Genomic DNA, 144,179 nt, shown 5'->3' with positions numbered 1-144,179 from the left:
GAGTCACTTTGGGTTGACTAAAATAACTAAATGATATGTCAAAGTCTAATACCATGTTTTTAACCTAAAGTTACTCAGACACTGAACTAGTTATGTGTTCTATTTCCTTTTTATTTTAGCAGATTCTTTATTAACAAATACTTTATTAGAACTTTAAAAGTTTGTATAATTTATGCAAGTAAAATATTTAAAGTGTACTTGACTATATTTACTTTTATCAATAGTAAACTTTGATTAATTATGAATTTGACTTAATATATAATAATATATTTGACTAAATATAATAATATTTTTTCAAATATTTCCAAATAATATTTTAGTTTTTAAATGTATTTAGTCTGTCTTTTGAAATCATAATTTCTTTTTTTAGCCAGTTTTCTTTAAGCAAAAATGTATAATTTTCTACATTTTCAACTTTTTCACGTTTTCTTTTACATCCAATCGTATAATTTAGTTTATATCTTTTTTTAATATCGCAACTGGTTTGGGCAGTAAAGTTGGTTATAACTGCCTTTTTTTCCGCCTGTTAAGTAGGCTTAAAAAAACCGATGAGAAGTGGTAGGAACAAAGATTTTCCACGTGATTAAAATTTTTCTTGAAAATGCTTTAGTTTGGGAGAAGATAAAAATGATGAATTTTTTTTTTGATTGAATTATCGTAGCATAATGGAGCAAAACAAGATCATACTTTTTTGATATTGTTGGCTCTAAGTTATATTTTCTTGAACAAGCCCGTAGAAACCGGGGAGGGGAAGGGGCAGCAGGGACATTTGCCCTTCCCCCTCCCCCCAATAATTTTTCAAATAAATAATTTTGAAGAACTCGACTTAAAAAATTACTAAAAAAAATAAAAAGGGTCCTTAACTCTATTTTGGGGTAGTACTGCCCCCCCATTCTTCCTAAGACTCCTCACCCCCGCCTCTCTCCCCCCCCCCGCCCCTAATATAGTTTTTGTTCCTACGAGCCTGTTGAATAGAATGAGTCATCACAAGGTTTTTATATAAAAATACATAGATCTTAAAAAGTTATTTTATTATTTTTGTCAAAGTGAATACGGAAGTAAGTAAATAAAGTTTTCTTGTTCTTTTCTTTAGAGGAAATGGTCTATTAAAAATGAATTGAACTTAAAGTATAGTAATTGATGCTTGTTTTCTCAATATGTAAATGAAGCATCAATTTCAGAACAATTTTAAGTTGAAATATTTTAAATATCAAATTTTATTAACAGATTTCAAACTTTGCCAAAAAATCGTTTTCAATTTTTATTGCCTTCCAATTTTGTGTTTGCAAAAGTTGAGTCATTTGATTTTGCACCGACAAAATACTAAAAACTATTTTATATTTAATGCATATTAAATAAATTATACATAAAAATACAACGAATTTCATTCAATAGATTCTAGCTAAACATTTAAAAAACAAACTATAATACTATTTAGTTACTAATAGTTTCGGATAGTTCTGACAAAATTTAAACAAAGCAATATGCTTATTTGCTGGAGATTTCAGTGAACTTTTAAAGTGAACGTTTTATAATGATATTCGAAAAAATTGAAATTTTTTCATTCTTTATTGTGAAATTTACCGCTGATAATAATCAGAGATATCATCAATGTAGGAGAACTTTAAAAAAATGTTGAAAATCAAAATAAATTCAACAACAAACATTTCAATAATTTTAAAACTCAAATAAAAAGCATCAAGAACATACTTATCTTGTGGTTGTTTGGCTAAACAAAAAAAATGGAATGTAGAAAAATTCTTATTGCGATTGATGGGAGCTCGTACGCAGAAAAAGCCTTTGAATGTAAGTTGTTAACTGTTTTAATTACTTTAATAAAGTAATTATAATTACCACAATGTCTTTACTGTAATTGTGAGAATAAAATAAGACAAAATAGAAATTTCCACAGTGCCTTTATATCATTGGAATGACCTTGAAAACAACATTTTCAAGATGAAAAAATTATTAAAATCGAACAATTCTACAAAAAGTTATAGCGTTTTAAGTACCAAGTTTTTCTTAACTCAAAATATCATAACTTTGTCAATTCTCATCAAAATTCATACAACTTGGTATCAAAAGAAAGGTCTAAGTATGTATAAAAGGGTAAAAAAATAAGTGTATTTTAAAGCGCATTAAGCATTAGAGGGGCCTCTAAAGTAACATCTAATATGTTCAAAATCTAGATTTAAAAAATAAGTTTAATTTTTATTGAAACTTTGAACTTTTTCTTCGAATTTATAAAAAATAAATTCTACCAGATCATCATTAAATATGATAGAGATACGTTGGGTTAGGTGGACAGAAGTTTATTTGGCATCAGGTGGCAATAGTTGCTCCCTTCCACTCAGTATCATTGTCAAATCAATGTATTTTTATATCTAAATGTATACCATTTAGCATCAAAAAAAAGAAATTTTTAGGGATAACAAATGCTGTTTGAAAGCATGAAAAGGGCACAAGAGGAAAAACTCTCAAACCCACCTCACCTTGGATAGACAGGGGAGGGAGTGGTTCTAAAAACTCAAATACAACCTTACCATTAAAAAACAATATTTTTAATAAAACACAAACTTTATAAACAAAAAACAAACTATAAATATATAAAAAATCAATACACAAAAGCACTATATACAAATATAAACTTATAAAAAACACTATACATACATCTACCAATAGTTAGTAAGTGACTGGGGTCACAGTCCCTGCCCTGTCTTTGGCTAAATGAGACTTTAGGCAAATCTAGCCATTGGCCCTGTTTTTTTGATGTGCAAGGGAAAAAAACTGGATTAATAAAAGTTTTTACAGCATGAAAGGACAGATACTGTAAAAGGATGCAACTTGTTGAATAAGAAGCCAATCAAGAATGAGTTTTGGTTTATCGTAATACATATGATAGCTTGTTTGAGCATTAACCATGGTAGCATTTGTAGAAAAAATAAAGAAATGCAACCTCACAACAATGAGTGGCTCAAGCTTGGCAGATAAAGCAGGTCTATTTACATGTACAATGTGCTTTTAGACTTTGTCTGAGAGTAAAAGGGTTGTTATTCATCAATATAGGAGTGCCAATATTATTGCAATTTTTTTTAGTAAATAAATGAGTTTTGCTGTCTAACAAAAATTGTAGATTTTAAATCCATAAGCCTTTGCAAGCCTTAGGCTGTTACTGAAGAGAGATCAGGTTAAAAATTAGCTGCTTGTTCTAAGCAATCAAAAAGTAAAAAATTTTTCAAGATCTTGTCAAAACAAGAGTGTTAAGTTAAGTTGTCTGCAAATAGAGTTACTTTAGGTGTAAAATTTTCATGAAGATCAATATTGTAGGAAAGAAACAATACAGGAGCAAAGATAGAACCTTGTGGTACCTTTAAAGTTACTTGAAATAAAGAAGAATGTAGGCCTTCAAGAATAACTTTTATACTGCAGTTAGAAAGAAATAATTTAATAATCTCAAAATCTTTATATAAACAAAATAATAACAGAGTGAAGACTAATCATAGTATAGTTAGAGAGTTCAAAGTTTTTTCTAGAGTTTTGAAAAATTGAAACCACTTATTTAGCACTTTTTAATAGCTTAGCAAAAATTAAAGAGAACTGGAGAACACTTTGTTAAAACTATAATGGAAATCTTTTGTGAAGCACAAACTGTAGAAGTGTTTAATTGAGAATTAACTTTAGCATTGGAAGCCAGAGTGATTTGGATGTTAAAAATGCAGGGGCTATTCTATAAAAATAATTTGGGCAGCAGTACTAACCCCCACCCCCTCATCTCAGAAGTTTAGGAAATTTTGCCAAAATTCGACGTTTTTTGTGAAAATAACAATATATGCCATAAAAAACATATAAAGAACATTAAAAAAAAAAAAAGTCCTCAATTTTTAATTTTTAAATTTTATTTTTCATATTAATTAATAAGGTCTTGTCATTAATTGCATTCAACAATTTCTGCAGAGAGAACCAAGATGGAGCTATAAGTACTATGTCATCAGCATTTGCAAGAATGTTTAGAAAAATCCCTCTTATATTGCACCCAATACACATATTTTCAATTTTAAATATTAAATTACTTATGTAAAACCTAAATAGTAATGGTGATAAAATACCACTTTTTGGTACACTATTTCCTATATTAAAAGCAAGAGATTTAGCTTTCTGCTAACTAATACACATTTCCTGGTTACTGTACATAATGTAAGCAGACTCTCAATATTTTTTGATAATCCTTGATCTAATAGGTTACAGAACTGATACAAAATAAATTGTCTGATATATTTATTTTTGTAATGTATTATTTTCAAATATTTTTGATATAGCTGGGGGTAGTGCAACCGCCCTGTAATTATTCACATCAGTTAGGATGGCCACTTTGCACTTCACAAAAGAAATAATTGAGGATTCACAAAACTTAGATGGTAAATACCCACACCTTAAACAGAGGTTGAAAACATACTAATTAGAAGATGTAACCTTTTTCCATCATATATCAAAGCTTCCATACATAAACCATCAAAACCAGCTGATTTTCCTAATTTTTTATTGCTGCATAAACCTCATTGACACTTAGAGCCCTCAACGGGAAGCGAGAGCTTTAAATGATTTGCTAAAATGATTTGCTGGAGCAATTTTTGGCTCTTGTATATTTTTTTCACAAAAGTATAATTATGATTGTAACTAAAATAAAAAACACGTCATCTAAAAGAAAAACAATTGTTTGCATAATAAACTGCAATGCTTAAATTATATTGATAAAATATAAACATTTTTTTATAAGCATTAAAAACTTTTACAGCTCTTTGTTAAAATTTTTTATCCAATAATTTTGTTTATAAATAAATGGATAGCTAGTGTGAAAACAAAAAGATAATGCTTGTTTAAAGAATTTTTTCAAGGCACAATAAATGGCGTTTGTTATGTTTATATTCATGTAACATTACAAACATATGCTTGTAACAAGTATAAAGCCAAATTTTGTATTTAGTAAGCAATTTTTTTAATGAATAAACAGATAGCTCATGCAAAAACAAAATGCTCTCATTTTGAGGAGCAGCTTGCGTGTTTTGCCATGTTTGATTTAGGAGAGCTTTTCTCTGCTCTCGCCCTCATTTACTCCTGCCGAGGCCTGCTTAATTGGTAGCATTTGATGATAAAAATAAAATTTCATCAGTAAAATTTTAATTTGTATCTATCCAACAGTGAAAGAACTAAAATTATTACAGCTGCAGCTAAAGCAATTGTTCACAATTCAGGTAAAATATCTTAAATAGCACAGCAAGCATAATAAAATTTGACATGTTGTAAATAACGTTAGTAAAGTTTATCAACATATACTAATATTTAAAACACGTATTTAAGTATTGTGGGAAAATAGAATGCTGGGCTATTTTATTAACAGAAATTCAAGTGCATCTTAAAAAAAATTCTTTCCTCAAAAACATTACCCATGTTTGTTATTAGCAAATCTAAAACCCTACAATTTTTTAAGTATATGAAACAATTCCTTTGCATATATTGGAATCAGCTAAAACGTTGACCAGAGACATATTTTTGGAATGGGTAAAGAAGTTTGACTCTTCTTTTTGTGCATAGGACAGGAATGTAGCTCTTCTGGTGGATAATTTCCTTCCTATCCACACATTGAAGAACTAAGCAGCGTGATATTCTTCCTATGAACACCACACCTGTCCTTTAGCCCAAGGATCATAGCGTTGATAAGCTTTAAAAAAGATTATTGTGCAAAAATGTGAGTGTGTCAAAGCTGTCATTAAAATGAACACCTGCCAATAACTAATGATGGTCCGAGGATGACGAAAAGTTGAAGACAGTGTTGACAAAGATATAGAGGTTAAAGCTATTTTACACCGATTTGATGTTTAATTAAATAATGCTTTTGAAATGCATTAAAATCTTTTGCTATACAGCCCAAAATATGAAAATGAAGTATGATTCTTTGCATTGAAACTTGAGGATCTAATGAAGATAGAAGAGATAGATAGAATTTTTAATGCAAGGTTATAGATTTTTTCCAAAAATTATGGCTTTTGTTATTAGTAATTTTTGTAAGATAGAAAATAAAGTGTTTAGTTAAAGTTGGGCAATTTTATATATCAAGAATAATTAAGAAGGGTTTGAAATTTTGCTACAACATAAGAATGCAGTGGAAAGCGTGTTTTATGCATCATATGGACCCATTTGTTATAATTATATTTTGATAATATTTAAACAGTATCTACTTAACACCAAAGAAACATGTTTGCTACTGGGCTAATACAAATTTAAAGTGTAAGGTAGTTTGATGCCTATGGTAGATGGATGAGTACAACTTGGCACATATAAAAATTATTTGGTATTTTATGTAAGATTTTGGCTTAGATATCCAAACACAATTGATGCACAATTTAACCGCTTCAATTATAAAAAATTGTTTGTAAAAAAAAATGATGTTGCTCTTATTGCATTTAAAACATTTAATAGGTGTCCTTTGTATTTAACAGAAGAAAAGTCATTCCAACTCTCACCATTTTTGATAGATTATCAGATTGTGATAAAGCAAAATTTGATAAAATAGTGCATAAAAATATGGAACACAATATTTGCTTGTCAAATTTTTTTGTATAATTTATTTAGACCAAAAGCAACATTTTATATTTCTTTAGATATTTAAGCAAAGTTGCTGGCTGCTTGGCAAAACTTTTAAAGTTTTATCAAGCATATTTTTGTCAATATTCAGGTCACTAAACGAAATTGAAAAAAAAAATTTGTATTAAATTTTAAAGTATATTTGTTAGGTGTTTAAAACATTCCACATTTTTGGTTCTAAATAGGGCTAGTAGGAACATTCAAAATTATTAAAAAGAAATATTTTTAGGCTCAAAATTAATTTTACACAATTTGTTAATATTTTAATGAAATTAGTTTACATAGATTAGGTGTGTGTGTAAATATGTTAATATGTTCATGTCTATTTATGTGTGTATTTATAAAAAGATTTAGGAAAAGTTTTAAAAATAGTAAAACTATAAAAAAAGTTTTAAAGGGAGAAAAGTTTCTAACTTTTTTATTTTTAATTATTTCTTTGTTATAATACCAAGACATATAAAATATTTATATATATATAAAATAATTTGCATTAAGTTTACATTGAGAACATACACAAAAAAGGAGATTTTCTTCTTTTGGTTCACTGTGCTACACCACCAAAGCTTCCACTCTTCAGTTTTTCAGGTATGTTTGACGTTTCTATATTAATTTGTAATATCGAGTTTGGGGTCTTCCAAACAGTACTTATGCAGATATGGGGAAGGGGGTAACCTATTAACGCATGAATACGTACAAAACCCCTTTCTTGAAAAGACAGCAACTATGTACACATTTTAATTTTTTCTTGTTTTTTATCTCTTCTAACTTGTTTTTTTTTTTTAAAAAAAAAAAGCATTGAATTTTATGAGTTTAATAAATCAATATAATGTAATGTAACATAGATATGTAATATAGACATCTATGTAACAGATATGTTGATTTAAAAAAAAAAGAATTTCTTCAGAGGGGGAAGGTTGATTTTTTGATAAATAATGTGTACGTACGTAGAGGAGGAGAGAGGTTGTTGAAAGCATACTGTTGTGTACACGAGGGAGAGTCACAAGTCAGTTTAACTGCGTACGTACTTTATGGGCATGTCCACTTTTAAGTTTTAGTTTCTGTAGCACTAAAGCCTAGTATGTTTTTAATACAATTTGTATTCAATTTTTTGATATCTGGTATGTTTTTCAATCTTGAATGTTTTAAGTACGTTTTATGTACATTTTGTCAATAGAGCCCTGTGTGTTGCCATCAGACGAATGGTTAAATTCGATTGTTAATGAAAACAAAAAAAGTTCACAAATTATGGAAAAGTTTGAAGTATTATGTGAATCTGCAAAAGTATTTTAAAATTTTTATTTAAATAAACGATCGTTTAGTCTATTAGACTTATAGAAAGTATTTATGTTGGTTTTTTTTGTTGTTGTTGCTTTTGTTTTTTTTGTTTTTTTTATGTGTAGATTCCAAAAAAAACTGTTGTCGCAACCGGTAAACCTGGTGAAGCTATCATAGAAGCTGCAAATTTAGAAGGAATAAACCTCATAGTTATGGGGGCGCGAGGTTTAAACGCTTTAAGACGTACGTTTATTGGTAGTGTAAGTGATTATGTTCTCCATCATTCTAATGTTCCTGTTACAATAGTTCCTCCAATGGTCTGAAACATACGTTATTCAATTTTTCTTTTAATTCTTATATAATTTATTTCTTTGTAATTATTATATAGTCTATACTGTATATATTACAGGTCTATATTTTTTAATATCACTTATAATATTTAAAATAAGTTTTTCTACATTTTTTTCTGGAATTCATTGGAATTTCTTTATCTTAACATTTATTATTATATCAAATATTTATCTTTCTTTTTTGTTTTTTTTTTCTTTTTTTCTTTTTTGCATTTTATTGATTTTAGCAAATTTTTATTTGTAGTTTATTTGTACAAAGAACTTAGCAAAATTTCTTAATAAATAGCAGATTCTAATAATTTTATAGTTTAAAGAAATAATCAGTGTAGATTAATAAGTATTTCTTGCATAAAATTGCGCTTTGGAGTTAACGACATATATAGAGATTTTTGATAGTTTTTCTAATTTTCAAAATTTTTGAACGTAAGAATTTACTTAGGAACTTCTTTCTCCCAGAAATTTATTTTTTACATTTTTAATGAAAGGGATATGTTCTACAATATAAATAAAAAGTTCAATTACAAGACATAAAATTTTCTTTAACATTTTGTGGAATATATATTATGAAATCAGGGTTGAGGAAAGTTGGACAATTTTCATGGGGCGCATTTGGGGCTGTTAAAATAATACATGACAGTCTTAGGGGAGGGAGAGGATATTGGAAAGTGTCACCAAATATTACATGGGGAAGGGGATTGGTTTGCTACAGTGTAATGTAACAAAAACATATCAAAATAAATTTGTTACCGCTGCGTAATTGGTTTAAATTGCTAACTCGGAGGTATTTATATATAATACTGAAAAATTTAAAAGTATGATATGCAACGACTTCACAACTAGCGAGCGTTTTTTATTAAACTGTCATTTAAAAAAAAACATGTTAAATGATTGGAAGAGATTTATCTAAATTCACCATAAGAATTAATTTCTTTAATTACAACAAAAAAAACTATTCATTGTGCCAAGACTTATATTAAAGAGCATGACCTTGATGGCATGTTTGTGGCCAATGATGCTCCTTGCAGAAATGCATTTTGTAGGGTAGAGAGAATAGCTTCGTTTAGCCATGATCTCGCAGGAAGTGTACTTCTGCTTGGTCATGTATATTTAATCATTCTAGAAGCCATTTTAATTCAAAAGGAAGAAACAAGCGACAAAGTTATTGAGTAAGCAAATTTTGTCCCGTAAAGTTATTGATGGATTTGAAATTAGTACAAGGTAACGAATACATAGAACCAAACTGTGAAAAATATATACAGTTAAAACAGTTTAGAGCAGAGTGTTGTGTAAGTAAAAGAGAAAGTCAAAACTGACTTTCTCTGACAAATTGTAAAATGTAGCGATCAAAACTGCTGTGGTCGTCGTCGCAACCCACTGTTTCATCTTATTCCAACTGATTTTTTTCCTCCATCAATTTCTTTGTTCCAAGGAGAAAAAGGTTTGAGTGTAATAACACAAAGAATAACTTTGCAAGACTCTTTTTAAACTTGTCTTTTAGCAAAACAATTTTTCCCAAGATAGTACGAAAAAGTTTCCCAAAGGATTGTCGTACGAACACTCATGGCAAAGCATTCAAAGTTCTTCATTTTTTACCTATCAAATCAATGCAAAAATATAAAACAGTTAGCTCAAATATTGGATTATCGAGTGATATTCAAAAGTTTAAACCTCACCGTTTAGTTGTTCAATATTTATATGAACTCATGAGTATCTTTTTAAATTCAGACAAAAAAAACTTGATTATTATTGTGTAGTATTATCGGGACAATGTTGATAACTCTGACATCAACTGGCCTTTAATATTAATTGAAGAACATTAAACCCCAATACTTGTTGGTCAAAGTCCGATTTGGGAACAAATTTAGGTTTAAGCAGAAATTTATCACTTTTTTAAACTTTTTTGTTGTATTATTTTTTTAAATGAATTGTAACAATGAAGATACACACTTATGAAAGTTCTGAGTTTTAGTCTTTGTCACGTCACAAAGGGGTTGGGGGTGTTCTTAAGATGTCACATACGGGAGGGGGTCTCTAAAAATGCCAAATAAAGTGTCACGTATTGTTTTAACAGCCCTCTTGGACGTACTACGTGTCTTTTGAAAATCTAATCGGCAAAATAAATTAATGAAAATCATAAATTAAGCAAAGTTTAAAAATGATGCGTAACTATAAAAAGAAATATGAAAGATAATAAAGAAAAATTAAAAATTGTGGTAATTAATGTTTTTAGTAAAACAATGACACAATGAAAAGCTGCAGGTGTATTTGGGTTCTCTAAAAGTACATTGTCTTACAAAATAAAAATACTAAAATGAATTAAAATTAAAAAGTGATAGCTTTTCCACCAAAATTTTAAGTATTTATCATTATTATTATTATTATTATTGTATGTATGTATTATGATGTGATATTTTTTCTAATCTTTAATCATAAATTATAATTTCATCTTTTAGATAATTTTCTGATTGTTTTTAAAATTGCTCAAGGATGATGCATGTACAACGTCATCTGGAAGGGAGCTCAATTTGTTGACTACCCGTAAGGTGTAAAAGTTTTGACGAGAAGCCAAACTACAATAAGGTTTTTTTAGTTTAAATGAATGTCCTCTTGTAATAGAACTTATAACTGTTTTTTAGAAAAATCTTTTGACAATTATAGCAGTTGTTTGGCCATTTATAGTCGTTTATTAAATCTCCATGGATTAGAGTGTATCTTATGGTTGTCATATTAATTTTTAATAGTTTTTGGTAATATGCATAACTTTGTAATCCATGAACTAATTTAGATGCTCTTTAAAGTACATTTTCAACTTGTCGTTTGTCTTTAAGTAGAGGAGGTTAATATACAAATCCACAATATTCAATATGGTCAAACTAATGATGGAAATAGTCTTTTAAAACAAAATAAATTTAGTCCATAATAATTTATATAATATAATAATAATTATATATATATATATATATATATATATATATATATATATATATATATATATATATATATATATATATATATATATATATATATATATATATATATATATATATATATATATGTATGTATATATGTAGTGAAAACTAAATAATTGTTAAGATATATTTCAATTACATAACTAGAAGTTTCACGAGATAGCGATCATAAGATGTAACATCTAGGTTACATCTGATGAATTTGATAGCCTTGCCCCCTTTAAATGCCTTTTCTAAAAATATGCCACCCACAGGATTTTAATTTTTACAGCTTTGTGTAACCTAAAGGTTTCTTAAATAGAATCTATAAAAATTGTATTTGGGGTTTTCCAAAATCAAACCTAAAAGGTCAATATCTGACCTGTGCATATCCAAGCAAATTTGAAGGGTTTCTTTTTAAGAGTGTTTGCGGCAAAAATTTAAATAAAATTAGAATTCACCACGTAAACTTTCGAAGCCTTAAGAATAATTTTGAAAAACTTTTCAATTTGTTAGAAAAAAACAAAAAATTGTTCTAATATATTTTGTATGACTAAAACGTCGATTTTGAATAATTTAAATAATTCAAACTTCAAACTTTTATACTCCTCATTTTAAATTAATTTCTCTCTAAAGACAAGTAAATAAACGCGGCAAAGGAGTTCTTATATATCTGAATGAAAACATTGTATATTATGTTAGGAATGATTTAAGTGTATCTAATGGCGATTAAGAATTTTAACTTTTGTAATTATAAACAATGATTCAAAAGACATATTATTAAGCTGCCGTTTTCGACCGCTTGACGGCGTGAGAGAGAGCTTGAGCATTTTTTTTAGCAAAGTATTTTTAAAAAAAGTATTAAAGAAAAAAAAGAGAATTCCTGGGGACCTAAATATGAATTGTTTTCTATACAATGAAGATTAATAAATTCAAAAATTTTACGATTCTTTTCTCGAAACTAGAGAAATTCCGTCCAACCAGAGTAACGAAAAATTCAGTGTGAACCAATTATCACTTCTACACTGTACTGTAAACATATTAACTTTTATGAAAATGCAGACAAAGTTTACGATAACTTTTTAGAAACATTTTAATCCGTGCATGACGCTAACTTTCCTATCATTGTTAAAACAATAAATTCAAAAAATATAAACCACCCTTGGGTGACCAGGCAATTTAAAAAATCATCAAAGATAAACCAGAGCTTCTATACGCCAAGGAGTGTTTCCTGAACAACTAAAAATTGCTAAAGTTACCCCAATTTTAAAAGAAGGTACCAAACAAATGTTAGCAATTATCGCCCTATCTCCGTCCACTCCTCATTTTCAAAAATGCAATACGTATTATGTACAATAGATTATACAAGTATCTTCATTCTAATAGTTTTTAATACAACTTTTTATTCGGCTTTAAAAGAGATACTTCAACAGAACATGCAGTTATACAATTTGTACGTGAAACCTCTAATTCTTTTGAAAAGTCTAAATATACATTAGGTGTTTTTATCAACCTTTCAAAAGCATTCGATACTGTCGATCATGAAATTTTACCATAATATATTTATAATAAATTGCAAAGTTATCAAATGGCTCAAAAGTTATCTATGCAACCGTGAACAATTTGTTTTCAGCAATAATGATTATCCAAATAAGTTTCTAAGTATTTCATGTGACGTTCCACAAGGTTTCATTTTGGGATCACTATTGATTTATATAAACGACTTAAATAAAGCTTCGAATTTGATGAGTATCTTGTTCGCTGATGACCCTAACTTATTCTTTTCCAATAATGACATTTACAAACTCTTCTACACTATGAATGATGAACTAAAAGTATATCCAAATGGTTTAAATGCAACAACAAAAAACATTAACATTAAAAGAAGAAATTGGTTTTTTTTCCACCCAGTCTCAAAAAAAGCTTGTTTACCCCAAAGTTTGCATAAAATTTTTATTGATGATGTTGAAATAAAAAGACATAATGTAACAAAGTCTTGAGGTGTTTTTCTTGATGAAAACATTACATGTAAAACGCATATCGACTATATTGATACAAAATTTTCTAAAAATATTGGAATTTTATATAAAACTTTTATATTATCTCCGTCAGAAACATGCAATCCGTTTAATAAATTTTGCGGATCTAAACATTTATTCCAAACTATTTTTTATTGAAATGAAAGTTCTCAATTCTAATGAGCTTAATGTTTTTAATGTTTTATGCTTCATGAATATGCGGAAAAATAACTTATCTTTATTAAGGTTGCCAGATATTCTATTTGTCAGCCGGGACATTATAACGGAGGACGAAAACCCGAAAAATTTTTTGTCTATGAGGCTATGAATATATTTAATATACTATTACTTTTTCTTCTTCATTACGTAACCGTATTTTTGGCTACTTGCAGCCGCATCAAGTGCTTTCTGATCTTTGAGAACAAAGTCATAGAACTGAGTTCACGATTTAGAAAAATTCACTGAAACTTGGAGCTCTGCGCTCACAAGTTCAACAGTCACTCTATTTCTTTACAACCTCCACTTGGTATTCATGAGTGAGAAAATTCTTTCAAAAAATGCATTACTTGCCGGGATAGGCTAATCATAGAAAACAATTTTTAGTAAGTTTACTAGAACATGTTTTTCACCACAACTAATAAAAAATGTTTGCCATTTTACAACAGCACTGTCACTTTTATCATCCGCAATAACATTTTCTTATCCTGACTTTGCTGATGAAAATTGATCGTACATGATGTTCACGTCTATACTTGAAGTTAGATCAAGGACACCATAGGCAGTAATGACAAAATATGAAATAATGGCCGGCCGTGACCGCAACAAGCGTTCGATAGCAGGACCCAAAGAGAATCAACGGGTGCTCTCATAGACAAGCAATAAATCGTAAATTAAGAAAACATAAATTAGAAAACCAAATAGCTTACGACAAATATTAATTAACGAAACTGTACAAACAGAAAACAATAAATGTTAATTACAACAACAACAACAACAACAACAACAACAACAACAACAACAACAACAACAACAACAAATAGTTGACAAAAATCGTACAAAAAAGTTTTAATTCGTATAAATATCTTTTAATTCTCCTCTCCGACTTTTTTTTTTTTTTCGCTTAACATCTATTTTTCTTAAATATTTTTTTTTCATAATACCTTCCGTTTTTCTTTTATTTTTTAACTTTTTCCCTATTAGTTTTCTTTTAATTATTTTCTTTCCATTTTTTTCTTTTTCTTTTTTCTTTTCTTTACTATTTAATTATTTTTTTATCTTTTTCCGTCGAAAAATAGGCGTTCGCCATTTAGCTAAGCCGTTGCTAAGCTCTAAATTACTGATTTCGATTTTTTGTCTGCATTTATGCGCATGTCACAACAAATTAATAACTTACGGCGTGCAACAGTAAATAAGTAAAGTTGTAGTTATTAATAAAGTATTCAAGAAATTATTTATATTTAATTATCACAAGTTTGTTGTGGCTTGAAGATTAAGAACAATTGATGACGTTTGAATGACTTTAAAAACCATTTTTCATCAATTTTCGGATTTGATACGTTTGACGTCTCGGGCAGGATTGATGTAGGCAGGCTTTTTTAATTGTAATTTTATATTTTCTTTAGAACTATTATAGTTAATTATGTTTTATTTTGTTGATTATGTTTGATTCTGATGATAAGATCTTTTTTCAGAAACTTTGCTTGTGTTTGTAAATGTAATTTATTTACTATGACAACAAATGTAAACTAAAAATCAACAAATGTAAAAGTTGAGTTTTTTCAACATTCGAATTTTTAATTGTAAAGAGACAATACCCTTTTTCAAAATGTTAAGATGAATGAAAAAAAATTCTCTTATTTATGCTTTCAAAGTTATTGATATTCAAAACATACTTTGCTGGACAGTTAGTTTTTTTATTTTTCTCATAACAAATGAAAATGTGACTTAGCTTCTTTTAGAAAAACGCTCTTATTTGTAAACTGTGATATATTTAAATATATATTTAAAACAATAGTTTAAAAAGATACTAAAATTTAATTATATATCAATAACCTTTTTTTAGTATAATTAATTAAAAAAAATAGCTTTGTATAATTTGTGGTTGTAAAAGTAACAGCAGTTGCTTAATAAAGAAGGGAGGTAATTTTAATAAAACTTACCTTTTTCCAGGGCAGGTTTAACCACTAGGCGGTCACTGAGGGCGGCAGTAAAAGTTTCATAAAAATTACATAAAAAATAAATATATTAAAAACTTCGCCTAAATCTTTTACAATTCTCTTTTGAATTATATTTTAAAAATTTAAAAAAGTTTTGAAATCGCGTCAAATAAAACAAAACTCGAATACTTTTTTTTCTTTTAATACTTTTAAAGCAGAATGTGGTAATTCATACAATGCAAGGTTTATGTAACTCTTTTATACCAAATTTTTATACGTTTAACATACTTTATGGTGAAAATTATTTTTACTGCTCAGTTAATACGGATAACGCCAGCCCAGCTGACCCAAGAATGATATATTGAGTGATAGCGTACACATCAAGGTACTCTGTGATGCAAAACTTGAAACCTTTTAATTGAAATTTTCAAATTAATTGAAATTTTGACGATAGTGCGACAATAAAAATACCTTTATTATGAGAATCACTAAATATAATATGATAAAAAATGGTGCAAATGTAGCATATGGCCACACCATTATTTTCAAAATAAAGGTTACATGAAGAAAGTACTGTAAAGTTATTTGCTACAATTGTTGCAACGCACTCTACAGTACTTCCTTCATGCGACCAAGACAAATATTTAGATATGAAATATAATCAACGGAGTTTATCGGGACTAAAGTTTACGCGCAGAGAAAATTATAATTGCCAGTATTTACTGTATATGAAACAAAGTTATTATTCCAGATAATAACAATTATTATAGTGCTAATTTGCTCCTTATTTAAATATCACACCAAAAAATTTGCCTTAGTGAAGTATAAAAAAAAAATGTTTTATTTTCATGTCCTTGTTCTTTTAGAGTTTGCATTGTTTAAAGGTCGCTCTTTCATTTTAACTAGTTATATAAGAGTGAGCCTTTTGATTAATATTTTATTAGCTAAGAACCAATTTATGATATTAACTCATTAATATCCGTTCGTACTTGTTAATAACTTGTTAATATTTGTTTTTCCATAGCTACTTAAATAATGAAAATATTGCATGAGAAAGTACTAAAAAAAAAAAATTAAAACGTCTTTGTAACCGTCAGAAGCAAGCTTCTCGTATTATTAATTTTGCCGATCGTCTTACTCATTTGAAGCCTCTATTCAACGAAATGAGGTTACTTAATATATATGAATTAAATGTATTCAATATCTTATGCTTTGTATATATGTGGAAAAATAATTTAGCTCCCAACGTTTTTAAAAATATCTATACTTTAAAACCTGTCAATAAATATATCCTAAGAAGTAATGATTTGCTAAACCAAATTTTTTTTCGAACCAAGAATTATCAGTTTTGTATTGATTATTGTGCACCACGTTTTTAAAATTAGGTTATTTTGCAAAATTTTGATTTGCCTTCTTCTTACCCTGTTTTTAAAGCTAAACATAAAAGTTTTATTCTTTCCATAGACAACGTACTTATGTACTTATGTACTATATACTTATATACTGATAGTAACATTTTGAAATTGTTTACTTTCTTTTATTACGAAACAATTTATACTAATTTTACTGTTTATATTACGTCATTTTACTTTGTTTATGTTTTTTTTGTAAAAGTCTATATACTTTATAAAGTTTATTTCCTTTCATCGTTGTAAGAAGATTATTAGTTTATTTTATCTCAATATTGTAATAAGTTTATTGGTGCATTAAAAAAAAAAGGTTTAAATTTAAGGGTCTGATGACAAGATCTTCGTAATCTTCTTTCAGTTACCATGTTTTTATAGTTTATCATTGTAAATATTTTGTTTTTGTAGTATAATATAAACAAAACAAATACAATAAGTTAGAGCTAAATATTAACGTTTAATAAAAAATAAAAAACTTATGTTATATTATTATTAGTTGAAAACTTATGCAACTTAAGGTTTATCTTCGTGTGGCCACTTGATGATAAACCTTCTTATGAAGTGTAACTTCATAAAAAGGTTTATCATCAAGTAAAAAGATAAAAATTAAGAAGAAACTTCAAGAAGGTTCTCGATTTAAGTCTGGCTCCTTATTTGATGAATATTCTAATGTTTGCCTAAGTTCAGAGTGAGTTCATAAAAAATCAATAAGAACGCCAGGTTAAAATTTTGTTTCTTTCCCACTTTAAAAATATCGTGCTTTCGCTTTTTTTACTGCTGACATCACGGGATATATTCAAAATTTGATTGGTTTTCTCCTTTGGCGATTCGCAAAAAGTCCAAATGATCCGATTCTGAATCCTAATCTGGCTATTATTACCCTCTCCAAAAAACGTTCTCTACCCCCAAATCTACAAAAAATTTTTACTGACCATATTGAAATAAAGAGAGATTCTGTAACTAAATACCTGGGGGTTTTCATTGACGAAAACATCACATGGAAACATCATATTAACTATGTCTGCTCAAAAGTTTCAAAAAGCATCACCATTCTATATAAGGCGCGTACTCATTTAGATGAAAATAATTTAACTAAACTTTATTACTCTTTTATTCATAGTTATATAAGTTATGGAGTCATTGCCTGGGGTAGCAGTTTGCCGTCAGAAACATAAATCCGTTTAATTAATTCTGGGGATCGGTTCGCACATGCCTCAATATTTTTTAATCAAATGAAAATCCTCAATATATATAAACTAAATGTATATAAAAATTTATCTTTGTTTTTTGTGGAAGTATGATTTATCTCCTTTAATTTTTAAAGATCTCTTTATTTTGAAACCATCAAGCAAGTTTAACATGAGGAATAATTATTACTTAAATGAACCACTCTGTCGAACAAAGTTCAATCACATCTGTATCACTTATCATGCAGCTCATCTCTGGAACTCTTATGGCGTTTTTATAATATTTTACGTACTCTCTTACGTTATTTCTCTAAGATCATTGTGATCTTCTTTTAGAAGCCTTGTTTGTATTTGAAAAATATGTAATTTATATATATTACGTCAAATGCAAACAAAACATTAAAAATATATATATATTAAAATACTCAGATGTTGAAATGCCTAAATTAGGTCTTAATATCTGACTAAAGAAATCAAATTTGAGCAGTATCATAGGTTCAATTATATGTAGTTTTGTTAATTTTAAGTTGTTTTTCAACTTTTTAGATAAAACGTACATTTTAATAGTATTATTAATATATAATTTAGTAGTATTTAGTTGCTTAATATGTATTTAAATTATATACGTATCAAATACGTATAATTTATATACATATTAAACTTAATTTATATACGTATTATATTATAAACATGACTATTATTTGTACTTGATAACTTGTCGGCTCTGATAATTACGAATAATTTATTAGTTGTAACTGTCAGTGGACGGCTGCTAAGTGACATATTTAGCAACAAAACAACAATCAAAGCAACAGCGAAAGTGAAAGAAATTTGTTTTGAAAAATCAACTTTATGTTGTTCAAATAAGGTGTAGATGTTAGTGGTATGCGGTAGTGGTGTAGTGGTAAAGCGCTCGCTTCATAAGCGAGAGGTTCCGAGTTCGATCCCCACCTCGTCCCTGGTAGTACCGCGCTCAACTTGTTTCTCCGCGCAGCGGCCTTGTTCGTCGAGGTTCGTGTTTCAGAGTTATAGAGTTGAGAGAGGGTTATAACCACTATTAAGTAGCCTCCTCATCTGTAGTGGCCTTTTTGGCCTTGGGGAGGTGAATAACAAAAAAAAAAAAAAAAGATGTTGAGCAGCAGTTATTTTCAAGTTAGTGCAACTCAGAAGAGAGTTTTCTGTTCAATCTGATTCAGATGATTCTGATGCTTCTGATGAAAACAGTTTTTCTATCAGAGATTGGTTACAAATCTGGCATGCAATATGTCTATCTGAAATAAGTAAAAATCTGTTACAAATGCTAGTTTGTCTTGAAGAGGAAAAATTAGATAGTTTATTTAACTAAATTGCTATGAATACAGAAAGATATGACAATCTATTTGACTTGAAAATTGCTCTGAATATAGTTGGACTATTTATTTAGTCGAAAAAGTTTCCTGTTTCAACTATGTACTGTAATGCGTTTTATGAATCATACCAGAGTATTAATCATTAATATGTTCATTTATTGTAGTTTTTGTAGTGTCTATTTTAGTGGCTCGTGTATAAAATTATTTTTATTTTAAATTGACAGTTTATAACAGTTTAAGTTTTTTAAAAATGGTACATTTAGGTCATTCATAAACAAAACTAGTTTATTTATCAAAACTACAAAGAGCTTTTGTTTTTTTAATAAAAAAAATTTTTATAAAAAAATAAGAACTTTTATTTTTGATGAAGTATTGTAAATATTGCTATTTTAAAAATGAAATGTATATAATTGCGTTTTATGAATCATACCAGAGTATTAATCATTAATATGTTCATTTATTGTAGTTTTTGTAGTGTCTATTTTAGTGGCTCGTGTATAAAATTATTTTTATTTTAAATTGACAGTTTATAACAGTTTAAGTTTTTTAAAAATGGTACATTTAGGTCATTCATAAACAAAACTAGTTTATTTATCAAAACTACAAAGAGCTTTTGTTTTTTTAATAAAAAAAATTTTTATAAAAAAATAAGAACTTTTATTTTTGATGAAGTATTGTAAATATTGCTATTTTAAAAATGAAATGTATATAATTTTAATGTTTTTAGTGGTAAAGGCTGTACTTTTTCATTGAAACAATACGTGTTTCCTTTTTATGTTGTTAATGTTGTTTTGTAAAAAGACTTAACTTAAATTGATGTAAATTGTTGTTAGTGGCCTTTAAAGCACTAATTACTAATAATGAATAAACTTTTTCATTGCAAGAAGTATTGTTTTTTAGTATGAATTTATGTAATTAATTATGCAAATGTAGTTAGCCCAGCCAACTGAGTAATAATTATATTGTGGGCTTTCAAATAACCATTATACTACTGTGATCAAAAAGTAAGGTGAATGTTTTTATAAAATGAAAAATCTTTATTTATTCTTCTAAATCTGTATCGTCCCCCTCAAAATAATCCCCCCCGGCCCCAATGCACTTTTGCCAACGTTTTTTCCAGTCTTTGAAGCATGCCGAAAAGTCCTCGGTAGGGGTAGCCTTCAATGTGCGTGCCGATTCACGTTGGATCTCTTCAATGGACTCAAAACGATTTCCTCGGAGTGGTCTCTTGAGCTTTGGGAACAGCCAGAAGTCACACGGTGCTAAGTCGGGCGAATACGGTGGTTGTGGACCAACATGGGTAGAGTTTTTGGCGAAAAACTCACGAAGAACCAGTGCTGTGTGCGAAGGCGCATTATCGTGGTGCAAAATCCAAGAGTTATTGGCCCATAATTCCGGTCTCTTTTTGCGAATAGCTTCACGCAAACGTCTCTTCACGCATAACGCTTAAATAATATTCCTTGTTGACAGTTTGGCCAGTTGAAAGGAATTCGAAGTGCACGACACCACAATAATCAAAGAAAACAGTCAACATGACCTTGATTTTTGAGCGACTTTGACGTGGTTGCTTCGGTCTCGGCTCGCCTTTTTCACGGTATTCACTCGATTGGTTGGTTGTTTCAGGGTCGTATGCGTAGACCCAAGTCTCATCGCCAGTAATAATTTGTTTGTAGACGTCTTGATAGTCAGAAAGCATTGCTTCACACGTTTTAACGCGACGCTCTTTTTCAAAGAAATTGAGAAAGTTCGGCACCAAACGTGATTTGAGTCTTCTGAGGCCCAAATGATCCTTCAAAATCGCTTGCACCGACCCAAATGATATTCCAACCATGTCAACAAGGTCTCGAATGGTTAACCGACGATTTGCAAGCACTAATTCTTTGATTTTGTTGATGTGGCGATCATCAATCGAAGTCGATGATCGTCCGGAGCGTTCCAAGTCATCAACACGTTCTCGGCTTTCTTTGAAGTCTTTGTACCACTTGTAAACATTTTTTTGAGACATAGTCTCTTCACCGAAGGCCTTTTGCAACATTCAATACGTTTCAGCAGCAGAAATATCATTACGCAAACAAAATTTAATAGCACTTCTTTGCTCAACAAAAATAGACATCGTGAAAATCGCCGAATGCACTTTTGGTACTTCAGAAACAAGCGTAAACAAAAAAAAATAATTATGAGTTTGACATGTAATTTGGCGCAAATGTTAATGACATTCCTACCAACTTAAAAATAAAAAAGATTGAACGATTCGAATAAGGCCGGAAGTTTAAATTAAAAATTCACCTTACTTTTTGATCACAGTAGTATGGTGTAATTTAGTTGTAAAACATGGTGAATTTGTACATAGGTGCAAATAAATTTTAAGTACTTATTTAACAATTGCTAAATAAATAAGGGTTATGTAAGTTCAAAAAGCATTACTTTACACAAAAACTAGCAAATGTATGTTTAAACAGAAAGTCCGCCTAAACTATACATTTATACGTTTAGCTAAAAAATTTAAAAAATAAGATAAACATTTGGTAAACTTTTGTGAAACAAAAGGTGAACCTTGAAGAGCTAATAAAAGAACGTTTGTAGTGAGCGTTAAGTAAACGTTCGCTGTTTATTATTTGAACGTTCGTATTGAACGTTCAAGAACTGTAAATTGGAGTCCATAAAAGTTGGTTTACGTAACATTTGCAGCAAAAGTTACGCAAACCTGAAAGAACGTTGTTGCAACGTTTCTTGAACTTTAATTGTTAACTGGGTAGGGCCCCAAAGGGGACCCAAACAAGAACCGAGTTTGTATCTGCAAGTTGCTGAAGCATATCTACATTTTTAAGAGGCTTCCTGCATTCATTTTTCTCGAACTGGTCCCATTATACGGGCTCAGTTAAATGTGTAGGGTAGCTGGTCACTTAACAGCTCTATCTAAGCAGTTTAAAGTATCTTTAAAAAATGATTGACAACTCCTATACGGAGATGCAATTCCATCGGTGAGATTATTTCCCAAATCAGAACACTATCAGACCCACTTATGATTGACTTTCAAATGACATTACCGAACAACTTTGCACGAACAACAACCCCGCTAGATTGCTAAAAAAACTCAAGAGTCTTTTTAGCAATTTGATTTGATTAAGTTAAGATTTGATTGAACTCAATGTTTGCAAGATTCCAGATTTGGCAAGCCACTTGGATATGACGTCACACCATCTGCAAGGGTGCATACTTGAATGGGTTTTAAGACCACAAATTATATTTGCAACTTTCAAATCCAAGTCAAAATCCAAGTCAAAATTAGTTAAATTCCATATGTATTCAGTGACCAGGATTGTTAAATATTGGAGTGAGTTTCTGACAAACCTTCTGATACCGCAACAAGAACTTGCCTCTTACCTTTACTTTCATTGCCAGTCCTTTGAGTGAGAGGTTGTTTGTAAGACGGTGCTCTGGTATCAACTCTTAACGCAGTATCAACAATGCTGAAAAAAACTTGAGAAAACATTTTTTTGAGAAAACCGTCATCAATTCTGAGATTAATAAAATATCCATATGAAATTTTGCGAGATTGAATAACATGATTCAAAATACTTGATAAATCATTGCAGTGAGCAACGACCCGAACTGTACCAGAATCTCCTTTTCCATCGGTTATTTATAAGTCACTGCAGATCAAAAAATCACTTAAGTGTTGACCTGCTTATAATAACTTTGTACAAAAGTTTCCCTTTACCATCTTGCTGCTTGATGTTTGATATACAGTTCTGACCTATTCCCTTAGTCCGTTATTTGATAGTCCTGTATTTAATTGTACATTTACAAGAGCTAGAGAGGTCAATTTTAGAATGCCTGGTTGTGGCTGGGCACTACTTTGACCTGAAACCAAAAAATACATGTTTTATCTTTATTATCAGAAATTTTGTTTAAAACTTTCAATTTATTTGTTTTTAAAGTGATAAGAAACTTGTTAAAAATATACTTCCCGAAATCTATCTGTAGTTTCTTTTTGAAAAGATTTTCTTTGAACATATATGTAGAACATATTTAAGTATAAATGTTTACCTGGGAAAAGTGTAAGTGGAGACCCTTACACTTTTCCCAGGTAAAAAAAAGAAAAGATTTTTACTGCTTTAAAGGACTATTTGTTCTTTCATAAGATTTACCCCTGAATGACCCTCCAAACTATTTATTTGTCAAATATTTAGGTTATCTTATTTAAATTTTTATGTTTTTTATGGAGGTATCTTTATAAAAGCTTTTCAACCATTTTTTAACATTTTCATGCATTTTAACAGTAGTTTTTACCTTAGAAAATGCTGATATTTTCACGCAACGCATAAACCAAGTCAAAACACGCTTCAAATAGAAAATAAATACTTTGATCTATAAAATGAAAATGGTAGTTGTACCAATAAAACAATTATAACAAAACTTGTTGGTATTACATAGTAGAACACTCATGTAATCTTTATTTTGAAAATAGTTGGCAAATATCACAGTTATCGGTAACATTTTGAGGTATTAGTAGCAAATAACTAACAAAATAGAAATTAAAACTGCCATAAATCATTAACCAGTTAACCAATCCGGCTGAGATTTCATCCAGAGTTTAGTACGGTCATTTGCTACATTTGCACTAATTTATATTAAATTGTTTTAATTAATTCTCTCTTTACAGGTGTTTTTATTGTCGCACCATAAAGTCAAAGTTTCACTTAGTTTTAACATTTAAATTAAATTATTTTCCGCGGACAAACTCAAAAGATTTCAAAATTTGCATCACAGGGTACCCTGATGTGTACGCTATCACCCCATATAAGTGGCGTTGAGTTAGTTAGGTTGGCATAATCAGTATCCGTGCTAACCGTGAGATGGTTTTTTTGTTTATTTATTTTGTTTACTTTTGGCATGGTTTATGCTTAAAGAGAACCTGACGCAGATAGAAGACATTATCTTAAGCAACGAGCTAGGCAGTTGTCTCAGTCCTACTAATTAAACAACATTCGTAACTTAAAGCTTTTTATGTGACCTCGACAATGCACACCAAAAGCATAAACAAGGACAGTATCTATGCGCTTTTAATTCTCTAATATTTACAGCTATTGATTGAATCAGCCTCTCTGAGAGCTACGACAGAGTTCAGAAAACCTTACTATCAGCTTCTTAGAACCATTAAACTTAGTTTCAGAGCTGTACCTTTGTTAGAAGGTGATAAAAGAGTTTCACAACCACTATCAAGGAGGTACAAAAATAATTTATGAGCACAATCAAGAATCACTTAACACCCCCGGCAGGAATAATGCATTACAAGTTTACATCTACGCCAGCCTAATAGGTGAAGAAAAGATTTGAGGCTGGTCAACAGAATTATTTTGCTTACTTCTAAAGTTTTTGAGGCTTTCTATAAGATAATAATACTCATCTTAGGGAGATTTAAACTGCCGAATGCAGTTTAAATCTCCCTAAGATGAGTATTATTATCGCGACATCATCTCTATCCTTTTCTCAACATGGAGCCCCAATGCAGGGTAATTTTAGGTCAGAGTTTGTTTCTCTTAACCTTTATCTGAAAACAGCAAGCTCTACTAGGCAGCAGGGCATGGGACAGGTAGTGCTGAGTTATATAATGCCAGTAGCAGGGTAATGGTGATGATCCTAAACTTTGGCGAATACTATTCTTTTTATGAAAAGCGTTTGCCATAAATTTTGAATCATCAATAGCTATATGCAGTTTTACAATGTTCTATTGTATAAAAAATAGTTTTACTTCTATTATTTTGATTTCAAGGCTATCTTAAAAATATGGCTGGCAAGTTCTTATTTGAAAGCGTGTTGCGATACTCAACTAGCGACAACCCAGTTGAAAACTTTTAATTCAATAATTTTTATATTGTCTTTTTGTTTATAAATTTTTAACTCGAAGAAATTATAGTAAATCTAAGAGACATGTATACTTTTGATGCAGTAAAAAACGCTATGAAAAACGTCAACTATAAAGCTTTTTATTAACCACTCCGTAAAACTGGGCTGTGTTCGTTAAAAATATAAACAAACTCGTGTTTCTTAATAATGGCGGTAATTAAATCAAAATTAAGTAAGAACTGCAAAAAAACTATATTTTTCTGAAGCAAATTTTTAAATCCTTTAACTTTGTTCGCGGAAAATAACAATTATAAGTGCAACAACAATATTAACATTAATACTATATATATTTATATATAATATATATTTATAATAATAATATATATATATATGAAAAGAACACAAATAAAAATGAATCATTATAAAGATTATAATAGTAACGTTAACATAAGATATTTAAACTAATATTATAAAACAACCAAAAAAGGAACAGTATCAGATAATGATATCAGCTAGAAACGAATATTAAGGAATGATGTCACTTAAACAGAAGTTAGATCTTTGATCAATATGAATGACGTTAAGCTAATGATAATGATAACAGTAGTTACAATATTGTAAAAGGAAAGAGGCAGATGGAGATGAGGCTATAAAACAACTGTAAAATAATCTGTTATCTAGTATTATTATATAGTATTATAATAAATAATTAATATTAAAATAAATAGTCAACATTAAAATGAATAACATTTTTTAAATCACACCACATCACGCTTTAAAAATATTTTTTTATTTTTTTATTTTAGTAGCATATATTTTGCTGTTAAATAAAATAAAATAGATAAGAGTTTCACGCCAAAAAAATAAGACAATTTAAAAAACAGACCGGAACTAATAGAAATATGGGTGATGCAATACTACCTCAATCTTTTCATAAAGCCCCTTAAAAATAAATATCGTCAAAACTTTCTAATAAACTGCAGGTAATAGTAAGATGTAAAATTTCCAAATTAAATGCTCAAAGATTTAAAATGTATAAAATATATAAACCAATACATAAATAACTAAAGGAATAAGTGTACAATTTCTTCCTTAAAAGAATAAAAAGTAAAACTATTTAGAAAAAACTCATTGGAGTTATTATTATTCCTCAGAATTAAAAATGTATTTTTTTTATTGAAACTTAAATGAGTTTAATGATTTTATCATATCTTTTTTGGCTTATTTTTTTCGAAAATAATTCTACATTTTCTGTCCTCGAAATGCTATATGTATAAAAATAACTAACAAAAAAATTATATAACATATGTATAAAAAAAATTAAGAAGACATGAGAATCTTTTTAAAAAGTGCATCAATAAAAAAAACAAAAATAAACAACGGACTTTAATCACAAGTTATAAATAACAAAACATAAACAGAAAAGCCTGTGAGTGAGCGTGGGGGTGTGATCATCCCCCCCCCCCCCATCCTCCTCTCTAACAACTTTTAGCTATTTTAAAACTTAATTACTCTAAGAAAAAAGATCTTCAAATATAAATATACATGTTTCAATATATATAAAATACATACCTCAATATATATATATAAAAATATCTTAAATATATACATACACATATATCAAATACATATCTCCGACTCAGAGATATGTATGAAAAGGTCTATCAAACACCTGATTTCATCAGATTCGGTACAAATTTCTTTCAACATTAATCTATCGAGCAAGATGTATCTACTAGTGTTTTAAGATTTACGAAATGCTGTTACTATTTTTTTCACTATAAAATAAAAAAATTTAATTAAATTCTTAAGTTTATTATATATTTTTAATAAATTGTAACAGCAACAGTATGTAACATTACGTAACATTACGTAACATCACGTAACAGTATTTTGAATCAAATCTATTTTAAAAAAAAATTATTCGATGTAGTAAATTAAATTATCGCTATAAAGTGTTTATTGCATTAAAGAGGAACGTCTAAATTTTTATGCAAAAAATTGATTAATTAGTAGGATAATTTCTTTTCAATCAATATTTTCGTCGAACAAGGCCGACAACACAGGGGTAGCTAGGGGGCATTCCCCCTCCTCCCTCCTTCCTCCTTTAGCAGTCCATGCTGTATTATTACGCAAACTTAAAGTGGTTTCCAAATGTCCATGTCGTAAAATTACGCAAATTAAAAGTGGTTTCTAAACGTCCATCCCGTAATATTACGGTTTTAAGCATTTCCTCTTATTTCCTTCTTGCTCATCAGTAATTATACGTCTAATTGTCACAAAATTTATTACTACATAATAATTACAGAGCTTTTGTTTCAATAATTCACTTTTATTCGTGTTCACTTTAATTTTAAATATGGTAGATAAGGAAGTTCTTTTAGTGCAAAAATCATTATCTAAAATAGCTAATATTTACTCACAAAGAAATCGAAAATTATGTATCTAATGAATGATTAATGAAAAGATATATTTAATGAATGATTAATGAAACTGATAATGAAAAACTAATGCTCAGAGAAGGTGTGTGGTATGTTACAAACACAAAGTTCTAAAAGATTCAATATGAATGATTATGAAAGATTCAATATGAAAGATTCAATATGAATGTGTAGAATGTGATGTAGGATTTTGTGCAGCTCCATGCTTTGCCAAAAACCAAACAAAAGTGAATATATTTTTTAAATTTTGTGTCAAGATAGTATGATTAAGTATTCTTAAACTTGAATAATAACATTTTGTAGTGTTTAATAGTGCTGAAAATAGTAAAAAACTTTTTTTAATTTATTAGTAAAAAAACACGATGTTTTTCAAAAACACAGGAAATTTAGAGACCACTTCAAAAAAAAAAAAGCTGGTCTAATAGCGACAGTAATTTAAAAAAGCACTGTTAAGGGGTTAAAAAGTGACAATAAAAGATTTTTTTTTTCTGGTTTTGTAAATCTATTTGCAAAAATATTTGCCTGTTTGTTTATTTTATAACGATTGTAAATCTTTAAAGCATTGCAATCTATAAAAATCGTCCAAATTCGGACGGCTTTTATTTTTTTCGCTTAAAAAATTATAGATAAGTACACGTTTATTTTTTAAAGTAAAAAAACCTAGTTCTAAAAGTTTCTTAAGAGCTTTTTAAGTTTGTTAATATGATATAAGTATTCCATTCAATCCAATGTAATTCCATCTGATTTGAACGAAATACGTATATATCATATTATAAATAGTGTATATATATATATATGTATATATATATATATATATATATATATATATATATATATATATATATATATATATATATATATATATATATATATATCACATTAATAATTACGAACGTATATAAAATAAAAATGATTATAAACGCATTTTTTCCTTTCTATTTTAAAGGCACTTTCTTATTTTATTAAAACAAAATAGCCGGTATTTTAATTTTTGACTACTCTTTGGTTTAATTCTATTTATCTTTAGCAATATTATCAATAACTTTAATAACTTTTTTAAATATAAGTTAAATAACTTAAATACTTTGAAAACTTAAGTTATTTTGTTTTATTATACGTTTAAGGAAAATTTCATAAAAGATTTCAAATTGAAATTTAACTTGATTGCAATAATATACTATAACTTTTTAAAATAGTTTTATTTAGTTTGTGTTCATTTGTATTCAAAAAAGAGTAATAATAATAATTCCAAATAATTTGAGTTGAAAATTAATTTAAAACTTAATGTTAAAACATAATTAAATAAATGTTTAAACATTATTAATAAACTTAATTAATGCTAAAATTAATTTAAACTTTAATTAATGTTAAAACGTTTTATTAAAATTTCCGTAATGAGGATTTATCTGTATTTAACCATTTCTAAGGTTTTATAAATTTGTAGCAAACTACTTATAAAATTTTATTTTATTTTACGCAGTGCTTTTCTGAAGAGTCTCAATTGATAAAACACTATGTAGAATAAATAAATTAAAGAAAAAATAAAGTGATTTTCTACTAATTTATTATTTTCAATGTATTCCACAAAATAGTGTGATCGATGTTCTTAAAGAACTTTGATCACCCAAAAATTATATGTCTGCCGAAAACTAAAACTGTTTAAAATGTTAGAAAAATAACAACAACAACATAAAAAAAAAAATAAAGAAAAAATTACAACCTTTAATGTTAAACTTTCATTGTAACTTTTCCAAACGTTTGGTTGACCCCCTTCAGCTTCTAAGGTCGTATCAAACAGTTTCTAAGAAAAATCGTTGGATTTTTGCTTTATAAAGTTTTTTTCTTAAATGCACCAAAATTATAAATTTTTACTCAAAATAATCTGCGGGAAGCTATTGTGCGATTTTTTTTAGTTTTAGAATAGGGCAAAATTTTAAAAGTGTATTTTGAAATTACAACCAATGATAAACATGCTAGAAATCATAGGTGTAGGAGAACTTCAAACTAAAGCCAACCTTCTTAATTTGCAAACATTTTTGAATATTTATAATTTAAAAGCGTTTGTGGGATAAAGTTAAACCTTTGTCACAAACGCTAGGTCTTTAAAAAAAGAAAATGGAATGCCGAAGAGTTCTTATAGCGGTTGATGGTAGCGATTATGCAGAAAAGGCATTCGAGTGTAAGTAATTTTATGTTAGTTGTTTGTAATAAGGTAGCATTCAGTAGTTTTTTAACATCCCAATTCTCCCTCAGAAGCATTTTCTTTAAAATAATGTTATAAAAAGCCAATTAGAATAAAATATAGCAAAATGGGTATGTATATATACCTGTAAATGCTATTGTTATTGTTATAACAATTATTATTATTATTTTTATAATATTGTTGGATTCAACAAGTATTACATTATTCAAAAAAAAAAAGTTTTTGTATTTAAATTCACATTTGACTTTTGAGACTTAAGATATACCAACAGACAACCTGTTAAAATATCATTTAGAATTCTTTAATAACATCAACCATTATTATTATAATATATATATTATTATGATATATATATTATTATGATATATATATTATTATAATAAATATATATATATTATATATATATATATATATTATTATTATTATATATATACATATATATATATATATATATATATATATATATATATATATATATATATATATATTATTATACCTATATATATACATATATATATATATATATATATATATATATATGTATATATTATTATTATATATATACATATATATATATATATATATACACATATATACATATATATATATATATATATGTATATATATACATATATACATATATATATATATATATATATGTATATATATAATAATAATATATATATATATATTATTATTATATATATACATATATATATATATATATATATATATAATATATATATATATATATATATATATATATATATATATATATATATATATATATTAATGCTAAAATAAAAATGTTACAATGTAAATCATAAAAAAATGCTATTAAAAAAGCAGCTATTTTATTGTTTTAATAAATTTTTAAATAAAATTCGCTAGCTTTTATATGCAATTTCAAATAATAAGTCATTGTGTTGTTAAACTTTTTTCAGTGTTATCTATTCATGGTATACTCTCTTTGCACCGCAAATACAATATGTAACTTTATTTGCTGAAACATTTTTCAAACATTTATTAGTATAATGGTATATATTTAATATTTGTACTTTTTACATTGTATGTTGTAGCATTGGATAAAAAATTGCCATAGCTCAAACTAATAACTTATATCAGCCAAAGTTTGACTTAAATTCTCTTTAGACAAACATTTGTTTATCCAAACCATTCTCCTTGGTTTCTTAGAGTTTCAAGTTATCAGGAATTAACACAAACAAAGTGCTCAATGTTCTAAAAGAGCAGAGTAATAATAAATTAGTAAAAATTTTTACCTAATTTTTGATTACTTCAACACTGTGTTTCACCATCAGTAGGTTCATCAGGAAGAATCAGGAAGAATTCTTCCTGATGAACCTACTGATGGTGAAACACAGTATTGAAGTAATCAAAAATTAGATAAGTGTTTTTACTAATTTATATATGTATATATATATATATATATATATATATATATATATATATATATATATATATATATATATATATTTATTTGTTTATTTATTTATTTATTTATATATATATATATATATATATATATATATATATATATATATATATATATATATATATCAACCCTCGGAATTAGGGTCGGCATTCGGCAATGTCGACCTAACTGCCGACCTGAAAGTATTTGAGATCGGCAAAAAATTGCTGACCTCGTTTCTATGTTTTATGGTCAGACCTTTGTATCAAATAATATTTGCCGATCTGATACCGGCCTTAAAAAGATTGAGGTCGGCAAATTATTGCCGACCTCGTTTTTCCTAATTCTGAGGGTTGATATATATATATGTGTATATATATATATATATATATATATATATATATATATATATATATATATATATATATATATATATATATATATATATATATATATATATATTAGCCCCCACCATTTCTGCAAAAATTTTGATTTGCGAAGGTCCTCATTTGATTTCTGGTACATTTTGATGAGTACATAGAGAAAGTTATAAATATTTTTTTTAAAGTTGAATTTACTGAATTTATATCTTCGAACCTCCTTGTTTTAGCGAAAAGTATTGTTTACGCTATTATTTTTACGTAACTTGTTCAAGATGACTTAATAAAGTAAACTTAAAATGTAACATAAAATACTCACTTAGGAATCTTAAATGTTAAAAATCTTACAAAAAAAAACTTTTATTACTAGTTTTACCATTTGTATAATTCAAGGTTTTGTTCACGCACAATTTTAATTTATATCTCTAGGGACATTGTAAACATATATAAGAAATTTTTTATTAAGCATTGCACTTACTATTGTCTGGAATTTGGAAAAATATATGCGATGTCTCAAACAAGATCAAAAAAGGTTTTTTGCTAGAAAAAACCATCGAAAAGCTACCTGATAATATGTTGCCAACAAAAGGAGAAGTGCTTGGATATCTTCGTTATAGAAAATACTTTATGACAATAATTTCTAAATCTACTAGACTTCAGGATGTTGTTGACTGCCCCCTTTCTAAATTTTTTTTTATGCCTAAATGTAACCAATCTGGTGGTTGTCAGATGAAAGAGAACAGCTTGATGTGTGTCACTAAAGCCTTAGTTAATATATGAAACAAGGCTTTATTTCCAATATTGTGTCATTAACAAATAAGGTATAAATAATACTTTTAATTTCTAATTTTGACAGAAATTATATTGGTATAAATATGATAAAATGCTAGTAATTAACTTTACTTTTTAACTTATACGTATATCTTATAGGAATAACATTATGGAATTGGAAAATCGCAGAAGTAGATTACAACCAAACAGAAATAAAGTCTGGGTATATAAAAAATTGTGCATAGAATATCGGGAATAAATGCTTAATCTTTTTGACATTTCTCCTTCAGATGTCAATGACATAATAATGAAAGATAAAACTAAATCACTTCTAACCAGAAAAGAAGATTGTATTTTTTTAAACAACCAAAAAAGCCTGCGAAAGTGGTCAATGGATCATAAGGACAAAAAATTAGGAAAAGTTTATAAAAAGAAAGATTGCAAAAACAAATAAATTTCAAGCGAAAATGATAGGTCAACAATCGTCTGACAACATTTTTTATCAAGTCTTCAAAAACATTCTGATACTGAATTTGTAGACTCTGATGAGTTAGATATAGACCTTAAAAAATACAATTCAAAAAGGAAAAAAAAATGATGATTTTGTAACTGTTTCTTTGCCTAAAGATAGTGTTGCAAGAAATAAAATCAATTGTTGCAAAAAAATAAAATATTTCTTCAACAGGTCAGGTGGCTATAATTGCAAGTATCATAAATGCAGGCAATGGAGATTTGAATAAGCTTTCATATCAGAAACAACTTCAAGAAGACATAACAAAATGGTCTTAACAAATGAAGGAATTAGAATAAAAGCTTAACACTTATCTCTGACTCTTTACTTGGACACAAAAAAAACTACAGATGTTCTTAGTCATGACAAAAATGTGGAAAGGTTGGCAGTAATTGTAAGCTCACCAGATCTCAATGAGCCCCAGCTGATTGGAGTAATTGGAATTTCTGATCGGTGTGGAATAACCCCGGCTACTGCAATAAGAATGGTTTTAAATGAATGGAATTTTTTCAAAGCAGTTGGTAGTGTATCCTTTGATACAACTGCAAGTAATACTGGATAAATTAATGCTGCAGTGTCAATTATTGAGAGATAGAGAGACAAACTAATAATTTGGTTAGCATGTAGACACCATTTTGTAGAACTCCGAGCTAAAGAAATAGAAAAAGCAACAGGCAAAGTTACAATTGGACCTACAGACAATACATTTAAAACGTTACACAATAACTGGGATAAAATGTTTGCTAAAGGAATAAATTATGAGAATATGAAACAGTTTGACTAGAAAAGTAACCGCGGAGTGTTTATTGAAAATAAGGTGAAATAAAAATATTTTAGATTTTAAACTGTTAAGACTTATTATGAGAAAGAAAGTATATAACAATAATAAAGCATATTTTTTATCAACAAACAAATAATTTCTCATAATTGAATAAATATTTTATCTAGGCTGATAAAGTCTTACAGTTTTGCAGTGAAGCATTAAAAGAAAATACATTTTCCAGAGGTGACTATAATTACCTTTGCCAGTTAACAGTTGTATACTTAGGCAGATTTGTCATGGGATTTCATTTTAAAAGACCTAGTGCCTTCCATCATACAAGATATCTTGCTAAATCAATCTATAATCTTGTACTTTGCCTTCTTAGTCCATAGCTTGATTCAAATCTTTTTTCTGCCATGTCATATTTTATAGTTTTTGCTGAGTTTGTTGGTGTTTTTTATACTTTTTGGTTTTTTAAAAACTCCTTTTGCATGTGCGACTCCAGATATGGAATTACAAGCAATCGGAGATGGAAAATTATAAAATTACAAGTCCTGATATTGCCCATGCATGTATTAACATGATGAAATGACATCATTGGTAACACGACCAGTGAACAGTTATTTTCTCATAGCTGACGAGGAACTAATACCTGAAGTTAGAGAAAGTGTTGCTAAAAAGCTGTTTAACTCTGACTCTAAATAGGATGTTGGCAAGCCAAATTTTCAAGAGCAATACAAAAATCCAAATACTTCTAATCTCTCATCATTTGTAGGAGGCATGAGTTGGTTGGTTTTTGAGAACCTTGGATTTACAAGAACGATCTTGAATGGTGTCAGGTTAGTTGTAAGGAATGGGGGAAAAACAGCACTTACAGAAGATTTAAAGACTTGATTTATAAATTACATGTAGTAAATGTTCCTGCCGAAAGAGCGCTTAAACTTGTTCAAGACTACTCGAAATTGTGCGTAAATGAAGCGTTGAAGCAAGATATTCTTCTGTCATTAGCAGAGCATAGAGTAAAACATTCAGTAAGTACCAAAAAAATTGATTAACTTTTGAAACAACATTTTAACTAACAATATTGTATAATATTTAAGTGATTGATTATGTTTTTAAGTCTAGATTTGTGATTCAATGTTTTTAATAAAAAAAAGCATTAATTGAAAGAAAATAAATTGTTAGATTATTTATTTATTTTTGTTAATTCACCTCCTTAAGGCTGAGAAGGCCACTACAGACAAGGAGGCTACCTAATTGTGGTTATAACCCTCTCTCAACTCTTTAACTCCGAAACACAAACCTCGACGATTAAGGCCACTGTTGGGAGAAATATGTTAAGCGCAGTACTACCAGGGATGTGGTGCGGATCGAACTCGGAACCTCTCGCTTATGAAGTGAGCACTCTACCAATACACCACTACCGTATTTTCAAACAATCTATAAATAAAATTACTATAATATATTGAATGAACAATAAAATGTGGTTGGTTCCTGAAAGTTTTGCTTCATTGCAAAAATTGACTATATAAATGCGCAAACAGTAGTAGCGTAAAATAAGGAGATATCAAGAAAAGTCTAAAAACTTCTATATACTCATCAAAATGCACCAGAAATCAAATGATGACCTTCAATAATCAAAAATTTTGCAGAAATGGCAGGGGGGGGGGCTAATACATATATATATATATATATATATATATATATATATATATATATATATATATATATATATATATATAAATATATGTATATGTATATATATATATATATATATATATATGTATTAAAATTTTATAGTTTACGTTGAAAACATTCGCAAAGAGAAAGATTTTCTTATTTTGGTTCATTGTGCTACTCCGCCAAAGCTTCCACTGCTAAGTTTTTCAGGTAAGCTGATATAGTGGACAACTCCCCTCCCCCTGCCCATCCTTCTCCTCCTTTAAAATCCATGCTTTATATTACAAAATAATTGGGCACAAATTTAACAAAAATACTGATCTTTACAAGTGTAATATAAGCACTGAAATTTCAATTACTTTTTTATTATATATAAATTTCAGTTGCTGTAGGTTAAATTATAATTGATTTATAGTCATTTATAATTTTCAATTAATTTTTATTTATTTGTTGAATCTTTGATGCTATTAATTTTGAATACTTAACTAATTGTAATAACTAATAATTAAACAATTCCTTTGCAATGACATTAGAAATGGCGGGAGCTTTTTTTCAACGTTTCAAAAAAAGTTTTCAAATAGAGAATAATAATACGATAATTGAAAAGAAATTGAATAATTAAATCAAGTAAAAATAAAAACAAGAAAAAGAGAGGTAAAGTAAAACAAGGAAACAAAAAAAGCTTGAAAGTAAAAAAAAAAACCGTATGAGAAAAAAAAACTTAAAACCAAATAAAAAAGAAAAAGAGTAATAGTATATTAATAAAAGAAGACGAAGAAAGAAAAAAAAACTAATATATTATATAAAAATAATGAAACCATATTTTTAAAATAAGGATGATTCTTTATTGTATTCTGTTATTATTTCTTTCTTGTTTCTTTGTTCTTTTTTTTTTGTGTGTGTGTTCTGTGATGTCGTAATGTTGTAATTTTTTTTTTTTAAGTTAGTGTATATATATATCGTATATATTATATGAAATGATACTTTTTATAATACTGTTTTATCATGTGATATGTTTTAAATTTTCTTTTTTTCTCTCTTTCTCACACTTTCTTTCATTTTAAAATTGTTCATTCATTATAAACACTTTATGCTTTTTGTTGATTTTTTTGTGTTGTGTTTTTGTTTGTTATGTGCTTTTTTGTATTTAATGTTGAGGCTTTATAACGGTCATAATATAATTGCTTGATTTAAATTTTTATTATTATAATTGTTTTTGTTATTTTTATTATTATTATTATTGTTTTCTATTATATTACTGTTATTGTTATGTAAACTATGATTGTTATTATATATTATGTTATTACATATTATTTTCACATATTATTTCAACTGTATTATTAAGATTATTAGGTGTATTTTATATTTTCATCTTTTTTTTTTTTCAGTGTTTTTTAATATTTAATAATTTTGTTGTTGATTTTATTTAGATGTCACTCCTTAGACTAGTTTTTAACTATATGAGTGTCACCTAACTTGATTTGTAAAATTATAATTAAATTTGTAATTTTTAAAATTAGTTTAAATAAATGAATGATTAGTACTATAAAAAATATTAATGAATTCGATGGCCATATAATACTAAAATAATCTTATAATTTTAAAAGTCCTATGATAACATTTTTTTTTTATTTATGCAATTTTCATGCGATTTTACACACTTAACTTGACATTTAGTTATGTTGCTGTGTTAATTGAAACATAAAGATTTACATACATAGAATAAGACTTTCTCAAATATTGGTTACAACATGTTTACGATTGTTCCTCAAATAACTGGCATCTTAACCGAGGTTTATGCTATAATTGGTTAAATGAGTTTTATATATAATATATATACATTACCAGTGGCGAACCCAGAGTTTATTTAGGGAAACCTTATATTATATAATATTCTCGAGGTTCCCCCAGTCCCCCTCCTTGCCAGTTAAAACCGGTGCTGTGACAATTTTAAAATATCACTTGTATGTGTATTTGTTTAGTTTTATCCGAAGATAAGGAAGTTGATTTAAAATAGAGTCTCGTTGTAAAAGACATTTCTTTGAATACATAAATTTAGCGATGAACATAAGCGTATGCTACTTAAGATGAGTTAAGAAAAACTATTTTATTTAAGATTTTAATAAAAGTTCAATTTGCAAATTCTGTTCTAATGCTCATTATTCATTGAAAATAGTCTAAAGTATTTTAAATATTTAGTAACTATATTTTAGTAATTTAAATTTTAGTAGTTTTATATCTTTAAACTTTTTTTACTCAGTATTTACAAATAGCTTATTATTTGCAAAATTAAAATAATAGTAATCAGGGCTCAAATTAAGTGCTTATCTGGAAATGGTTCTGGTCTTTAAATTTTTAGCTTTTTAAAAACCATAAACTCTGTTTTGATCACTAAACTTAATAGCTGTTATTCAATAAAAAATATTTATATTGATCTTGAATAATGGTATGAAATCTTATTGTAAAACCATATTATTACTATTATTTTTATTATTATTAAATGTTATGATTTAAACTTTATTATTTTAATTCACTTTATAAATCATCAGATAAAACTAGAAAAATAAAGCACAATAAAGTACAATATAATTCTAAAGGAATTTAGCGGTGTATATTAGTCTAAAGCAATTAAGTGGTGATCAAATATTTTAAATATAAGAAATTGTGAAATAATATACAAAATACTTTTATATCTAAATTAAATCCTATTCTATATTCTTTTATAAAATAAATGATTGTAACATTTTCGCATATATGTATACAAAATTAAAGACAGAGGAGTTTTAAAATATATAAAAACTAATTTAAACTTTTTATTGTTATTTTTAAAACTAAACAAAAAAACTCTAATGACTGATTATAATAAGATTTATTTAAACTATATATTTTTTGTTATTATTTTTATTTTCAATTAATTTCTAATTTAAAACATTTAGATTTTTAAATAGATAATTATTTAAATTTTCCCCCTAAACAAAAATCAATAAAAATGTTTTGTGCAATGCGCAAATAGCTTTAGCATAATTTTTTATTGGTTGATTTTTAAATTGCAGCGCAAATTTTTTTTGGATCTTTAGTGATAATTATTTTTTTCTTACAACTTTTTTTTATATTTATAATCCTTAAATTACCTACATTTAAAAAATCAAAATAAAAATATATATGTTTTGACTGTTATTATTTTTGCAGTAGTAAATTTATTGCTTTGTTTTTTTCATTAATTTTTGCAATATAATAAATTGATCCTTTCATTAAAACAATGTTCACAGTTTTTAATAAACTGAGAATTTAATGACCAGAAATATTTCCCGATATTGCAATTTGTGATCACTTAGTTCGAGCCTTGGTTATTATGTTTAAAACTCTTACATCTTGTATTCGAATCATTTGTAAAATATTTCAAAATTAAAATAAGAGTAGTTAAGCTTATATGCTAACATCTTATTATATTTTAATAATATTAAAAAAATATGTATTAGCATAGAAAACATAAAGATTTAATAAATATAATATTTTTTGTCAACAAATCCACGGTAACCTCTAAAAATATATATAATTAAATTTAACAATTGTTCAAAGCCATATATGCCCATAGTTTTAATAACAGTTTTCCAAAAGTTGTTACTATTTCAATCAATGTAACTCTGATACTAGAACTAAACTTTCTGTATCTATAAAAAATTTAGTTCCAGTATCTGAGTTGCTTTCATTAATTAGATGAGTAACAACTTTTGGAAAACTGTTATAAAAAACTGTTTGGATCCTCTTCAAGATATATTACTCTTGGATTAATTACATTTTTATAATCAACCATCTTTGATTTTATTTTTTTAGCTTCTGGGCATTTACTGTGATTATAATCAAGGGAACTAAGAGTTTGTTTTTCTCAACTATCCAAAAGGTTCTCCTTTCACTACAAGCAGCTATTTTCCAGCATGACTTGTTATACCAAAAACATTAAGTTAATTCAAATGTAACAAAATACTTAGATATAAATAAAAAACAAATGTAAATAAATATTTGCATTTATTTTTTATCTCCTAAAATGTTAAATGCTTACTTTATAATCGTCTATATAATTTATTTTTGAAGAAAAAAACTACTTTGTTTCTGTTACAGTTTCAAAGTCTACGCAGCTTATACATTTACTCTTCTTTATAAATAATGCACTTCATTTGTTGAAACATATTTTCAGTAATGCCTTTGTCAAAGATTCCTTTGCTCCTTGATAATTTCATTAAAATCTGTCCAATTGTAAAATCTGTTTATTTTTCCAGACCAACCATTTAATTACCTCTGGGTAAGTATATGCTTTTTTATTAGCCAACTTTAAATACAGATAAAATAATTTTATATAACTATTTCTCCCAATAAGAGCAAATAGGTTTATAAGTTTTGTTGTAACAAAATGTAGTTTTCAGTTTATGGTTTTTATAACTTAAAAGTATTCTTGTACAATGAAAATGTACTGGAAATAGTTTAGCCATAATTTTACAGTTTTTGCTTTTGTCATATATTCTTGTTGCATTCCTTGAAATAACAGTTATTTACTTTTCTTAGTCAAAAAAGTTAATAACTATAAAGTAAAACTTTTCCTGTTGCCCCAAACATACAGCTACAAAGACATGCTATTTTCTTTCCAAAAACTTGGTTAGACAAAGAGCATACATCATTTACCATACAAGAGCATAGACCATTTCAAGAGCAACTTCTAATCCACTTCCTTCTGTTAATCAGTCACAGCACCAAAAAACTGCATCAGTTGGTGCAATCCGCAAGTTCTTATAAAAATATTGAATTTATTTGATGGTGTTATTTTGTATTACTGTTTATTATGTCCCACATGGCGTTCCTGTATCTTATCATCTTTTGTTATTCTATTAGCATAATATTTAATACTCTAGTCTTGAATAAAAGTCATTCTTTGGTAGCTTAGAACAAGCAGTTGATCTTTAATCTAATCTCTCTTTTGTGACATCTTGGGGCTTGCAGTGGTTTGTGAGTTTGAACACAAAAGAAACTAATTTATTCACTGCTAACAAATATTGTTGATATTCCTATATTGATGAATGGCAACACCTTTACTGAGTCTTCTTTTTTATATCTGACCTCTCATGGAAACCATAATTACAAGCCATTACATTTCCTTACTCCTCATTTCTTCCTCTACTTCCAAAAACTCTTATTTCTCCCTGTATATAATATTTTTGTTATATTTGAGTTGTTTCTTCTAATGATGCTATTTCACTTCTAGACTAGGTCAAAAGAGCATAATTTAAATGTTCAAACTTGAGTATCTGTCATAAGGTTGCATTTCTTTCTCTTCTCATCTCAACTACTATCATGTTCACAGCTCAAATAAGCTATCATCTCTTGATCTATCAACATAAATCTCTCATGACTTGTTCTTCAGCCATGTCATATTGTTTAACAGTATCTATCTTTTACAGTATCTTTCATGCTCTAAAAAATTTTATTCATCAAGTTTTTTTATTCACACATCTATGCCTTGTAATTTTTTTCCATCTTTATTTTAACATGACTCATACAATTTTCAGTCTTCTGTCGTTTTCCTGCTTTTTTACAAATTTTTTGTTTTTCTGGTAACTCGCAACTTAAATAGAGGTTGTCGAGTAGTTGATAAGTAAATTAGTTTAATTAGTTAAAACAAACAAAAGAAACATGCATAAAACTTATATATCACTTAAATAAAAGTATTACAGTAGCATTCCACTTTATTATATAGTTTTATTATATATATATATATATATATATATATATATATATATATATATATATATATATATATATATATATATATATATATATATATATATACACACACATACATATATATATATATATATATATATACACACACACACACATACATATATATATATATATATATATATATATATATATATATATATATATATATATATATATATATATATATATATATATATATATATATTGTGTATAGTTTTGTTTAAAATTTAACAATTTTTTTCATAGAACCGTTAGCGTTACCAGCAGATGAATGGCTAAATTCTATTGTAACCGAAAATAAAAAAAGTCAAACTGTCATGGAAAAGTTTGAATTATTATGTGAATCTATCAAGGTATTAAAACTAATTTTGTTATTCAGGGGTGGTGGGAATCTTGTTTCGTAACATTTAAAGAAAGTTTTTTTTATCGACGTTATTTAATTAACACTGACATTAAACGATTTGTGTTTTTTACTGTGTCTAGGGGTGGTGAATAAAAAATGCAATTATTTTTCTCAGCGTTGTTGGAGTAATTGCTCGACTTGTAAAGCTGAGCAATTACTCTTAAAACGCTGAGTCAAAGCAATTGTTTTTTTTTATTCACCCAGCCTTTTGTGTTGCAGTACGTTCACATTAATTAGACAAATAAAAATCAGAAATTTTTATAAAAAGTTTATAGAAAGTTTTATAAAAAAGATTAAAAGGTTGTAAACATTTTTGAAATTTCATTTAGGGGTCGTCCATAAAGTACGTACGCCAAAAATTTTGAAATTTGACCCCCCCCCTCCCCCCTGTTGCCATGCGTACTTTTATGTCCCCACCCACCCCTTAAAAGTACGTACGTTTCTCAAATACCCCCCCCCCCTAAAATATCCCCCCCCCCCCCATCCCTCCTTTTTTTTTTTTTCTTAATTAAAAAGTTTAATTAAAAAAAAAAAAGACGGAGGCTACCTTAGATACTTTATACTACCCCAAAGTTCTTTGCTTACGCATTTTAAAAATGTCTTCAAGTTTAAATGCAAATAATAATTTAAATAAATTTAAAATTTACTAATGTAAGTGTGTGTTTGGGCGAAAGGTTTGTGCGGCGGCAATAGTCGACGGAGATCCAGGTTCGATTCTCGGTGAAATCTAGGAAAACTTCTTTTATTTTTTTAACGAATCAAATGTAAATAAACTATACTTAAGGTGGACGTTTTTTTCAGGCACCCCTCTTTAGTAAGTAAAAAACGAGTCTAAGGTGAGATCAGTAATATTGAAAACAAAGGGTAAAACCCAGTGGGAGGGAGCAACAGCAAATTTTGTGCCCTTTTGCTATTTTAAGAAGCTTTTTATTTTAGCAAAACCTAGCGGTCTTTGAGACGCCATTGACACGTTTTTTTTGGGGTGACTCCGCCCCATCAACCACGGCCCTCAGGTCTTACTCAGGGCCAGTATATAAGGGCGGGCATGTGTGCATGGGCCCCCTCAGGATTTTTTGATGTTTTGATTTTTGATGATAGAACACTTTCACACAACGTGCAAACTTAAGTTTGTTAATATGCCAAATGAGGTGGCCTTGCAAAAAATTTGGATGGCGGAGGCCATCCAAATTTTTTTCCAAATCCAAAAGTTATAGCCATGCAAAATTTACACCCCTCTCATTTTGGGGGTCGGGAGGGTAAGCGTTTTAAGGCTTTTTGTTCACAGGCCTCCGCCATCCCGATATTTTGCAAGGCCTCCTCATTTGGCATAGGTATAAACAAACTTAAGTTATGAGTTTGCACGATGTGTGAAAGTGTCCTATCTGGAACATCAAAAAGTTCTGAGGGCGCCCATACATGTGTGTGCATAGAGGAAAACTAGACCCTCTACTTCATAAACCATACATCTTTTTATGTTGGCAAACTAGAATCTTTAGTCAGAATGTAACTTTTCTATTGATTAGCTGGTTAATTGTGATAAATTAGAAAATCGAAGTACGTACTTTTAAATTGAACCCTCCCCCCCCCCCCTCCCATACGCTTTCGTACGCTTTTTGAAGACCCCTCCCCCTCCCCCCTATGAGCGTACGTACTTTATGGACGACCCCTTACTGCTTTGATTTATCAGAAAAAATTTTTACATTTAAACTTGCACAAATGGCACCCCATTTCTCCCATTTTTATATCTGCCACCTTTGTTGCTTCAAATGCTTCACTATTTTAGGTTCATATTGAAAAAATCAATTTATTTTCTTTTTTTCTTTTTAGATTCCGAAAAAAACTCTTATTGCTAATGGTAAGCCTGGCCAGGCCATCATAGAAACAGCTAAAACTGAGGGGGCCAACCTTATAGTTATGGGCACGAGAGGATTGAATACTATGAGACGTACTTTTGTTGGAAGTGTAAGCGATTATGTTCTCCATCATTCTAGTATTCCAGTTACCATAGTGCCTCCAAAAGTCTGAGAAATTTCCGTTTCTTAGTTCTTGTACAATTAACTTCTTATATAATTTATTCACTCACTTTTTTATCGCATCGCATTTAATATCGCAATTTCTACATTGTGGGATATTCTTTTTTGAGTTTTATCCATTGGATTCTGCACATTTGCAATTGTAATTTATTTTAAAAAATGATTTTCAAAAATAAGATATTGTCTATTTCATGATTACTCTCGCGTGCTTAATACACGGAAAGGATCTTTAATAATTTTAAAGAAAAATTCCTACCCACATTTTTATTATAACTCCCATTCTCCCTCCCTTTTATTAGATCTGGACTAAAATTCGCAAACCCACTGTGTGCCCAGAATTTTGGAAAAAAATTCAAAACTACGTTAATTGCTTATGAAATCTTATAAATCTTGTCATTTATATATTTTGATAATACTGGGGAAATGAATCTGATTCCGAGGTTTATGTTAGGGGTCGTCCATAAAGTACGTACGCTTTTTCTCGTCTACCCCCCCCCTCCCCTCATTTTGCAACACGCTTTTTTGAGTACTCTCCACCTCCTTAAAAGTACCTATGCTTTTAACCTATTTATCTAACATTTTATGATATTTTTTTAAAATTTATTGTCTCCTTTTATAATTGACCCACTGCCCTCCCATCTCATATACGCCATTTGCAGACCTCCGGGCGTATGTACTTTATGGACGATCCCTTATGCACTCTAATGAGTTTTAGCAAGAAAGAAAGGCAGAGGGTCATGCCCTCGCTTTTTCCGTATTTTTAAATAATGTATAAAATATACAAACATTTTTAAAACTTTGTCTGAATTAAGACAAAATATGGTGCAAGAAAACATTGACAATTTGAAATAATTTTAAAAATTTATAATATAAAAATTATTTATAAAATTATGAAAAAATAATACCATTTAAAGGTTGTTATGTTATTGTAAAACATCTAAAGGAAATGTTTTTTAATAAATCGATTTACTCATGTATTGCATTAACAGGGTCACTGAATATCTATTATAACGCGGGAAAAGTCTATTGATCGGATCAATATTTGTTGCTCTTTTGGATGTTTTTCAGCTGAAATTTTTGCTATAAGTTTTTATTTCTAGCGATAAGTATAGGATAAGCGATAAGTCTTTATTTCTAGTCTCTTTAGATTGTTCTGACATGAGTTATTTGGATTATGCTAGTCTTTGAGTTATGTCATGTCTATGTTCAGAATCGCCAATTTTAGGGAAATCAATAACAAGTTATTTGGCGATAAGACAAATTGTGTCTTCTTCTTGCCCCGGCCATCTGTATATTGGAAATATTGGTAGTATTCATATTTTATACGGCAAAAAATGGAGAGGAAAAAAAAAAAAAAAAAAAATTCTGTTTTGTTCATAAAATCAGTGTGAATCTTCCGTTTAGTTACAGATACCTAAAGGTATCTTGGCAAGCAAGATCTAAAGAACACAAAGAAAAGTTTCTTTGTGTTTTTTATATCTTGATTGCCACTTTATTGCTTCTTTTTTATGCGCAATGTGCAAAATCATTTAAAAATCGAGTCCATGCATGGAGACTGGAAAGACCATGTTTAAATTCTCTGTAATTATAACCTGTATCCAAAATATCAAGGCCGTTCATATTTTAAAATATCAAGGCTATTTATATTTTTTGAAGAGACATCACATACCAGATAATATTTTTAAGCCTTCCCTTTTAATTATTCACTACTTTCTTCTAAGGGTTTTTGGTTAAATTTCAAAAGACATGAGGTTTTTCTACACAGGCCCGGTTCTAACAGTTTTCTATGTGTAGGCGAGATGCAAATTCGCCGCAAAAATTAAAAATGCAATAATTTCCAATTTGAAGGAAAATAGAAAAACACTGAAAATCAAACTTTAATATATTTTTATTTTATTACGAAAAATTACACAAAAACAAAGTAAATAAAAAAACTGAATTTATACAAAAATAAAAAACAAAACAAATTCCATTCATGAAAAAATAAAAAACAAATCGTAATTAAAAGTGAATTTTCCTAGCTTTTAATTCTGCGAAATCTTTAACCAAATCTTCCAATGTCCAAATGATCCAAATGATCAGCAATTTCTTTCTCGATGGAAATCGTAGCCAGACCAACTAAACGATCTTGACACATTTGTGATCTGAAATAGAATTTTATTATTTTCAGCTTTGAAAAGCTTCTTTCAGCACTAGCAACTGTGACTGGTAACGTTAGTAGTATGCGAAGAGCTATCGAAAGGTTTGGGAATACTTCGACAACATTAGATGTGTAAATACATTTTAATACACTTTTTGGATCGCTATTGGAAGTATCAAGTCGTCTCCCAATAGCTTTAATTTCATACCAAAGTTCGACCCCGTTGATATCAGATTGGCCATCAGACATAAGCGCTAACTGCAAGTCCTTACAGTGTTTCAATAACTCATCATCCGTAAAGTGTTTGCTGCCGATATTGTAAAGAAACCCAAATAACTCGTTATATTCCGATAATTGCGTAAATCTTTCATTTATTGCTTGAATTGCGATGTCCAATATTAGATTGAAAAAAAATACTCTGAAGTTTTGTTCTGGTGATACTATCGGTTCATCACGACCTTCGTATAGGAATTGTCTACTCTTTCTGCGTACGCGTACGGGATCATCCACATCAAATCCTTCAAAAATTTCTAGTTCAATTGCCAATTTTTGCATTTTCAACCAGTGCGGCAAATGCTTCATCACAGCGATAATCGCATAGGAAAGATTTGGTAGCGTTTAAATGCTCTAGAGCAAGCGACAAGTCTAAAGCCTGTGATTGGAGCATTTTGCTGACAATATTAATTTGGAATAAAATGTCATACCACAATACCAAGGAGCTAACAAATTTGAAATTTGAAATATTTCTGGCTATTCCCTTAGCCTCTGCGCGACTCTTGACTTGTGGTGCAGTAGTTAATGTATTGTCTTCTGCGATTTCAATTAGTGCATCGTAAACTCCACTAATCTGAAATCGAAGTGCCCGTACGGCATCGACCCTGCTTTCCCAACGAGTGGCACTTAACGGTTTTATAGTCAGATCGCTTAGGTGGTTTAATAATATACTCCAACGGTGAGTTGATGCTGAGAAAAAGTTATAAATGCCTTGAATTAAATCAAAGAATGCGACAGCCTCCATACAACAATTAGCTGCATCGTTCAATACCAAGTTGAGCGAGTGGGCACTACAAGGCACGAAAAAAGCTCGAGGATTTAGTTGACAAATTCTGGCTTGCACACCATTATATTTTCCGCGCATGTTGGCTCCATTATCGTACCCTTGTCCCCTCATGTCATCAAGATTTACGCCTAATTCCTGCAACTTATCGATAACAACTTTTGTCATATTTGCTCCCGTTGTGTCTTGTAATTCAAGAAAAGTTACGAAGTGTTCAGAAACTACGACTTCAGCTGGTTTTTCCGAAGATGATTCAGTTGCACTGACAAACCTAAAAACAACTGTCATCTGCTCCATGTGGCTTATATCGGGGGTACAGTCTAAAATAAGTGAGTAGTACTTTGCTCGCTCTAGTTTTGCTAAGATGTGATTTTTGATTTTATTAGCAAGCAATTCAACGATTTCATTTTGAATAGTTTTTCCGAGATAGGTGGTGTGAATTTCACTTGTTGTTATTCGTTGAATATGTTTACTCATAATAGGATCATAATTTCCTAAGAATTCAATAAATTTAAGAAAATTTCCGTTATTCGGTTCGAAAAGCTTTTCACATGTTCCTCTTAATGCTAGATTTTGTCCAGCAAGAGTTCTAATTAACGTTATTATTCTTTCAAGAACTTGTCGCCAATGTTGAGTTTCAGATTGAATTATTTTCTGATTAATTTGATCAATCGTAGCCCCTGATTTAAGTCTCACCTCCAGATCTCTCCAATTTAGATATGCAGTAGTGTGGCCACTTGATGTTTCATGTCGTTTAATAATAACAGAAATATTTTTCCAATCTCGGCAGCCGTCATGCGATGACAGGGAGAATTTATTCGGACTAAATATCTTACAGCAAAAGCAAAATACAGTGTCTTTCGTAATGGAGTACACCAACCAAGTGCGTTTAATTTTATCGCCATTAGACATTCGGCGATAAAAATGAAAGCTTGAAAATTTTCTACCTTGTTCATCTTCGGGAAATAAAGACGGCAATTTTTGAATTGGACCATACTTCATCAGCAATGCTTTAAATTTACCATCTATTATAGGCCATTTTGCCGGATCATTAAAATTAAGAGGCAAATCTTTATTGGTTTTGGGGTCTTCACCACTTTGATCTTCATTGTTTTCATTTTGTCCTATATCATCGACGTTCTGTACAACAACTTCACTTAAATTGGAGATAAATTCCACTTCATCAACATTTTCTGGTTCTTTAGCAGTTATATCATTTCCAGAATTTCTATATTCATTAACACTAACACTATCCGCAAATTCTATTTCTCCACCGCTTTCGATTTCAATTTCAACTTCATTTTGGTTTGAAGTTGAAGCTACTATAGGTGCCAGTGCTTTTTCGCTTGATGACCTGCTCAAAAAGTGCAACAAAGCATTCTTCTGTTTGGCAGAATTTGCTTCACGTTGAAGCCTAATTTTCTTGTATTGTGACCCAGACAAGCGCTGTCTCTTACCACGGTCCATTATATTGTATCGTTTAAAGAATTTAAACTTAAAAAAAATATGGCATTAATACATATACCTAAATTTTTACATTTAATAATAATAATAATAATAATAATAATAATAATAACAATAATAATAATAATAATAATAATAATAAGTTTATTCAAATACATGAAAAAGAAAACGAAAAAACAAACTTTAACTACTTACTTATAAAAATTATTGTTAGACAAATATTATTCAATTTATAAAAGGGTGTAATAATTTTTTTTTTTTTCAAAGTTAAAGTTCGTTTAATAATACACTTTTATAACAATTTACAATAGATATCTCAAAGATAACTTCAATAAAATTTTTAAGAAAGTTTCTTAGGAATATTCTGGAACTTTAATTTGCTTAGTCAGCGTATTTTATGAACCAATAGAATTCGTTTGTTTGTATATTTGGCGGTTTGCTAACATCCATCCCTGAAAAAGAAAAAAGAAACTTTTTTTACTGTTTCTTCTTCGTCAAATCCCAAATGTAAAACATGTATACAAACAAACGCTTTTATTACTATATTATTTATTTGAAAAAATTAGTATGTATTAAAGTTCCCGTAAAATACAACGCCGCCTAAGCAAAAAATTTGTGGACAAATAGGAAATGCTATAATCTACAAAATCCATTACTTTAAATTATAAAAATGGAGTGAGTACGTAGAAGAACTTGGAAATTTAAAAAAAAAAAAAAATAATTTCTTGTTACAAAAAAAAAATTAAAAATTTTTTTTTTTTTTGGGAAAACACAAAATAAATTAAGATAATGCCGCTCTAGAAAAGTGCCGCCGTCGGCTGTCGCCGACGTCGCCTACCCTTAAAACCGGGCCTGTTTCTACAGATTCTATTAATATGTATAGGTAGGAGCTAGAACATGTTGAAAATAAAATCCTAAGCGTTCCTTCTTAGTCCAAAATTGATATTTTCTGAAATCCAGAAAATGGTGTTTAATAACTATATCATTTTTATTATTTAAGTCATCTCTCAATGTAAATATCTTAGAAACCTACATGACATTTAATTGTCTTTGTCTTAAAAATGTTATTTACTTATTACATAATAATACCTTTAACAGTTTCACTAATAAAGCTCTTGAAGCGGTTGATGACTTGTTTAGAAAAATTAAATGTTAAAATTTGTATAACTATAATAATTTTATAACTATACTTTATGATATTTTTATTTTATAAACATTTATTTTGATTAATAAAAAAATATATTAATAACATTATTTTTAAAATCTACTCATGTTAAATATTACATATTAAATGGCTTTCAAGGTAAAAAAATCATAATGAATCCAGAGATTCAGTTTGATTTTGTTGCTGTGACAAAACGGACATCTAATCTCTTTGTAGTATGCCATTATTGGTGATACTATTTCGAGCCAATGTGCACGAAAGATTCAGTTTTGATATAAATGCATTTCCCACTGGACTTTGCTGCCGTTGCAAAAATACTCTCTATGCCAAAAAAGTTATTATATTTTATAAATATTTTATTAACTCAATAAATCTTTTCTAAAATATTTTATTAAAAATACAAATAATTTTGTTCACAGCAAGGAAAGCCTATGAAAATGATTAAACAGGTTTGGAAAAGTTTAAGAGAGTTACTTATAAAGGTTACTCCAACTGACGATCATTGCTTTTGTCCAATTTGTTGTATGGTATCAGACAAGTGCAGCAACAAATTTTTTAATTTAGGAGATTATTTTAATAAGTCAAATGAAAACTTCTGCATTGAAAGGTTAAACTCTTCTGCACAGATTGTTTTCACCTAGTTGGAAAGGAATTAGGCACCCATGCACCAGAACATCTGTTGTTCAAAATGATAAGAATCTTATTCTTTCCGAGGATAAAAAGATGTTTGAGCAAATACCCTTAACTGTTCTAAAGTTTTTAGTAAAGGCTGAAAACTCGTTACAATTATCTACTGGCAGATTTTTATTTATTGGTTTTTTTATTTATATTGACTAACGCAATATTCTATTCTAACTTTAGCAGGATCACTGTTACCTGTAGTACTAAAACTTAAGCTTCAAGCCAATAAAGTAGTGTCTACTGATAAAATATTTGATATCAAGAAAAACCGTGATATGCCTGAAAACGTTGCTCGTGATATTCTTAAAGATTTACGAAAAGATCTTGGTTCTCTAGGTGTTAAAATATTTAATAATATAAATTAAACGGCAGTATATTTGTTTAAGTATTTTTAAAAATCTTATAAAAGTTAATACAGTTTAGTTTTAGTTTCGCTTTAGTTGATTTTACTCAATATTCGATCAAAAAATTACAACATTAAAGTCGATAATAAAAATAAAATGATCGATGAAGAGGGGCAGCACCAGGCTCCTCTATTCTGACAGTCTTGTGCTGCATCAAAGCAGCTATAGTTAAATAAAAAAGTTTTTGAAGCAGTTGGTACTTTGCGCATAGAAGGTCTTTTGGCGGAGAACGTTCCAGTGATGTACAACTCGATTTGTAAAAAACTGTTCTCTTTTAATACAATGATTTACTCTTTGTTTATCAAGACACTGACTGTGACCTCGAAGATTGTAAATCAATTTAGCTAAGTGTTGTGTTTGTGGCACTAAATAAATGTATGTAAACTTTTGTTTTTTTTTATGTTAAATAAATGTTTATTTGCTTTTCACTTTAATTCACTTTAACTGGAGATCCGAAACCGTCGAATAAAACCATACCTAAGCTGTCTAACTCTATTTTAATATAAATGATTTTCTTTTAGAGCAGATTCTTTGGAGTCATTTTATTATGAAAATGTTAAGGGTCTACAGTAGGTTATGGATGATGACTTTTGATTTCTCTAAATAGTCACCTGTTGCTGTTGCTAAATCCAGTTAAACCCAATGGAACTAGACAACTAACAAATAGAGATTCTTCTCGTTTTAAACTTCTGTTCCTGTCAGGTTTTGATAAAACATTTTTATAAATGCTTTTGCCAAATTTTAAGAATAACATTTCAAATTTGCATCTCTAACTTAATTAAATACCCCACTTACAGCTAGTAAGTTGGGGTAAATAACAATATTTACCCCAACTTACTAACTGTAAGTGGGGTAAATATTGTATTCTTTTACCGAGGCTTCACTTATAATCAATTGATAAGAAGCTTTTGTTAAAAAACCAAATAATTGCAAATGGCAAATGGTGTCAATCAATATTATAGTGCTGTAAAAAAAACTTTTTTAGGGTGGTACCCCAAGAAATATAAAAATATATACTGGAATCGTAGAAAAGTTTCATTTCTAAAACATTACTACATCATTCAAAAAAATTTTTCTCAATATTTTCTTACTCAAAAAATCTTTGCCTCGATTATCCAATTAAAAAGTAAAAATTACCAAACTTTTGTGAAATGATTACTCAAAAAAATCCATTCGTTTTTACATGAAATTTGGAGCATATGTTGAACATAGTCTCGAAATTCATTCGAAAGAGAATGAAATCGAGAAGAAGAAAGAAAATGAGAATAAAAGAATATTTTAGAAATGCCTAAAAAACTAACAAACTCTAAAAATTTAGGTGAACAAGATTACTAAAATGCGTTGAACAAAAACCTTTTCTCAAAGGAGTTTTATCATTATGAAAAAAAAAACCGCTAAAATTTAAGCATTTTTGCATAACTATTTATTAAGTAATCGTTTCGCAAACTTTTTACAAATGTTTTTTTATACATCAGTTGTTATGGCATTTGCGTATGGGTTGGCAGAAGTATCATTTAAAAGGCAATCAAAGTCCACTTGCAAATTATACATAACTATGCGCGTATTATTTGTGCGAAAACGTTGATTTGGTAAAAAAATGTAACGTTGCTCAATTTGACCCTTTTTTAGAGGATCGAACCTATCTTTTAATATATATGAGCAGTTCATTGGTATAATGACAGATAGTTTATACAACAAATGGTGAAAGAAATGAAGAAAGCTAAACATTTTTCTATCAGTATTGATTCTATTTTTTATATTAGCTGTGTAGATTAACTGTGTTTATTTTTCGGTATGTTCAAAAGAATGGCTGTCCGGTAGAAAGATTTTTAGGGTTTTTACCCAATTGAGGTCATTAATCTAAATATTTAGCAGAAGTTATGTTTTTATTTTCAGAATTGCATGGATTCAATATAAACAATAGTCGTGGTTACAATTACAATGTGTTTAACATGTCTGGTAGGACTTTAAGCTCGAATACAGGACTTTAAGCTCGAATTAATGAAGTTAATCCTTTTGCAACATATGTACCATGCTTGGCACACTCCTTAAATCTTGATGGTGGATGCGCTGATGACTGTTGTAGAAATGCTTCAGAATTTTTTATTTTGCTTCAAAATATCTAAACTTTTTCAGTGCTTTTACATGTAGATAAGAAATACTTCAAAACAATTTAATAAAAAAAGATACCAGGTGGTCAGCAAGATCTGATGCAAAAATTAGTTTAAACAAAAATTGAAATGAACTAATTAATGCACTGTCATTTATCAAAGATAATAAATCATAAAAGTCAATCACAAGTTCAGAAGCAAATGGACTATCTTGAAACAATTTTAATAGCCACATTAAGAGGTGATATACAAGAAAGATTCAACAAAAATAGTATACAATTACAGTCAGTTAAGATTGATTTAAAACATCTGTCTATTATAAACGAATCGTTAATTCGATACGCATTAGATCTAAGAAGTATGTTTGATATCTATGACAAGAGAGTGAGATAAATAAATAAATTGGGACACAAAACATATCGAAAAATAGACTAAAGAAAAAGAAAATTAACTGCAGATGAAAAAAGAGAAGAAGAAATAAATTTTGAAATTTAAGACTTTTTAAGGATTAACACACATTATGTCATTATTGATAAATTACATTCTGAACTAGAAAGAAAAAATGATGAAGTCATTAAACAATTTTAATTATTGTTTCAAATAATAAGAATATCACCATCAGAAGTTTACAAAAAGTAGAAATACTTCAAAGTATATAAAAAATTAACTTTCGACTTCATTTGCTAACGAGTTTATACAATTCAGAAGTTATTTAGTGAGTTTAACTGAAAATATAAGACCTAAAACTATAATAGCTATTTGTAAAATGATCAGAACTGATAAACTTCAAGAACTATTTAACTATCCCTAATACTATATCTACAATAAGTAGATGTATCTTTAAGGATATATCTATGCTGCGCAACGTCCAATTGTTCAGCCGAGAAAACATTTTAGGCATTAAAGAGGGTTAAGTCTAAGTTTTATTCAACTGTTCGTTCTTGTAGGCCTCCTTGAAAAAGAAATTTTATTTATTATTTTACTCTTATTCTCTATATTAAATTTAATCAAAGTCATGGGAACTTGCCTTACTCTTCGTTCATCCAAAGATTTTTTAAATAATTGTCAATTGATGTAATTGGAATAAAGCAGTTCAATAAGTTTTAAACTTTCGCATTGTTTGGAATATAAGACCCTCCATCTTAATTCGTCCTCATCGAACTTTTTAAGAAAAGGTTGCATTTTCTTCTACCGCAATTGCTGCTATTAACTCTCTTTTGCGCTAGGAGACAATGCGAACATATTTGATTCGCGAAATGGAAATAGCAATTTCGTTAATAAAATTAGAATGAGTGATGACATGCTTTTTGAGCATGACTTGGGAGGCAAAGTACAACGCTTACATTCTCTGAGACAAACTTGATTGCACAGTGGGACAAAACAGATCGTAAAGAGGAAGTTTGAATGATTTCAATGATCGAGGATTGATGCTCTGAATATTGGAAGCAGTAAGGGTAAATACAGAAGGTAAACAGTTCTTGCTGGCGACGTCCAAAACAGCTACATTTTTTAAGCCAACTTTAGACTGGAAAATTGGAATAATCAGAAATCGACTAGGAATAGCATAAAAACAAGAGCTCCTTTTCAAAGAACAACATCCGTGAAGGATTTCACAATTTGCGGGAAATATTTAACTGGTGCGCACATGAAAGACAAATCAGTCCTGATCCTTCAATAAGGGATAATGAATATCGATTTACAATCATTGATGGTTTTTTTACGCAGTTTTGCCCACTTAAGCATTTTTATTATTCTTATGATTTTTATCAAAGCTTTTAAATCAAAATACTTTTAAATTATCTAATAGTCCAAAAATATTCATAAAAATAGTTTAATGAAAAACACCGTTTTTAAAAAAAGTTAAATGTCATTCGAATTATTATGAACGGTAGTGTATATATATATATATATATATATATATATATATATATATATATATATATATATATATATATATATATATATATATATATATATATATATGTATATATATATTTGAATACCTTTAGAGTCTAGATGAGTTCTGTTATAATCATAAAGGAGGATCAATCCCACCAACTCTTTACTCAGAGGAGCCATCTTTCTCTCGGCTGGATTGAAAACATTCCATCCTGGCACATTCGTCATAAGACATGTACCAGAAAAAATCTGCGCGTGTTCTGATGTGGTATTTACGGAAACCGTGCATCATTTTAAATAGCTAGTTGTTTTAAAATGTCATTGCATTAGTGTTATTCAAAATTTAAACAACTCTGTTATCAAAGCAATTAGTTTTAATTGAAATGTCATCAAATCAAGAAAAGAAGCAAGAAAAAATTTTGCATTTTCTCGTTGAAAATATTGGTGTATCAAACAAAACATTTTTTTAAGAGTTGCAGATTGCTTTGAGAACAGTGCAGAGCGTTGGGAAACTATTTAAGTACACTGGTACAATCAAAAGGAAATCAGAAAGTGGAAGAAAAAATGTTTTGTTAGACGAGATCTTGGTAAAAAAGTGAAAGATGCCTTAGACAGAAAGCCAGAGATTTCTGTTCAAACTTTAGCGAATAAATTTAGGACAAGTGCTTCCACTATACAAAGAGCGAAGAGGAATTGTGGCTACAAATCTTATAAAAAGGAAAAAGTTCCTCGTTTTGAAGAAAAGCAAGAAAATATTGCAGTTCGTTATTCAAAGCTGTTCTATAGAAAAATTATGTGCCAAAAAATCTTGTTTGATTATTGACGATGAAACTTATTGTGGTGCATATTTCCGATCTCTTCCAGGACACCAATATTATTAAGCAGTTAACCGCAAGAAACTGAAATCCGCTAAATTTGCTAAAAAGTTCTTAGTTTGGCAAGCAATTTGTGAATGTGGTGAAAGAAGCTCTTGTTTTGTGACTACGGGAACAATTAACACCAAAATATACATAAAAGAATGCCTCAAGAAACATCTTTTACCATTTTTAAGAACACACACGGGTAACCCGTTATTTTGGCCCAATTTAGCATCATGTCACTACTCTGGGACAACTTTAAAATGCCTTAGAGAACATAAAGTAGATTTCGTTGAAAAACACTGCATTCCAGGCTCTTGTCAAAAGAAAACTTAGGCTCAATGTAAAAGAAGCCAGAAACATTAAAGACAATAAATGCATTAGAGCTACCAAAAAAGTCCAACCAAAGACTGTGCAAAAGCTGATGTCAAGTGTAAAGCGCAAAGTGCATGCGTTCTCACGTACAAAACTTCACAAACTTTCTTAGGTGAAATTTAAGAGTATTAATATATGTACTTTCAAAATATATATAAAATTTAATATCGAAATACAATAGTTATCTAAGTATTTTTTTAAATGTCCACGCAGATTTTTTCTGGTACATGTCTTAATGAATAAAATATCCGAATCATTTGTAAGGAAATGATGAACTGCTGAAAAAAAAATTATTAAGTTGATAGATAGCAATAAAAACATTTCATTGACTTTAGCGTGTTGTTGATTTTCATCCGGCCCACCATCAACACTGGTGACAAAAATTGGCTCGAACAGCTTTGTCAAAGGGTCCTTTGTAATGGAATCGTACTCTAGAAGAGTAAAAAGTTGTTCAAAGTCCTATCCATGTACATACGCTGTTGATTATAAATGTTTTCCAGATTGAACAGTGACATAAGTGAGACCAGAATAAAAAACTACGTTGAGTTTTTCGAGCCCATCTGATTTGATTTCGAGGTCTGCATAGACGGACGTTATTGTCTTGACTTATAAGGCACACATTCTTGAGGCCTAAATAAGAGCAAATTTCTTATAAAAATATACTTAGGTCTAATATAGTTCAATAGAATTTTTCATTAGCTAAAGTTTTACTCTTAACCTTAACACTTTAAATTGCCTTTTATCATGGACAGCAGATCTATGAGCAGCAAGTTAAATGATGACGCGCAATAGCTCAAATTGTTCTACTTCAATAGGAGGGCAACCAATTCCGTCTTGTACCTTAAGAGCTTTTTTCACTTTCGGGGGTCAGCAAATACTTTCAAGAATTATAAAAATAAGTTGTTAATCATTTTTTAAAATATCATTATTGTAACTTATTATAATATGGTGCAATAGTATTACCTGATTAATGACAGTTTTCTTTTCAGCCCATGATTTTTCTTTTAACTTCATATTGCCAATAAACATGTTCAGATTAGTCTTGAGCTCCTGGACCCTGGCTTTTTTCTTTTTAATGATTTCTTCTTCAACAACGGTCCATAGGCCACTTCTTTTTCTGCTTTTCATGGCAACTAATTCTTGATTCAAATCGAAAATCTCTGCTTTGATTGTGTCTTGAGCATGAGTCTTGGCGTCCTTTGTCTCAATTTGAACTGTGATTGGGATATCGTGCTGAGAGACATCTGACGTAGTATCAACGACACCTATCGGCTCAATAAATTCATCTGAATCAGGCTGAAACTCTTAGGAGAAAGAACTGAAAAAGGTTAGGAATAGATTGCTTGCTTGTTTGATAGGCCTAAAATGACATTAAAGAACCTTTTTATTTAAAGATCGTTGAGATATACTTTTGGCTCAAAGTCTTTGCTTGGACCTCCAAATCTTGCTTTGCTTTAATCTCATTTCAAATACCAACACAAATTTTTATTTTTACTTTAAATAAGATAAATAAAAGCATTACATTCCCTAACGTTAACTTCATAAAAACACATGTTTACATAATTTTCCATTTTCTTAAAACTAAAATAAAATAGCTCTATAAAGTGATGTTCTTTTCTGAGATAAGCCCTCCCCCTAGTCCTTTTTTTTCTTTTTTATCTTGGCCCCTACCCTTCTCCTATTTGCATTATGTCCTTTATGGATGACCCCTTTGACCACATTTTGACCCACTGTGCACCCCTCCCTTCCCCATATTACAAAGTGTGCCGCTTTCCTATGACCTATAAATTTCGCAAATTTCTACTTTCTTTTAATTTCTGATTATATCACTGTAGTTTTCATCTATGGTGAACCCATGTAGTATGCATGCTTCATCATAGGCATTACTCCAGGAACAGCTGCAGTAGTAGCAAAATGCTCCAGAATCACCCAATAATAAATATAGCAGCTTGCCATCAGCATACATACCTCTGTTTTAAAAAAAGTTATGACTATTTGTAGTTATGACCAAATTAAACGATCATACCTTTAAATAGTCATACTTTCAAACACTATAAGACAGTTAAGTAAAATCGGAAACCTGTTGATGAATTTAAATTTAGTACAAGTTTTTTGTTAACTTATTGCCCTCACATAGGAGTTAAAGGGTATACTTTTTATGGGGCAGAAGGGGGAGGTGTTTAGGGGGTATTTTCGTTTTCATGCAACAATTACACCAATTATTTTTAAAGTTTCCATATTTAACATAAGCATAAAAACACTTAAAATTTTCAGTTTTTACAATGCCTGGAAGTATCATATCTGAAGTAATTTTTTTTAACCTTTTTTGATTAGTATATTCATTTATTTTATAAGTTTCAAACTTATATTTTGCTGTTTACAATCAAGACAAGTTTACATATGAGTTTCTAGTTACCATATTATTGTGAGATATTACCATGAAATATAATAAATAATTTAAAAATATGACAGGGATACGAAAAAAATATGAGTCATGCAATACCATCACAATCTATTGATAATCATCAATAAGTCCTGGATCCGCCACTGCCTTGAATATCAAGCTTGCACCAAAACATAAATTAAAATTTAAGTTATTAAATTTTTGACCATTTCCGGGTTTTTTTAATTTATATAGGATTTCAAAGTTATTAATAAATTACATTTATATATGATTTTTTATTCTATACATACATACATATATATATATATATATATATATATATATATATATATATATATATATATATATATATATATATATATATATATATATATATATATATATATATATATATATATATATATATATGTAAATTATGTTAGTTTATTTTACAAATAGAGTGCCCAATGTTCTTAAAGAACAGAACAATAATAAATTAGTAAAAAACACTTATCTAACTTTTTTCTTCAACTTGAAGTTTTACCATTGCTGGATCATTAGGAAAAGTTACTAAATCTAAAAAAAATTCAATTTGTAGAAAAACATATTTTACTGGAAGTTATAAATTATTATAAAAAAAATTTGAATTACTATATTTTTTTGGTTAACGGGAAGTTACAGAAAGTAATTATTAAATAAATTTCTTTGTAATGGGGATAGTTTAATTTGGTCATTTGTTTTTATAATTTTTTAAGAGGTATTTATTTTTGTGCCAACATTTAGAAATTAATTCAGATTTTTTATTTAATAAATTTTCCTGATTTAAATGAGTAATTATTTCAGATTTTTCTTGCAAACATAGCATACATTTTTTGGAAATGTTATTATAGGCAGGGGCAGATTTTAGAATAGACCATTTTAAATTAAAATTTTTCTTTTTTTTTTTAAAATCCCAAATATATTTTGACAGCATAGTCTCTTTTGAATATTTTTTGTGTATTTTTTGTGTTTAAACGGTTGTTTGTGGTTGGCATAACGTTTTTTCCATTCCCCGGTTAAGCCAATATATTGTTTATCAGGGTTATTTTGTGAGAAAACAATGCACTTGTAAATTACTTTTTTCGAAAGGCAATTTCCATTTAGAGGGCAATCTATTTTTTGTTTACAATTACAAAAATCAGTGTTTTTTTCTTTTATATGTTCATTTTTATTAATTTACGCGTAGTTGTGGCCTTTTATAATTCTTATAATTCTAAATTTTTTGTACAATATATATGTACATATATATATATATATATATATATATATATATATATATATAAATATAAATATATATATATATATATATATATATATATATATATATATATATAATATATATATATATATATAAATATATATATATATATATATATGTATATATATATATATATATATATATATATATATATATATATATATATATATATATATATATATATATATATATATATATATATATATATATATATATATATATATATATATATATATATATATATATTTATATTTATATTGATTTATTTATTTATTGATCGCCCACTGTATAAAATAAAAAGTAAATTATTATAAAGTCACATTTTTGAAAGGAAATAAGTTTATTTTGGAAAATTTAATTCAAAAATAGCTTTGAAGATTTTCATTTGCTCCAACCTCTTCCCGAACTCAATGGCATAGTTTAATATTTGAAGATCCTTTTTCAAAATATTATCTAACAAAAGAAGTTAGACAAGGATTGATTCTGTATCCTCACCTTTATAATATATATTCTCAAAGCCTACTTGAAATCATACAAAATGAAAGTATTGTAGGGATATCAATTTATGGAAACTACGCAAGCGTTCTAGCATACGCTGATGACATCATACTTCTTAGTTCTAACCTGTCTGGAATTAAAAAGCTTATAGCAGCCTGTAATATATACTAACGCAAATTGTATAAAGTTAAAGTTGAACTATTATAAACTACGGTTAATGATCGAGTAAAGTAATTGTATTCAGTTTAACTTTCAATTCTGTCGGTGGTCCGACTAAACGACACGAATTCGCACTGTTGTAAAAAATCGAATTAAGTAATTGTGAACATAGGTTAAGAATAAAGTAATATTTGTTATTAGGTTTATAATATCTCAGTTATAATAACTCAGGATTCTAATTAGGTTTATAATATCTCAGTAATAATAACTCAGAAAAAGTTCTTTGAACATTTATTTTTGTAGTCTTAAGTTTCTTTGTAATTCAAGGCTGGACTTACCTCTGGTCAAGCAGACCAAATGAGTTGGTTTTTAAAAGACCTTATTAAATGGTCTTAATATCTTTGATGTCTTATATTTCACACCTAAACTTTGCACCAGAGTCAACCAATCGTCATTTCAATCAGCATATTCAACTACGCTTTTTCTAAATTTTGGTAAAGATTATGCTTTCTTCCAACATGTTTGGTTGTATGTATTTCATGCCAACAAATTGACGAATTGGACCTAGTTGTTTCAAAACAGAATAAAAACACAATTCCATCAGTATGCAAAACTTTTCATAAAGTGTCTTACTATGGGTATCAGGCCTTTTATCAAAACTTCAAAAATTAATTCGAAAAACAGGATACAGTATCTTAATCACAACCAAATTTAAGATCTAAAATGAGACGAATTAATCGCCTGGAAAAAGAAAACGTCAAAAAATTTGTTTTTCACTCTAGAGACTCGTGTAAAGAAAAGTAATATTTGCAAAGCAACGAAAAGACAACTTCATAATTCAAATAATTACCGGGTTATCAAAGATCTAGAAAAAGACGGACTTGGTAAACTTAAGCAGACAAGCCCGAGAAAATTTGTAAAAACTAAAGAACTTCGAAATTCTGTTGACTGCAAAGTGCAAAAAATCCAAATTGATCAATACGTAGCTTAGCTAGAGAGGCTTGTATGTCAAGGAGAACACTGCAACGAGTCATCTATGAAGACTTAGGTATAAAGAGCTTTGTTAAAGCCAAATAGGCAACTTTTAAGTGAGGCTACAAGAGCTAAAGACAAAAAAGAGCTTAGCAGTTTCTTAAATGGTTCAAAACCCACCCAAGTGTTTCAGTTAAATACAGTGAGAAAAAAATCTTCACAATAGAGCCTAAGCCCAACAGATACTACGACAGAGTTATAGTTATAGGAAAGTCTAGAGAAATAGTTTCATTGAAAATTACCGATTATACCAAGAAGACAGCATCTTAAAGGAATAATGATAACGGATAGCATTTGTTCAGATGGCTCCAAAACTCCACTTGTCTTTGTTCTCAAAGATGTCATGGTAAACCCCACACTTAATGTTGACTTTGTAAAAACTAACTTGGTTCCTAGGGGTCAACTTGGTTCCTAGGGGCCAAGTTTAGTAATGATCCAATGGCCTTCATGCAAGATTCTGCACCTGCTCACAGTGATTTGGTTTTTAAAGTTTGATGTAATTAGACCTTTTTTTCTTCAATATACAGGTAGTTACTTCCCTAAAAAGGAAGTAATAGACATTAACCAAAAAATACTCTGTATTACCAAGACTTATACTGAAAGCTCTATGTCCTTGTTTTTTATTATACTCACAGATAATTCGGTTAATGAAAAATTTTATTTTGAACTATTAGAACAAGTTGTAAATAAAATCAAAGAAAAGAAAAAACAAAAAAAGATTCCGCAAATGTATAAATAGGCTAGCATTGCATAAAACAGGGCTTGAATGTAACTGTAAATAGTTAAAATGCTTCATAATTGTTAAAAGAGAAAATAGAAATTTTATTATTAAGTTACTTTAACTCTTTAGCCAGCTAGAACGCTCAAGATTCGTATCTCGCTAGTTTAATAACTTTAAATAATGTTTATAGAAAAATCATTTTTATTTTTTATATTTATAACATTATTCACAATTAATGCTATAAATATAAAATTTTTATTACAAATCATTTCACGTGTTCGTTTGTTTTATGTTTGCTTTTCTGCGACGTTTTTTTTATTTAAAGTTTGTCTTTCTTGTTTTTTAAGTATTTTTTTCTTGAAAGACTTTTTTAAACTTAAATTGTTTTCTTTATTCTCTGGATTTTACCTAAAATATTTTATATAATAACTATTGCAATACTGACAACCAAATTTTAAATTGGACATAAATATTAATTTTTTTGTTACACTTTATTTACTCATAAAAATTTGAAGCCTCTTTATTATCACGAAGTAGCCGCAGCTCCTCTAAAATCCTCTAACGTCCAACTTTTTTATAAATATCCTCTAAAATTCTCTATCATCCTCTAAAAAATTGATAATTTGATCAAATCTCCTTTTAACTCCTCTTTTTGATTTTTTTACTTCTCGATGGTATTATTATGTTAAAAATTCTTGGTCTGCAAAACTGGTTAACGTCTAATAAAGTTTGATGTTGAATTATCTCAAAATGAAAAAATGTGCCCGCCATTTCTACCCGTGACGTCTTCAAATGGTTTTTACATATTTAAAATATTTTTTTTGCGATAACTTACGCACCCCTGTATATATATATATATATATATATATATATATATATATATATATATATATATATATATATATATATATATATATATATATATATATATATATATATATATATATATATATATATATATATATATATATATATATATATATATATATATATATATATCGTTGGTACAAACACAAAAACTCATTCCAATACGAATAAAAAGCAAATTTAACATAGCTTTCCAAGTTTATATGGGATATTAAAAAAAAAGTATACAAATCCTATTAATGGGAAATTATCGATAAAGTGCAATCGTTTAAACCCAAAGGAAAATTAGGCCTAGCTAAAAAGTATCACATAATAACATCAAAATTGAAATTATTAAACAAAAGAAATTAGCTGGTATCAAAATGTCGCTATGAAAACTGCTTAGTATTTTTGTAATTAAATTTTTTGTCGTTAAGATTATTTGTAATATCTGATGATCGCCATAGGCGTGAAACTTGGTGTCATGTTTCCTTAACTACCAGGTGTTATTATTTAATTTTACATTACATTAGTTTCTGTGTAATAAGATATAAATACATCAAAATATTATACGACCCGTAATATTTTACGGTCCATTGAAATTTTACGACCCGAAATTCATCGCTTTAGAGTGATAGCCCTCCTACGAAAGAATTTGAATTGTATACAACTGCATATAAGTGTATACAACTGCAAATTAACTACAAGAAATCATAAAAATAAGTGTAATCAAAAAAAAATCTATCGAAGTTATGATTAATAAGGCTCTAGAACAGGAATAGGAAAAACCATTAATAACGATGCGTTTGACAAAAGTTACAAAAATAAAGTTTTTGAAATGATTAAAATTACGTTAAAAGCGGCCATAACCCAAATTAATCAGCAGCATGAAAAAGAGATTAATGCTCTAAGAGTAACCATTGGAGTAACCATTAAACCAAAAATAGAAGCCAACCATTTTTATCACGATATAGCAAAGCAAAACACTTATGTTAACCTGGCAGTTACTAAAATAAAAGTTTGAAAAGAAAATTGAATATAGTAGTCGTAGGTCTTAAAGAATCCAAAAATAGTAGTGATGAAGATCTTTTAAAGATTTTTTTTAAGCTATCTAAGATAGCTTCAAAAATAATAATATATTTTTTGAATCGAAGTTAACCACAAAAAAATTATTCACCTTCGTCGTTAAAAAAAAAACAGAAACAATCGGCATAGCAATTACCAGAACATGAAACAGAACAACCAAAATCCATTTGTACCAATTGGATTTTGGTTTACAACATAAGTTGTGTTCAAATTAACAGATTTCAATAAACTATATAACAAAAAGAAACAAAAAATGGAGATCTTATGAAAGCTAACCTGAACAAACCCTTTCGATGGATCATCTACAAACGGACCGGATTGTGCGCTGCATTAACACAGCCCAATCTGCTAATAACAAAAAGTGTGATTGGATTAGCAGAGAAAAATCAGATCAAACTAAGAAAAATTGCGACAAAAATCAATAATAAAATTTTTACTAAAACCATTGTCAACATCACTACCATTATGTTGACCAAGACCATTGCTGGCCACCCGTAAATCAAACCAGAAACGCATGAACCAACTAAACCATCTGCAATCGAACAAAATTAAAAAAAAATATTTATAATCCTCACAGAGAATTTAACTTCTGGGCAAATAATTCTCGTTTGCCAAAAAAAGCCAAATAAGATGAGCTATTTGCGAAAATTGATTATGAGGTAGCAGAAAAGAAATCACATTTGCTTGTCTTTGCTGAGACCTGCTTTGATCAATCGTCAAACACTCAACTTTCTAGCTACCAACTGATAACAAAAACCTGGGAAGCAGAGGAGGTGGTGTAGCCATCTACATAAATGATGATATCTCAGCGAATAAAAAAAAAGTGAATCAAATCAAATCAACAGATATTAAACAAGTATGGTGAGTGATAACGGTAGGCTATTTTATTATGCTACATATGCCGGCCGTTTGATAATGACGTTGGAGTTCTAGAACAAATCAGCAAACCAATTGTTTCAGCAAAGCAAAGTTTGTCAAAACTAAGCTGCTTATCTGTCCTAATCTAGAATAATTTTAACTATAGCCATACAACGCACAAGGTACTTGAGACGGATGGAGGTGCAGCCATGGTTGCACATATACAAAACGAACATCCAAATGACGTTAAATTTTAGCAATGTTTAAACAAAAACTTATTCGAATGGTCACTTTTCCCACTCACCGCAAAAATAGAAAAGAAATACCATGAAGCACACTCAATTTATTAATCACCAATGAATCTGACTGAATAGATGATCTACATAAAGGTAACTCGCTTGGCTATGCACCAGCAGAAGACGCCCACGGCTTTCTCATTGGCTCATATGCTACAGACAGCACTTCTGGTAAAAAAGAACATGACAGATTCATCTGGAGCAGGGCAAACTATGAAGCAATATTAACACTAATCGCATCCCACGACTGGGTGACAACTTTCAACACCGGTTCAGTAAACGACAATTATTTTATGTTTGTTGAAAAAATCAAAGAAGCTGTTACCCAACACATACTTTCCACTAAAACACCGTTCAAGCAACAAAAACAACTATAGACTTTGACAAATCAGTGAAAAAGAAAAGAAATCTTTGGTACAAGTACCTTGCAGCTGGTAGATAGACTCACATAGAGATTCGAAAAGAGCATAACACAGCCTGCAAGGAGCTAGTTAAGTTTGTAAGATCCTGCCAGATTACCTGGCCACTAGCTATAATCTTCAAAATATTACCGGCTAAAAGCAGCTATCAAACGTGACTACAATATTTAAAAAGGCAAGCCAAAGGAAATGCTCGAACTACAGGCCAGTATCTTTCACATCAAAACCCTGTAAGATATTGGAAGGTTTTATATACAAGAGAATCAATCTTCGTCTAAAACTTAAAGCATATGGCATATAAAAATCACTCATGGAGTGGGTAAACAGAGTTTTTATCAGCAATAGCAAGTCTGAATGTCCACAAGGTTTAGTGATAGGTCCACTTTTGTTTCTGGTATATACATATATATATATATATATACATATATATATATATATATACATATATATATATATATATATATATATATATATATATATATATATATATATATATATATATATAATATATATATATATATGCATGTGTGAATATATATATATATATATATATATATATATATATATATATATAATATATATATGTATATACATATGTATATATATATATATATGCAAACATATATATACATATATACATATATATATATACATATATATATATGCATATATATATTTATATATATATTTATATATGTATATATATATATATATATATTTATATATATATATATATATGTATATATATATATATATATATATATATATATATATATATATATATATATATATATATATATATATATATATATATATATATATATATATATTTATATATATATATATACAACCTTCCAGACAACATAGCGTATTAAATAAAGATCTACGCCAATGACGGTAAGATTTTAAGGGTCACAACTAGACATAGATCATGGAGTCGAATGGTCAAAGAAGTGGCTCATGTTTTTTCAACCTTGACAAATGTAAAATTATGCATGCAAGTTGTTCAAATAAATCAGTTCGCCTTTACTCAATGTTTAAGACAACAATCGAATAGAATTTGAAACAACAATTGTTGAACGTGACTCAGGTGTTCTAACATCAAACAGCCTAAAGTTTAAGCATCAAATAGAAGCTGCAGCAGCTAAATCAAGTATTTGGCAGACTAAAAAATTCATTTCGCACTAGAAAAAAAATGTTATGTAGGGTACTCTACACAACATACATTAGACCTCATCTCGAGTAAGCCTGGTCTTCTCATCAAAAAAGTAACATAAAAACACTTAAACGAATTCAAACGTTTTGGAAGTATATGCGCAATTGCTATCAAAGTATAATTTGGGTGGACATAATCAACGACTAACACGGTGAATTGTGAAAACCTGCCAAGAATGTGACAATACTTTTTACTAAACGAGTTGTTAATAGCTGGAAAGGGCTAACACAAACGTAATCAACGCAAACTCAACTAGCATTTTTAAAAGTCGATTTGACGCGCTTTCAAAGCTAACCAGGACACAGGGCCGCCGTGAGGGGGGGTCTACTGGGTTGTTTTGTCCCGGGCGCCAGGTCGACAGGGGCGCACGAAGCCGAATATAAATAATTTTTTTTTCATGTTTATTTAAAAAAAGATGAAGTACTGGGAAGCAGCGTGGAAAATAAGAAATCAAAAGCAGCCGGTCAATTTGACCAACTAAAACATATAATAGACGGTCAATTGCTTTTTTTGGCCGGTCAATTTTTTTTAGTTTAATTTTTCAACTTTGTAATGAAGTGCTTCATAATTGGACTTTTTAAATAAAAAAAGTAATTAATGCTTTAAAACTAAGAAATTAGCATTACTTTCAAAACATTAGTTTTAAATAAAGCGATTCTTTTTAAATAGCGGAAACTCGCAAATAAAGTGAATACTAATGATTAATTTAACAACCCGCTGAATTAAATGTTTAAAATAACTTTTGTGCGCGGAGATTTTCATTCAATTAAAAACGGAGATTTTTTACTTTATTAAAAAAAGAGATTAGATTAAATCCAAGTAGTTTGATATTGATATAAAATATTAAAACAATTTTATTAAATTTATTTCTCTAATTTTTAAAATCTCTCAAATTTGAAACAATTTTGAAACACGTGATATCGATGTAATAGTCTGATAGACCCAATCAAGAGGAAATTCAAACAGTTCTTTGCTTATGAGCAGATGCTGTTTCAAAAAGAATTAAAACATGTCTGGTTTTAAAAAGAAAGATTCTGGTTGTCAAGTAAGAAAGAATGCTGCTCAAAGAACTGCGAATGAGGAAAAGAACAAACGCACTCTTCAAGACTGTGGTATTACAGTTACAAAAAAAGGAGAAGATGAAAGTCCTACTGCTTCAAACTCTTTCCTGCCAAGTCAATCAATTCAAGTAGTAAATAGTTTTCCCCGTGAAAGGATATTTTCCCATTTGATTAATTCAATGTTATATAAATTTTTAACTCATTTTTATAGGTTGGAACTGAAAACGATGTCACTGACATTTCTGAAAGCTCGGGAGAGCCCCTATCAAAAATCGGAATGGTAGCTGTAAATGAAGAGAATATTTTGGTAAGTTCTACCTCTTTAAAAGAAATGATGTTAATAAACTTTTAAGCTAATAAAATAAGATTTTATAAAATTTATTCTCAGGTGTTGCCAACAGAAGAACCCATCGCTACCATTCCTTCCAATAATCCTGCTTTGTGGGCAGCACATCTTTCCAAAGTGGAAAGAGATTCTGTGCTTCTACAGGGGCTTCTTCGAAATCCTTCAGCTTTCCCGAAAGATTCTAATAAGAAAAAGGTTCCTGAATCAATTTTCTACGAAACTTCTCTCAACGGGGAGACCAGAAAGGTCTTCAGCCGCTCTTCGAATCAGTCTGCATTTTGCTGCGCATCTTCAACACCATCCCTGTTTCTATTGCGGAAGGCGAGAGATCTTTTAGTAAGCTTGCTCTAGTTAAGACAGCTTTAAGGTCTACAATGAGCCAAGAACAACTCACGATTCTTCTGGTTATTTCCATTGAGCATGATCTTGCCAAAAAGTTGTGCTACGGTGAAGTGATTTCCAAATTCGCCATGAGTAAAGCTCGAAAGATCAATTTCCTCTGAAGTTGAAACAACAATAGCTGTTGTATTCTAGACAAATTTTTGCTCTTAACATCCAATAGTGTTTAATGATTGTCTTTGGTCTGTTTCTACCATTTTCTAGTGTCGACTTTATCATTTTATGTATGAGTGTATAACCAAGTCAAAAGACCATTGCAATTATCTAGAAATAAACTGTTCAAATGTTCATTAATTAAAATTAAAAAATTCTATATTCTTTTATCCTCTTTGATTTGTTATCAAATGGCTTATTATATGTATTGAATTATGGATCATTAGATCAGCTTTCACTTTCAGTAGGGTGCTTGGGAAATTTTGACCCTGGGCGCCGCAAAGGCTCACGGCGGGCCTGCCAGGACACACTATGTTTCTCGAACTACGTCATCATAGTGGTATCTGGTGCTGCACCACTTAATCAGAAATTACAGTTAAACTTTATTTTTATATGACGGTTTTGCTTGTTAAATTTTGATTTATGAATAAACAAATTCAAGTTTAAATTCATATATACATTTATATATATATATATATATATATATATATATATATATATATATATATATATATATATATATATATATATATATATATATATATATATATATATATATATATATTAAAATAATATAAAAATCAGATATTGCATTTTTTTTTCATTATAATAAATAAACAGAACAAACAACAGTTTGTTACATTTAAGAAAATATCATTTTTAAAAAAAATTTTAATCTTGAAATCGCTTCGGGCTCTGTTTGCCAATTGCATTTATTTATACAAAAAAACTTAATGATTTAAAAAGATTAAAAACTTTATTTATGGGTTTTTTAACATTTTTTTGATTTATAATCCTTTGCAGTCAACATTTATGTTGCATAACGTCTAAAATGGCAAATAATGATTTTCACCCTCAACTAGATTTTAGGCTCAATAAAAACGTTATGAAACTAATTTATTGTACGCTAGAGCTCAAAAACAAAATAATTTTTTTTACTTTCTCTTTCAATTGTTAAAATTATATTTTGCAACAACTTTTTCATTGATGTTAGCATTACTAATGAACCTTTTCGTACCGTTAACAACAAAGTTGTCTCTAAATATAGTTCAATTTTAATCTAATTTACCATAAAATAATAAGAGATAAAAAGAACAATAATTATATTAACTTACACAATACTTTAACTACAAAAAATTATTTTAACAACAAATTAATAAAAAATGTATACGTAAAACTAATATTAACTTATTTGATTTTAAATAGTTATGAAAAATAGTAATTCAATTAATTGTTATTTATATTGCTTGACATATAAAAAAGTTCTTATTTATATTATTTATAAAAATCAACTGCATTTATATTTAAGCTACTTTATGAAATGGATGCAGGTTTCTGGTTATGTTCAAGCTTCTTTTTCTCTTCTTGGGGAGATCGCATGTGGAATTTTGCCGTTGGATTGTATTTGATAAAACTCACTCCAGGATCGCTTCAACTTACTGCTATATATGGTGCAGTTGTTTTTGGTACAATTATTTTGTTTGCACCATCTATTGGAAGCTGGATTGACCGTAGCAACCGTTTGTTTGTTATGCGTACTTTATTGTTGCTTCAGAATGGACTGATAATTTGTTCAGCATTATTTATTAGTTTAATTCTATTTAGAGTCACATCAGACATAAGAGTAATCACTTTTTTTAAGGTGATGGTAATCTTTTTCGGAGCAGCAGCAAACCTTGCCTTTAAAGGAGAAGAGATATCAATTTCAAGAGACTGGGTTGTTGTTATTTGCCAAAATAACCAGGATAAGTTAACTAAAATAAATGCTCAAATGCGTAGAATTGACTTAACTGTTGCAATAATTGCTCCAATTGCTATAGGTTCACTCATGTCATGGATTTCCGATCTTTCTGGAATCGGTCTTATTTGTGGGTGGAACATTTTATCTGTCTTTTCGGAATACCTTCAGTTACGACATGTACACAATGTTGTTCCAGAATTGACTAAAAAGCTTGCTAAAGAGTATGAACCAATTCCAAACGAGAATGCACCTTTTGTAAATGAATCCATTAATGAAACTAGATTCAAAGAAAAAGTAATACAAATACGTATTTTCGAGAAATTAAAATTTTCTTATATAGTTTGGAAAATATACAGAAAACAGAGTGTATTTTTAGCTGGTGTTGCCTTAGCTGTATTATGTCTTACTGCGCTTGGATTTAGCTCTATAACAGTTGGGTACGCCTACTCGCAATCAGTGAAAGAGATTTATGTAAGTATTTTGTTTGGGTCGGGAGCATTAAGTGGAATATTCGGCACCTTTCTATTTCCTTTTATAAGAAACAAGCTAGGCTTGGTGAAATGTGGCGTGGTTGCACTTGGTTTTGAATGCAGCATGCTTTTATTATGCGTTGCATCAATATGGGCCCCTGGAAGTCCTAGTAACTTGAAAATCTTAAAAAAATATGAAACAGAATCTATCTTAAATAGTTCTGTCTTTAGTCATCACCAAAACTCGACCAAAATTCAATTACCAGCTAATGCAAGTTACAGCTATGTTTCTATATATTTGTTGATGGTAGGAATAGTTTTATCTCGAGCTGGATTATGGATGTTTGATCTCACAATAACACAGCTACAACAAGAGAATGTCGAGGAAGAGCATCGTGGAGTTGTTGGTGGTGTGCAGTTTTCATTCAATTCTATTTTAAATTTAATGCAGTATATTCTTACCATGGTTTTTTTTAAGCCTGAAGATTTTGGGGTTTTAATACTAATATCGTTTGGTGCGGTATTTACGAGTTTTATTATTTATATAGTTTTTTCTATAAAAACTTTCAGTTCGAAATTAAATTCGAATATAATCTAGCATTAATACTAAAATTTTTACTATGATAGTCATTGATACTTAAATTTTATCTCTCTCTCTATATATATATATGTATGTATATATATATATATATATATATATATATATATATATATATATATATATATATATATATATATATATATATATATATATATATATATATATATATATATATATATATATATATATATATATATATATATATATATATATATATATATATATATATATATATATATATACATAAAGCCGCAATACTATTCAAACAAAACTTTCAAACTCACTTTCAACGTTAATATTATAAATAATGTAAAATTATCTGTCAAAAAAATTGTTAACTGTTTTTTTTTAAGTTTTTTTTTAATTTTTTGATAATTAAATGAACTTTTAGCAGTTTGTTTGTAATGCAATAAGCTTAGCATTATTTGATCTGAGGAAATTCGATCTTATAACCATTAGATTAAAAATTTTCATTATTAAAAAAACAAAATAAAAAAATGCAATTGTGTTAATTTGGCTGACGTCATGTTAATTGATTTATTTTCGTGTCTTCAATTATTATTAAGTGATTACATTTGTCTCGAAATCTTATCAGTCGAACTTTGACTAACAAGGAAAAACAAGTTAAACGCAGTACGAACCAGTTACGTGGTAAGGAATCGAAGTTTGAACTTCTCGTTTATGAAGCGAGCGTTCTGCCACTACACCACTGCAATATTCAATTTCTAGTTATGCGAATAAAACTAAAACCCCCGTCTTACAACTTAATAAAAAACAAAAATTTTCAAAAATAGAATATGACAGTATATATATATATATTATATATATATATATATATATATATATATATATATATATATATATATATATATATATATATATATATATATATATATATATATATATACGTTAAGCTGTTAAACCTTAAAAGTGCTAACCTATAATGGAATAATAGTAAAATAATGCTAAAAACAATGGAATATGTCACATCCTTTTTATAGAAAATGTATCTACCTAGTAAAGTTAAGTCTTAAACAAAAATAAAAAACGTTCAAAATATTTTTTAAATTGAATGCGAATGCTCAAATAGATACTAGAAAAAACAAATAACAATTTAGATATCTGCAACATCTAAGCTCAGCAACATCTAAAAAGTTTAAACGAGGGCAAACATTATTTGTCTGAAATAGGTTTTTTATCATCGTAAACTTTGCTCAAAAGGAATAAATTAGCGGTTCTAGAAAAAAATCTCCCCGAAAAAATCCCCCCGGAAAAAATCTTCCTGAGAAAAAATCCCCCGCAAAATATAAATTTTTTAAAAATATATTGCTTTGAAATTGATAGATTGCTTGACCAAACCAAAACCCTCAGTCGACACTTGCATATTCTACCTATTTGTCAGTTGATGTTTGAACACTCCTTGCATGTTCAACCTATTTCGGATTTTTTCGGGGTATATCTTCCGGGGGGAATTTTTCCTTTTTAAAACTCTTCAAGTGAAAGTAAAAAAAATCGATTGAAAGGTTCGTGAATCTTTTGAAATACATAGGCACCAATCATTTCTAAATAATGGGGTCAAAATTGACATTAGGCAGTGTGTTAAACTCAAATTTTGGATTCCATTTTTTACATTTATGTAAAAAAATTTTAATTTATTTAATTGCTGACGCCAGTTAATTTTACTGTTTTTGACACCAGCTTCGGACTAGTGTTTACAAAGAAATGATATAATGTTACTGATATATATATTTTTAATCTTTGCACTCTATTTCGTTTTCCATAACTCTAGCAGATAAAATGTCTCAAGTTTATTTTACTTGTAATTTCATTCATAATTTCCTACATTTTCTTTAAGGTCGTGTTACTTTTTTGTAATTACTTTAAACAAAATATCTTCTTTTATATTCTTTAAACAGTATGATTTGATTCGTTTATATTTCTTAAATATTTAATGTACAACTTGTATTTGTTTTGAACTATGAGTTAAATTTTAATATTATTATTTATTTTTTCTTTATGGGTTTTTTCTCACTTAAGCACACAATATTTGCTAGTATTGATTAAATTTTTTTTTTCCTTTTTTGTTAATAATGACTTAGTCTTAATAAATTAAAACCATTTTTTGGGTATAACTTGTATATGAATTTATGTCACTTGTTTTGCAGTTTTGGTCTTTCTTTTGCTACTTTGTCCTCGCAAGAGTTGAAAACCATTATTTAACTTAATCAATAAATGTTAAAAAACCTCAACCAACTGGTTGTGATCAAAAAAAAAATGAACAAGCTGCTGCCAACAACGTGTGGGAGCAAAAAATTAAATGACTGTAATCAATTGTAAAATAATAAAATTATTGATTTAAACTCTAATTTAACTTACCAGTATGAATAATTGCAAAACAACAATTATATTCTACGAGCAATAATAAAAAGAATACAAGTTCTGCGTAAAAACTTCAATGTTTCAATATATTCCAGTCACAATGTTCCAACAAACTCCTATTCATCACAAGGGGACTCTTTAACAATTTATTTAAAATAAATTGAAGAAAAGCTCGCTGGTGATTAATGAATATCATTCATCACCAGCAGACTCTTGAACAATTTAATTAAAATATCTTATGCACCAAACTCTATAAAAAGCACTTTTAAAGAAAGACCATAAAATTAATACTTAGATGCTATCAAAATATATTGTTATAATACATAATACAAGGTTAAGTTTAAAAATACAAAATCACAAGATGTTACCTTTATGTGCACAGTTCTATAAAACTTTTTAAAAAAAACTTAATTTTCATAATTTATTTAATCAAACAACAAAGTTCTTTATATCTTCGTAACTTAATTGTATTAATAAGCTGCTTGTTAGACGTATAAAAAGTTTATGTTTTGAACTAACCCCGTGTTTAGACTAACTCCGGTTTCTTTTATTATTTATCAGCTAACCACATTCTATGTGACGCGTTCTGAATGTGAACCTGTATATCATTAGGAATGTGAACCTGTATCTTTCTGTTGTTTAAGGTGGTTTTACTACTACTTAAGTATTCCTGCTACGGCAGCTTTTTAACTTCTGCGTTAAGAAAATAAAAAATACAGTTTTTTGACAGGATTACTGATTTTTTGAAAATAAAAAACATATTCAAATAAATTTTTAATTAGATTTCCAAATGAATTTAAATCATTATATTGAGAACTGTGTTAAACATATAATAAATTGGTTTGTTTTTTGAGTTAGTGACGATATTTACAGAAGTTATAGGCCTAAATATGTCAACTGTATCTATTGTGGCACATTGGTCGTTGACTATGCGGGATTCATTGATTGGAAGATCAAAGTGCCCTATACAACTTATATTAAAAGACTTATATTTTTTGTTTAAACTTTATATATTTAAACGAATGGCATGTACTTTATATGAACAAAATTTATATAAAACAAATAATATTTTTAAACATTTTATTTTCATAATGTAATAATATTAAAAACGAATATTTTTTGTTTTTAATTTTCAGATCATAAAATGGTTTGGTATAGAAAAATTAGATTTCCTATATTATGATACCATGATGAGATACCAAGATTTCAAGAGTTCTAATACCACGTGACTCAATGAAAGCAGCTGTTAATGAGGCTTAAGAAGGAAGACCAGTGAATGTTGCAGACCAGTAAATGTTGCGGACCAGTTTAGCATAAATTGAATGACTTTAAAAAAATATTGTCATAAAAAGAAGCTCAATTTTTAGCCAAAGTTCTTTTTAGCCTAATTACAACAATAAACAAGAATTTATTGCAGAAGATGAAAAAAAAGTTAACACAATTATTGGCATATGAGTTTGCTGTAAAAAATAATAAGATCTGCCAATCATCATGGATCAAAAATAAAATCGCAGAGATTGATTGGTTACAAGAACATTTGAAAGAAAACCAAACTTGTCTCAATGAAACCTGAAGCAACTAGCTTTGCTCAATTGTCTGTCTTTAATCGACACATTCTAAGAGAATTTTTTCAAAATTTTGAAACAATAAGAAAGCGATATAATGTTGATTCTTACTATTTATACAATGTTGATGAAACTGGTTTAACAACCGTACAAAAACCAGTAAAAGTGTTTGCAGGTAAAAGAAGTAAACCAATTAGAAGAATCTCATCTGCAGAACGAGAATCATTGGTAACTGTATGCTGTGCTTTGAACGAAATCGGAAACTCTGTTTCTCCACTAGTTGTTACATAATAAAAAAGGTCCTCTTGGATGCGCAGGATTCGCAAACCTTTCTGGTTAGATAAATTCAGACATTTATATTTAATGAATAAAATATTTTGTGAGATATTCAAACTGTTTTCATGGATATCCGGTTCGTTTTTTGTCGTCATAAAAGTTTTATTTCTGTTGCATCTTGCAATTTAACATTAAATTACAATGCTAAGTTTTTATCTCCATTGCACCCATAAATTGCAGCCATTGGATAGATTTCTTTTCAAACCGTTGAAAAGGTTTTACAATGCTGCATAGGACGATTCAATAATCACAAATCCAAAACCTATGACCATTTAAGATATTTATAGTACATAGGTATAGCAATGTTAAATATGTAAATGTTACTAAAATAGATCAAAGCAATCTAAGTTATAGATTTGTAAGTTAAATTGTAGGGTTGTTGTAAAGTTGAAATAAATCATGTTTATCAAATTTTTTTATTTAAATATTTATGTATACTTAAAGACTGATTGTTCTTACTTTACTTTTGTAATTAATAAGTTTTATATCTATATCGGGTTTTTTGCAATTTACAAAAGACTGCTACAACAGTTTTTTCGCCCATATCTCCCCTAATGTATTTTTAACAATTAATTCGCCCCCATCTCCCCTAATTTATTTTTAAAAATGATGAACATTTTAAAAAACAAAATCACATATGAAAATTTATAGTATATTACAGTGTCTGATTCATTTTTTAAACGCTTTATTGAATCACTTAAGTGGTTTAATAAAACAATTGGTTCAGGACCTTCATTGGTTTTAATATTTTATTTACATATTGTTCTATTTAGAGACAAATAATGGTAATGGTTAGCAATCACCAATAAAATCGCAATGGATAATGAGTTACAAAATGTTTCACAATTTTACAGAAAAAAAAGTCTTGAAATAATTATTTTTCAAAAATAATGGCAACCCATCGTGCTTTTTAGGATATATGTGTTTAATCTTATTTTTAATATTGATTTAGATATTTTGTATTTTAAAGCTGCTTGTCTTTGAGTTGACAAACCGTTTTGAGGATTTTTAAATGTTATAAACTTTTAATTTTCCAAAACAAAATAGAATTAAACACTGATAATTTAAAATTAATTCAGGGCATATATATATTTCAACGAAATACCTTTACTAGCTACTGCTACCTAGCTATACTGCTACCCAGCTATACTGCTAGGATGTAAAGGTTTGCACAACTAAAATATTAGGGTTTTTAGGTGCTCATACCAAAGTGCTATTTATAATAATTTTTAAAATTTAAAAATATAAATAAGTTAGACTAAACAACTAACAAATATCTCATGATTTGCGACAAAAATTAAATCAACAAACCTTAAGGTACTAAATATAAAATTTTTCAAAGTTACCTCAAGATTCAAAGTAAACCCCAATTTACGGTGTATCGTTATTATGATGTGAATTATTGTAATTTAAATATTATTGTTTGGTTTATTTTGTTGAAAGTAAATGATAAACTAAATCTCCCAGTGTTTTGTTTTATTTAAAACACTTAAGCTAGATTACCGATTTGTGGTTGAAACCCTTTTAAAATTATTTGCTGAAATTTTCACTTCTCTATTCTCAAAGTTCACCTAAATAACCATCCGCTTGAGCTAAAAACTGTTTTTTTTCTCTTTTGTATTTATGGACAAAATGATGCCAAATGTAGCATGCTTCATATAAAAATTGGTTGTATGATATTTTTCGAGACACCTTAATATTTATTATGATCATAGTGATGTTTCTTGTACTGAAATAATAATTGTTATAAGAAACAAAAGATTATGTTGATGTTGATACTGAACCATAATAAACTTGAGGTTTGCAACCCATTTGCTAACAATGCATTGTAAGTTTATAAGGCATTGCAATGCTTAAAAACATAAATGATTTGGTTCAAACGCGTACACCTAAACCCTTACGGTATCATTGTATTTTAATTTTGAGGTTGTCCTTTCGTACCTTAAGCAAATTCTAAGAAAAAAAGACTTTAAAATTTCAACGTTATTCTAACCAAAATATTATCAACTTTTCGAATAAAATAGTTTGGCTGATTCTAATAAGAATTGTAGCTATCACCTGATATTGCAGCTATCACTTAATATTGCAGCTATCACCTGGTATTGCAGCTATCACCTGGTATTGCAGCCTGATATTTTTCACCTGATATTTTTCAGCTAATATTTTTCACCTGATATTTTTCACCTGATATTTTTTACCTAATATTTTTTCAACTGATATTTTTCATTTGATATTTTTCACCTGATATTTTTTAACTGAAAAGAATTAAACCGTACTAAAAATGGCTACCAAAACTAATGCGATATAGAAATTACTGTTTAATATTTTTTTTTTATTACTTGTTAGCCTTTGATAAGATTTATATAAGTCAGCTGAATAACAAAGTACAATAAAAACTCTAGTAAAGTTATAAAAGGAGAGAGAGAACTGTTAGCTTCAGTGTTTGAATAAAGAAAAAATCATGTGAGTTTTAAGTGACTTTGCGTACTTTACTTGCTTAAATAACATTATGGAGGATAAAAACTTTTACTATAAGTACCAAGCGTATTATGCAAACACTCGGAAACCTCCTGTAGAAAGATTTTTTTCGTATGATGTAAAAAAAAAAAAAAATTAAATTCTGATGAGTCAGAAGGATGCAAAACCCATATTCCCCGCTGGATCTGTCACTGATTGAATATAGAAACCCTATTCAAAAATAGATAATAATATTCCAGAAACCTTTTGTATTAAAAAAAATACCTTTTGTATTAAAAAAGAATTTTTATAATGTGCATTATAAGAAAAAAACTGTTCTGTACAATGATATTAGTATTTTTTATAGAAATATTTATGAAGTTATCATTCATTCTGGCTCGACATTTTTTTTACAATTTTTTTTTCCTGCAGAAAAAATCTCCGTGTCACTACTTGATTGAAGGTTTACATACGAAAAAGTTTATATCATCATTTCCTGATATGATTTTTTAACATGAATAATAATAAAAAAAAAAAAATAACAAAGCAAATATTTGAAACATCATTTACGTTTTTATTTGCGTCCACTTACCTCAAAGAAAAAGTATCAACTTTTTTTTATAGTTTTTGTTGAAAACAATAGATTAAATTGACAGAACCATTAACATGAATTATTAGTATGAATTTTAATACAGTTACTAATTATTATTGGGAGCAATTAAAAGCTATTAACCTGTTACCAAAAGTAATAAAAATATTAGCCATATTTAAAAATGTAAATAGGAAAATAGAAAATTAAGTTTTTCTTGCACGTAGCATATTAACATTTCCAACCTTACCTTAAAATAAATAAATTATTTTTGTATGCTTATAATAATAACAATAATAATAATACTAATAATAATTCATTGATGAAATAAATATGTTGAGAAACGTTTCCAAAATAAAAGTGCTTTAGGTTTTGACTGCATGTTTACAAAATGATAACAATGATTTGTTTTTTATTAATTTCAAGTTAGCTTTAAACACTGGTTTGTACAAAATTTAAAAGAATACTTAAAAGCTCGTTTTACAAGTGCGAATTTGCTTTAAGAATTATGCTTTAATAATTCCAGAAACAAATTTCAGATTTCAAATTTCAACTTCAATTCTTGCAATCAGATATGTTTTTTGCTGCTCAATTATACTCGAAATCTATTGCTGTATCAAAAACTTTAGCTTTTTGAGTCGAATTTCAAAATCAGTAAAACTTTGCTAATTTAAGTTCTCTCAATGCAAACGCTCAAGTCTTATTTCAGTATTGAAATTTGCATGGAAATTTTAAGCTCGCTTTTTTATTTCATCCTGGATACCGAAAAAATACTTTTTATATTTCTATAGAAATCAATTTAGGTCTAGTGTTCCTAAATTAGAGTAAATTAATTTATTAACAAATTCACTTAGATGTTTACATAACTAAAAAAACTTGACTTGGTTTTTGAGAAACGCCTAGTTTTTACGTCATTATAAATGGGATTGTTTAACAAGAAATAACAATGATATCATTTTAGCTCTTGATACAAAGTTTATTTCGATACAGAATTCAGCAACTTTACTAACATAGAAGAGTCGCTCAACAAAAAGGAATGTGGTATAACAAAATACAAATTATATATATATATATATATATATATATATATGTATAAATATATATATATATATATATATATATATATATATATATATATATATATATATATATATATATATATATATATATATATATATATATATATATATATATGCAATATCAAGTTAACTTCAAAATCACTTAAAGATATATCAAATTTGCAGATAGTTTGTCCGCCTAGATTTTTCTTTTCTAAACTTTTTTCACTTTTGAATAAAAAAAAAATGAAACAGAAAAAGGTAAATGAATTCATTCTTAAAAAAAAAATTTAAAATTTCTACCTTCTGGTAGAATATATGATAAACCTTAGTATAGTATCTTTTTTTACTTTCTAAAGTAAAAAATTATACTTATAAGGTAAAAATAATATTTTCAAGGTATAAAATGTATGACAAACCATTACTTTTAATGTAATTTTCTACTTCAGAAGGTAAAAAACTCTATCTTACTAAAGGCATATTAAGCATTATGGAAGAAATTTTAACCTTCTTCTAGAGTGCTGCAGCTTTTAATACAGCAAAAGTATATTTTAATATATTTTAAAATATATTTAATATATTTTATTTATTCATACTAAACAAATAGTTTATTTCAATGCTTAAAAGCATTGAAATAAACTATTTCTTTAGTATGAAGTCTAAAGATATTTTTTATTTTTCTTATTCATAAAATGTTGTTAGTTTATTATTTGGAAAAAAACTTATAAAAACTTATGAATGATAACATTAAAACACAAAGGGTGATATAACACTAAGAACGATATAACTCAAGGAATGATTTTAAAAACTTTAAAATTATGATATAACGCAAATTTAAAAACTTGTCCTTTTACGCAACACCCACGCTTAATTTTCGATATTTATATACCATAGACTAGCATTAGATTATTAGGCCGTAGACCAGCATTAGATTATTAAGGCATAGAGCAGCATTATTTTTATTTAAATTTAACTTTTTTTTTAGGTGAAAAGGTACAGAAAATTAAAAATGCTTGCAAATGCAATGTTTATCCTCATCGGAACAATTTTTTCAAAATCTAGTTTATGTGTTGATTTGATTCCACTGGCCACCTGTTCAGGGGTCGGTTTACTCTGTGCAAGTTATTGTAACCAATGTTTTCCAGGTGGATGGTGCATTCAAGAAAGTGATGTAAATACTGGTAGATGTTTGTGCAACTACGGTTGGACTGGAGCACTTTCTATTTACATAAAAGACACAGTTGATCCAGGATGGGGAAAAAATAGAATAACAGCTTTAAACTGTAATACTCCATGTCATTACACGCATGCTTTAAGGTATTAAATTCCATTTAATTACACGTATGACTTAAAATATTACTGCTCGATAATTTGTAATAAGCAAATTGTTCAGGGGTAAAAAATGGAGGAAAACTTAAAGTTACAACATAAAACATTCGGGTTTGTATTCTTTAAAGCTGATACATTGTAAGATACAAAGCAGGTTATTACATATAATACACTCATATCATACGCTCTTTATTATTAAGTAAAGAATAAATGCTCTATAATTTATTTTGAGCTGACATTAAAACTTTTTTATAGTGATAAATATTTTTTAGATTTAATCTGCTTTAGTTTTGCTTTGACGACTTTTTTTTACTTTTTATATTTTTGTTAAAACTAAAACTTTTAATGATGTTGGCATTCAAAAAGAATAATTTTTTATTTTTAAATATAATTTTATTTGCTTTTATGTATATATATATATATATATATATATATATATATATATATATATATATATATATATGTATATATATATATATATATATATATATATATATATATATATATATATATATATATATATATATATATATATATACATATATATATATATATAAATATATATATATATATATTTTATTTGCTTTTATGTATATATATATATATATGTATATATAAATATATATTTATATATACATATATATATACATAAAAGACAATCAATTTATTATTATTATATATATATATATATATATACATATATATATATATATATATATATATATATATATATATATATATATATATATATATATATATATATATAAATATCTGTATGTCACAATCAATTTTTTTTTTTTTTTTAGAAACAAGACATGCGCTGCGGACCCTCCAAAAAAGTTGTGTAACCCGACCGTATGCGAAATCAACAAACATGGAAAATGCGTCGATGGTGTTTGCCAATGTTGCAAAGGATGGACGGGTGGATATGCACTGTACAGAAACGATTATTATTATACAGATGGAGTTTTATTTAACTGTAATATATCGTGCCCTTATCTTGGTCTTGGAGTAGAGTAAGCTAAATAAAACTTTTAATTTTAGATTTATAATAAAATTACTAAATACTTTATATAGTATAAAAATATATAATATATTCTATAACTTCAAAAATATATTGAGAAATCCAAGTTGCAAACCTCTCCCCTCACCTTCACTATGCAATTCTAAATGTATTGTTAATGATGGGGAATGCGATCAGAAAACCGGTCGTTGTCATTGTTGTGAGGGTTGGACTGGGGAAAACGCTCAATTTGAAAATGACGGTAGAATCTCTGTGGCTGGTTATTGTAACGTATATTGTCCATACATCAAAACCTCAGACGCAAACAAACGGTAATTTTATTTATAATTTAATTAGGTTTTTGCTTGACCAAATTTGTTTTTAAAAAATGTTCTTTTTAACATTTTATTGAATTCATTTTTATAAGGTACCATTATATTGTCGGATTTTTCTTGTTACATCTTGTTATTTTTGTTTTTTCTTTTTTACTCTTATAGAAACTGGTTATGTGTAAATCCCGATTACATCAGACGCTCTATTGTCTAAATATTTTGAGTGGAGTAAAAAATTTGTATTTCCAGATTTTAACTATTTTTTAACGAATTGTTTTTTAACGAAAATTTTTGTTTTAACTTCATTATTATTTAGTAGTCTTTACTACTATGTGTCTCCTTCACTACTATGTGTCTCCTTTACTACTATGTGCCTCTCCTTTTTTTTTTTTGTTCAGTTCATTTTTCTTTCTCTTAATAATTCTGAACCAAAATTACCTCTTTTCAATATTAAATAAGATTATTTCCTCATAGTAATTATATCGAAAGTTTTTGTATACGTAGAAACCGTAAATTGAAAATACATGTTCTTACATATCTTTTCAGTAACGTTATATTAGGCCTCACAAAGCCAACATGCAGCGTGTTTAAATGACTAAGCCAAACTAGCTGCATGACCAAGTCAAACTATTTATTTTAACTTATTTATTTCGTCATTGAAAAAAAGAATATAATGCCGTGTTATATAAATAAAATCTACATGACGGGGGCTAAAAGAGAAAAGTAGACAAGACAATATTTGCCTAATCACTTTGCCTCGACTTGCTTTTATCAGTAAGCATGTACAATCATTAAAAGGTAAACATAAAATTACTTTGTACCATTTTAAAATTATATACAAATATTTACAAATATTTTAAGATCGGTTACTAATCTATAATTAAAAGAAAATAGTAAAAAAATAATAATAATCTCACCTAAAAAAAAAAAGAAAAGTTAATAAGATAATTTAAAGAAATTTAAATTAGAGACAACCAAGCCGGCATTTGATCCTAAAAAGACGTTTGTTGAACGTCTTTTTAACATTTAAAATACGTTTTTTTGAGACCAAATGCCGACTGGGAAGTTAATAAGATAGTTTTAAAAAATAAAATTAAATTAAAAAATAAAAAAATCTTAAAAATAAGTTACTTCATTAACATCGGTAATATGTCTTTGTTTGAGCTTTTATTTTTATTCCCTTTTTTTTAATAAAGTGTTCCATAATTTAGGACCTCTGATGGCAAAAGAAAATTTTTAAACCGAATAGTGCATTTTAGGTTGCTCATAATTGTAATATGAAAATCATGTAGGGTACACGTGATTAATTTTATTGAAAAGTGTACTAAATATTATAGAAGTTATTTTATCATGAAGTTTGTACATAAATTTAAGAATTTAATAAAGGTTTAACTGAAAAACATTGAGTATGTGACGAAGTTTAAATAGTTCTTCAGAAGGTGTGAATCGACCTAAACTTAAAATAATTCTGAAAGCGTGTTTTTGTCTACTGAGAAATTTTTTAGTTTTACTTACTTTAGAGCTGCACCATGCAATATTTTTTGAAATTTTATCCTCTAATGTTCTTATGTGTTCTCTCAATGTCACCTATTCGTCCAAGTCAAACTATATGCGTGTTTAAATGATTTGAGTGAGGCATTTAACATTTTTTGGTTTTGATTTTTAAAATGCTGTTCATCCAAATCACGATGATTTCTGATGCAGACCTTATTTCTGTGCCTATTGTCAATACATTTTTTGTGTTTACAAAGGTGCTTCGAGCCCCTTAAGTACTTGTCACAAAGCACCGCGAATGAGCATGTAACGAGGAGGTACTTGCTTTCTTACCGATGTTGCAATTATGGCCCGAGCTTGCATCGTACCTCAGACTTCTCAACTCAGAAGCCAGCGCTCTGAGTTGAGAAGTCTGAACTTGAAATAAGCCCAGAAGTCTGCAAGTCTATGTATTATTCAAACGTTTATTGCTTAAAACAACTATTTTTAAGCAGCTCATCCTCTGATAGTTCATTATCATTACAAGCTAAATAACCAAACATGTGTATTAGCGCCATATTTGTGTCAAGAAAAATTAAAAATTTCAACTTTGGTAGACTATCAAGTAACTCAACTTGTCATCTGCTTTACTTCTGCTATTAAATTATTTAACTTTTCAAACGACTTGTTGTACTGTTATGATATATTTATCACCAGAACCTTGCAACAGTTTTCTAAATTTTTTTTCCAGCCGGTTTGCTTAAAACTCACCAAATATTTATGTGAGCTAATACTTTGTTACAAACGATGGCAGCATATAAATACAAACGACATATAAATGTGAACAAATTGAAGTTCATTAAATTTATTAAACAATACATATTGAAGAAATAAAAACATATTAAAGTTCATTAAATAAAACAGGGGCAGATCCAGCATTTTTTTGGTGTTTGAGACAGCTACCATGGCAGATGGTTAATCTTTTTATTCGCATCAATACTGCGATTAAAAAGACTTACCATCACTTGAGTATCGGCGCCGGGAGTTTTGACACAATCTAATCAAAATCTTAATCATTTGATTAAGCTTATGATATAATATATAATAACACTTCTATCAAAGTTTATTAAAACTTTTTCAAAATGAAGCGTGAATATGCTCCAAACCGTCTTCAAAGACACAATTATTTTTTTTTATTTTTTTATTTTTTATTCAAATTTTTTTTGTTCTTTAATCCTTACAAATTCGTAAAATATAATAGAATCTTTACAGAGTAAATAAAATTTAAAAAAAAAAAAAAAAAAAATTACAAAGTTACGTTATACAAAAAAATATATAAAGTAAAACTGTAAAGTATTAGAAATTACTTCAAAGAACGCGGAAAACTTGCAGAAGACCGACGGTCTTGTCATCAAGAAACCGCTGTGCGTTACTAATATTTTTGAATGCTTTTTTTAAAAATAAGTTTATTTTTTTTTTTTTTTAATAAAAAAAAAAAAAAAATGTTATCGGTTTTCGGCAGAATGAGAATAAAAATCCAAAATGCAAAAAAACAAAGAATGCGGACAAAAAGAAGTTTTTAATTTTTTGATTTTATTTCAATACACATTAATATAAGTAGGTACACGATTTGCTAAATAGCTAAATTGCTAAATAGGTAATATATAGTCGTTCGAGTGTTGATAAATAAGTCTATTATTTGCTTTTGTGTTTTGTTATTGCTGTTGTTTTTGAGTTATTTAGAGTTTTTTGGGTTATTTAGAGTTTTTTGAGTTATTAGAGTTTACATTAGTTTCGGAACAAAGTTAGATTTATACATAGATTTAAATGTTTTTGGGTTAATAAAAGTTCATAAAGTTGTTAGTGTTTAAAATGAGATCTTTTAATAAAGTTTTCAGAGTATTTAAGTTATTCGATTTTTCCAGTTGAGTATTTTTTGATATTAATTTATTATATAGATAAGGACCACGGTACGAAATGGAAAAGTTCGAGAGATTTGTTTTTTTAAAAGGTACGTTGAAGTTTCCCGTTCCTCTGGTATGGTATCTATTTTTGCTATTTTGGAAAAAATTCTTTGAAAAGTAAGAAGGAACAAGTCCAAGTTTATATTTGAGCATAAATAACAAATTTTGGAATATATTGATTTGATATACATTTAATGCTTTCAAATTTTTTAAAAGTGGCTCAGCATGCGAGAGTCTATCCTTATTAAAAACCATTCTTGCAGCATGTTTTTGCTTTCGATATAGTGTGGTTAGTTTGGATCTATGAGTACTCGCCCATGCAACATTAGCGTATATATAGTAGCTTTGTATAAACGAGAAGTATAGAAACTTTAAATTATCAGGAGACAGAATAGAACTAGCTTTGTAGAGGATACCAATGTTTTTTGATATTTTGGTATTTAATATATCTATATGTGATTTCCATGAGATGTTCTCATCAATAAGTATCCCAAGAAATTTAGTTGCTTGGGTTCTCTCTATTTCTTTAGTATCTATATTTAGCGAAGGTAAATCGGGTGGTATTTTTTTAAGGTTAGAATGAAAAAGAATGTATTTGGTTTTTTCTGTGTTTAACGATAATTTGTTAGATTTTAACCAACTGTTTATTTTTTCAAGTTCATTATTTGTAGTTTCATAAAGTTTTGTAATTGATGAGGATGCATAAAATAAATTGGTGTCGTCCGCGAACATTATGAAATCTAATTTACTTGAGGCTTTAGGAAGATCGTTTATGTATATTAAAAACAAAAGAGGTGCAAGAATGGAACCTTGGGGGACACCGCATTTTATTTTGAGTAATTTTGAAATTTTTTTTCCATGAGCAATAACGCATTGTTTTCTGTCTAGTAAAAAATTTTTGAATCAGTTTAGTGCAACACCTTTTATCCCATATTTTTCCATTTTCCTAATTAAGATAGCGTGATCTACCGTGTCAAATGCCTTAGATAAATCAACAAAGACTCCAAGGACGTATTTTTTGTTTTCAAAGGAGTCATTTATATTATTTATAAGATCAAGAATTGCGTGTTCGGTTGAATGTTGCTTTTGGAAGCCAAACTGTTTTTCATTTAGGATTTTGTTATTTGTTAGATATTTATACAGTTTATTGTATATTACTCTCTCTAAAAGTTTTGAAAATACAGGTAGCACTGAGATAGGTCTGTAGTTATTTAGTGTAAATGCATCACCGGTTTTTAATACTGGTATTACCTTAGCTATTTTTAATTTATTCGGTACGGATCCTGTAATAATTGAAGATTTAAAAATTTCATAGATTGGTTGTTTTATCTCCGGAAACACATTTACAACTATATAGCTTTTTTGCAATTTCTAGTTCTTCATCGTTTAGTTCAGAGAAAATATTTAAACAGAAATGTTGGTTTGTGATATAGGTTTCGAAGGAGATATCAGGGCATTGAATTTTTGAAGCCATATTAGGGCCTATGTTTGCAAAAAAGCTATTGAAGTTTTCAGCGATAGAAGTTTTGTCGATATATTCAGTTTCGTTAACGATAATTTTATCGGGTAAATTATTTGATTTAGTATAGTTTTTACCTATTATTTCTTTCAATATGTTCCAGGTTTTTTTAATATCACTTTTGCTTTTTTGTAGTTGTTTTGAATAATATACTTTTTTTGAATTTTTTCTAATTTTTTCAAATAGATTTTTGTATTCCTTTTATGTAGTTAAGTTAGTTTCGTTTCTGTTTTTTAAATACTTGATATAGAGTTTTTGCTTTGTTTTTGATGATTTTCTAATCCCCTTAGTTATCCATGGGCAGTTTAGATACTTTAGTTTTATTTCTTTCTCTTCAACAGGAAAATGTTTATTGTAGTGATCTAGAAAAATATTTATAAATAAATTGTATGCGGAATTTGTGTGTCCAAGGTTACATTCTTGATACACTTCATCCCAATTTACTACCGATAGCGAGTCTTTAAAATTTTTAATGGAGAACTGATTGATTTTTCTTTTATATACTTTAGTTTTAGGATTGTTATAGGTTCTTAAATCTTGAGATAATGAAAAATAAATAGGAAAATGGTCTGAAAAATCGGTTTTGATAATTCCTGTTTTTAAGGAAGTTTCGAGAAATGTATTTGTTAATATATTGTCTATTGCAGAGACGGAGGTTGGGGTTATCCGAGTAGGTTTGTTAATGATTGGAAGGATACATAATTGAAACAGATTATCAAAAAAGAGTTTAGTAACCGCGTTTTCTTTGTAGTTTAGACTGTTAATATTTAAATCTCCTATAAAGAAAATATTTTTTCCCTTGTCATTTATTTTAAGAAAAATTTCATTTAAAAAATTTGAAAATTTAGTTATATCACCTTCTGGAGGTCTATAGCAAGTGGAAATTATAATATTTTTTGATTTATTACCCGTTATCTTAATAGTAAAGACTTCGCTATCAGTGTCTGAGATGGAGTCTGTCTTACTTTAAACACTTGATTATCTCGGATATACGTTGCGATCCCTCCTCCCCTTTTGAATGTTTTTCTTTCAAAAGATAATAGTTTATAATTTGGAATTTGAAAATTTGTGTTCGTTTGAAATAATTCATCAGAACACCACGTTTCAGTTATGCAAATCATACTGAATGAGTAGTTGCAATCTATTAAAAAGTGTTTTAGTTTATCAAAATTTTTATTTATACTTCTTATATTTATGTGTATTGCAGTAAAATTATTTTTTAGAGTTTCGAGTTCAGTTTTAAAAGTTTCTATTTCAAAGTATTTCGAATCAAAATTATTTCTGTGAAAAATTTGCGCTTCAGAGTCGTAAAAATCATTTAATAAAATATTATTAGCGGTTTCGAAGACGTTGCAACGCAGCGTTTCAAAATCTTTTGTTTTGTTTTTGTTTTCGTTAGTCATTGCGTAAAGTGCGGTAAATTAAAACGTGCTAGCATAATAAAAAATGTACAGAACTATTTCACATATCTCGACGTTAAAAATTAAAATTATTTACGAAAATCTCTGACGAATATTTTATCATATTTGATAATAGCAAATTTACCTTCCTTTCGAAATCTTTTTACATCTTCCCAAAGCTTTTTTCTTATTTCCATCGTTTCGTTCGCATAGTCTTCATTAATAAATATTCCGGTTCCTTTGAGTTTTTTTGATAGCGTTAAAATTTTATTTTTGTTTTGAAAGTCTAATAGTTTTATAATTATAGTTCTTGGAGATTTATCTTCATTAGTTTTCCCAATCCGGTGAGCTCTTTCAATGATTACGTCTTCAGAGATTCCCAGTTTGTTTCTAAATAGATCTTTAACTTTCTTTGTACAGTCATTCCAAGATTCCATGGGCAGCTCAGTTAAACCATCAATCCTTAGATTATTACGGCGTGAACGATTTTCAAGGTCAATATTTTTTTTTTTTAGATTGTTAATTTCCATGGCTATCAAACTGTTAGTTTCCGAAATTTTTTTTAAGAAGTTTTCTTCCTGAAAGTTGATACTTTCCTTTATTTCATTGATGTCTTTTTCAATTATCATAACCTTCGATTTGCTTTTATTGAACTCGTTTTCAAGTTTGTCGAGCCGATCTGTTATTATTTTTAGATTAGCACTTATGATATCGCTAAATATCTTTTCCTGTTTTTTTAAAAGGTTGACAGTTTCACTAAGAATACTTTTTTTTTGTTCTTCCAGTTTAGTGGTTATTAGTTTTTCAATATTTATCATTGTAACTTCCATATTGCTGATCTCTTATATATTTATATAATAGATGAGCAAGATTTAACAAGACATAACAAAAACAATACCTTTTTGCGTTTAAGTCGGTCAATTTTCACTTAAATATGTAATTTTTTTGTTTCAATTTGGGACTTTTCACTTTAATTTGGCATTTTTTCATTTTAGTTTGTCAATTTTTATTTTAATTTGGCCAATTTTTAATTTAATTGGCGCGAAAATTTTATCAGACAAACGAGTTCTAAAAGTTTATTAGAATTTAAATAAATTCATCAGGGGGTAAATGTTAAAATAAAATATTTCATTTTTAAATTTAATATGTCTTAACCCATGAGCGTGCCATCAATTACTCTTGATGCCGCGGTTGGGGCATAATTTAAATAAATTCATCGTAAATGTTAAAATAAAATATTTCATTTTTAAATTTAATATGTCTTAACCCATGAGCGTGCCATCAATTACTCTTGATGTCGCGGTTGGGGCATAATTTAAATAAATTCATCGTAAATGTTAAAATAAAATATTTCATTTTTAAATTTAATATGTCTTAACCCATGAGCGTGCCATCAATTACTCTTGATGTTGCGGTTGGGGCATAATTTAAATAAATTCATCGTAAATGTTAAAATAAAATCCTCTTGTGTTCATACTGTACCATAGGGCACGAATCCATACTGTACTCGAGACGTCCATGACATACTTAAATCGATAATGTATGTTTACCACCCTAATAATACAGACCACATGATAACTACTTGTAAAACGAATAATTCTACTCCATCACTGATACTGTCTACACATTACACTTACGTATCTCGACTATTGTTTATTGTTATTGTTTATTTTACAACATTATACTTATCATTTTTTAGTAATTTTCTACTCTGAGGCTCTTTGTTTTCCACTGGACATCTGTCCTTTTGTACTTTTATCTCACTATGCTCAACTCTGTTTAACTTATTATTCATCCCTAAGGCGTTCACTGCTCGGTGCAGCTTCACTAAAATGCTTTGCATTTACAACATAAAATATTTCATTTTTAAATTTAATATGTCTTAACCCATGAGCGTGCCATCAATTACTCTTGATGCCGCGGTTGGGGCATAATTTAAGGAAAAAATTTTCAAAACAAATGCATTTTACATGTACTTTTTCATAAGTTGAATAAAATTTGTTTTGCGTATTTTTATTTAAGTTTTTTGTGCCAAATTAAAATGAATATTGAAAAAAGTAAAATGAAAGCTGACAAATCAAAATGAAAAAATACCACATTAAAATAAAGAGCAAAAATAGTTAAAAAAGTGTTTTCTTTTCAACTTACTTGTTTAAAGAGTTTTACGACTACGAATCCATAATTTCCGTTTCAATTTAGTTTTTTTCTATCAAAGTATCTGGAAGCTTTTAGGTTTAATATTTTTTTTTTCTTTTGTGAGCTTGCTGTTAATAAAATATTTATAGTATTTATAAAATAAACAAATGACTGGCGCAAGTAGAAGACACATTAGTGTCTTATCACCAAGCTCGTAACATTCCGTTAATAAATTCTGATATATGTATATATTATATATATATATATATATATATATATATATATATATATATATATATATATATATATATATATATATATATATAGGTATATATATAGATATATGTATCTAGATGTAGAAATAGACATAAATATCATTAAGCATCATGCATAAAATAGTAAAAACAAATAATTATAATAAATTCACAACTTATTTCGAATAATAAATGAAAAATAAATTAATGATAAAAAATAAAAAAAAATTAAATAAATAATGATTTTTTTATTATTATTATTATTATTCTATTTTATTTTGCCGTTTAACAAATTTGACAGTTTCCATAAATTTACAATTAAGTTAATGGCCGGAGCAAGAAGAAGGCATAATTTGCCTTATCGCCAAGCACCGTGTTACAATTTATAATTTTTACAAAGTTGCTTCAAGAATATATAACATAAAAGAAAAATTAAATGAATGTTTAGAAAAGATATATAATAAATAAAGTAAAATATCGTTTAATACATAATATCATAAATAGATTGAGTAAAAGTAAGAGTTAATATATAAAACTTTATATATATTTTAAGTAAAATATATAAAAGATAAAGTAAAATATCATAACTAGATTAGGTAAAAGTAAAAGTGAATATATAATAACTTTATATATATAAATACGCACAAAAAATAAAATAAAAAGCGAGAAAATGTGATTTTTGATAATGATTATTGTCAAAAAATTTTAACCTTTCTTTTTTTTTTTTTTTTTTTCTTTCGAATAATTACGAAAATACGAATAATTAACTTGTTTTTCAGTTTTTAAATTATATATCTGATCTATTTTTAAAAGAAAGACTTATAATAATATAAGTCAAAATCTGCGTTTAAAAATAACTGTTTTGAATCAGTTTTAAACTGATGAAGAGATTTTTTTTTTCCGGAAACAATGTTTGGAAATCTTTTCCACAAAAGTGGTCCGCGATTCTGAATTGAATAAGAAACTTGTTTAGAATAAGATTTTGGTATAACAAAGTTGTTAGCGGAAAATCTTGTAGCATATTTATGGTGTATTACTTTAAAATAAGTTTCAAATATTTTGGGGGACAGTCCAGACTTTGTTTTATACATGAACAGTAGAACAAGATGGATATTAAGTTTGAAAATATTCAGGGCACCATTTACACGTAAAAGAGGTTCACAAGGAACCGCTCTACCAGATCCAAATATGATTCTAACAGCATGTTTTTGCTTGCTATAAAGTTTTTTTGGCTTAGTGTAATTAGTACTTGCCCACATGATGTTGCCGTAAGTTAAGTAACTATGTATAAAGGAAAAATATAAACTTTTTAGGGACTTAAAATTTAAAAGTGGCTTAACTCTATAGATCATGCCAATGCTTTTTGAAATTTTTTTTCTATAGAATTTATATGCACTTTCCAAGATAGCTTTTCATCAAAGTTCACACCTAAAAAATTTACAGATATTTGCCTTTTGATGTTAGTTTTATTCATCAAAAGATTGGGAAGAATAAATGGTACTTCCTTTGTTTTGCTTGGTTTGTGGAAAAGAGAAAATTTAGTTTTTTAAACATTCAAAGACAATTTGTTGCATATAAACCATTCATTTACTTTTTTTAATTCTTCATTTACTACTGTAAAGTGTTTCAATATTTTTGTGAGAATAAAAAAGATTTGAGTCATCTGCTAATAAAATAAAATTTAATAGGTTTGATGTTGAAGACAAATCATTTATGTATAGTAAAAAAAGTAAGGGTCCAAGTATAGAACCCTGTGGGACTCCGCAAATTACAGTTTTTTTGGTCGTTTCTAAATTTTCAAATTGTACATATTGTTTTCTGTTTGAAAGGTAACTTTCAAACCAGAGTAAGTTTGTCTCCTTTATTCCGTAATATTCCAGTTTTTTTATTAGAATGGAATGATTCACCGTATCAAAAGCTTTCGACAGATCAATGAAAACTCCTAACGTATAATAGTCTTCTTTAAAAGCAATAGATAAGTGATTAACTAACTCTACTATTGCATGATCTGTTGAGTGTTGCTTTTTGAAACCAAATTGCTTACTGTATAACATGTTGTTTTCAGTTAAATGATTATACAGCCTATTGTACACTATTGTATTTAAATAAATTTCAAAAGCATATGGTATTAAAAAAATTTAATTTATTTTTATTTATGATCAAAATAAAAATAAAAATTTTCAGACTTAAATCTTTTCATATAAAATGAAAACATATCATTTGATAGTTTGATGACCACCTGATAAATATAGCTTAAAAGAAAAAATAGCTCGGTTGCGAGCTTTATAGTTTCATATTTGATTCAGGGTCATCGCATTATTACGTCACGCAGAAAATGGTCATTTTTGAACCTACCCGTTCCTATATTAACATTGTTTGTAAAGCGGAGGTAAATATTTTTTAAGCATTCTAAATTTTTATCGTTAATATTCAACCATGCGTAATGACTATTTATTTAATACATTTATTTATTTTAACTGATTCATTAAGAGGAAAAGGAAATGGAAACCCATGGAAATTTATCTTGCTGTTTCTAAGGTAAACTAAAAAAGATCCAAACACTTTAAACAATGGTTTTTGATTTACACAAGTAATTGAAATGAAATATTTATCTGAATTTTTGCTTATGTCTGCAACTTTGTAGACATAAGCAAAAATTTTACCTGTCAGTCTTTATATTTTGGTTACATCTGTTTCTTTTACTGCTTTAGTAACAACTACACTAGTATTCATTTGTTGTCGCAATAATGATTAGCCTTGGCTATAACATTAGGAATGGCGCAAATTTGACATCGTCTTTTTTAATTAACAACGGAGATTGATGGACAATAAAAATCAAATGGGTGTGGTTGAATACATGAAAGAATATCTTGAGGAAATAGAAGTTCGAACAAATATCAAAAACGAAGACCTGATGAAGCTGGATTCTTTAAAGGCAACGCTATTATTCCAAAGTCTCACAAAAATACGATAATATCTTTACACACAAAATTATATTTAAAAAAAAACTGCGCGTCTAATCAATTAAAAATCAATTGTAAATTTTTATTACACTTTTAGCAGAAATAAACTAGGATGCCTTCTTTCATATTATAAGCACAGATAAAGCATGCTTTCTTATTGTAAATACAGATAAAGCATGCAATAAGTTTTTCGATTCATTTTAACAACTTTATTATACTTCATTATAAATTTTGTATGTAATTCAGCATTACAAAATGGTTATAAAATTTGTTTTGTATACTGTGTATATGCGTTGTATATTATGTATATTATTGTATATTTTTTTCACCTCCCCAAGGCCGAGAAGGCCACTACAGATGAGGAGGCTACTTGTGGTTATAACCCTCTTTCAACTCTTTAACTCCGAAACACGAACCTTGACAAACAAGGCCGCAGCGCGGAGAAACAAGTTAAGCGCGGTACTACCAGGGACGTGGCGGAAATCGAACTCGGAACCTCTCGCTTATGAAGCGAGCGCTCTACCAGTACACCATTACCGCATTTTTATTGGTGCCGCAACTAGCAACATTAAGATAATCTAGAAAACAACGAATATAGAAGAATGTATTTTAAGAAAATTTGATTTAGGTACAATTTTGCTTGACAATGTATGGCGGTATTTTTAGAAATTTTATTTTCGATAAAATTTATATGGTTTTCTGACGTTATATTTTCAGTAAGGAGGACACCTAGGTATTCATTGAGTTTTTTTATAACTATTGTGATTCCCGATGTCAATACCGCGGCTAATGAGTCGGAGCTCCCCCTCAAAAACCAGCCATTAGGCCCCTAAAATCTTTAAATATTTTCACAAGGTATTACCTAAAAAAAATCTCCTTAAATTTTAAAAAGGCCCCCTAAAATTGCTCCAGAATTTTCAAAAATATGGTCTATAGTTAATAAGGTCTATAGTTAAATAATATTGAAATACCACCTTTAAAAATTGGAGCCAATCTTGGATATTTCAATTCGTCGTTTAGGTATGCTTTTAAACATGTATTGTGAGGTTACTTAATTTCGTTTAGGTATGATTTGAGACTTTTATGGTGGAGTTATTTTTGCTCAATTCTTAAAAAGCATTTTAAAAATTGAGCAAAACTTTTACATATTTTTCAAAAAAATAAAAGCTTCTCAAATCTAAAACTTTCACAGGTTTTTTCATTTTGCTGAAGTACTTAATATAGTTTTTTTTTAAAAGATTTAATAAAAAGTTCATGATTTTGTAAAAATTTGTGCTTGATTTTTATTTCCTTCACCTAAAACACTTTATTGTGCACACCAATAAGCTATCTATAAATTACAAACGGAAAGGGAGTGGGGAAGAAGCAGCCATGGCGCAGTGGTAGCGCACTTGCCTTATAAACGTAAGATCCGTGGTTAAAACCCCTCCAAGTTTTTTGTGGTTCAAATCTTACCAAGTTTTGCAACATTGTGATAAGCCCCTAAGGACCTCTTAGGGCACCAAAAAAAAAATAATAAAAAGATACGAATATATAACAAATATTGAGGCTAAAAAGAATTTAATAAAATATCAAAATATACGGCAATTTGTACAAATTATTCCAAATTAACATGAATTTTATTATATCAAGGTCATATTGTTCAAATTATTATAGAACAAATAAATGTAACAAATACCTATATCAAAATTACAAAAATAAAATACGTACTAAAGCGTATGGGGAAGGAGGGGAGGGCTCATTTTACGCACTAATTGAAATAAAATTTCTTGGCATTGTTTATTTTCCTAATTTATTGTTAATAAATAATTGTTTATGAATATATAACAAAAATTTTTTAATATATATATATATGTATACATACATACATACATACATACATACATATATATATATATATATATATATATATATATATATATATATATATATATATATATATATATATATATATATATATATATATATATATATATATATATATGTTTTTAACATCTTCGCTTCCAATATGGCTGAAAGCAAGCACAATTGGAATTGGAAGTTACAAGAAGAGAAAAGATAAAGTTTATAGAGCAAGATAACAATTGACAGACGACTTGAAAAACTGCGAATTATATAAATCAGGAAAAAAAGATTAATATTTCCAAAGAATTCCAAAGAACTGATGTTCGAGGAAAAAAAACTAGACGAATAGGAATTTTTAGGACACTTAGGAAAATTCACAGAAAAAGGATGAGATTTAATTGAATGACAAGTAACACGAGAATATTTTTTAGAAGACGGCACAAGAGACATTTGCTCTTTTGAGCAGTGCCCATTATAGTATTTGTAGAAAAGAGAAAGAGAAGCAACATTTCGATCATCTGATAATGGTTGGGGGATTGGCTGCAAGAGCAGGTCCAACTATGTTTACAATGCCTTTTTCCACCTTGTCTCCAGATGTGGCAACAGTATTCCATCCAAGGACGGGTTTGAAATTTATAGAGATAAAAAATAGAATCCGGAGTAAAAAAGTGTTGAGCTCGATAAAAAGGTGCAACCTTAGCAGATGCTTATTTTGCAATTGATTTGATATATGGTTTCCTAGAAAGATTTGAAGTAAGAGTTTATCCTAGAAGATGAAGGGTAGATGATTCATCGAGTACATTACCGTTCATAAATAAATGAAGATAAAAATTACGATAACGATTGGCTGAAAAAAAATTAGGTTTTATCTAAATTAAAGTTTACCAGCCTATGTGAGCCCCATGCTGTAGTTGAAGTGAGATCAATTTCAAGCTCAAATGCCCCTCCAAGTAATCAGAGAGTGTTGGCTGCTTATCAAGACAACAATAAATGGTAGTATCATCAGCGAACAATGCCACCTAAGAGGTGAAAATATCTGGAAGATTGTTAATATAAGTTAAAAAGAGTATAGGGCCAAAGATAGAACCTTGAGGAACTCATGAAGTTACAGGATGTAAAAAAGAGTGCTGTTCATCAAGAACAAATTTTAAACTATGATTGGAAAGGAAGGTTTAATTAATCTTAAAGATGTTTAATGAATCACCATAAAAAAAAAGACACCAAAAAAAAAAAGGAAAAGTCCAGCATGCCAAACTTTATCAAATACTTTAGAAATGTCAAAAGTGACAGCCTTAACTTCCCCACCTCTATCTAATGCACAATAAAACCTATCGGTTAATACTGATAGCAAATCAGCTGTAAAATAAGAAGATTGAAATCCATATTGATGATCAGAAAGTAAGTTATTAGATTCAAGATGAGAGATTAGGTGCTTGTTAACTAAAGATTCAAAAACTTTCCTTTTGATAGGAAGTAGACTAATGAGACGGTAGTTACACGAGTCAGATCGCTCTTCAGAACTATCAAAAATAGGGATAACAGATGCCGCTCTCCAGCATGCCGGAAATCAAGACTCTGATAAGCACTTGTTAAATAGATTTGAAAGTAAAGACAACAGCTCCGGAAAACACTTCTGCAAAAATGTAAAAGGTATGTAGTCCGGGGCCACAAACTGTAGAAGAGTCTAAGCAGGAAATCACTTTAAATATAGAAGCTGGAGTGATACGAATATCAAGCAATGGATCAACCTGTTTGTCGGCTATATCAGGCAGAGCAGAAATAGTGAAATCAAGAGATAATATTGATGAAAAGTTCTTAGCAAATAGTTCAGCTTTGTCTATAGGTGAGGTGAACTGAAGGTGAATCTGAACCATACAAAAGAGGTGGAATAACAGATTTTCCCTCTTTATTGATACAGTTAAAGATTCTCTAAGTCTAAGAAGTCACGAGAGCCTAATTTTTGAGATAAAACACGAAATTTCATGACCTGAGAATGGCGGACTTTGGCGTTAGACAAAACCTTTTTACAACGGTTTCTAGCAATAATAATCAGAAGTCTGTTTTTTGCAGAATTGTTTTGCTGATAGATAGGGAAGTAATGGTTTCGAATGGAAATTGCAGCGGCAAGTTCTGTCCAAAACAATTTTTGCAGCAGCAGTTTTCCAATTGAAATTACAAATTGTTGTAGCTTGATTTAGAATTCTTGAGAGGGACCATAAAATTCCGTGCTAGCAAGAATCCAAGAGGTTATGTAAGAACCACATTTATCAGCAGGAAGACGAAAAATTATTACCCAAAGGCCATCACGAAGAAGATCACGGAAAAAGTCCCAGTCAGCTTTAAGGTAGTTGTAAGAGGTAAGATGATGGCGGGATTCTGATGATGAAGAAGAATAAGATAATAATTTTAGAGAGATCAAATCGTGATCAGAATCACCTAAAGGTGAGTTTGGAGAAACGCCTGCAGAGTCACTGACACTAGAGCCGAGCCATTCAGTATATTGAGCATTAAAGTCACCAAAAACAACAATATTAGCTGATGGATAAAGAAAGAGGGTTTAATCAATTTGATCAGAAATAATATCGAAATGAGTGCAATCTTGAGATGAAGGAGAGTGATATAGAAAAAAGAGAAAGGCAATAAAGTGAATTGGTGCTAAACGAAAGCACACGAAAGAATAGTTGGTGGATTCAAACCAAGTTTCCCGACAAATGCATGAGTTCTTACAAATGTAAATGTCCAGGCCAAGCATGTGACAACTGGAGTCTTTACGAATTAAAGGAAGATAACCATCAACACTAAGATCACGAGATGAGACAGCCGAACTCAAATTAGTCTCACAAAGAGCAAGTCGGTCTTGTGAACTTTTGCAAAAGATAAGACTCAACAGAAGAAAATTCACTTCAAAGACCACGAATATTAGTGAATCATAGGTTTAGAAAATTTAATGATGGCAATGGCTTTTTGTATTTTTTAGTTTTGGTACTTTAGTCATTTTTAAATTTGTTAAAGAACTTGACTCAAAGCATAAATAGCACTCAGTACACTGTTTAATAACCCTAAGCCGTAACAAAGGGCTGCAAATGTGGCTTTGGCAATGCACACCAAAAGTACAAACAGGGACACCATCCACGCACTGGTAGTACTTTGATACTTTACAGCTATTGATGGAATCAGCCTCTCTGAGAGCTACCATAGTGTTCAGGAAACCTGACTACCACCCGGCCTCAGAACAACAAAACTGAATTTTAGAGCTGTACCATCATTAGGAGATAATAGAATGAGTTGCCTAGTCATAAAAACAGAGACAGAAGCAAAACCCATGCATTGAGTCAAGAAGATCCAGCATTTAAAATCGTAAACTGGAAACAATGTATTAAAAATTTATCTGCGCCAGCCTAAGAAATGAAGAAGGGGTGCGAGGCTGGTCAACTGATAGAATCTGTTTATCCCTTTTGACTTTTGCATAGGAGGCCTTCTAGGAGACAGTTGCCGGGTGCTTTTAACATTTGCCTCAGATAAGTATTTTTATCAAGACACTATCTCTCTCTGTTTCTCTCTGTTTCTCTCTCTCTCTCTCTCTCTCTCTCTCTCTCTCTCTCTCTCTATATATATATATATATATATATATATATATATATATATATATATATATATTAAAATTTTTTTTCTTAATTTGTAAAGTTTTTTCTAAATTAATAATTAGGAAGAATGGGATGAGGAGAAGGAGGGGGGGGGGGGTTGAGAGGAAAGGAGAAGGTATTTTATAAGCCTATGTATATTAAAGTACGTATCGTAACAAGAGAAGCAGAAGGAGTCAAATTTTTAAATTTTTTACGTACGTACTTTATTGATGACCCCTGAAGAACTTGGTTAAGATAAGTAAAAATGCAAATAAAGTTTATATAAAAAAATTGCATAAACTTTATTTGCATTTTTACTTATCTTAATTATCGAGTTGTTTCCAGTTTACTTTAAGTAAATTATTACTAAACGCTTTAATATTATACTCAAGCTGCCTTTTTAATTCCGTTAGTACTTGGCTATTATTCTCTTTTTAAAAATCAGATATAAAAAGACTGGATAGTGGTTGCATGTATCGCTTTAAATAACTTTTAGTTGAATGATGCATCTTTTTAAATAATTAATATAAATGTTACCAGTGAGAAAATCAGTTCAAAAAGTGACGCGAATTAACCTTTTAATAAAGAGAAATATCCTTGTATTAAAAAAAAAGGGCTAAAGACGCAGGGGCAGATCGAGGAAATTTAATGTATACATTTAACTTTTTCATAAGGGAAATTAAACCGCCCTTCTTCTTTAGAATAGAATGCATAGGGATTGTAAAAACTGACCTATATATATATATATATATATATATATATATATATATATATATATATATATATATATATATATATATATATATATATATATATATATATATATATATATAAATATAGGTAACCACAAACACTTATTCACAAACAAAAAGATGAAAAAATCAAGCACCCTTTCAAAGTATATATGACAGATAAAAGAAAATTTAAAAATAGCACCCAAATTAACCTGGTCAATAGTTAAACAAGCCCCCGCCTACAGCAACGTAAATAAACATGCTTGCAATGAAAAACTTTGCATAATATTATACAAAGGTATGCAAGAATTATTAAAATAAAAAAACAGAAATAATGTCTAAGTGCCTTCACGAAAACAAGTTCTTGTTTGACAACCACGAACCCAAAAATTAAAAAACCAAATCACGCTCGCAAATAGTAATAGTTTTATAATTGTTTATTAAGAGTATATTTTTTAATGAAAAAAACAATCTGTTTTTTACCTGATGATTGCTAAACACATGAAACTTTTAGTAGTAAAAATTATGTAGTTCTTTTTATTTAATCTTGTCAAAATATCAATGGTAATTTACACATTACCATATAAAAAAAAATGGTAATTTACACATTACCATTATTAAATAAAACTTACGCATTGTAAAATTTCATATTTATTTAGCAGCATACAGTGTTATAAGATAACACTAATTAAAACACAGCATTTATATATTATAATATAATATGCAATTTTAAATTGAATAAAGAGATATTCAGACACGTAATCTTAAGTCCCTATTTGTTAAAAAAAGTAAATTTTAAAATCTTTATTTTATCAAATCATGCTGATAAATTAAATCTGGAAAAAATTAACTCAAAATACTAATTTACTAATATAATAATTACATTTACTAATATAATAATTACAACACCGCATTTTAGTATAACGAATGATAAAACCAAATTAGTATCGTTGGTGTCAAAATTAATGATATATCTGAACCCAACTTAAAAAAAAAATTCATTCCAATACTTGCTTTATGCCAAATAAGGGGTCGTCCATAAAGTACGTACGCCAAAAATTTTGAATTTTGACCCCCTCCCCCCTGTTGCCATGCGTACTTTTATATCCCCACCCCCCTTAAAAAGTACGTACGTTTCTCAAATACCCCCCCACCCCCCCACCCCCCCACCCTTTACTTTTTTTCTCAATAAAAAAGATTATTTAAAAAAAAAATGGTGGAAGGTACTTTAGATAATTTAAACGACCCAAAGCCCTTTGTTTGCGCATTTATAAAACGTATTTAAATATATATCTAAATATAAATTTTAGTAAAATTAACGCAATACGATGTGTGCGTCTAGTCGAGAGGTTAACGCGGAGGGACCGGTCGACGGAGACCCAAGTTTGATTCCCGTACAATGTCTACCTAACTTTTTATTTCTTTTAATAACGAATGAAATAAAAATAAACTACACTTAAGGCGGACGTTTTTTTAGGCACCCCGCTTTAGTAAGTAAAAAACGAGTCTTACGCGAGATCAGTAATATTGAAAACAATGGCTAAAAGCCAGTGCCGAGGGTAGGCTACCTATACCCCTTAATTGGAGGAGGGGAAGGGGAAACAGCAAATTTTGTGCTCTTTTGCTAATTTAAGAAGCTTTTTAATTTAGCAAAACCTAGCGGTCAAATTTGGAAGATTTTGAGACGCTAATAACACGTTTTTTTTTTTTTGGGGGGGGGGGGGGGGAATTCCGACACATCAACCACGGCCCTGCTAAAACCTGTTTTTTGTCGACTCAAAAAATAGGCCTTACTCAGGGCCAGTATATAAGGGGTGGCATGTGTGCATGGGCCCCCGCAAGATTTTTTGATGTTCCAGATAGAACACCTTCACACATCGTGCAGACTCCAAATTTAAGTTTGTTTATATGCCAAATGAGGTGGCCTTGCAAAAAATTAGGTTGGCTGAGGCCTGGAAACAAAAAGCTCTAAAACGTTTGCCTCCCCCCTTCCCTGCACAAACGTGAGGTAAATATGTAGCAAAATTTTCAACTTTAGCATCTAGAACTTAATTTAAATTTATCGACAGATTTTAATTTTTGTAGAAAAATATTGTAAATTACAAAAGTTATGACCTTTTTTAGTGCCCTCAGGGCAGGGGTGGGCAAGCGTTTTAGGGCTTTTTGTTCACAGGCCTCCGCCATCCCGATATTTTGCAAGGCCTCCTCATTTAGTATAGGTATAAACAAATTTAAGTTAAGAGTTTGCACGATGTGTGAAAGTGTTCTATCTGGAACATCAAAAAATTCTGAGGGCGCCCATACATGTGTGTGCATAGAGGGAAACTATACCATCTACTCCATATACCATACTTTCTTTTTTCATACATCTTTTTATGTCGGCAAACTAGAATCTTTAGTCAGAATGTAACTTTTCTACTGATTAGCTGGTTAATTGTGATAAATTAGAAAATCGAAATACGTACTTTTAAATTGAAACCTCCCCCCCCCCCCCATACGCTTTCGTACGCTTTTTGAAGACCTCCCTCCTCCCCCCTATGAGCGTACGTACTTTGTGGACGACCCCTAATGTTTTAAAAGGATACATGACTATAAAATAGCTGGGTTTTATTACTTGTGACAAAAAGATACTGAATTTTTTTGTACTCTGATTTTTATTTTATATATATATCGAACTTAAAATTTTTTTTTCCATGTCTTATATTTATTTTAACTTTGTTTAACAGTTAAAGCAATTTAATTACTAATAGTAAACTTATTAATGAGTTATTTTATATCTTTATCAAATCTTTACAAATACTCATCAAAGCAAATCTATTTGGGTGGTCCTGTACCATGGCGATTTGCTTATAATTTTTCAGGCGCCAATATGAGGAAAAAGTGCACACATTCACATAAAATTAATGGAATGGTAGAAAGTAAATTTTTACGCTTTCTGTAAACACTTTTTAACAACTTCTTTAACCAACGGAACTTTCAATATGCTCCTCTAACTTTAGTTGCCTGGTAGGTAAAAGTTTAAAAATGGCCCCCTTCCATGTGTGTCAAAAGATATTAAACATACTGCATTTTGCATGAGGCATAAATAGCTAAATTGAGCGTATGACTGTTGCAATAAGCATATGTAGCTTTTTCATTCAGATTTAAAGTACAAGAGGATAAACATTTAATGTCACCATTGATTGCTCCAACACCATCATATCAATGCCCTCTGTAATTCATGATACCTAAAGAAATCTGAAATACTTTTTAACAGAACATAAAATAATCCTTAACTAGTAACACAATTTGTGCAAACTAACAAACAGATAAATTTTGAATCAACAAGCCATTTAAATAATAATAGTTGTTCTTTATTTTTAATGTCAGAGGTTTTATCAGCAAAAATAAAAAATGTTTAGATTTGTAATTTTTTTTTTATATTGTATTAGTAACAACTTCTCCAAAAACTTTATTACCTAATGATGTGACATCTTAGATATATGAGAAGTATTTTTTTTTATATATCTCTAAGTTGATCTTGAAGAATTTTATCACTAGCTTTAACACGGAAATGTTACAAACACCTGATTTTTAAGAAAACTAAATACTTTACAAGAGTCGACAAGATTTTTGTCTTTACAAGAAATGATGTTTTTTTGTAATACTCCCTTCATAGAGAATAATTTTGTTTCGTCATTTTATAGCATAGCGTTTTTAAATTCAAATCTAAGTGACATTTTAAACTAGCATATTCGGCGAAGTAATTTAATTTAATAATATAGGCGATCTCCATTGAATATTCTAATTAAATATTATTTATTTATTAATTAAATATTATTTATTTATTATTAACCTCCAGTTGAGAAATATATTTTTATATTAATTTTTATATATAAGTATTTATAAAACTTAAACGCGATTATAAAACTTAAATCTAATTTACGCGACAGTTAAGTAATAAAGTATTTTTATAAAAATTAATAAAATATTATCTTCTTTTTTTTTAATTCAATTTAATTTTTTCTGTTTTTGGGTACGTCTACAGACGTACTAGACGTACCCTAGATCCACCCCTGCGACGTTTTATTTCAACTGTGTTTTGAAATTAAAATTTCTTACTTTTTTACAATTTTTGTTCAGAGGTTATTTTAAAATATTTTATTTTTTTTATACCATGAAATCAGTTTTCAAAAAGAATTTAAAACTTGCTTAGTTATTTAACGCTAAATTTATTAATGATTGTTAATTTTATTTACACTGCTCCATTGTATTTGCTGTAAACTTTTACCAAATAAAAATTAAACTAAAAAGTTTAATTTTATATTTATAATTAAAGGAAGCGTACTAAACGAAGCCTAAAGTAGTCTATATTAATTTTGTTAAATTTTTCCTGAAGCATTTGTTCGGCTATTTAAAGCAACATGAACAGTTATTTCTAAAAGACACGTGTTTATGTAATTTATGCTGATATGTAACATTTTCTGCGTTTAACTCAAGAGTAACTAATTATAATTAATGATAATTATAATTAAAATGATAATTATCATTTGTATAACTTAATAGTTGTAGCCCGCATTACAAATATTTAATGTGTAGAGATGATATGATGTATTTGGGGAATGATAGAGCGTAAATACTTTATACATTTATCCTTGTCTGAGTACACTAAAGATTGCGTCATTTAAATGCGGTAAACGTTTATTTGAAATGAAAATGGTATATGTATAAACAGATGTAGTTGTAATATCTATATAACTTTCGTTATATAAACAACTGTTTTAAAACAAATAGTACCAAACTGTCTGAAAATTCTGTATCTTCATTGCTTTGTTCTGCTTATTTAGTTTTTGATAAAATTTAATAAATACGAGAAGCAATTTTATGGGGTGGGATGGTGTGTGTGGAGGGGCCCTAAAATGAAGGTGATTTTCAAATTATACTCAGTTTTTTTTTACGAATTTAGTCGGTTAGTCGGGTATTCGACACATTTCAGTCAGGTATACTTTAGTTTTAAGGATTTTTTTAAATTTTTTTTTATTTTGGAAGCCAGCCAGTACTTTTCAAGGATTCACTCCCCCTCAATTTATTTGTAGAATCGCCTCTGTATAAAACTTAAAAACAAAAAATTATTCTATAGTTTTTTTTTTTTAATTTTAAAAGGTTTTTAATTAAAACCTTACAATATAATTATTAGAAGAGTGTTTTTTAACAGAGATTTGTCTCTGGTTCCAATTGGTCCAAATTAAGTGAGAGAATTAAGTTCTCATATATATATAAAATAATCTTCAGGTTTTTTTTTATCAATTTTAAACTCTGTTTTAAACTATTCTTAGTTTTAAAATAAAAAATACTTTAAAACTCAATGAGAAGAGGTTTACATTATTTTTGTATTGTTATTTTCTAAATTTTTAATAAACTTTTTAATATTTATATTTTGTCAATGATTTTTTTTTATAATTGAGTTTAGTTTGGTCACCCCTATTGCTCATTAAGTTAAATAACGATGATACTTTTTCACAAAACGAATAAAATAGAAACGCTGACTCTTATGTTTACAGGAATAGTTTCATAAAAAAAATTATGTGTTAATTAGGTATACATTTTAAAAGCCTGAAATAAAAAAAAAACAATATTGAAAACATTTATAATAGTTTTTACTCCAATACTAACCAAGACTGTCGGGGCAACTATCTAGTGACCAGTGCAGGAAGAAATGCATAAAATTTAAAATAATAAACAAACAAATTTACACACACACACACACACACATATATATATATATATATATATATATATATATATATATATATATATATATATATATATATATATATATATATATATATATATATATATATATATATATATATATGTATACATACATATATGAAGGAGTTTTACTGAGCAGTAAACCAACACTTGATGGCATTAATTCAAAAGGCATTTAAAACAATAAGACTCAAAGACCCAGCCGGCATTTGGTACTAAAAAGACATCTTTTGAACGTTCAAAAGACGTCTTTTTAGGACCAAATGCCGGCTCGAGAGTGGCATGTACCGCGAAAATACGCAAAAAATATAATAAAACCAATACGATACACGTAAATTCTCCTATTATTTTGATACAATAAGAGTACTCATAATTGATTTAAAAACATAGCAGCCGTAGTGCAGTATTTAATGGGCTTACAACAGAAGCTCTGTGAAGGAGATCTGTGGTACAACGCCATCTTTGGCCAAGTTTTATAACATCGGTAAGGAAGGAGGCGTGAGCTTCCTTTTAAATACTTTTCCACGGTGCTTTTACGACTTGTTGGGACACAGAACTAAATTAAAAAAAAAAACTTTGTTCTGAAGAATGTTAAGAACCTTAAATGCTAATTTATTTTTTAATTTCAAATCAATATTTATTGCCTAATTATTATTATATATGATTATTATTACAAACAAATGCTAGATGTTGATACAAATGCGTGGTATTTACATATAGCATGTAAATACGACTTAAAAGTGTTATAATTACTTCCTTTTTATCACAAAAGAAAATCTATATTGTTAGGTTTAAATAGAATATAAAATCAAAGTTGCTTTAATGATTTTTTTAAATAAACTTTTTTTTAAGAACCTACTTGTAACAACTGATAAAACTTGAAATGTTCACAACTTCATTGTTCATCTTGGGAACTATTTTTCAAAAATTTGTTTTCAGTGCTGGTTCAAGTTCAACGGCATTTTGTACTGGAGCAGGCTTGAAATGTTTGAGCTATTGCTCTCAATGTTTTCCCGGAGGATGGTGCGTTCAAGACGAAAATGGTTTAAATACTGGTAAATGCTTATGCAATTACGGCTGGACTGGGCCGCTTGCTAACTACATTAAAGACACAGATAACCCAAAATGGGGAAAAAACAGAATAACAGCTTCAAATTGTGCAACCCCTTGCCATTACACATATGCTGTAAGGTAATGCGCTCATAATCTAAACTTAGTTTTTATCATTTTAAACATTTAGATTCTAAAAAAAAATTTATGTGCATTGATTGTGTGCAATTTAAAAGTATTTTGCTTCATAGAAACCAAGCGTGTGCTACAGATTTGCCACCTTCAACGTGTGATCCAGCTGTATGTGAAAGCAACGAACGTGGAAAATGCGTCGATGGTGTTTGTCAGTGTTGCAAAGGATGGTCAGGGGAAAATGCAGTGTTTAAAAATGATCGTTACAACACTGATGGAGTTCTATTTAAATGTGATAAACCATGTCCTTACTTGGGTCCTGGAATAGAGTAAGCTTTTTTAAAAAAGTTTTAGTTAGTCTAGTTCATTAAATGTAATAAAGTTAAAAAAGTAATAAAGACAGGTACCAAAAGAGAATTTGTGAACTTGGATAAAATTGTGTTTAGAAATCCAAATTGCGAATCGGCATCTGTCGTTTCACCGTGTAACTCTGAATGCGAACTAAATGATGGAAAATGCAATGAGAAAACTGGTCGGTGCTTATGTTGCGAGGGTTGGACCGGGGAAAACGCTCAATTTGAAGACGACGGTGGAATATCTGTTGCTGGCTATTGTAATGTGTATTGCCCATACGTCAAAACATTAGACTTGAATCAACGGTAAGTGGTATTTTTAATTAATATAGTAATTTGTTATTAATTTTAGAATATGTTATAATACTTTATTTAACTTTTATAGAAACTTGTTATGCGTTAATCCAGATTACATCAAACGCTCTTCAAATTAATCTTTTTGCACATTTTGTTCATTTTTAATTATTAATTTTACTTGTTAGTATAAAAAAGTGTATTAATTTTATTTGTATGTATTTCAATTATTTAGTAATAAAATTTTTTTAAGTACTCAGGGTTGTTAAGTTGATTTTAAAAGCAATGTGATAAGACCGTAAAGACTTCTTTGAGCATCTTAATAACTGGGAAAAAAAACCGTAATTGATTTCGTATGATACTTTGCGTACCAAAATTTCAATCTTGTAATAAAATAATAAAAACTTTTGGAGAACTGAATGAAAAATAATCGTAAATATTTATTTTCCCAATTTTGTTTAATACAAAATGATTGAGTATAACTTCGTATTTGCGCATAAGGCGGTAGTCATATAAAGAATGGTAATTTTTTAGAAATATAAAGAAATATTGAAGTGTTTATATATTTTCTTGTGGAGATTAAATTGATTTAAAAAAATATATAGTTTGGTTAATCCATAATAGTGGAAAAAGTGTCACAAAATTAGCTAAATTGATCACATTTTAAATTGCCATTAAGGCTTGAAAGCTTGTAAGGATGAAATTTTTTTCAACAGATATATTTAATTGTTTTGCCTGAAAAAAAAAGAGTTAATCCACTTGAAGGGATTATATTTGACCATAAACTTTTTGAACAGCGGTAACTAAAATCGTTGCTAGGTAAATTACAAAAATTGGAAATCCTAAAAAGTTAATAAAACAAACTAAAAGTATGGTAGGTGATTTGGTAATGGGAGCATATGATGCTGTTTTAATAAAAGAAAATTCAAAAAAAGTTATTTTTTATTCGTTTTTTATATGGCTACGATTAGACGTTTGATGTAACATGAATTATAATTACTCAAGATTCATTCGGTATTTTAAAAAATCTCTTAAAAATCATGTTCGCTTGTCCAGCTTAAAATCAGGTTTAAAATAAATGCATTTTTCAGGTAAAATCACGGTCGGACGGTCTTGGAGGTCAAGGAGAGGGTGATCCCTCCTCCCGGACTCCTGTCATGTCCGATGGTCCTCGACCTCACTATAAATCAAGATGAACACGTAAAACACACAAAAATAAAAATTAATAATAACAGTTTACTGCTTATATACAGCTATTTCTTAAAGACAATACAATAAATCTAGTTTATTTCTACGATTAAAATATGAAATATTAACGAATAAAATATGGAATCTTTTATATAATATACAAAAAAGACATCAAAAAGCATCCTTATATCATTATCATTAGAGAAAATTATGTTGAGGCTGAAAAAGGTTGAAAAATCAATTTATTACAAAAAAACATTAAACTTCGTGTTTTTATTGAGTTATGCGTATATATTTTAAATAAACCCAGGCCCTAGAGAGGACAAAAATGTGATGGTGCAAAATTATTTTGCACGTTATAAGGAGGCTCCCTCTATACGACTATTATTTTTTTATGACATTCAGAATGTTATAATAATTATTAATTCACAACGGTACAATAACAAAAAATATACATCTTTGTGTAAATGTAAATATACATTTTTGTGTGTTTTACTTGTTCATCTTGATTTATAGTGAGGTTGATTTATAGTTTCTGGTTGGAAAGTACTGGCTTATAAGAAGCCAGTGCTTCCCAACCAGAAAGGCTCTGAAATATTTAATGAGGCTGGAAATTTTATTATTTAAAATATTATTATTTCTAAGTGAACATTAATTTCAGTTTTTTGTATTTACAAAAAATTTATAGTGAAATATAATTGGAGTTCAGCTTTAAATACAAAAAAATGAAATAAAAATCACGGTAAATTAAAATAAAAAATTTCTTATTTTTTTACAAAAGAAATTTTTGTAAGAAATTTTTTTATATAATTAGAAAGAATGTATATTATAATAAAATAAAATATATAAAATTATATTATAAAACTAAAATTTTTTTTTTTGATATTTATGTTAATTGATATTTGTGTTAATGGCTATGTTATTTAAACAATAGGATACAAATCGTTTTGCTATTATAACCATAAATCTGTTTTAGCATGGTAATAATATGCAGAAAACAAATTGGTGCAACGCTATAATTTAGAATTAATATATATTTAAAATTTTGCTTATGAACTGATTTTTTTAAAATTGTTAAATAAACTAATGGGCGGAGTGCATGGTCAAAAATATGGAAACTTGCATACACATTATTAGAAATTAAGGGTTTTTCTTTTTTTTTGTAAATTTTTTGCTACCATAAGGGCCCCATCTGTCTCCCCCTTAGCCCCCTAAGTGTCAGACCGACCCAGAATAATGGTTAAGTTTTTTTTAAAATGCTATTGTTGCTCCTTCCTAACAAATATTTGGACTTTGGGGCTCTAATTTTAAGGCAATTTTTAAATAATGCGTTAACTACGGAAAAAACATTTACATTGAAGTTTAAATGTATAAACAACATTCCTCTGTTTTGTATACTTCCTTGTGGTGTATCGCAGGAAAATTTAATAATAGATATTATAAACTTTTTTTTATCTACTAGAGTAGTTAAAAACATTTTAAATATTGATTAGTAATGCTTATATCGCTTCAAAATGCCAAACGTTAAAAAAATCTCGTAAAGGTAAAAGAGCCTTAGTCTGCCTAGTTTGTTTTACAAAAGGATCAGGAATGACAGATGTTAAAGAAGGAAGTGTGACATTGAACAAAATACATAAATTCTTTTTAAAATCATTTAATTTGAAAAATGAAAACTTTCCTAATAGCATTTGCGCTAAATGAAGAAAAGCATTAAAAAGACCTGAAAAAGGAGATAATAACATTTTTATGAGTAAACCATATGAGTCCCCAAAAGTCAAAGTTAGTATTCTTACCAAAAACTCATTCTGCGTTTGTGAAATTTGTGATATTGCTCGAACTAAAATTGCTCCAGGATTAACATCTGAAAATAAAGGAAGAATGATGCTGGGAAGAATAATTTCATTATCACCTGGAACAATAAAAATATGTAAAAGGTGGTATAGGAAGAGGATTAACGAACCCTTTGACTCTCACGACGAGGAGAGAAAATTTAACAGAAGAACTTGAAAAAGGTAGAGTGAACCTTTTATTCTTGCTTTAATATTTCAAACTTTATATTTAGAAATTTACATAAAATAATTAAAATGTTAAAACTGAAAACATAGATGCAAATTTAATTTATACTTGACACACAAGGGGCCAAACTTCAATGCTCAAAAGTATTGAAAATAAAATTTGAAAAAGAGGGCAATAAAATAAAGTTTGAACAATCAAAAAGCTCTGCAAAAGCATATTTTCAGTTGAAAAATTAGCATATTTAGAAGCTGAAAGGAAAGAGACTTATTTAAAAGCAATGTTAAAGAGAAATTAAGTGAAGAAGATTCTTAAATGATTATTTTGATGTTACACAAAATCATTTTTGAAAAAATTCCATACTTTTTTTATTCTAAAATATTAAATCTAAAAGACTTGTTGAGACAGTAATAAAGTAAAAAAAATTGTCAAAAGATTACATTCTAAAGGTTGGCAATAATGCCAACCTTTAGAATGTAATCTTTTGACAATTTAAAAAAGTTTGTCTAAGTATCACTATTTTAAAACTAAACGATTTAAAATACTTTTGTATTTTTGATATGAAATTGGCCAATATATTTTTTCAAATTGAAAGTGTAGCATCAACATATCCTTGCACTTGGTGTAATATTAAAAAAAAAGCAAGAATTTTTTGGAATTCATGATGAGCTTAGAATTGTAGGAAGTATCCATTCATTAGCAAATGATTACAATGCCACCATTAAAGATTTTTAAAAAATCTTAGCTTTCAGCTGCATCTTATATTAATTGCGTTAACCTTCCACTAGTTTATCTGTCTAATGACGTAAAGGTTGTTGAAACCCTTGCTCTAATGAAACTTTATCTACTAAGTGGAAATACAAAAAATTTTTTGATAATCTTGAAATATATTTGCAATCTATGGATGCCACTTTATCGCCGAACGTGTAAAATCAAATATTAGGTTTTTAAAGGCCTAAACCGGATGGTGGTCAATTTGAAAGAATGTTCGAAATTTCTAAAAAAATATCGATGTGTTAAAAAAATTTATAAAATCTTCCAAACTGGAAAAAGATGAACATATTAGTTTTATAGTTAATTCCTTTAAATGGTTAAATATCAGTTACATATCAATTCTACAGTTAATTCCTTTAAATGTTTACCTGCTTAAAGCCACTGTTACGTGGCTTGAAGCAGGCATTTCCGACATACCTTCTTTAAAACAGTTTTACTTTAAAATTGAATATGTCATAATATATATGTGTATCTGTTGTAAACTATTATTGATTGTAAATGGAAATAAATATAAATGTATACATTAACTTGAGCCGTTTATACCATTTTCTAATTGAAAACAATTAAATATATACAAGAAGACCGATATCAAGATTTTTTGTTATTCAAGATAAGTAACCTTCAGATATGTTTATACACACCAATACAAATAATATGTTAAAAAAAAATTACGGTGGTTAGAGTTTAGGATTAATTTTATCTTCAAATTCGGGCCCCAAGGTCTAAATATGTATTTAAGGAAGGCGCATCATTAGCATTTAAAAAAAAACTCTACCGTTATGAACGCAAATAAAATTCATCTGTAAAGTTTTCAATTATTAGAAAATTTTTAACGTTCAAAAGCTTTGACCTCGTAAGCCTCACAACTTCCTTTAATAGAGAGGGTTTCAAACTTTCCTTGGTCGCAATTTTTAAACTATAAGAAATTTTTTTAGATAATTTAATTTTTGCAATGAATATCCATCTATTTTAAAATACCATTAATAAAAGGGATTTACAAAATAGGTAACTTACAGAGATGCATCGTCTCTGTAAGTTACCTATTTTGAGAATCGAAAATCCATGACCTGCCCGTTTATTCTTCCTTTTTTTTTTAAAAGATATGAAAAAAATATTTTTTAATTTTATATTATAATTGGGCAATGTATTGAGGTTTCGAAAATGTAAACCGTTTTTGGTGAACACTTTTTTTTCAAACAAATTATTTCCTCTTTGGTGTGTAGTGTAAGATGAGATGGCCGGTAGAAAAAGTTGAATGGACAGACTATATATTTTCTCGTTATATTATTTTTGGTGCTGATAATAATAATGATAGTTTAACAAATGAAGTCTTAGCTCTTATGATGAACTGTGTAAATGAACGTTGGAAACTTTCTGCTTTCCGATATTTCGATCGAAAATATAAATAATTGGTTTGACTTTTTTCAATCATTGAACTAGCAAGTTTCCAGATTTTGATACTCTTTAAGTTTATGTTAATGATGTTTTTATTTTTTTCTTATGAGTTTGGATAAAAAATTGTGATTTGAAATTTATTTTGTACAAATTATAGAAATTATTGATCAGACAGAACATAAATAAAGCCCTAGTTCTTATGATGAGCTGCATGAAAGGGCTTTAAAAACTTCTTTTGCATAAAAAAATATCATCAATAACTATTACATTCCGAATCCTTTCTATACAAAAGAAGTTTCCAAAGCCCTTTGATGCTGCACACCATAAGAACTAGGGGTTCATTTATGGTCTGTCTGTTTAAAATTTTCCACTAATCATCTCATCTAACATCTAAGAACACACAGCAAGCTCTCTTTTACTTTGCTTTGAAGAGCAGCTGAGAGGAGTTTTGAAGATTTTCTTTACAAAATCCAGTGAAACAGTTAACCTATCTATACCATTTTTAAATAGTTCGTGGAGAAGCAAAAAAATGTTTAATATTTTCTTAGCACAACTATATGCTTTACCAGTATAAAATTTAATACTAAAGCAAAACTCTTTAATTCTGGTGAGAAACGCTTTTTAAACTTTTCTTGTAAAAGTTCGACAAAATAATTGATTTGCAGACTCAGACATATTTTTATGTTTTTAAAATAAATTAATATAAAAATGTTATCTATAAAAGTAAATTTGTACAAAATAAATTTTAAATCACAATTATTCATCCAAATTCATAAGAAAAAAAAAAAAATCACAAATATGATATAATTGGTGTTTCCTAAAACATCAAACTAAAATAAAAATAAATGCAAAACATATATATATATATATATATATATATATATATATATATATATATATATATATATATATATATATATATAATATATATATATATATATATATTTTATTCAAATTAAGTTTATTTTGCTCAGATAACGTACATTTAATAATATTAATTAACAATTTTCTTGTAATCTCTTAATTCAAACAGCATTGATTGCTCCTTTAGTTGAACTCTCAAACTGCTGTACTAACTCTTGAGTGACATTTTTTAAACAATACTTGAATCCTCCAATAAGGTTATGAAAATATTTGACTTCTTATTTTTCTTTGTAGACAAAACCTTTCAAATAATTTCAACAATCTTCGAATGGTTTTATCTCAAGACGATTGGCAAGATTATATTTTTTAGGAACATAATTGATGCTTTCACTGTCAATCAATACAAAAACATTTTTGGCATGATGAGCCGAAACTAACTTAGACTAAAAGACTTAATTGTTAACAGGATATTGTTCAAATATGAACGGAACCAAAATATTTTTAACCCAATCATTTTTATACGCATTTTTGTTAACTGAATTAACTGAAATATTGTTGTTAACTGTTAACTGAAATATTGTTTGATTATCGTTCTATTCATATCTTGATGGCTATTTGCAAGCCATTCTAATACTTTGCTTTCAAATTTAGTTTTTCTTTTGAACTTAAGGTCTAGAGAAGCATTCTTGAGAAGCATTTTAAAGAAGCATTCTTGAGAAGCATTCTTGACGTCACTGGAGTAGTACCAATCCTTTTCAAAAATTGATAAGTTTGTAAAATAAAAATTATCATCTAAAATAAGGTACTTTTTAAAAACTTTTCATACGTTCATCCATATTTACGCCCAACGGCCGCTTTAACCTATTTAGGCAGTTTTACTTATGATTTCCATTGCATTTAATGTTTGTCTTTGTTCGTGTCAACCGTGTGTGATCAAAGTTTAAATTTTTTTTGTTTCTTATTTCATGGTTGCTTTAAGATTATTGCAAAATAAGGACCAGATGATCTTAGTTTTTGTGATTTTTTTTTTGCCTTATTGTTTCCAATTTTATTTGTTTATTGCATTTAGTCCTTTTTCATATCTTTTGATAATACAATATACATGTTGTTTTAGAAACATTTCCATAATAAAATGATTATAAGTTGAAATAGTTAGCACGGGTTCTGATAATGACAACCTCGCTGACCCAAGAACTCTACTTATAGGGGATAATAGCGTACAAATCAAGTTACCCAGTGATTTTTTGAACTCCTGTGAATTTTGAAATCTTCTAATTTTGTCCGTGGAAAATTTAGATTGAATGTTCAAATTAAGTAAAATTTTGACTTTGTAGTACGACAATAAAATTTTTTTATAAAGTTTTAATTTATATTTTGTTAGTTTTTTGCAAATTATTTCCATGTAATTTATGTAGTTATTTCCTTAATTTTAATTGTTTGTAATTAACAATATTTGTAGGTATGAGAAAAGATTGTTATCCAATATAAATTCATGTTGGATTTAGTGAATTAAGAAAATCGAAAATTTGTGTGTTTGCTCTGTCGGAAAAAATGCTTTAGACAACTTACTGCTTTCTTAGAATATTTATATTCAGATTGAATATTCAAAATCTACGAGACAAAGATCAATATCAGTGAATCCCGTGTGAATCAGTGAATCCTGGGTTTCACAAAGACCGCAATATGTGTAGAATAATTTTGTGCAGGACACAAATTGGAAAAGAAGTTATACTCCCTCTTTTGTTTAATATCAATTCAATACAAGTGAGACCTGAAACAAGAGGCACGACGTATTATTGTCTAATCTGCCAAATTGATTGTTCAAAGCTGCAAGAAAAACATTTTATTGAAGAGCAAAACACGATTGAGAAAGAACCAAATGTACGCTGCAGCACACACCTATAATAAACATTTTAATCATTTTAATCCTTTACATCTGTTAGCAGCTATGAATTTTAATATTGCATGTGAAAATATTTAATAGTATTTGACTAAAAGTGTATATTAGGATATTTTGAATTAATTTCTTCTGGAAAAAATCAAAGACCATGTCTTACAATTTAATTAGATGCTATTTGATAGTAATATAAGTTAAAAAATAGGATTTGTTTAGTTATTTTTTCACTTTATTTTGAAATTTGATAGTATTTAAAAAGATTTCAAGAATCGCTAAAAATTTATTTAAGCGAAAACGTTGTTTTATTTCATTTTTGTAACTCACATTCCTTTTGCTTGGTTTTTCAATATTTTTTAACACTTTTTTTGCATTTTGACTGTAGTTTATACACTAGGAAATGTTGAGATATTTACGTTACGCATAAGCCAATTCAAACCGTGCTTCAAATAGCAAATAAATATTTTTGTCTATGGAATGAAGTTGGTACATACAGCAATAAAACAATTATAACAAAAGCTGTTGATACGAGATAATAGAACACTCATGTAACCTTTTTTTGGAAATAGTGATTGAATAGCACAGCGATTGGTAACTTTTTGAGGTCTACGTGGCAAAAAACCAACAAAATATAAACTAAAACTGCCATAAATCTTTAACCAGTAAAGCAATCCTAAAGACGGTTTTACCCAGAGTTTGGAGTGGTCATATGCTACATTTAAACTAATTTTTATCAAATTATATGTAGTGGTTCTAATTCTACAGATGCTTTCATTCTTGCACTATGAAGTCTACTTTCAAATTAAATTATTTTCCAGGGATAAAACTGTGTAATAACATATATTTTAGCATACACAATTGTTCTAAAACTAATTACATAAATTCGTAAACGCAATAGCTATATAAACTAAATGTCATACTGAAAATATGTAAACAATGTCAATTACATATGTGATGTATTATACAAAAATTTTAAGATTTCAAAACTTGCATCCCAGGGTACCTTTTTGTGTAAACTATAACCCATATAAGTGGCGTTCTTGGGTCAACCAGGTTGACATTATCAGGATCCGTTCTAACCGTGAATGTTCTAAACCTGAAATAATGTATTATAAATATTAGGACGTTGACGTTTTGGTATATCCAGTTTCCTGTATAAAAAACAGATGAACTTTGGTTTGAAAGTAACTGAAAAGTTATTGGTTTTACTTAATTTTTGAAAAAGGTCACCCACCATGACCCTTAATTACACACTTGCTCCCATATATCAGCCAATTGTTTTTTCTCCAAAAGTATATCAACCTAGATCTCAAAAGCACCAGAATTACAAAGAGATTTTAGAAATAATAATGGTTTTAAATAAAAATGAGTTGCCTTTATTTTATATACAAAAAAACAACAACTTTTAACTAAAAATTAAAAAGGATTGGTTATAATGACACTTTATTTGCAATATATTTTTCAAAAATTTTTTGTAGAAATGATTATTAATTTTAAAACCACTATAAAATTCTGGTTCTTTTGAGACCCAGGTTGATATACTTTTCAAGAAAAAAAATTTACTGATATATGGGAGCCAGTATGTAATCAAGGTCATGGTGGGTAACCTTTTTCAATCATTAAATAAAACCAATGACTTTTCACTTACTTTCAAACCAAAGTTCATCTGTTTTTTATACAGGAAACTGGAAATACCAAAAATTTACCAAAAAGTCAACACCCTAATAAATACATCAACGCTAGTCTATAAGATGAAGATGAAATAGATGATATGAATAGCACAACCACAAGACCGGATATGTAGATTTTCAATTAAATGTTGCTTCTTTTATAAGGTATTTTAAGTATCCGATAGGTTCTTTGTCTAAGAGTGCTATTAAAGTGTTTATTGAACAAGGAAAACAAAACTGCACGAGTTGGTCATGAACGTCTAACTCTCTTTGCAAAAAACACTTTGGATACAGCTTACCATTTGTTTATGACATCTTGATCTATTGCAAAATAAAAAAAAGGGATAAAAAAAAACAGTTTAAAAAATAAAACGTCTCTTTAATTTTAGGGTCCTTATAGCAATGTTTTATTTAAGTTCTATTATACACACTTTTATATTAGAAAGTTAAAAACAGCCAAAGATTTAAGTCAAATTGAGTCTAGAATTTATTATTCCCTGCTTATTGTCTAAATAGATATTTTAAAAAGTCAATTTTTTAGTTTTTTGCAGTGTTTAAAATATATGCATGGTTATTATTTGTATTTGCTAAACAAAACATAAAATGTTCTCAATTTTTGCTATCTTTTAGCAGCAAGTTTACAACTTTTAAAGGTTTTTACTTTTAGGGCTATAACTTGTTATGTTTCTTTTGTGTAATATCTTTGGTTGTGGAATTCTAGTAATTTAAATCATATTTTGCTGGACCAACAAAATCTAATAATGCCCATATGCGACTCTCTTTTTTTATTTTTAAACATTAATGTTTTAGCAATGTTGTTAAAATCTTTTCATTTAAACATATAAAACCATGTTCTTAATTTAAAAATTTTCATTTGTTTTTGCCAGTCTGTCATTATTTCTTCAATATTTTTGGATTTAGGAAACCTTATAAAAAATGTTCCAACAAATTTCCCAAGAACAGTACTTTGTAGGACCTTTGCTCTTCATGTTTATCAAGTTGTTTGTCGGAATATCAATCCCACAATCACTTGCGCTACATTAAGTAGTTCTATTTTTAGAACACAAACGGTATAGTTTTTTAACGAAAAAACTATATTTGTATTTAACCTAATCATTGCAACAGCATGAAACTTAAAGTTGTGAAAACCACGTAGTTTTATTTTCTACAATATTATAGCTCTGACTTGGTCCATCGAGCACATTTTTAGTATATGCACTAAACAGCATCACTGCATATATGTATATATAATATATATATATATATATATATATATATATATATATATATATATATATATATATATATATATATTTATATATATTTATATATATTTATATATATTTATATATATTTATATATATTTATATATATTTATATATATTTATATATATTTATATATATTTATATATATTTAAACAACTTTAAAATGTATTCTATACAATAGAGTGCTCAATGTTCTTAAAAGAACAGAGCAATTATATATTAGTAGAAAATCACTTAACAAAAATTTTTTTCATTTTACACTGTGTTTCATCAACAAAGATTCATCAGAAATGCATTTCTGATGAATCTTTGTTGATGAAACACAGTTTAAAATGAAAAAAAATTTTGTTAAGTGATTTTCTACTAATATATACATATATATATATATATATATATATATATATATATATATATATATATATACATATATATATATATATATATATATATATATATATATATATATATATATATATATATATATATATATATATATATATATATATATATATATACAGTCGAAAAGTTTCTTCTGTAAACTGTAATTTTAATGAGAACGCTAATAAACCAGACCAGAAATTTTGTTTTTAAAGGTTGTAAAACCATAGAAAAATCTTCTCTTTAAAAGCTGCTCCATCAAACTAATTTTAGTGTTGAAGTATCTTACTCCATAAGAACTTTCTACACAAGTTGGCATCAGGTTAATAGCCATTAAACTACAAAGGGAGGAAGGCTTTCATCTGCTGCGTCAGCTGGTTTCATAATGGAAATACTTGTTTAGAAGTGTTTCCTGTATTTGTTGGATTTGTTTTACCTCTTTTTACCTTGCATTGTTTTACACCGGGGTTGTCTTTCAAGTTTGTTTCATCATAATTATATTTGCTGTCTGGAGGTACGTCTTGTTCAGTTTGGGATAGATGATGAATATATTATTTTAAAATTTTTATACTTGGCAGCAGTTTGCTTTTGTGTAGGCCTTTTACATTTTACATTCTCGAGATATTTGGATAAGTCATCATCCGTATATATATGTAAAACCTGAAAACACATAGACTATATATTCTTTGTATTTTAAGGTTTTATAAAAATTCAACATCTGAATCAAATTAAATTTTTAAGAGATCCTAATATTTATGCATAAGTACAAAAATAACTTACAAAAAACGTTTTTTCTGATATTTTTTCGTTTAAATTATGTCAAAAGTATAATCTTCGGCCAAATACTAAGACTGTTATACAGTAGGGTGGTCCTTAAAACAACTTTTTTTAAAAAAATCTGCTCTTACCCCTTAAATGTGTTCTATATAATACGAAAACACTAGGTTTAAATTTTTTTTGAAAAAAACACATTTATAGAGGTCCCCCAAGACCCTTTAATATTTAACGGGTCCCTAATATTTTCAAAAAAAAAGTTTCTCAAAAATAGGTCAACCTGATACTCAAATGAAGCGCAATTATATAAAAATTTCAAAAATATTATTCATTTTAAAAAATAAATTTGAAATTTAAACTTATTTATCACAAGTATCATGAAAAATTCACTTATTTCATTTTTTGCTAAAAAACAAGATTTTTACGTAGTAAAACCTAAAATAACTTTATTATTTCAAAATGAATGTTATTTTTGAAATTTTTATATAATTTCGCTTCATTTGAGTACCAGGTTGACCTATTTTCGAGAAACTTTTTTTTTTAAATATTAGGGACCCGTTAAATATTAAAGGGTTTTGGGGGACCTCTAAAAATATTTTTTATTCAACAAAATTTTGAACCTAGTGTTTTTGTATTATATAGAACACATTTAAAGGGTGGGAGCAGATTTTTTTCAAAAAAATTGTTTTTAGGGCCACCCTATTATACAGATTCGAAAAATTCTAAAAAGGCAAGTTTTTCAATAATGACTCAAGGCCCATTACAATGGAATCAAATGAAAAATACTTGTATAAAAGACTTAAATAACAAAATTTCATCTTATCCGGTCTTAGATTAGATTAAAATTTATAGGTACAGTGATATATGTTTTTAAGGACATTCTTGTTTTTCTTCCCTTTATTTGTATTTTATTTTGCTGTAATAATTTCTTAACTTAAAAACTTTAATGTATTACGGAAATACATTTTATAAGTGTTAATATAAATATAAATATAAATATATATATATAATATATATATATATATATATATATATATATATATATATATATACATATATATATATATATATATATAAATATATATATATATATATATATATATATATATATATATATATATATATATATATATATATGTATATATATATATATATATATACATATATGTTTATATATTAAATATTATATATTAAAATTCTGTTATATAAAAAATCAATAGGTGTTATATTAAATGTAATTTTTAAAAATTGTCGAAGGGACTCTATAAAAAGGTTAAAGTAATAGTCTTATCATCCATGCCTTCTTTGAGCCCCTTTTTGTTTATATTGTATATTATTTAAAACAAGAAGCCTAGGTTTTTATCTTTTTAATAGTATTATATGAAGCTCTTTGTTAAAATTCATTATATTATATAATCAGAAAAGAAAAAGAAATTATCTATGCTTAAAATGTCTTTAAAACACAGTATACTTCAAACCAATATAGTATACTTCACAGTATACTTCACAGTATACTTCACAGTATACTTCACAGTATACTTCACAGTATACTTCACAGTATACTTCACAGTATACTTCACAGTATACAACACAGTATACTTCAAACCAATAGATTGTTTGATGAACAATCAAAGTAATTTATTAACCTTTCGAACCAATACTTTGATAACACTTTAGGTAGTTTGCTAACCTTCCCCAGCTCTTTCTCATTATCTATATAACCTTTTTTAATGGCTCTTAGCTGTTTTTTCTTAATTTACCTTTAGCACTTGATTTGTAATTCATTCTTTTAATTTGGTTGAAGCCCAATATACAAAGACCATCCTTCATAAATATACTTGGTTTGATACCTCCAGTATTCATTACTTTTTAAACTGCTGTGCTTCCATCATCAAATACTATAATAGCTGAGTTTATATTAATTTCAAGAACTTTTTTCCCAATATAAAAGTCTTTAGGATATCTCTTCCATATTAAGCAATTCAGACTTTCATTGTTATTTTAAGTTTGTCCGTGCAATACTTTTGATAATAAAGTTTCATTTGTCAAATCTGTAAATATAGGCATAAGTACTTTTATTGCTAATGATAAGCTCAAAATAGTTTTGTATGTTGTTTCACTGGTTACTTTATTACTCTGCCACAAACACCAATGAGTTCTAGTTCATGGGCAAAATTTGTGTCTCTCTGACTCTTCACTTATGTCAATGCTGTTAAATAAAACAGCCCAAGCAGCTTTTGTTTCACTGCATATAGGTTATTTACATTTTGATGAATAGCGATTACTAAAATAATTTTGAAGCGTATTCATGGCTTTATTAGTTTGACCTTTCCCAGCTATTCTTATCCATCTATAAGAAACTAACCTTAAGTGTCATTCTAAGGTTACGCGCACAATTTCTAAGTCTCTTGTGGTAATGTCCAACACAGTGAAGTCTGTTTATTTCAAAAATTGGATATGGATTACTTACAACAACTTCATTATATGCTAAAATGTCACCGTCTTCAATAAATCCTTTGTATCTCAAACCATGCTTTTCAATTGACCGTTGAAAAATCAAAACAGCACCAGAAGCTTCCATGGATCCTGATCTTTTATTATGGTTAGCTTCACAAACATGATCTACTTTCTAATTTTGATAACCTAGTGTTGACTTTATTTTGTTCAAATAACTACAATCTTTGCTGAATTTAGTTAACAAAATTGAACAAAGACATTATCAATTTCCTCTTGATATTGCAGTGACAATACCTTTTAAAGGCTGATGGCCTCTTTTTTACCTAAAAAGAGGCCATCAGCTAATGCTAATGATGTTTAAAAAAGAGGCTGATGGCCTCTTTTTTAAACATCATTAACATTACTTGATTTAGAAATAATCTCTTTGGTTTAATTGGCTGCACTTGACATACTTGCAGAAACAACTTCATTATAAATATTTAAAAAACTGCTATTTATTGCACAATAGTTTTTAAAATTCAAAGAAGATGCCATGTTCAATACTGCAGCAAATTGGCATACAGATTGATAACCTTTACCAATTTTACGAAAACCCATAACAACTTAAAAATTAACTGATGCAGTAGGAACACCTTAAATACTTTTAGATTTTTTAGTAGAAAACTGAGACGTGTTTCATACTTTGCTAAATGGGCAACAAAGGCACCGTAAAGATAAATAAAAACAAATACCATTCTTGCTTTTTAAATCATTTTTTAAACCAACTTAATTTCCACATCGGGGGATTTAAACTCATTAACCAATAGTTATAAAATATTAAAGTCTATAATAATGTTGTAATTTTTAACTCCCAGATATTTCAGTATTTACTATTTTTCTGGAGTTTGCTGATAAACTTGGATCAGAAATTGATGTATCAAGCTGAATAAACATAAAGATAAACATAAAGATTTTAGGTGTTGATTACAAAAAAACTTTTTTTTTTGATCGAGCAATAGAACGTCCCATATCTTATTATTTATGTATTAGAACTGTCACGGAGAAAACTGTCCGTCGGAATAAACTGTCCGATAGGATATTTTACTCTGGAGTAGATTGTCCTAAATTGGAATAAATTGTCCGCTTTAAAAAAAGTGAAATTTCATCAGAATATACAGCTTAAAAAAGCTTGCGGACGTTTTTAAGTAAAACAAATTAAGAAAGTACTAAGAGACCTTTTAGAGAAGAAGAGGTTTCATTTTGTATAACTAAAGTTACTTTAGAAATACTATCATTATAGTTCTTATTCGTAAGAGTCTTATTATTATAGTTCCTTAATTTAGTTATTATTATTATTTAATTATAATATTTACAACAATAATAATTACAACAACAATATTGCAATAATTAATTACAACAATAATATCGTACAACAATAATATTGTTATAATTAACAACAATAATATTGCAATAACTAATTTAATTAGTTTAAGATGGAACTAGAGATGATAGCTCCTTTAAGCAGTGATGTACTGCAATAAAATAAAACATAATAGTTATTAGTAATTAGGCAAATATGTTTCATTTTGAGGCAGTACATCACCGCTCAAAGTAGCTATCATCTCTAGTTCTATTAACTAAAACTCATTCTCGCTTGACTCGTCATTTACCTAAGTCTCATTCTTTTACTAAATCTGTCCCTGCATCCTCCAAAAACTTTTATTAGTTTAGTTTTTTTCTCGACACATCAACCAGGGCCGCCGAGAGGTTTTATGGCGCCCGGGGCATAGCGTTGAGTAGGCGCCCCTTTAAGCATACATAGTTTTAGAAAAAAAACTTTATCAAATGCAATCATGCATATATATGACTGCACACGATTTTAAAATGAATTTTCTTAATTGTAGCTTATTTCTGTTAAAATCATTTTACGGCAATATTTTCAAAAATTACATATTTAAAAAATACAACTAAGCAATACAACAAAAAATGCAGCACTAGACATTCTTTAGAAACTAAAATAATAAAAAAATTGATTGTTCACCCTCCGCAACAGATACTGGCGTTGTATTAAAAATTCGAATTAAGATGCATACATATGTAAAAATAAGCTGCAGACTTTTTAATGTATTTGGTTGAGAAGGCTCAATGAATTTCCAGGAACAAAAAAACGAAGACTTCTCCAAACGATTAAGATGCAAATTTCTTGTAATAAGTCGTCTTCTTTGAGATCATTAGCGTAGAACTGTGCCAATCCACAAGCTTTTATCTCTTGAGAATCTGTTTCTTGGTCTTTCAACCTAATGAATGAGAACCTTGAAGAAACTCTTTTTACTATGTCAAATTTTGACTGAATTTGATGAATAAAATGATCAACGGCAACGTTGAATATGTTTACCTCAAATTGATGCATTGGGCTTTCATAGCAGAAAGCTGCATTTGCAAGTTCATCGTGATACCGTTTCGCTCTCTTCTTTTGTTTTGCCAAAAATTCAGTTTCAAAGCCTAGAGGATCTGCAACAGCTTTCGCTTCAGTCAAAATAATGTTCCATGATGAGTGGATGCGGCCAAGATTGCTTATTAGCTGTTGAATTAGAATAACTTTGTTATCTATTGTTTGTGAAGTTGACTGGAAAAAATGGCTTACTTCATCTACCACTTGTAGAATTTTATACCAAAAAGTCAGAAGCACAACAGTTTCAAAGGATTTATAAAACTTTATCAAAGACTTAGCTTGATTTAGCATGTCAGCAGTAAGGTCAAGATACTCTATAGTACAATTGAGGGCAGTAATAATTTCCCGTGGTCCTTTTGCTATTGGCTTAACAGCGGCAATCCGAGCTGACCACCTGGTATCGGAAAGCTTGTGAAGAGAGATTTTAGTCAATTCTTGCAAAATCTTCCACCTAACAGGACTGAAACTCAATGAACACGTTGAGATATAACTGGAAGATATATCAAACGCCTGGATATAACGGAAGATAGTCTTCATCTCACCACAAGATTCAACTGCATGTACTCCAGCTTAATTAAGGCTATGGGCACCACAAGGAGTATAGAGGGCTAATGAACTTTTATGTAAAATTAACGCTTGTGCTCTGACGTAGACTCCAGCTATATTTGAGCCGTTGTCGTAACCGTGGCTACGGTATTTATGCAAGTCATGACTTATTTTTATTAAAACATCACAAGTTAGTTTTGCCATATCCAGTTCTTTTTTTTCTCCACGTCTTCAACGCAAAGAAAGAGCTCATTTACCTCCCAGCTTTTTTTGTTTAAGCTGAAATGAACAAAGCGAAGAATATAAGTGATCTGTTCAGTGTGTGAAACATCTGGGGTCCCATTGATAATGACTGTAAAGTATCCAGCTTCTCTCACTACCTTTAAAAGGGCAGACTGAACCAATGAAGCACACCCACGTATGAATTATGTGATTCCCATGAGTGGTAGTATGGCTGCATTTGAGTCCTTTTATTTTGGTGACGAGCTACGTTTTCTACATAGTTTTTAATGTTTTGAACGAGGAGAAAGACCTTTCTGAATGATTTTAGCCCGTTCACATTGCTTGAGAAATAGCTGCAAAAGTGCCCGATCATTTTCTAAGATTTCGTGTAAATATAAATTCGATAACGGTTATAAATATATAAAACAAAAAAAACAAGATGTTTCTTTCTTTTTAAATTCTTTGCTTGCAACAAGACTGCAAGCAACCACTAATTGGAGTTGGAAGTTACTGGAAGAGAAAAGATGAAGGTTGTAGAGCAAGTTAACGATTGACAGACGATTTAAAAGATTGCAAATTATATGAATCAGGAAAGCAAGATGAAGGAAACAAATTCCAAAGAACTGATGTTTGAGGAAAAAAACTAGACAAATAGGAATTTTTGGAGCACTTAGAAACAGTAACACTAAAAAGGATGAGACATAATTGAATAACGAGTAACACGAGAATGTATTTTAGTAGATGGCACAAGAGACGTTAGCTCTTTAGAGCAGTGCCCATTATAAGAGAATTATAAAAAGAAAGAGAAGCAACATTACGATGTGATAATGATTGGATGTTGGCAGCAAAAGCAGGTCTAATTATGAAAACAATGCGTTTTTGCAGCTTGTCTAAATGAGAAAAAGCAACAGTATTCCATACAAGGCCGGATTTGAGATTAATTAAAATAGAGAATAGAATCTGGAGTTAGAAAGTGCCGAGCTCAATAAAGAGATGCAATCTTAGCAGATGCTAATTTTGCAACGAAATTGATATATGGTTTCCAAGGAAGATTGGAAGTAAGAGTTAATCCTAGATGGTGAAGGGTAAATCACTCATCGAGTACATTACCGTTCATGTTTTGTAAGTGGCTAAAGTACTCAAAACAACAAAAAAACAAGTTTTTTTGTGTTGTGTTTCATGTGTAATATATTATAATTTTTTATAATTTAAAATATGAGTAGTTTCTTATCAGTCAAATTACATTTTTATACCAACATATAAATTCTATTCACTTTTTTTTAACTGTCTATTTGCCGAGTTAATGGAGTTTTTCCGTTAATTTGAACGGAAAAAATGAAATACGGAAACCATAAATTTTACGGAGAAAGTGCTGTCTCTATGCTGCCTGACTTTCTCCATTAATTTGTACAAAAAAAATGAAATACGGAAACCGTAAATTTTACTGAGAGAGTTCTGTATCTATTTAACGGACTTTTTCCGTTGATTTTTACGGAAATTAGAAACTACGGAAACAGTTAATTTTTACAAAGAAAGTGCTGTCACTTTGCTTCCGGGCGTTCTCCGTTGAATCTACGTCGAATTTTTAACAGTGTAGACAATACTAGACATTAGTAATTGACTACAAGAGTAGACGGGTAGTAGTAGCGCACCTGCCTCAGAAACAAAGGATTCGTGGTTCAAAACCCACCTCTGGGAAAGTTTTGCGACATCGGCTCGGAAGTAGGCGTGATTTTCCAAATAAATGCTCCTCCAGGGAGCTCTCTAATAAAACGGTAAGGACACCTTGAAGCTCCTAAATAAATAAAAAAAGGAAAAATACACAACTGAAGAAAAACTAAAAATAAATGCAACTAAAATTAAAAATTAAAAAAATCGTTATTAGTATTCAATTTTTAGAAAAAATGGTTTATAATCTTAGATAAAACTATTATGAGAAAATTCGGAATAAAAATAAATGTGATATTATTTATGTTTTGAAAAATCAATGAAATATTTTTAATGGGGTTTTGTTACTTTCACAAATTACTTTCACTAATGCGCTAACAATATTTGACAGCGACTAAAGTAATTGGAAAAAAACATTACTCTTAAATGTAAACACTTTTTTAAGAGTTAGCAATATGAGATGTCTCGCATGTAAAGGGGCCAAGTTTTTGAAAAATAGAATTATTAACCCCGCTGAGTAATAAAAAGAAAATTTAATAAAAATAAACTTGGTATCTTTATTTTTGACCAAGTTACAGCTTTTTGAACAAAACAACAACCAGATGGTATTTTTGATAAAATTCTTTCTTGAAAGACCGTATACTTTCAAAATGTTATAAATTAAGTTTGAAGCAGAAGTCAGTGGTTATTTTTTGCTTTTAAATGCATAATAACGTTTAAATTACTCTTAAAAAGTTTCACATCAATAATATTACAATAGTTCTTAAAAATAAAAAAAATTGTTAAAAAAATCAAAAAGGTACCAATGTCTGTAGAGACTTTCCTAATAACTTCTTATTTCAATTGCATAATGACTATTATTATTGTTGTTGTTACTATTATTATAATTATAATTATTATTATTAACCAAAAATTATTTATATATAAATATTATATATAAATATATTATAAATATATTGCCTTATAATCAAAAAGTTTTATATATAGTGTGATTATTATGTGGTATACCTTTTCTGAGCATCTTAAAATAAACATCATTTGTGTTATGTAAATAGATCAGATATACCAATGATACCAAAAAACAACTCATAGTTATAATAATAAAAGTTACTTGTACTCAGTTAAAATAAAATTTGAAAAAAACAAGTCGAATGTAATAAAATATGATTTTAATTAAATCTAATATAAAAATAATATAGAAACAAGAAATATCTTTAGCATTAAGTTGTTTGATCTTTTACTAATTTAATAAATTTATTTTAAATAAACCTTATTTACTGCCTAATACATTTTGCTTAAATAAAGTTTAATGTTTATTTTGCTAAACATTTTGCTAAATTTCATTAAAAATACGATTTAAAGTGTTCAAAGGTTTAGTTGAGTCTTAATTCCAATTGGTGGAAAGAAAAATATCAGATAACATGTTTCGGAAAAGCGACGGAACGAATTCATCCATCTTTAGTATCAAAGTTGCTTTTCTCTGCATAACAGGTTTAAGTTACCACAGGTCACAGGGGTGTACCTTTACTCAAAACTATAATTACTTGTTGCGTCAACCTCGCAAAAATACTGAAAGAACAGCTCATTATGTCAAGATCTTAAGAATAACAAAACAGCAAGCGAACAAAGCAAACATACTTATAAACATACTAAGAGAAAAGATGAGAAAGCTAGATAAAAGAAACAGACGAGAAAGTATTGTACTAAAAAACAAAAAAGAAGTATTGGGAAAAATAAAAATCAGCAAACGTTTTACGAACAGTCAAAAATAATTAACATAACTATTAACAGAGGGTCCGGTATCGAAAGACGCTTTAACGCAGAGAAAATAAAGAATAAACTCAGAACAATCATCCTTAAATTGCTTAACTATAAAGGCATAGAAAAAAAATTTAAAACGCAAAGATGCTCAAAGGTAAAGATATTTTCATTTAGAAGACTTTTCTTTTGAAAAAACAAAATAAGAAGCGAATTAAGTGAAAAAATGAATATTGAATAGAATTCTTGAAAATATACCGTTATTGAGAAGGCACAGTACCTAAATAATGAGAAAGTTTAATTTAAAAGCTAAACAAGTAAATTTAATTTATTTTTTATAATTTATAAAAAAGGCAGAAAGCGTAAAGTTGTAATTTTTTGTGTGAAAATATTTGTGATAATGAAATTGAAACAGATTGTATTGACAAATTTAATTTTGATATATAATACTCGGTTGGCAAATCTGCAAAATACAGTAAAAGTAGTAAAATACTCGTTTTCAATATTAAATATTAACATCCGAAGTTTAATTAAAATTTTTGAATATTTAAAAATATTATTAAATTAAATAAAACATGGTTTTAGCAATATTTATCAAAAGCATTAAAAAATATTTCCTAAGAATAAAATTTATATAAATACCAAATAACTATTATAAAAATATATTTGAAAAAACTAAAAAACACTCGAAAAACTTTACTATTCGAAGTTGTTATGTTAAACTTCAAACTTAACCGAAAAAATTTCATCAAGTACTTTTTCTTATACTTCTTATTCAAAAAATAAGTTCATGAAACAATCATTCCGTTTCGGTACAGTTCCGGAAAAGCTAAAAATTGCACGAGTCTTGCCTAATTTTAAGTCTGGTGACGACACGGATTCTTTAAATTGCAGACTAGTATCAATTTTAACATGCTAAGTTACTCAAAAGCATAAAGTATAACAGACTTGACAGCAAAAATGTGATCTAAAGTTAAGTTTTTACTCTATTCAGCGCCCAGAGAAGATTCTACCATTGTGTGACATCCGCTAAGAAGGTGATTTTCAAGTTATAGCGCATTACTTTTTTCCTAAAATCGCTCTTGTCAATGCCGGGGACATATTATGGAAAAAGTGCAAAACTAATATTGTTTTACATTTAACATAAATATACATCCTTTTTGTAAAAGTTTTCATAATTACGGTGTTTATAACACTTCTGTACATATACTGATAATACTATGATAAAATAACATAAAAGTAATTCTATTAAAAGATTATAAAAAACTTTTATAAAGAGATTTTGATCGTATTAATGACAACCTGATACAATTTTTGACTTTGATATACAAAGACAACCCGCGAAGGGGGTATGGGGTGTGGGGGTTTGTGCAACCCCATTAAATCAATCAGTCGGAAAATTATGACTTTATTGTACCTTATAGATAAATTCATTCGGAAATGTAGGACATAGAGTGTTTATCTATAGTCGGCATATTGGAATTAGAGAACTTTTTTTTTAAGGGCACAAAACCGTAAGGCACCTCCCTAAACACCTACTCGCGCCGGCCCTACAACCCTGTGCTTTTTGAAAATTTTGTTTCTCAACTTGCAATATTTGAAAAATATGTTTTCAACTCAAATGACAACAAGAGAAAATACAAATTTTGGGGGAAAAATAGGCTTCTTACTATGATGGCAATTGAGATCTTCAGAAATAAATTGAATTTCATCAAATATATTAAATTGAGGAAGACTATTTTAAGAGAAAAGTGAGAGAGTCCTTGGAAATACAGTTTCACCAGTGTTCTCCGGGTGAAGGCGGTTTGAATGAAGACCACGGTGATTACGTCACATTGTCGTTTTGGAAACCTTATTTTTCTTTTTTAAGACGCAAGAACACATTGCATTGAAGTTTTATTATTTGTTTGTTTTTTTAACGGTTTTTTTATATTACTTGAATAACGAGGGTATATATAACCCCTAGAAATATTGTAAATTATTATAAGAAAGAGGATAAGTTTACATACTATACCAGATGTTTCATTTTAATCAAATTTTATAAAGCTTATCTAAGATGTTAACTTTTAAAAATTAAATTGTTTTTTTCTCTTTTCCGATGATAATACTGACGTTTTTTTGACAATTTATTCAATTAAAGTAATTTATCAAAACTAAAAGACTAAGCAAAAAATGTTTTAGTAATAAAAAGCCCAGAAATTTTGATTCCTAAATATATTCATACAATAAGACATTTAAGATTAAAGAAAAAAAACAAAGCGAAAAAAAAAAAAAGAGAACTTGCGGAGACTTGAACCGTTAGGTGTCTGCTTGCTTTTATTCTTTATTTTATACACCTCCTATGTCAAGGCTTTAAAATAAGAGGTGTAAAATAACGATTTGACGCCATGAAATTTTGATCAAAGTTTTTATTGTTTAATCAAAAAATCTTTTTATCAACATTAACTTTAAGACTTCAACATTAGTAATAAAAAATTTTAGACTCAACGTTAATTATAAATGTTTATGGCTCAACATTAGTTATAAAAATTTTTATACTCAACATTAGTCTATAACTTTTTTATACTTAACATTAATTATAAAAGTTCCTAGGATCGTTAAATCAAAATAAAAATCTAGTATAATTTATTTAAGAATTCATCAGGACTCTGTGTTTTACTATGTAAACATTTTTCAAAAAAATTATTAGAAAAATGTCTGTAAATGTTGGTTTGATAGTGTACACACAGCAGCTACAATAAAAAAATTTAGTTGTGTCATTTTTTCTGCCGTTTTTCAGCCTGGTTGTTGTACCAAGAACCTTTGTAGCGCTATTTTTTTTACCTATTTTACAAAATGCAACTACATTTGAATTTTTCTATCAAATGGTTTATGTACGACACACTTAAGTTTTAAAAAAATTATGTTTTGATCATTGTTTTGCATTACAGTTTTTTTTTTATGGTAGTAGAGAAATAATAATAAAGCAATATTAGTAGATAAATAAAAAAAACATTTTCTCATTAACAACCATTGCAACAAGATTTTAGTCAATGTCTAGGCCTAATTTTTTTTGAATTAAAGTGTAAATTTACAACAACTTCATACTCTGGATATTTAAGAAGCATAACTATGCTTTAAAATAATATAAGGCTTATAAAATATTTAAAACCGTCATTTATGTTTTAAGGGTACTGTACAACGCCTTTGCTGGACAACTAAGTAAAGGAAAATGAAAAACATATTCTTTAAAAAGGATATATGCGGTTGTGGTGTAGTGGTAGAACGCTCTCTTCATAAGCGACAAGTTCCAATTTTAATCCCCATCACGTTCTTCGTAGTATTGCGCTCAACTTGTTTCTCCGCGCAGCGGACTTGTTGATCAAGATTTATTTTTCTGAGTTATATAATTCAGAGAGGGTTGTAATCACAAAAAGGAGCCTCTTCCATTGTAATGGTACACTCGGCCTTGAAAAGAAGAATAACATTGAAAAAATTTATCACTGTTTCTGTGAATCTTTGTGATACAAATTTTTGCGATACAAAAAAAAGCGATACCTTTCTTTTTGATCCATAGAATCTTTATTTTATCAATCCTCAGTATTTTTATTTAAACAAATTTATTTAAACAGTTTTATTTAAATAATTTAAACATAAGATATTAAAATAAAACTGAAGTATTATGGGTAACAAACAAGCCATAACATAAAGTAGTACAAAAACCTGTCTTAAGCACAATAAGCGCGCATTAATCAATAGACAAAGTCAATAAACAAGAAGCAATAGCTGAGTTACAACATTTATTTTATACAGTTTGTAGGGTCTGTATATTAGGGTTGAGAAATTTGAAAAACTTTTGAAATTAGGTTTGTCAGTGTTTCGAATTGTTGCCTTTTTTTTTAAAAAACTTTTTTTTTTTAATTATTATTGCATTTTGTAGTATATTTTATATTAAAAATGCGTAGCAATGAAATAAACAAATCGTTGTTATGGATAATAGTTGATACTGAATCATTTTTAATAAAAATCAGCTTTTTCTGTTATCAAAATAAAAAAATAAAAAAAAAGAATCTAAAATAATTTGATTGACATAAAAATGCTTGTTGATTTACGAACATGGTTCAAAGTAATATCTCAAAGTAATATCTCAAAGTAATATCTTAAAGTAATATCTCAAAGTAATATCTCAAAGTAATATCTCAAAGTAAATTTTGCTATAGACTTTACCATTTTCAAATAAATAACTTTAATATATTGCAGTGTGCACTTAAATATATTGGCTGCTTTGAAATATGCTGTGCAATCTCATGCAGCTAAAACCATTGAAGACCGGTGATTTGGACCTTAACTTCCATCATGATCATGGATGACATGAGAGGTGCTGGAAATTTTATTGTTATCTTGATGGTAAGCCAAACCATTCAGTAGCGTTTATTCGATATAAAATAAATGGCCGCCTTTCTTGTTCCGAAGCCCTTAATTATAAAGCACAGTGAGGCTATAGAGAAACTCCAGAAAATGTTACAAGCTTATTATCTTTTAATTATTTTTATATTTGTTTTTTATATTTGAGTGAATTGAAGGATTGTTATCTTTTAATACACTCAGATTTAAAAATAACACTGAACTTTCAAAAGAAATTTGAGAACTAAAATCTAAAAATATAAAACTTGTGATTACACGGAAGATAATAGCACGATGGAAGATAATAACACAATGAAAGATAACAGCACGATGGAAGATAATAGCACGATGGAAGATAACAACACGATGAAAGATAACAGCACGATGGAAGATAATAGTGTGATGGAAGATAATAGTACGATGGAAGATAATAGCACGATGGAAGATAATAGTACGATGGAAGATAATAGCACGATGAAAGATAACAGTACGATGGAAGATAACAGCACGATGGAAGATAATAGCACGATGGAAGAAAATAGCACGATGAAAGTCCTACAGTCAAGCATCAAAAGTTTGTACTCTTTGTCTCCGAGAGAAATTTCATATATTTTCATTCAGAGGAATAAAATTACTTAATAAAAGATATGAAATAACATCAAAGTGCCTGCATTAAAAGCAGTTTATAGTTACTTCAATTGACTCAGGGGACTAAAATCTTTGATGACTTTTTGTTTTGTTTTGTTTTTGTAACGTCATAAACTGTTCCACCTTAATTTTATTTTGTACTTTTTTTAAAGGTTTTTACACAATAAATTATACATAATTGCTGATGATTGCCGAAAAGCATGACTCAAAGTCATCATCAAAAGTTATTTAATTTATTTTATATAAATGTATATATTTATAAAAAATAAATAACTTAAAACAACGTATGTGTACACGTAAACAACAATGTACAAAGTACATGAATAAAAGATTTACATGGGGCAAAAATAAGACTATAGTTGTCTCATCACTAGGCCCCGTTATATATACCGTAAGATACATAACTTATTAAAACCGTGTAACATAAAGTACAAAATTATAAGATGCACTCGGAAGTTTCAACGTATACATTTTTTTAAATGAGCACAATGAAATAATATGCATTTTGTTACAGTAATGTTTGAAGATAATTTATTGGAATTTAAGTTTGGGTTAGTTTATAAAGCTCTTTGTTATAAAATTTATTTAAGTCATTAAGATAAATTAGAAAAAAAAGTGGTCTAGGAATTGATCCCTGGGGAACACCGCATGTAATTATCATATTTTCTATTTTTACATCATTGTATGAAATAGATTGTTTCCTGTTAGACAAATAACTTTTAAAGTTGTTTGAATTTTTGATATATTCAAGTTTGAACAAAAGAATTATACAATCAACTGTTTCAAAGACCTTACTTAAATCTACAAGTACATTTTTTTTTCATTAAACCCTTTAAAATAGATCATGAACAATATGTAAGATTGCGTGATCGGAAGAATGACCAGATATAAAACCAAATTGTTATTTGTACAAAGTTGTATTTTCGATTAAAAAAGAATTGAATATATAATTTAGTGGCCGTTGCGCAGTGTTTAGAGCGCTTACTTTAAAAGGAAGACCATTAGATGGGTTTAAAGCGAGCTCTATTTCGCACCACCGGTAAGGAAAGAGGCTCGTTCTTCCTAGTTAAATGCTCTTCCACGTTGGTCTGTGACAAGACCATTAGGTCTTTTTGGGGCACCTAAAACAAAAATAAATAAATAAAAAAATAATAGTAGTAATAACACAGGTCTACACAACAAGAACTAAAACAAAAGATAAAAATAAAATGGGAAGTGTTTAAAATGAACATTTTATAAATATCCAAGTCCTAGCAAAGTTATCAACTTTTTATTGAATAATAACAAAATCATATTTTACATTAGTTTTAAAAAAGATTGCAGATTATATTATTAAATTACAACTATTTAATCAGGAAGAAACTTTTGCTTGTTGCTCTTTCGTTTATAAACTTTTCATGAGTCTTCTCGCTTGATGCCCCAACAGTTGTCGGCCATCATGTGTATCCTCAATGTCCTTGGTAATGATCTTCAATTGTCTTAAAATCTTGATGGACTTGTTCTCCTTGCTCATCACTCACATCTCCAAGATTTTCAGAAAACTGGTCAAGATGACTATTTATATAATGAAGTTTTATACTTGTTTTGCATCCAAAATCACAAAAAGCTTTCAACATTTTATCAACTAAATCTGAATAGTTTTCTGCTTTTTTATTTTCAAGAAAGTTTTACATTACTTTTTTATTTTCAAGAAAGTTTTACATTAACCACAAATGCAAACCAACCCGTTTTCTCTGTGATATTTATTATTTTAATGAATTCTTTATCTTTTATAAGATAGCGAATTTGTGGCCTATTAAAAACTCCTGCCTTTTTTTTCTCTATTGACAAGCCTGGTAATGATTTAACTGTATACTGAAAACAATCACTATCAGTTTTCAGTGCTTCAACAAACTCTTTCATGAATCCAAGTTTAAGACGCAATGGTAGAAAAGCTATTTTATTCCAGCTAACAATGGGTTCGTTTTCGATATCATGCATACCCACTGTGAGAGTCTTACAAACGGGTCATTCTATTTGTATACAGTGTTGACTTGCTCGAATGTCCCACATGCAGAGATAACATGGAAACTTTGTAAAACCTTTCTGCTGACCAAGAAGAAAGTAAATAATTTTTAGATCTACACAAATAATCTAGTTGTATTAGTGATATTTAATCAAGTTAAGCACCATTTTAATGTCATCCTAAGTTTCTCGCAAATAAACAGAATGACCAATTGGTACAGAACTAAAAATATTTCCATTGTGCAATATGACGCATTTGAGGCTTTGCTTTGAGCTATCGATAAAAAGTCTCCACTCTGTTGGATTATATACAGAAATGCCCAACTATAATAGAAGATCTGAAATATCATGACAGTAAACAAATAAATTGACTTCTGAAAAAAAGTTAACACAGGTTTCATCTCTTGTTCTATCGTAAGAAACTTTTGCAAAGCTATTCAGTAGGTTTTTTTTCCTTTAAACGTGACGCTTATACTTCTGCTACTTGCTTAGAAAATTCTAAATCACGAACTAAGTCATTTAGTTCTATTTGACTGAAACACTGAAAAAAATTGGATTGTTTAGCATTAGGTGATAAGTCTTCCAAATCTAGTAAAAATTCTTCTGTTTCTGTAGAAGACATGCTTGTTCATCTTTTGACAAAAATAAACCTTAAAAAATTGGAAATAGATTCTCGTTAGAATGTTGAATTGGTCTGATAGAAGAAAGAATGTTGGGATAAGCTATTTTTTGCCAATACCAGTAGTATTAACAAGACAAAAATGGCAGTCGTTAAAGTGATTTAAAGGTTCCCTCTAAATCATGGGGACTCCGAAAGGAAAATTCTTTCTTTTTTCTTTTGTTTAATCTCGAAGACTTTCTTCACAAATATGGCACACAGTATGTGGAGCCTAATTTTTATCTTGGTTGTCAAGTTTAATATCAAAATAGCAGCCGTGGCGCAGTGGTTAGAGTTCTGGCTCAGAGGTCCCGGGTTCGATCCTGGCTCTAACCCAATAAGCGACATTGGTAAGAAAGGAGGCGTGAACTTCTAGTTAAATGCTCTCCGCGGTGCTCCGTGATAAGACCGTAATGATTTCTGGTAGAACCAAAAAATGAAAAAAAAAATACGATTTATATGCTAGTTTTACAAAATTAGTAATGTTTCGTCTTTGTCGAACAAGTGTATATCAACTACAGATATAACAGAATAAGTTAGGATTATGCTTGCACTTATGTCGATTTGAAAACGCCATCATATTATATATTTGATCTAATGAAAACAATGACATGGTCACTTTTTTTTATAACTATTGAATAAAAATACCTATGAAAATCATAATTTTTAAAAACTTGATAAATTTGTTATTGCAAAAAAACTAGAGCTTGCCAACAAAAACAGAGCTTATATTTGGATTCAGCGTTTAAAAATATATAAAAAGTTTAAATATCTCATGCAACAGAGTAAAAGTTTTTTTTGTAGACCTGTGTAACTTTTTCTAGAGTTTGTGAAAAATATGTAAGAACAGTGATTGACCAATAATTAATAATGCCATAACGATCATTTAAAAATTAAAAAAAAAAACTACTTTAAAAATTTCAACTTTCCCGGAAAAATTCCATCTTTTAATGATAAGTTAAATATATGCAAAAATGAAATTGTTATATCTTTTGTTGAATTTATAATAATTTTACGACTTATATTGTCAATCCCTTTCCTTTTTTTTTTTTAATCTTTATTTAATAAACGCTAACCTTTTTCGGTTATTTTATCATTAGACATAATATTAGTATTATTAGAACTAAATATGAATCAAAGTTGTGAATTCATAAAAAATTTAAATTAAAAGCTAAAAAATTTTCATTTATTTAGGACGGTTTCCCAAAAAATAAACTACTGTAATAATCACGATTATTATAGTAGTATATTTTTTTTTGAGCAGTCTTAATCACAGCGGTAGCGCACTTGCCTCAGAAACAGAGGATCCATCTCTGGGAAAATTTTTTAACATTGGTTAAATACTCCTTCGGCCCCTAAGTGGGGAGGGATGTTCTAGTGACTAGTACGAATGATAGAAAGATGTTTAAAAAAAGCACTAAAGACCTCGAAATCTTCTTATGAAGAAATACGAACATTGCTTTCCGAAATTGAAATGGTACTAAACAAGCAACCATTAACGTATTTGTATAACAACCAAGGTGATGACGCACTCACCTTGTTGAGTGAATACCATTAATTAAATCGAAATAATGGTTGCAATGATATTAGTGTTAATGGCATTGCATTAATTGAAAGCGATAACTGCAAAAGACAGTTATGTAAGTTAGCACGTGTTAAAGAATTGATATATTCTAACAATGAAATTGTTCGCATTCGTGTTTAGTTAATCGACCCATTAATTAACTATATCCTACTGAATATTCTGACAAAGGAAAAATACTTCGTTAACAAGACAAATATTCCTTTACTCGTCAATGTTGGCAGGAGTGTTGAAGCCTAATTGGCTTCACGCAAATAAACTAATAATTAAAATTTCCCAAGGTGTATTGTATGTTTCGCCATGCTCTTATGTTTTAGTTGATGTTATTTCTTAGTTACTAGAGTATTCAATACGGGCACCTAAATAAAAAAAGTTTTTAGCTTTTAAAACTTAGAAATTAAAAAATTAAAACTTGAAACTTAATAATTAAATATTTAAAACTTAAAAATTTTAAACTTTGTAGCAAAATAAAAAACATAGTTCAATAACTTGCAACAAAACTCAAAAAAAAACTTAAAGTAACTAATAATACTCTCTTTATTAGGAATTTTATTGTTTAGGTTTTTTTTTAATTTTGTTGCATATTGTGGTATTTTTTTTTTATTTTGTTACAAAGTTTTTCATATATAATTTTTCTATTATCCCTGGTAGCACCAATACGTTGGCCCAACGTTGTTATAAAGTCGAAAACATCGGATAAAATACCGATAACGCGCCAACGTAGGCTCAACGTCGACCTACATTTATTTTAGGTTGTATATTGGTCAAAAAGCCAACATCAAAATAACGTCGGCTAATAACGATTTGCAAAGGTCAAATCTCCATTTAAAATTAAAAAGGCTGCAGTTTATAATATGGCTTTATATTATATTTGTTGTAAAAAACGAATATTGTAAATACTCTTACCTATTTTTTGCATATTATACATATTTTCATGTATATTTTCTTATGAAATATCTACAAATATTGGTTGATTTAAAAAATTGTTTACCAATAAGTTATCACTAGTAAGATTACTATTTATGTTTTATTTTTCTATATATATATATATATATATATATATATATATATATATATATATATATATATATATATATATATATATATATATATATATATATATATATATATATATATAAATGATATACATTAGTAATGTTAACAAAGAATAAATTAAGTTTGAATCGGAATCACGCACAAAACATAATAACTCAAATTTTAGTTACTAGATAAATAAATTTTAATTCCTCAGAAAATATAAGTTTCAGCGTTATATATATATTTTTTAAATAATGTTTTAAACAGTTAAGTTTTCCAGAAAGTTACAGGATTGCACTATGCATCACTATTGCTAAAACAAAAAAATTAAAAATCACGCACAGAAATGGAAATGCCCATATATATATATATATATATATATATATATATATATATATATATATATATATATATATATATATATATATATATATATATATATATATATATATATATATATATATATATATATATATATATATATATATATATATATATATATACTATTGGACAAAACATTTGCAACCAACATCGAACAATGCTAAAAAGAGTTCCTAATTTTACATGTCTTAAAAACGAAACGAACTATACTACCACAGCAAACAGTTCAGAAGTCTGGAGTCATAGCATGCTATGACATGAGCAATCAGCTGACAGGTGACAGCACACAGGCAGAATTTCGTTGAAAAGTGCCATTTTGCAGCGGACAAAACAAGTGCAACTTTTTTGGTTTGTTTCATTTTCTTAAGTCTGGTCCGTGTCAACGTCACGGAAGTTTTTTAACAATTAAAGGAAGTATCCAGAAGTTTCCAGAAGCATGCAGAAGCTTCCAGAAGTTTCCAGAAGAAGCATCTGGAAGCATCCAGTAGCATCCAGAAATATCCCAAAACATTCAGAAGCATCCAGACGCATCCAGAAGCATCCAGAAGCATCGAATAGAAGCATCTAGAATCTTCCAGAACAGGTTCACACAAGTTCATTTTACTATATAAGAGACATGTAAATCGACATGTAATTCAGTCAGTATATGGAAGTCAATCAGTCAGTATTATCAAGACAGTTTATCGAAGTGAGTTTTATCAAAGTGTTTTATCGAAGAACATCAATACAAGAAGTGAAATACAACAAGTGTTTCATTACATCAATACAGTCCACATCCAACCAAGACGTTGTGTTCCACAGAGCATTATTGTGTCATCACAAGGTAAATGTAACACGGTAAGCCATGAGAAGTGCGATTATTTTTTTTTTTTATTTTATGACTTCAAGTGGAAAAATGGCTCCCAACAGTCTTGGATTGGAACTAAGAAAGAAAATTATTGGCGATTACTAAAGTGGAATGTCAGATGAAAGTATTTGTGATAAATATTGCGTGAAAAAATGGACCGTATCAAGACTATGTTCCAAATATCGTTTTACGGGGAAGTTGGCAGCAGATAACAAAGTTGGAAGACCGCGTTCCACCACTTCTAGAGAGGATTCTATGATCGTCAGATCCGTCAAGAAGGATACCTGGATATCATCAGTCGAGATACAAAAGCAATTAGAGCTGCCTGTATCGGACCGAACAATCAGACGACGCGCAGTTGAAGCCGGATTATTTTCTCGACGCCCTGCAAAGAAACCGCTGGTTTTACTAAAAAACCAGACAAAAAGACTCCTATTTCTTACATCTCATATTGACTGGAATGTGCAGAAATATATATATATATATATATATATATATATATATATATATATATATATATATATATATATATATATATATTATATATATATATATATATATATATATATATATATATATATATATATATATATATATATATATATACAGAAATATAAATGTATATATATATATATATCCATATATAACATAAAAGCATTATTACTAACAATATTGAAATTGTATTGATCTTGATTTTGAAGGGTAACAACTTAAAAGTGACTTTACTAACGAACGTTAAATTAGTAAAAACGCCTATTTATCATTTTTTCTTCCACAATTTGTTCTCTTTCAATAGGTTTATCAGTAAGCCTTCCTGATGAACCTATTGCACTACCAGACATGAATTTTTATACAAGAAAAACTGTAACGAAAACATTTAATACCTAATGAATGATGAAAGCAAAAGTATAGTTTTGATAGTCTAGGTCGAACCATTTTTATGTAAAATGGAAATTTTTATTTCTCCATTTTTTATATACTTTCTCTAAGAGAAGTCGATGGCTATAATTTCTATGACGATTTTACTCTAATGAATGTATAGGACAAATACATTTATTTGGCTTGATATTTAAGTTTTTGGCGATTTTATCTTATTCTTCATCCACCGTTTAATTTATGTGAGCAAATGTTTAGTTTCAGTTTTGATGAATTACAATTCTTACTATTTTATAACTATTTTTGCTATTTCAGATTATTTGGAATGTCTAGGAGACGGAAGTGCTATAACGATCCTAACAAGTTCTGTTACATTTGCGGGAGGTTTAAAGAAGATGAGCGTTCCATTACACCTCGAGTTAAGACCCTGTATTATGCTTATTTCAAGATAAGATCTGTGTAAAATGTTTGTCTAACCTGCCCCTGTGGTCTAAGGGTAAATTAAAGAGAATGCCTTTCTCCACACCTATGTCGTGGCGCGACCAAAAAGATCATGTAACTGATGGCTATATTTGTTTGACACACGGCGCAATTTACTAGAAGGACAGCTAACAGCATAGTTTACCCTGACTTACCATCACCAATAAAATCGAGAGCATATAATGAGGGAGAAGAGCCTCCTGTGTTTTCTTCTGATCTTTTCAATTTTATTTTGAGTGATGATGATGATATGCCGAACATGAAGAAGGGCAATGAAGATGATGATGATTGGCTGCCTAACGACGAGCCGAAGTCTATCTGCCAGAGACAGCTGGATTTGTTTGTTAAGAGACTTGGCCTGTCCAAACAGGATGCGTGTTTGGCTGGTTCAATGCTAAGAGAATTTTGTGTCCTTGCTAAGGAAACGAGAACGTCTGTTTATAAGACAAGAGACGCAGCTTACGTGCCATTTTTTAAGAGAAGTGAAGAAAATAACTTTGTATTTCGTTGTGATATTCCTGGTTTGTTGATGAAGATGGGTATCTATACAAAAGTGGAGAATGAATGGTGGTTGTTCATCGATGGCAGCACAAGAAGTGTAAAGGCAGTCCTTTTGCATAATGAAAAAGCATATCCAGCCATCCCGATTGCTTACTCAATTACAGCAAAAGAATCTTATGAAACTATGAAATCTATTATTCAGCTTGTTTGTTATGACACATTTCAGTGTAGATTTCGCTCGGATCTGAAAGTTGTAGGTCTGCTGACAGGTATGCAAGGAGCTTACGTGAAATACACATGCTTCATATGTTTGTGGGATAGCCGCGCTAAACATGAGGATTACATCATGAGTGAGTGGCCAGCACGAGGCAATTTGACCCTTGGTATTCACAATATTCGTTATGAGCCACTTGTTCAGTCTGACAAAGTTATTATACCTTCACTACACATAAAGCTTGGCCTGTTTAAGAACTTTGTTAAGCCATCACACTCTGACGGCGAACCGATAAAAATCATAAAGGAGACCTTTTCAAAACTGTCACTTGCAAAAGTTTAGGAAGGAGTATTCGTTGGACCAGACACTCGAAAACTTTTGAAAAGCCAACAGTTTACTGATTCCTTTTATTCGATTGAGCTCAGAGCATGGAAGGCTTTGAAAGGCTCTGTGGAGAACTTTCTGGGTAAGTATCTAAAACTTTGAGGAATTAAGTACATAATACTTGTATTCTATCAAAAAATTTCTTCTTTGCACTCATTTATTCAGGCAAGCACCAGTCGGACGGCTATAAAGACATCATCTCAGAACTGTTATCAGCCTTCAAAGTAATGAATGTGCATATGTCCCCAAAGATTCACTTTTGCATAGCCATTTGGACTTTTCCCCCAAGCATTTTGAGAAAAACATTACAGACGAGCATGGAGAATGTTTCCACTAAACGATTTTAACTATTGAGCATCGCTACCAGTGGCGCGCCGGTGAGAGAATGATGGCTGACTTCTGCTGGCTGACTTACAATCCTATTTAGTTTATTTTTTGTCAATTATACACTCATATACCCTAAAAACATTGCTTAGTTTTATCCCAAAAATAGGAAAACCGGTACCTCTAGTTTACCAAAAAATGGTTCAATCCTGACAAATTTGGCTGTGCATTAGGTCTTCAGGGCCATCCAAAGAACATTGTTCTCGTTCCAAACTTCTTGTATAAAGTGAAAAGTGAAAAAATGTCTGGTAATGTTGACTTTTTAGGTTGGCGCTTTGCCGACAACAGTTTGCTACGATCGGCCAATCAATTTCCCGATCTTGTTTTAATGTTGAACCAGCGCTACCTGGGATACTACATATTTACATTAGAAAATGTCTTATGCCTACACCTTTCAATTTTATAAATAAATTTTATTTTAATGTTCTATTTTATACTAAAGAAATTGTAATGTTAAAGGACGAATAACATTAACCGTTATATTATATAACATTATAATATATTTTAATGTTATAATAATATATCATTATATAAACATATATAATGATATATTATTATAACATTAAAATATACAAGTACTGGTTTTAATAAAAAAAATTGACTTGCAAAAGACCAATAGGTCTTTTGCAAGTCAACACTTTATTAAAAACCGTCATTGAA

General features: G+C 28.6%; 8 protein-coding genes and 1 long non-coding RNA gene across 10 annotated transcripts; 5 read left to right on the top strand and 4 right to left on the bottom strand.

Moving 5' to 3' along the window:
• The first annotated feature begins 1,409 nt into the window (after positions 1–1,409).
• Positions 1,410–8,644, top strand: LOC100215040 (universal stress protein in QAH/OAS sulfhydrylase 3'region). Its single transcript, XM_065788748.1, has 4 exons — positions 1,410–1,806; positions 7,135–7,224; positions 7,814–7,920; positions 8,040–8,644. The coding sequence occupies exons 1-4, from the start codon at positions 1,743–1,745 to the stop codon at positions 8,235–8,237; spliced, it is 459 nt and encodes a 152-aa protein (XP_065644820.1). The 5' UTR covers positions 1,410–1,742; the 3' UTR covers positions 8,238–8,644.
• Positions 8,645–26,487: 17,843 nt separating this feature from the next.
• Positions 26,488–29,603, bottom strand: LOC136075464 (uncharacterized). The gene is made up of 2 exons (XR_010635963.1): positions 29,340–29,603; positions 26,488–26,956 (listed from the first exon to the last, which is right to left on the bottom strand). It is a non-coding gene; the product is annotated as an uncharacterized LOC136075464 (long non-coding RNA).
• Positions 29,604–29,638: 35 nt separating this feature from the next.
• On the top strand, positions 29,639–43,743 carry LOC100208283 (universal stress protein YxiE). The gene is made up of 4 exons (XM_065788747.1): positions 29,639–29,798; positions 35,480–35,569; positions 41,378–41,484; positions 43,362–43,743. The coding sequence occupies exons 1-4, from the start codon at positions 29,735–29,737 to the stop codon at positions 43,557–43,559; spliced, it is 459 nt and encodes a 152-aa protein (XP_065644819.1). The 5' UTR covers positions 29,639–29,734; the 3' UTR covers positions 43,560–43,743.
• Positions 43,744–45,437: 1,694 nt separating this feature from the next.
• Positions 45,438–48,494, bottom strand: LOC136075463 (zinc finger MYM-type protein 1-like). Its single transcript, XM_065788746.1, has 2 exons — positions 48,424–48,494; positions 45,438–48,258 (listed from the first exon to the last, which is right to left on the bottom strand). The coding sequence occupies exon 2, from the start codon at positions 48,229–48,231 to the stop codon at positions 46,243–46,245; it is 1,989 nt and encodes a 662-aa protein (XP_065644818.1). The 5' UTR covers positions 48,232–48,258; positions 48,424–48,494; the 3' UTR covers positions 45,438–46,242.
• Positions 48,495–67,540: 19,046 nt separating this feature from the next.
• LOC100204741 (solute carrier family 40 protein member 1) lies at positions 67,541–74,910 on the top strand. The gene is made up of 5 exons (XM_065786906.1): positions 67,541–67,720; positions 67,804–67,899; positions 67,981–68,184; positions 69,800–71,221; positions 74,818–74,910. Exons 1-5 carry the CDS (start codon positions 67,541–67,543, stop codon positions 74,908–74,910), a joined length of 1,995 nt encoding a protein of 664 aa, XP_065642978.1.
• Positions 74,911–79,566: 4,656 nt separating this feature from the next.
• On the top strand, positions 79,567–82,638 carry LOC101238752 (multiple epidermal growth factor-like domains protein 11). Its single transcript, XM_065787122.1, has 5 exons — positions 79,567–79,669; positions 80,672–81,003; positions 81,822–82,031; positions 82,138–82,350; positions 82,516–82,638. Exons 2-5 carry the CDS (start codon positions 80,696–80,698, stop codon positions 82,562–82,564), a joined length of 780 nt encoding a protein of 259 aa, XP_065643194.1. The 5' UTR covers positions 79,567–79,669; positions 80,672–80,695; the 3' UTR covers positions 82,565–82,638.
• Positions 82,639–88,795: 6,157 nt separating this feature from the next.
• On the bottom strand, positions 88,796–89,536 carry LOC136074571 (putative leucine-rich repeat-containing protein DDB_G0290503). Its single transcript, XM_065786905.1, has one exon. It carries the CDS (start codon positions 89,534–89,536, stop codon positions 88,796–88,798), a length of 741 nt encoding a protein of 246 aa, XP_065642977.1.
• A 17,232-nt stretch (positions 89,537–106,768) lies between these two features.
• On the top strand, positions 106,769–116,139 carry LOC136075462 (multiple epidermal growth factor-like domains protein 11). 2 transcript variants are annotated; one of them, XM_065788744.1, is made up of 4 exons: positions 106,769–107,203; positions 107,314–107,523; positions 107,641–107,853; positions 107,933–108,096. In XM_065788744.1, the coding sequence occupies exons 1-4, from the start codon at positions 106,896–106,898 to the stop codon at positions 107,979–107,981; spliced, it is 780 nt and encodes a 259-aa protein (XP_065644816.1). In that variant the 5' UTR covers positions 106,769–106,895; the 3' UTR covers positions 107,982–108,096. The 2 variants fall into 2 exon arrangements, with proteins under 2 accessions (XP_065644816.1, XP_065644817.1); XM_065788745.1 differs by lacking the exon at positions 107,933–108,096 and adding an exon at positions 115,535–116,139 and having other exon boundaries at positions 106,790–107,203.
• An 8,473-nt stretch (positions 116,140–124,612) lies between these two features.
• LOC136074570 (uncharacterized) lies at positions 124,613–125,482 on the bottom strand. Its single transcript, XM_065786904.1, has one exon. The coding sequence runs from the start codon at positions 125,480–125,482 to the stop codon at positions 124,613–124,615; it is 870 nt and encodes a 289-aa protein (XP_065642976.1).
• Positions 125,483–144,179: the final 18,697 nt, after the last annotated feature.

The sequence above is a fragment of the Hydra vulgaris genome, chromosome 01 (genome assembly GCF_038396675.1).
Source record: "Hydra vulgaris chromosome 01, alternate assembly HydraT2T_AEP".
Classification (NCBI taxonomy): domain Eukaryota; kingdom Metazoa; phylum Cnidaria; class Hydrozoa; order Anthoathecata; family Hydridae; genus Hydra; species Hydra vulgaris.
This window is presented reverse-complemented; position numbering and strand designations above follow the sequence as displayed.

Coding starts and splice junctions, on each gene's coding strand:
- LOC100215040 (XM_065788748.1), top strand. CDS start 1,743: ATGGAATGTAGAAAAATTCTTATTGCGATTGATGGGAGCTCGTACGCA. Junction 1,807..7,134: donor CGCAGAAAAAGCCTTTGAAT/GTAAGTTGTTAA, acceptor ATTTGCATTAAG/TTTACATTGAGAACATACAC. Junction 7,225..7,813: donor TCCACTCTTCAGTTTTTCAG/GTATGTTTGACG, acceptor TTTTGTCAATAG/AGCCCTGTGTGTTGCCATCA.
- LOC100208283 (XM_065788747.1), top strand. CDS start 29,735: ATGGAATGCCGAAGAGTTCTTATAGCGGTTGATGGTAGCGATTATGCA. Junction 35,570..41,377: donor TCCACTGCTAAGTTTTTCAG/GTAAGCTGATAT, acceptor TTTTTTTCATAG/AACCGTTAGCGTTACCAGCA. Junction 41,485..43,361: donor TATTATGTGAATCTATCAAG/GTATTAAAACTA, acceptor TTTTCTTTTTAG/ATTCCGAAAAAAACTCTTAT.
- LOC136075463 (XM_065788746.1), bottom strand. CDS start 48,231: ATGGACCGTGGTAAGAGACAGCGCTTGTCTGGGTCACAATACAAGAAA.
- LOC100204741 (XM_065786906.1), top strand. CDS start 67,541: ATGTCTGGTTTTAAAAAGAAAGATTCTGGTTGTCAAGTAAGAAAGAAT. Junction 67,721..67,803: donor TGCCAAGTCAATCAATTCAA/GTAGTAAATAGT, acceptor TCATTTTTATAG/GTTGGAACTGAAAACGATGT. Junction 71,222..74,817: donor TACTAATATCGTTTGGTGCG/GTATTTACGAGT, acceptor TTTAATTTTCAG/ATCATAAAATGGTTTGGTAT.
- LOC101238752 (XM_065787122.1), top strand. CDS start 80,696: ATGCTTGCAAATGCAATGTTTATCCTCATCGGAACAATTTTTTCAAAA. Junction 82,032..82,137: donor TATCTTGGTCTTGGAGTAGA/GTAAGCTAAATA, acceptor AAATATATTGAG/AAATCCAAGTTGCAAACCTC. Junction 82,351..82,515: donor ACCTCAGACGCAAACAAACG/GTAATTTTATTT, acceptor TTACTCTTATAG/AAACTGGTTATGTGTAAATC.
- LOC136074571 (XM_065786905.1), bottom strand. CDS start 89,536: ATGGAAGTTACAATGATAAATATTGAAAAACTAATAACCACTAAACTG.
- LOC136075462 (XM_065788744.1), top strand. CDS start 106,896: ATGTTCACAACTTCATTGTTCATCTTGGGAACTATTTTTCAAAAATTT. Junction 107,524..107,640: donor TACTTGGGTCCTGGAATAGA/GTAAGCTTTTTT, acceptor AATTGTGTTTAG/AAATCCAAATTGCGAATCGG. Junction 107,854..107,932: donor ACATTAGACTTGAATCAACG/GTAAGTGGTATT, acceptor TAACTTTTATAG/AAACTTGTTATGCGTTAATC.
- LOC136074570 (XM_065786904.1), bottom strand. CDS start 125,482: ATGAAGACTATCTTCCGTTATATCCAGGCGTTTGATATATCTTCCAGT.